Raw genomic sequence first — 144,179 nt, forward strand, 5'->3', positions numbered from 1 at the left:
TTCCAGAATCACAAGCCAACTCCATATCAATACCTTGCACTGAGCTGATTTTTCGCTGCGATGGCATCATGTGGGTGCACTGCTACATGATGAGGGGATGGTTGTGACTTTCTTCAAACTATCTTACAACGAACTTTTGCAAACCCATATCATACCTTACTAATATGCGTGCACCACAGTTTGTACGTGTTTCAGCCCTTGGTTTCTTTGTTTTTCCGTCTCCCTTGTCTTTACCTCTTAAACCCTCCTTGCTACATACAAATAACCTAGATGTTATTTTTCCATTCTTTCAACTTTTATTTCGGTACTCGTTCCGAATACTAAAACCGACTCTGCTACCATAATTGTTGTAAAAATCATACGCCGCATCTTCAGAATCAAACTCCATTTCAAGACATGGTTTCCATTGTACTTCATGTACCTCACAATCTGATTCGCTATCTGTTTCTTCAATATTAATAGTTCCATCTTCCATGACTATAACTTAATATAAAACCTACAAATGTAAGCATAAGACGTAAGTATTAGCATAGTTCAACTATCACCACCTTACACTAACATGTATCAACAGTTTAATAAATATAACATCAAATATTTTACCTAACATCTTCACATCAACTGATAGAATAATATAATGCATATCCACATATGCATACACTTTTCCAACATGTGACAGTACTTATATGAAGTTATCATACAAAAAAAAAAAAAAAAAACATAACATACTTCAAGAGAACCTCATAAAGGCAATTCATTTAAAGTGGGAATTAAATAAAGTTTTGCACTAAACAACATATCAACACTTAAATAAATAAATCATCACATCTTTTAACTACCATCTTAACATGAATTTAAGTGATACAGTAATATAATGTATATCCACACCTTAATATACTTTTCCAACATGTGGGAAGCAAATGAACTTTTGAACTGAACAACATAACCTTTTCCAGACAGGTGTCAACAGTTTACTAAATAAACCATCACATTTTTTGCCTAACATATATTCATACACTTTTCCAACATGTGGCACCACTTATATGAAGATGTCATACAAAATTAATCCTAACATACTTCAACCAACCTCATAAATGAAAATGATTTCAAATGGGAACCAAAAGAACTTTTGAACTTGACAGCATAACATTTTACAAACATGTGTCAACAATTTAATACATACACCATCACATCTTTAACCTAACATTTTCACCTGATTTTAACAGATAGAGTAATATAATGTAAGTCCACACATTTATACACTTTTCCAACATGTGTCACAACATATATGACTATGTCATACAAAATTATTCCTAACATACTTCAACTGAACCTGATAAAGGCAATTCGTTTGAAGTGGGAACCAAATGCACTTTTGAACTCAACAATATAACCTTTTACAAACAGATGTCAACAGTGTAATAAATAAACTATTACATCTTTTACTTAACATGTTGACCTGATTTTAACAGATTGAGTAATATAATGCATATCCACACATTCATACACTTTTCCAACATGTGGCACCACTTATATGGACATGTCGTACAAAATTATTCTAACATACTTCAACTGAACCTCATAAAGGCAAATCATTTCAAGTGGAAAGTAAATGCACTTTTGAACTCAGCAACATAACCTTTTACAAACAAATGTCAACAATGTAATGAATAAACTATCAGAACTTTTACCTATTATCATGACCTGATTTTAACAGATTAAGTAATATAATACATGTGCACACATTCATACACTTTTCCAACATGTGGCACCACTTATATAAACATGTCATACAAATGAATTTTAGAACTAAACAATATAACCTTTTACAAACAGGTGTCAACAGTTTAATAAAAAAACATCACATCTTTTACCTAACATCTATTCATACACTTTTTCAACATGTGGCACCACTTATATGAAGATGTCATACAAAAGTATTCCTAACATACTTCAACTGAACCTCATAAAGAAAAATCATTTAAAGTAGGAAGCAAATGAACTTCTGAAGTGGACAACATAACATTTTTCAAATAGGTGTCAACAGTTTAATAAATAAAACATTGCATTTTTAACCTAACATCTTCACCTGATTTTAACAGATAGAGTAATATAATGCATGTCCATACATTCATACATTTTTCCAACATGTGGCACTACTAATATGAACATGTCATACAAAATATATTTAAACATAGTTCAACTGAAAAACATAACTTTTCAAAAACAAGTGTAAACATATTTATTAATAAACCAGCACAACTTTTTACTAACATTCTCACAAATTTTACTTATAAAGTAATATTATGCATATACAAACATTCATAAACTTTTCTAACTTGTGGTACCACTTATACGAACATATCATTTAAAAGAAATTCTAACATATTTCAACTCAGCAACATAATGTTTTAGTAAAAACTGTCAACAGTTCAATTTCTTATCCAAATATTACTATAACTAAATAAATTCCAATGTAGCAGTACATATCTCCACTGGGAAAAATATTATCACACTCACAAATGCTATAATCACAAATTCAATTACTTTAATCACATGTAAAATAGAGTTATAAATTAGATGTAAACACATATCTCCACTGCGAAAAATATTATCACACTCACACTGTTTTGTTGTGTCTTAATTTATTGAATCAAAATTAATTCAGGGGTTATTTCAAAAACCAAATATAAAATAATTGCCCTAATATATCACAATTTCAATTAATATAATTAGATGTAAAATAGACTTATAAATTATATGTAAACACATATGTTCACTGCAAAAAATATTATCACACTCACACAGTTTTCTTGTGTTTTCATTTATTAAATCATATATAATTCAGGGGTTTTATATTTCATAAACCAAATATAAAACAAAATTAGTAATATATCACAAATTCAGTGATTATACAATGTAAAATAAACTTATAAATAATATGTAAATAAAACTACAGACTCTGCAAATTTAGGATACATATGCAGAACAACAAATAAAGTAAAATTTAGCTTCCTTGAAATATATAAAAATGCAGAAAAACAAACAAATCAAATTCTTGTACAAATATATGTGCTTCTTTGAAGACGGACAATGTGTACGAAGCTTGGTCTTTGGCCGGATTCTTGATCAGTAGAGAAAGACTTGAATTTCAGAGGGAGACAGACCTGAACGAAGCTTCAATTTCAGAGGGAGAGTTGAATTTCAGAGGGAAAAACACTTGAGCGAAGCTTGGAAGCTTCAATTTCAGAGGAAGAGTTGAATTTCAGAGGAAGAAAGACGTGAAAGAAGCTTGGTCTTTGGCCGGATTCTTCAAACTTCAATTTCAGAGGAAGAAACACCTGAACGAAGCTTGGTTATTCGTCGGATAGACAGACCGAGGGAGAGAGACCATTTCAAAAGCTTCACCTTTGGCCGGATTGTTGGTCAGTCGTCAGTCACCGGATTCTTCATGACTTCAATTTCAGAAGGAGAGAGGGCAGAATTTGAGACACAAATAATGATACAAAATTTGTGAATAAACATTTTACTTTTGGGGAGACAGAGGGAGACAAACCTGAACGAAGCTTCAATTTCAGAGGGAGAGTTGGTGTTTCAGAGGAAGAGAGATGTGAACGAAACGTCTTTGGCCGGATTCTTCAGACTTCAATTTCAGAGGGAGAAACATATGTACGAACCTTTGTCATTCGTTGGATAGATAGACTGAGGGAGAGAGACCATTTCAAAAGCTTCACCTTTGGCCGGATTGTTGATCAGTCGCCGAAATATTAGTCAGTCACCGGATTCTTCATGACTTCAATTTCAGAATGAGAGGGGGCATAATTTCAGACACAAATAATGATACAAAATATGAGAATAAACATTTTACTTTTGGGGGAATAACATCTGAGATTTGGGGGGAAAAGCAAAAACCTTTTTGGAGGGAAATTTAAGTTCGTATTTCTACACAATTGTATAAACCTTTTGTACACATACATACATAATATTATATACATAAGACTATTTTTACCAACTGCCATGTCACGCCTCCATGTCAGCAATGGATACCCTCCAGTGAGAGGGGGTACGATTTTTCCCATTACTATTATGTTCATTAGGGATGGCAACGGGGCGGGTTTGGAGCGGGTTTCTCTAAATCCCGCCCCGCCCCTTTTAATTTTTATCAAGTCCATGCCCGCCCCGAGACCCGCGACGGGTTGGATTTTCATATCCAACCCCGCCCCGTTAGGAAATACTGTGCCCCTGTGCCCGCCCCACTAACAAATTTTTTTCTCTCACTTTTTGGAACTTAAACTCCTGCTATTTAAATGTGCAAAGCCTAGGAATGACACAACATAAATAAAATTATATATCCTAATAAATAAATAAAAAATAACATGCACATAACATAATTCAGAGAACATAATAAACAAAAATAAAAGTTTAATACAACCAAATCACAAGAAGTTCTAAGCTCCAACTTCCACCATAACCAAAACAAAAGCAAATTTAATACCAAGTTTATATCCCAAATTAGGATTATAAGAGATGGGTAATTGGGTAAGCCGCTAAAATAACTTATTAATATATATATATATATATATATATATATATATATTAAATATAGTTATATGCAGGGCGGGGCGGGGCGGGGCCCCTAGGATATGTATATTGAACCCTTACCCGCCCCGTGACCCTCGACGGGTACAAAATTTGTATTCATGTCCGCCCCAACGGTATAACAAGTGTTCCCATATCCATTATTAACGGGGCGGGACGGGACGGGGCCCCGGCGGGGCGGTAAAAATTGACATCCCTAATGTTCATCATTATATTTTGAGGGACTAACCTTTTTCCCGCCGTTAGCACCAGGGTTTTGACTGCTATTTCATTTATGTATGAATCAATCTCGCTCTTCCACTCTCTCTATCTTGCGACTACTATTTATCTAATCTGTTACAGGTAACTAGCTTTTCATGTTGTAGCTTTCTATTTCCTCAAATCACGACTTCAGGTTTTACATTTTCCCTAATTTTTCTGCATTTTTATTTTTAGGGTTTAGTTTAATCTTCTCTGTTACTGACCTCCCTATACATTTTCCGCAGATTTATAGAATATTAGCCAAGCCATGAGAAGAAGAAGAAGAAATTCAGGCCTAATAGGCAACAGAGGAGCAGACGATGATGAACGAACTCAGATATTGGATTGTTCGGCCAAAGATCTTCCGAGCCCAATCCTCGTCGATATTCTATTACGACTCCCTGTGAAGATGATTCTTGTTTGCAAATGCGTTTCTAAAACTTGGCGCAGTTTAATTTCGGACCCCCAATTCACAAAGCTGCACTTCTCACTACAACAGCCCTGTCCTCTGATTCGGACCTTGGATTCGACGCGTGTGTCAAGAATGCTTTACTTGATTGAGCCTGAAACTTGCCACAATTTCGATATTGGGTACTGCAGTTGTAATGGTGGCTATCAGTATGATCGATGTGGCCTTCATGTGAACATGAAGCTTGACACCAAATTGAAGATCCCATTGCGCAATGCTGAAATGGTTCTCAAAGGCGAAGAGGGTGATGCCCAAATGGGTTGTTCCTCTGAAGGCAGTGGGGTTAAAAGGAAACGCAACATCAAAGTTAAACCCAAGGATCAGAAGTACAAAATTGTGAATTCATGCAATGGTTTTCTTTGCTTGTCTGAACCATCTCGTAAGGATCCTGTTGTTGTGTGTAATCCAGTCACTGGCGAGTATATAGAACTTCCGGTGGTTAACAGGGATGATGAGAATTCCAAATATTTTGGTGATTGTGGGTTTGGGTTCAGTCCAAAGGCTAATCAGTATAAGGTGATTAGAATGTTTCAACGATTGATTCGGGATCCTGTTACAGGTTGGGAAAGATATGGTCGTAGCATAGAGATAAACACACTTGGCACAGGATCATGGAGAAGCATTGGTGATGCTCCCTTTTCATCTTATAGGCTAACATTTCCGACCTATTTGAAGGGATGCATTCATTGGTTCTGTCTTGATTCCAAAAGTTCTAATTATATAGTTTCTTTTAACTTTGATAACGAGCAGTTCAAATGGGTTCCGCCACCTCCTCGTGAGTATGTTGAATATGATTATGATGAATTTAATGAAACCGGCAAGATTAGTTTGAGTACGATGTGTAATGTATCCATGGGGGTCATAAAAGACTGTCTATGCATATCTGATGCCTCCAGTTACTGTCCTATTGACATATGGGTTTTGAAGAAATATGGTGTTCAAGAATCTTGGACAAAAATGTTTTCTATTGATACCGATACAGATGAGAGGTGGCCTATTGGCTTATATCAGCCAATAAATTACCTAAAAAATGGAACATTATTGTTGTTTCAATATTTCACAAGCTCTCTGATTTGTTACGACCTGAATCAAAATTTGAAGCAATTGCTTATATTCCAAGTTTGATTTCACTTAAGGAGGCCGTTGGAGATAACACGGTGGTACTGAATATCAATTCAAGGTAAGGATGTGCTTGTTTGCAGATTAAAGTCACTTTAACACTTAAAATATATCTCTTAGATTTTGATGATGATATCTTACATTCATGGTTTTTTTTTTCATCACTAATTTGCATTTGGAAATTATGAAGGGAAAAAAAACTATGAATGTTTCATCTTTGCATTGTTTGCTTTTTCGCCCCCTACCCATTTCTAGGGGTACATGCTTTCAGCGACATTTCTCTTTAACAGGCCATTTTGAGAGTAGACTTGTGTTTTATGACATGCATCAACTTCAAAAAATATTGTTGCATAAATGTGATTCTTTTGTTGTAAATAATAACTTTTAGTATGGGTGAAATGACATTGTGTTTGCTAGTCGTGTAAAAGTAAAGAATGGCCAATAGTAGAGAGGCCAAATAGTTCTCCCTCCCCACTACTTTTTTTTTTTTGCATTATTGTTTAAGAGGAGAACAATGAGTAGGTGATTTGTCTCTTTCTCTCTTCTCTTTTTCTTTTTTGAGTGAGGGATTTGGTGGGAGTGAGGTGAGGACATGCATATTGCAAATCACTATAGGTCATGCTTGGTCCTCATGCTTCATCTAAAAGGATGCATTTGCACCAGGGGAGGGTCTATGAGAGGGCTTAAAGGGATCCTATCTGACAGTTTAGAAGCCCTATAGGTGATATTGTCTCTTAAAAGGTCTCCTTTCTAAGAGCATGTCGGTATGTGATTCCACCCTTTCCCAAAGTATTCTATAAAAAATTATCAACCATATGAGGTTCCACAAATGATGACAGACAATGAGTCTGTAGAGAGAAAATTTGGAAAAATCTGCGGAATCCTGGATGCAACTTACCAAAAAAAAATCCGTAAAACATTAACAGACATTGACGTTTTGTTTAGTTTTTGTTAATGATGACTTTTACATAATATTAAGAGGTTTCTATTATACTAAAATTCAGAGTAACTTGTCTGTAATCTAGAATCTTGCAAGTATTGAAATTCCAAAATAATCTTGTAGCTACCAGTTAGGTGCCGTTGTTTAGTCCACAACTGAAGATTGTTAGTTTATAATCTCTTACCAGTGAGCATTAACAAGGCGGGCAACTGAGAATGACTCAAAAGCTGTTCTGTTTCACTTGTCCTTCTTTACATTTGATGCAATGGTTCCTAAACATTGTGAGAAAATATGTTTAGTGTTGGCAAATTTCAGCATCAAAACTTGTGAATTGAGTTGTAATTTTCCGTTTGCTTTGAGTCTCGACTTTAGAAGATGAATGGCAAGTGATTGACACAAGCTCAATACCTATCGATCGGATTTAAACATCACTTAGAAGAGATACGTGGTGTCTCAGTACGCTTGTTTTTGTTTTTGAAAAAAAAAAGATTTTTGAATGTTTTCAAGAGTAAAAATATGTTTTGAAAATTTTGGAACATAAGTTGAATGGGCATTAAAACAATATCCACTTGGGGTTGTATTTAGTCAAATCCTGATATCTGTCTTATTTTTGCAATATCTAAACTCCGTGCTTAATCATCTTTATATGGTCAGAAACTAGACTCGATAAGCTTTCCAATGATATATTATTTGCTTAATTTCAAGTTCGTTTGACCACTCAATGAAGTTTGGGAGGTCAGGTCTTCTGCACAGACTAGGGAAAAGTTAGAAAATACACCAACCGGTTGGGTTTTGCCCCATCCGGTTGGACACCCTAGTGGACGAAATTCCAGTATACTTGGGGTACACTGGAATTTCGTCCACTAGGGTGTCCAACCGGATGGGGCAAAACCCAACCGTGGGGATTTGGACAACTGGTTAGAGGTGTCCCAGGAGGCTTTCACCTTCACTTTTTCTAATTAGATTTGAACTCCTTTTTCAACCCAATTCAAGAGGGGTCCAATAGGATTTTAAAATTCCGTCTTTTATTTTTACTCTCTTGCTTTTAAAAACTCTTCTATAGTTTGTATACATGCAAATTGATTGAGACACCAGTTCTAGAGATTTGAGTTCATTTTTTATTTTATTTTTGAGAGAACATATTTACATGTGAGTGTTTTAGGGTGATGCTCTAGTTCTGATTGACGGTTTTGTGAGCTATCTAAGATTTATCAATTTCAGTCAAAGCTATAAGTTTCTCCTTACATCTTCATGTTTGTGAGTGAAAGAAAGGCGAGTTCAATCGCTTGGAAAAGCATATCATACACATGAGAGAGAAAAAAAGAAGAAAAAAGCAGATCATCGTGAGATGATTGTGTTGTCTATGAATCAGTATTGCACTATTGCTAGTGGTTGCGAAGGCACTGGGATAGGAGGACATTAAGTGTCGAAGGTCAACAACAGGTAATTCTGAAGGCACTGAAATCATGGACTCTCAACAACAGGTGATTCCGAAGGCACCGGAATCATGACTCTTGTGGAGAGCAGTTCCACAGGCATTGGAGCTCGTTATATTCTTTCTTAGAATAGTGGATTGTTTCGCCAGAGACAGCTAGTCTCCGTGGTTTTTCCTCGCTGATATTTTCACAAAAAAATCCCAGTATCATCACTCTCTCTTCCTTGTCTTCACTTTGTTATTTTGCTTTGTGTAATTGGTTTTTTTTTTTTTTTTTCGCATTAATTTGCTAAAATCAAAATTAATCTAAAAAACAATCAAACTAGCAAACTCGACATATTCATCCCTCCCTAGACCTTTCTTCTGAGATTAAACTTCCCACGCCACTTCTGCACCGCATAACTCACAGACATGATACATATACGTTGTTGCCCAAAGATAAATTTATTTGTCTCTAATTTCCACTGTCTTGAGAGTTAGTTTGACCACCTTCAATCATAAATGATGACTGAAAGAGTTAACTAGAAATGCATAATATAAAATTATACCCTAAGTTATTCTCAAGTGTATAGCATATAGATTGTTAGGGTGTTTGGATGTGGAGATTAGCTGCAAATGCTTGTGTGCACGCACAAAATATATGGTATTGGTTTGAATTAACTACCTATTAGAGTCAGGAAGCTTCGACTTGCTTTGCTGACAAACTTTATGATTACAATTAGTTGAATGTTTTGATTATGTTTTTGGTGTTAGCTTTTATTTTTTCTTAGTAGGATCCTCTTTTTTTTTTTTTTTCCTAGTTGGTACTCACACACACATTTCTCTTCTGAGACTTGAAACCCTGACCTCCCTTTGGGAAGTAAGAGGCCGATACAGCTAGGCCACTGGCCCTTTGGTGGTAGGATCCTCTTTACGTTTTAATATAATTTGATTTAATTAGTTAATTTACTTTGTTTGTAGCTTTTTAACTTTATGATTACAATTAGTTAAGTGTCTATTAATTGTTATTATTATTTTTAATCCTGTCTGTTAAAAAATTTGGAATATATGGAAATGAATTAATTTTCATTTGCAAAACTTAAGCTCCAAAGATTCATTTGTGCTTGGGAGTAGTCGATTTGTATCAAATTATGCCAAAGGTTAGGTCTATTTCTAGGCTTTTCCTTGAGCATCCTACATGGGCAGAACATAAGGTTGGTGAGGCAATTTTCTTATTTATGCTTTTATTCTCAGTTTGCTATAATGTTTGTTGTTTTCATATGGGTATTCTGCACATTGTATGTTTTACATGTTTAATTTATTGCATAGTGTGGTTAGAATTTGATAATAGGAAATTCTGTGATGCAATTCATGTGATACTTCAATAAGTTAAATACTTGGGTTCTCTTAAGCTGGTTGACACTTATTTGTTATTAAGGCAAAGATTTTATGAGTGAAAGAAAGGCAAATTCAGTCACTTGAAAAGCAGATCATACCCAGGAGGGAAAAAAAAAGGCAGATCATTGTGAGGTGATTGCATTGGCAATCAATAAGAATTGCTAGTGGTAGCGAAGGCACTAGGATAGGAGGATACTAAGTGTCGGAGGTCAAGAACAAGTGATTCCGAAGGCACTGGAATCATAAACTCTTGTGGAGAGCAGTTTCCCAGGCATTGGAACTCATTATACTCTTTCTCAGAATAGTGGATTGTTTCGCCAGAGATGCCTAGTGTCCGTGGTTTTTTCTCGCTGATGTTTTTGCGTAAAAAATCCCAGTTTTATTTCTCTATCTCTTACTTGTCTTCATTTTCTTATTTTTATTGCTTTGTGTAATTGGTTTATTTTGCATTAATTGGCTCAATTCCAAATAAATCTAAAAAACAATCAAACTAGCAAACTCGACCTATTCATCCCCCTTTAGACCTTTCTTCCGAGATTAAACTTCCCACATCACTTCCGCACTGCGCAACTCACAGAAATGATAAATATAAGTTGACCCCCAAAGATAAATTCCTTCATCTCTAATTTGTATAATTTGTACTGTTCTGAGAGTTAGTTTGACCACCGTCAATCATAAATGATGACTGAAAGAGTTAACTAGAAATGCAAAATAACAAAAATTATACCCTATGTTATTTTCAAGTGTATAGGATATAAATTGTCAGTGTTTGGATGAGGAGATTAGCTGCAAATGCTTGTGTGCGCACACAAAATATATGGTATTGGTTTGATTTAACTACCCTTTAGAGTGAGGAAGCTTCGACTTGCTTTGCTGACAAACTTTATGATTACCAATTAGTTGAGTGTTTTGATTCTGTTTTTGGTGTTTTCGTTTATTTTTTCTTGGTAGGATCCTCTTTATGTTTTAATATAATTTGATTTAATTAATTAATTTATTTACTTTGTTTGTAGCTTTTTAACTTGCTGTTTCATGCTTCTTACATTTGAAATGATTTGTTTTTCCTTTTATAAATTCTCATTTTCATTTTGAGATGCTAATTATTTCTTTTCATTTTTTTTCATTGCTCGTGAAGACGTTTATAGAGAAAACAATACTTGCATCTTTCCGAAGAAATTTTCTGTGACATTGTCAGTTCCTTTTTGTTTTCTATAAATATGTGTGTTTGTATGTGTGTAGATATATAAAAGAGCTTGTTATCTTTGAAACCTCTTCTTCCTTATTTCTTTTTTTTTTTTCATTTTGTTTCAGTTTTTATTGGTTAAATTACCAAATGTCATTATTGCACACAGAGATTAGGTTAGTTCTCTAGAGTTCTAGTTGGCAATCCTGTGCCTGATGGAGCATTCATGAGATATGCTAAAATTTTTAAGATAATTCAAAAGGGAAAGTGTCTATTAGTTATTATTATTATTTTAATCCTGTCTATTAAAAAATTGGAATATATGGAAATGAATTAATTTTCATTTGTGAAACTTAAGTCCCAAAGATTCATTTGAGCTTGAGATCAGTCGATTTGTATCAAGTTATGCCAAAAGTTAGGCCTGTTTCTAGCCTTTTCCTTGAGCATCCTACATAGGCAGAACATAAGGTTGATGATGCAATTCTCTCATTTATGTTTTAATTCTCAGTTTGCAACAATGTATGTAGTTCATTTTGGGTATTGTGCATATTGTATGTTTTACATGTTTAATATATTGCATAGTGTGGTTAGAATTTGATAGTAGGAAGTTCTGTGATGCAATTCATGTGATGCTTCAATGAGTTATGTTGTAAAGCATAAAACAGAAGTGAAGAGAGAAATGAAACACAAAGAACACTAGGGTAGTACGTGGTTCAGCCACTAGGGCTTACATCCACGGCACAAAGAGCCCAAAGGGCTACATCACTTTATAATATATTCTCTCTTAATCTTTGTACACAAAGATCACCTCTATTTATAGGTGAAGAATAGAGGTGATAAATATGAAAAATACATTAATGGAAGATTCCTAAAATCAATACCATAAATTACTCAATCAATATTCTATCATAGGCTAAAATCTCTCCTATGATATTCTCATATCAAATATTATGTCAAGGTTCCTATAATAATATTTCCCAAATATAACATCTTCTAACACTCCCCCTCAAGCTGAAGGATGTATGAAAATGACGCCACACGGTGAATGCGAAGAACAATGCTACCGAACACACCAGTAGCCCAAACAAGTCCACATAGCACCAAACACATGGCGAAGGTTACGAACAATGCTACCGAACACACCTGCAGCCCAAACAAGTCAATAAAAACTACCGGAGAATGGCAAAGGCGAAGACATTGCTACGGAACACACAGGTGGCCCAAATAAGTCACACAATAGAACCGAGAAATCTTTAGCAACATTTCAGATACTAAGGGAATGCCCCAAAATAGGGGTCCGAACATAGGAAGAAAAATTAGGCTATGATACCATGTTGTAAAGTATAAAACAGAAGTGAAGAGATAAATGAAACATGAATAACACAAGGATATTACGTTGTTCAGCCACTAAGGCCTACATCCACGACACAAAGAGCTTAAAGGGCTACATCGTTTTATAATATATTCTCTCATCATTGTATACAATGATCACCTTTATTTATAGGTGAAAGAATAGAGGTGATAAATATGGAAAATAGAGAACATTCCTAAAATCAATACCATAAATCACTCCAATCAATATTCTATCATAGGCTAAAATCTCTCCTATGATATTCTCATATCAAATTCTGTCAAGGTTTCTATAATAATATTTTCCAAATATAACATCTTCTAACAAGTTAAATACTTGGGTTCTCTTAAGCTGGTTGACACTTATTTGTTATTAAGGCAAAGATTTTAGCTCTTTTGGGAATTCTCAAGGTTGTTTTGGATGTAAGGCTTTGGCAATATTTGATATAGGGTGATCCTGATATTGCTATTAGATGGGTCATGGGTGGCAGGGCGGTCCATGGGCTCACGACATGTAATAATTTGATGAGAGAGATTGTTGATACACGGCTTTCCTGGCGGCGCAAGCAGGTTTTTTTATGGCTTCATGTAAAGTCAGCTTGACCCTTAAGCTTCAAATAGGCATCAGGAGCGTCAAAGGATCAATCTTAGCTCATTTATTTTTTTTTATATTTTATATATTTGATTTATCGTTTCTTATTTAAAAAAGAGAGATTATATTATTTACACAATTTTTTCTAGAAACCAATGGTGTTATTTTTATAGTACTATCCTAATAATGATATGGAAGATTTAGCAAAATGTTTTTCCTTATGCAGTAGAGTAGTTGAAAATTTCCACTACTAAGTGATTACTTTCTAAAATTATGCTGTATAATCTGATGCTTCAAAGTCTTTTTCTCCTCTTGTGTAGATATGGAAATGGTGTCCCATGTTTATTTATCTTTAGGTACTGATAGTAACTGCAATTCTCCTTTTTGTATCATTTGCGTAATTGGAGTTGATACTTCATTTTTCTAATATATGGTAATGTAGAGTTCACCTACTTTGTTTTTATTTTTATTTTTGCTTAATGTATTTACTAGTGGTTGTAGTTATAACCATGCAGCAGGGACAAAACCTTATATCTAGTCATGCAGATTGTCTAACATAAAATAAATAAGAGTAACAACGTATAATCTTCCCACTAGTTCTAAAGTTATGGAGAATTATTTAAAATGTCAAATTATTCTTTAAAGAAAGTTCTATATGTGAAATGCTGTTCCAAGAGAATGCCAAGATTGCCCATATAGTTGATGTAGTATCCGATCCTTGCTGGCAAAAAATGTAATATCATACAATGAGCCATAGATGGTAAAACTTCAGAACAAAGAATAGGTTCTTCAGTTGCAATAATTGTGGTTGACTGCGTGATTAAACGGGGATATGGGGCATTTTTTTTTTTTTTTTTTTTTTTTTTGTGAATTTTGATGACATAGTATTATTTAGAAGATCTCAATTTGTATTTATTTAAGGATTATGTTTCTAAAAGTTATGATTCTTGATGTAGGTGTGCAAAATTCAGAGTGCTGGGTGAGACTAAAGCTATTTCGTTGGAGGAAGAAGATAGGGATATGGCATCTGATTCATTTTCATCGTATTCTGATTCTGATATATGGAAGCACTTGTGGCAGAGGTGATGAAGCCAAAAAGTATGCTGCAATTCAAAGTGGCAGGAGAGACTAGAGCTCTTTCATTAGTGGAAGAGTGCATACAGAGAAAAGCCGCTTGATTTACTCGTCTTTTGATTGATAGGTGCAGGAAGGGTAAGGAAATTGATGTTATGCTTAGATTAACTACTTTATAATCGAAGCTAATATCTGAAGGTATTGGTTTTTTGAGCAAGTATACCTTTCCTGAGGTTACTTAGTGCTTGACTGAGTATGCTGAAAGAAACAGTATCAGTAATTGTGGTTATTGAGTGCTTTACTTCTTTAAATTTCTTAGGGACTGGAAAGTTTTTGAGAACTAAACCAAGTAATGACTACTGATATCTTTCTCATGTTTACTCTAATCTTTTCTAGGAATTTCTCATGAAAATTACAATTTCGACCTTTTTACAGGATATTTATAATTTGCATGCAAAGGTCTTTCAAATTGCTGTAAAAGAAGTTTTTATAGGCCGACAATTACAGCAATAATTACAATGTTCTATCTTTGATGCTATGTATACTTGAGCTGTGGTATGAGTTAAAATGATAAATACAGTATATTTTTAGAGCAACAAGATTGTTGTATAATTAGTTTTGTTACTTCTTGAGCTGAATTGTTTTAGTTACAAAGTGTTCTTATGTCGTAGTAGTGCCTCAAATATAAAAAATTAAAGGAATTCTTAGTTTGTCACTGTGGATGTGTGTGGTTTAAATTCAATTATGCACTCTGTTTTGTGCAGCTATCTGTTTGTCTCAACTCTCAACATTGTTTTGTTTCTAAAAGACTAAAAGATATGAAAAAATAAGACAATCTAATGAAATAAATGGCTTCCCCAATTGCCTAATAAAAATTATGAATTTTATACCGGGAAGTGTTTTAATTTTCAACAATTTATCTCGTAGTTACATCTGAACCGGAAAAAGGAGGATTTTCGATAAATCTTTCATTCTCCATTCAAATATTTGCTAAAATTTCCTAAAGTTAGTAGCCTGACATTGTTTGCTTCGGTTTGGATTTGCACTTTGATAGAGGAGAGCCGTTTCCTTGGTGGAGTTGTCCGTGGTTTGTTGGAAAGGTAAAAAGGAAAAGGTAAATAATTAACAATTGCCATTTTCGGAGTATCATTTTTCTTGGGATAAATTGAACTTCATTAAAGTAGTTCAAGTGAGAGCTTCATTATCAACCAGTAAGTAATTTAATTTGCATTATAATTAGTTCATGGAGCTCTGGAGTGCAATGGATGCTTTTTTAACTTGGTTATATTAAAAAAATTTGTGGTGATCAAATTGTATTGTATGTGGATGGTGTGAGAAAGGGCATGCAGATCCAAAAAAAAATTAAATAAATAAATAAATCGACGAATGAACAGCCCACAATTGAGTACATAACATCACAAGGTCTCTATTATCACTAAAATTCATGAGAAACTGAAGATTGGTAGTCTGTAATCACTTATATTGAGCGTTAACAATGCTTGCAACTGAGAATGACCCAAATACTTGGGATTTACAGTTTTTGAAACAAGTCATTAAATAATTGTGAAGGGGTGATAGAGTTTATTTGAGGAGAAATCACACCGAGCTTCTGAGATCAGCTTTGATCTTTCTAAGTCTATTCGGAGTCCCACGTGCTTGTTGCTCTAACATTATTCGCGAATGCCTAGAAGAATTCTGGACTTGCGTTTTTTTTTTTCTAAATTTGAGCCAGAAAAAGAGCATTACATTGTTTGCAAATTTATTTATGACACATATAGTTAAACTCCTCAACTCATACACCACACGATTAACTAAACGGGTTAATCGTGTCAACTCGTTTACAATCCAAACTCGTTTAAGATCAATCTAAATTCATTTAACTCGTGTCGTGTTCGAAACGTATTGATGGTTCATGTCAAACTCTGCAACTCCCAAGTGTGATTCAACCTCATTAAGAAGGACTGCTTTGAATGAATTAATTAAAGGACTAGTTAGGTTGGGATTTAGGGCATCTCCAATGGACTCTCTGAATTCAGGATCTCCGAATTTACCACATCAGCATTTTTTCATAATTATGTCAGCATTTTCCATAACTACATCAACGTTTCACAATCTCCAAATTTTAACTATTAGATATACTACAATGGTACATTTTCGCTCCCCAAAAATATTAATATTTTAATATTTTTAAAATTTGAAATAAAATTTATTTTTTAACTTTTTAATAAACAATGAAATGTTTCTAATATCATTTAAAATAAACAATGAAATGTTTTTTTTTTTTTTAAATAAATAAATATGTATATAATTATTTTTTTATAAAAAATTCAAAAAATAGGTTTTTGTGCCAATATAGCCGTTAAGGCACTGTTTGGGTCAGCCAAATAGTGCCTAAAACGACTATATGCCAGTAAGAATATTTTAAAAAGTAATTTTTTTATAAAAAAAAGCAAATTTATCTATTTTTTTAAACTTTTTTGCCCAAAAAAACCTTTATGGCACTGTTTAGGTCAGCCAAACAATGCCTTAATGGCTCTTTGGTTCAATTATTTTGAGGGAAAAAAAAGAGGCCAAAATTAGCAAAAAAAAACTGATTTTTTCCTCTTTTTTTAAGCAAACATGCCCTTAAGAACAGTGTTTTGAGTTACAAGAAAGTTTTGGACCAGAATAAAAAAATTAAAAGAAAATGAATGTGGACTCGCATGACAGGCCCTCGGCTCGCCAACAGGGTCGCAGACTACCGCGACCCATTCCACAATCCAATGGGTGGGATCCAATTTTTAGCTACCCCATTGGAGTAGGCCAATCTCCAAACTTAGCCCAAAATCGCGGTACTCCGCTCCATTGGACCTGCTCTTAGTCATTATATTTTGAGGGACTAATAAGTAACCTCACATGCTTTTCTACACCCGCCCTTAGCACTAGGGTTTTGACTGCTACTTCATTTATCTATGAATGAATCTCGCTCTTCACCTTCTCTCTGGTGAAAACTAGTATATTTATCTAATACGTGTGAACAAGCTTTCTATTTCCTCAAATCACGACTTCAGGTTTTACCTTTTCCCTCATTTTTCTGTTTTTTTATTATTAGGGTTCAGTTTAATCTTCTCTGTTTATTTATAGAATATTAGCCAAGCCATGAGAAGAAGAAGAAGAAATTCAGCCCTAATAGGCAACGGAGGAGCAGACGATGATGAACAAACTCAGATATTGGATTGTTCGGGCAAAGATCTTCCGAGCCCAATCGTCGTCGATATTCTATTACTACTCTCTGTGAAGACGATTCTTGTTTGCAAATGCGTTTCTAAAGCTTGGCGCAGTTTAATTTCGGACCCCCAATTCGCAAAGCTGCACTTCTCACGACAACAGCCCTGTCCTCTGATTCGGACCTTGGATTCCACGCATCTGTCAAGAATGCTTTACTTGATTGAGTTTGAAACTTGCCATAATTTTGATCTCGGGGACTGCAGTTTTAATGGTGGCTATCAGTATGATCAATGTGGCCTTCATGTGAACATGAAGCTTGACACCAAATTGAAGATCCCATTGCGCAATGCTGAAATGGTTCTCAACGGCGAAGAGGGTGATGCCCAAATGGGTTGTTCCTCTGAAGGCAGTGGGGTTAAAAGGAAACGCGGCATCAAAGTTAAACCCAAGGATCAGAAGTACAAAATTGTGAATTCATGCAATGGTTTTCTTTGCTTGTCTGAACCATCTCGTATGATCCTGTTGCTGTGTGTAATCCAGTCACGGGCGAGTATATAAACCTTCCAGTGGTTAACAGGTCTGATGTGAGAACCAAATATTTTGGTTATTGTGGGTTTGGGTTCAGTCCAAAGGCTAATCAGTACAAGGTGATTAGAATGTTTAAACAATTTTTTGGGGATCCTGTTAGCACTGAGATAAACACACTTGGCACAGGATCATGGAGAAGCATTGGTGATGACTGTGATGCTCCCTTTTCATCTTATAGGCTAACATTTCCAACCTATTTGAAGGGATGCATTCATTGGTTCTGTCTTGATTCCAAAAGTTCTAATTATATAGTTTCTTTTAACTTTGATGACGAGCAGTTCAAATGGGTTCCGCCACCACCTCGTGAGAATGTTGAATATGATTATGATGAATTTAATGAAATCCACAAGGTTAGTTTGAGTACGAAGTGTAATGTATCCATGGGGGTCATAAAAGACTGTCTATGCATATCTGATGCCTCCAGTTACTGTCCTATTGACATATGGGTTATGAAGAAATATGGTGTTAAAAATCTTGGACAAAAATGTTTTCTATTGATACCGATACGGTTGAGAGGTGGCCTATTGGCTTATATCAGCCAATAAATTACCTCAAAAATGGAACATTATTGATGTTTCAAAATTTCACAAGCTCTCTGATTTGTTACGACCCCAAAGGATCACAAGAATTTAAGTATCTGAAGCTTCATGGTACTAAATCAAAATTTGAAGCAATTGCTTATATTCCAAGTTTCATTTCACTTAAGGAAGCCGTTGGAGATAACATGGTGGTAGTGAATATCAATTCAAGGTAAGGATGTGCTTGTTTGCAGATTATAGTCACTTTAACACTTATTTTTATCTGTTAGATTCTGATGATGGTATCTTACATTCATGTTTTTTTTTTTTCCATCACTAATTTGCATTTGGAAATTATGAAGGGAAAAAAAAAAAAAAAAACCTATGAATGTTTCATCTTTGCAGTGTTTATTTTTTCTCCCCCTTCCCATTTCTGGGGGTACTTGTTTTCAGTGACCTTTCTTTTTAAGAGGCCATTTTGAGAGTAGACTTGTGTTTTATGACATGCATCAACTTCAAAAGATATTGTTGGATAAATGTGTCCAGTTAGAAAATTTATTGTGAATGTAGGACACTCAAATTCTGAGAGACTACATTTTTGCTTTACTTATTAGACCTTGTAAAATTTATGGTCAATGTGATTCTTTTGTTGTAAATAATAACTTTCAGTATGGGTGAAATGACATTGTGTTTGCTAGTTGCATAAAAGTAAACAATGGCCAATAGTAGAGAGGACAAATAGTTCTCTCTCCCCCACTACTTTTTTCTTTTTGCATTATTGATTAAGAAGAGAACAATGAGTAGGTGATTTCTCTTTTTCTTTTTTGGGTGAGGGATTTGAAGGGAGTGAGGTGAGGACATGCATATTGTACGATGCCTGCTTCATGCACAACTACAAAATATTTTTAAAAACTGATTGTATCTCAAATCACTATAGGTCATCTTGGTCCTCATGCTTTATCTAAAAGGATGCATTTGCACCAGGGGAGGGTCTATGAGAGGGCTTAAAGGGATCCTATCTGACATTTTAGAAGCCCTACAGGAGATACTGTCTCTTAAAAGGTCTCATTTCTAAGAGTATGTCTGTATGTGATTCCACCCTTTCCCAAAGTATCCTATAAAAAATGCTCAACCATGAGGTTCCACAAATGATGACAGACATTGAGTCTATAGACAGAAAATTTGGAAAATCCTACGGAATCCTGGATGCAACTTACCAAAAAAAAAAATCCGTAGAAGAACATTAACAGACTTTGATGATTTGTTTAGTTTTTGACATTTTGTTAATGATGACTTTTACATAATATTACGAGGTTTCTATTATACTAAAATTCAGAGTAACTTGTCTGTAAACTAGAATCTTGCAAGTGTTGAATTTCCAAAATAATCTTGCAGCTACCGGTTAGGTGCCGTATAGTCCACAACCGAAGATTGTTAGTCTATAATCTCTTACCAATGAGCATTAACAAGGCTCGCAACTGAGAATGACTCAATAGCTGTTGTTTTTCACTTGTCATTTTTTACATTTGATGCAATGGTTCCTAAACATTGTGAGAAAATATGTTTAGTCTTGGCAAATTTCAGAGTCAAAACTTGTGAATCGAGTTGTAATTTTTCGTTTGCTTTGAGTTCGATTTTAGAAGCTGAATGGCAAGTGATTGACACAAGCTCAATACCTATCAATTGGATTTGAACATCACTTAGAAGAGATTAGTGATGTCTTGGTACACTTTTTTTTGATGTTTTCAAGAGTAAAAATATGTTTTGAAAATTTTGGAACATGAGTTGAATGGGCATTAAAACAATATCCACATGGGGTTGTATTTAGTCAAATCCTGACATCTCTGTCTTATTTTTGCAGTATCTATATTCCATACTTAAATCATCTTTATATGGTCGAAACTAGACTCAATAAGCTTTCCAACGATATATTATTTGCTTAATTTTGAGTTCGTTTGACCACTCAATGAAGTTCGGGAGTTCAGGTCTTCTGCACAGACTAGGGAAAAGTTAGAGAATACATTAACTGGTTGGGGTTTGCTCCAACCGGTTGGACACCTTAGTGGACAAAATTCCAGTGTACTCCCCAAGCGGTTGGGGATTTGGCCAACTGGTTGGAGGTGTCCTAGGAGGCTTTCACTTTCACTTTTTCTAATTAGATTTGAACTCTTTTTTCAACCCAATTCAAGAGGGGTCCAATAGGATTTTAAAATTCCGTCTTTTATTTATACTCTCTTGCCTGTAAAAACTCTTCCATAGCTTGTATACATGTAAATTGATTGAGACCCCAGTTCTAGAGATTTTAGTCCATTTTTATATTTTTGGGAGCATACATGTACATGTGAGTGTTTTTGAGTGATGCTCTAGTTTTTATTGATAGTTTTGTGAGCTATCTAAGATTTATCAATTTCGATCAAAGCTACAAGTTTCTCCGTACATCTTCGTGTTTGTGAGTGAAACTAAGAAGCACAGACACGGATACAACACGACATAGACACGGCGACATGTCAAATCCAAAAAAATTAGGACACGGACACGGCCAATAGTATATATATATATATACACACACACACACACACACACACGTGATGTAATACTTTAAAAATTACTGAGTGTTATTATTTTTAATCAACCTCACAATGAAAAAAAACACAAATCATAACTCATAACTAATAAACTATAAAAGAAAAATATTACATAGTTATAAAATCAAATAAAAAACAAGATATTAGAATAATAACTAGTATAATTTAATCATCATTGCAACTTCACTCCAAATACAAAAGCATAGATAGAAAGGACTATTAACATTCACGAGTGTTTAACATTCAGGACTTTACCGTTAGTACTTAATATTCACAAAAAAATAAAGGCTAGTCACCAAAAAAGATACAGAAACAAGTCAGTGTACTATCATCTATTCCCATCCATCATTTGACCTAGGACTTTTACCATTTACAAAACCAAAAGGGTAGTACAAAACAAAAAATAAAATATATCAGCATTAAAAATTTAAAAAAATAAATAAATAAATAACATATCAGCATTAAAAATTAAAAAAAAAAAAAAAAAAATTCCAGAAAAGTGTATCCGAGCCGTGTCCGAGCTATCTGAGCCGTGTCCAAAAAAAAAAAAAAAATTCCAGACACGTTTTTTGGTGTGTCTGACACGTGTCGGACACGGATTCTTCGCCCATTTTGGAGTGTCCGTGCTTCCTAGGAGTGAAAGAAAAGCGAGTTCAATCACTTGGAAAAGCATATCATACCCAGGAGAGAGAGAGAGAGAGAGAGAGAGAGAGAGAGCAGATCATCGTGAGATAATTGCGTTGTCTAAGAATCAGTACTGCACTATTGCTAGTGGTTGTGAAGGCACCGGGATAGGAGGACACTAAGTGTCGAAGGTCAACAACAGGTGATTCCGATGGTACTGGAATCATATACTCTCGACAACAGGTGATTCCAAAGGCACTGGAATCATAGACTCAACAACAGGTAATTCCAAAAGCACTGGAATCATGACTCTTGTGGAGAGTAGTTCTGCAGGCATTGGAACTCGTTATACTCTTTCTTCGAATAGTGGATTGTTTCGCCAGAGACAGCTAGTCTCCCTTGTTTTTCCTCGCTGATGTTTTCACATAAAAATCCCAGTATCATCTTTGTATCTTACTTGACTTCACTTTCTTATTTTTTTTTGCTTTGTGTAATTGGTTTTTTTCACATTAATTTGCTAAAATCAAAATTAATCTAAAAAACAATCAAACTAGCAAACTTGACATATTCATCCCCCTCTAGACCTTTCTTCTGAGATTAAACTTCCCACACCACTTCCGCACCGCGTAACTCACAGACATGATACATTTAAGTTGGCGCCCAAAGATAAATTTATTTGTCTCTAATTTGCACTGTTTTGAGAGTTAGTTTGACCACCTTCAACATAAATGATGACTAAAAGAGTTGGCTAGAAATGCATAATATAAAATTATACCCTCTGTTATTTTCAAGTGTATAGGATATAGATTGTTAGGGTGTTTGGATGTGGAGATTAGTTGCAAATGCTTGTGTGCACATATATGGTATTGGTTTGAATTAACTGCCCTTTAGAGTCAGGGAGCTTCGACTTGCTTTGCTGACAAACTTTATGATTACAATTAGTTGAATGTTTTGATTATGTTTTTGGTGTTAGCTTTTATTTTTCTTGGTAGGGTCCTCTTTACGTTTTAATATAATTTGATCTAATTAATTAATTTATTTACTTTGTTTGTAGCTTTTTAACTTTATGATTACAAATAGTTAAGTGTCTATTAATTGTTATTATTATTTTTAATCCCGTCTATTAAAAAAATTGGAATACATGGAAATGAATTAATTTTCATTGGTGAAACTTAAGCGCCAAAGATTCATTTGAGCTTGAGGGCCTGTTTCTAGACTTTTCCTTGAGCATCCTACTTGGGCAGAACATAAGGTTGGTGAGGCAATTTTCTTATTTATGCTTTAATTCTCAATTTGCTATAATGTATGTAGTTTTCATTTGGGTATTTTGTACATTGTATGTTTTACATGTTTAATATATTGCATAGTGGTCACTCTCCCCCTACTGTCTCTCGGGTTGACAGATTCCTTATGCCTGGTGATTGGGAGGAGAAGTTTTCTGATGTGGTTCAGGCTACTTTGGCTCGTCCTATCTCTGACCATATTCCGTTGATGTTGGATTGTGGTGGTTTGCGCAGTAGATGTTCTCCTTTCAGATTCGAAAATATATGGCTTCGGGCTTCGGGCTTTCTGGAGAGGGTTCGATAATGGTGGGAGGGGTATCGGGTGGTGGGCACCCCAATTATTTCTCTCGCAGGTAAACTGCGGCTTTTAAAGGAGAGTATCAAGATATGGAACAAAGAGGTCTTCAGAAATCTTAGGTGGAGGAAGAATCAGGTTTTTTCTGAGATTGCTGATATTGACCGGATGGAGGGGCAAGGGGACTTGGTAGATTCCTTGAAGGCTAGGAGGGTGGAGTGTCAGGCGGAGTTTGCTAAGATCGCTATCATGGAGGAGATTTCGTGGAGGAAAAGTCTCGAGCTTTGTGGCTTAAGGAGAGTGATAGTAACACGAAGTTTTTTCATAGATTGGCCAATGCTCATAGAAGGGGCAATCATATTGGGAGGATTTGGGTGGATGAGGAGTTGTTATGTAAGGAGGAGGAGATTTTTAAGGGCATTGCTAAGTTCTATGCGAAGTTGTTCACAGAATCTGCTAGGTGGAGACCCTTGCTTGAAGGGCTTCAGTTTGACTCTATTTCTAGTGAGGAGTGCTCTGGTCTAGAGGAGCCTTTTTTTGAAGAAGTTTTGATTGCTTTGAAGAGCTGTAACAGGGATAAAGCCCCAGGCCTAATGGGGTTACAATGAGATTCCTTTTGGAGTGCTGGGAGGTGGTGAGAGGGGAGGTGATAGGCACTTTTCATGCTTTCCATTCTTTGGGCTCCTTTGAGAAGAACTTGAATGCCACTTTCATTGCTCTCATTCCGAAAAAGGGGGGGGGGGGGGGGGGGGGGGGGGGGGTGGGTGGTTCGCTGTTAAGGATTTTCGCCCTATTAGTCTGGTAGGGTGCATTCACAAGTTGATTGCCAAGATCCTTGCTTCTAGGTTGAGGAAGGTTTTGGATAGTGTCATTTCTGACGCTCAGAATGCTTTTGTGGGAGGTCGTCAGATTCTGGATTTAGTTCTTATTGCTAACGAGTGTGTGGACTCCGGATTGAGCAGTGGGGTTCCGGGAGTTCTGTGTAAGTTGGACATTGAGAAGGCATACGATCATGTGAATTGGAGCTTCCTTATCTACTTGATGGAGAGGATGGGGTTTGGTGTTCGTCGGAGGAAATGCATTCATTTCTGTATTTCTAGTGCTCGTTTCTCGATTCTTGTTAATGGAGCTCCGATGGGATTTTTCTCTAGCCCGAGGGGCTTGAGGCAGGGGGATCCGCTTTCCCTTTTCTTGTTCCTTTTTGTGATGGATGCCCTTAGTAGATTGATGAGAAGGGCTATGGAGTTGGGTTTTCTGAGAGGTTTCCAGGTGGCCAGGATACTACTTCTCAGTTGGAGATCTCCCATTTGATGTTTGCTGATGATATTCTTGTTCTTTGTGATGTAAATGTGTCTTAGCTTAGATATCTGAGATGTGTTATGATCTGGTTCCAAGTTGTCTTTGGCCTTAAGGTGAATGTTGGAAAGAGCATCTTGGTGCCGGTTGGGGAGGTCCCTGAGATCGCGATGTTTGCTGATATTCTTGGTTGCCATACTGCCTCTTTTCCTATCTTGTACTTAGGGTTGCCCCTGGGAGCTACTTCACGGTGTGTGGGAGTATGGGATTCTATTGTGGATAGGTTTGAGAGGAGACTGGCGGGTTGGAAGAAGCAATACCTCTCCAAGGGTGGTCGGGTTACGCTGATTAAGAGCACCCTTTCTTCCCTTCCCACTTATTTTATCTCTCTATTTCAGATTCCCTCTTCTGTGGCTGAGAGGATTAAAAGATTGCAGCGAAACTTTCTAAGGGGGGGGGGGGGGGGGGAGAGGAGTTCAAGTTTCATCTGGTTCAATGGGAGCAAGTGTGCAGGCCGATTCGGAGTGCAGGTTTGGGGTTTAGAAGATTGGTACCTTTCAATAAAACTCTCCATGGGAAATGGCTGTGGAGATTTGGGGTGGAGAGGCATTGGCTTTGGAGGAGGATTGTTGCTAGTAGATTTGGGGAGAGTAGAGGAAGGTGGAGCTCTCTTGAGGTGCGTGGTCCAAGGGGAGTGGGGGTTTGGAAGTTCATTTGGAAGGGGTGGGCTGATTTCTCCAAACATGTTCGCTTTCGTCTCAGGGATAGTAGGAGGATTGGTTTTTGGGAGGACGTCTGGTGTGGGGATCTTCCTTTGGCTCTTGCTTTTCCACGGCTCTTCAGGATTGCTACGGATAGGCAGGCCATGGTAGTCATCTGTTATCATCTTGATAGTGGGAGACTATTTTGGGATGTTCGATTCAGGCGATGTTTTCAGGACTAGGAGATTGAGGATGCCATTTATTTTTTGGAGTTGTTGTATTGACAGGGGATTAGGGATGGAGATTCTGATTGTTGGATTTGGGCTTCTAACTCTCAGGGTCGTTTCGAGGTTCGGTCCTTTTTCAGGTGTCTCACGGAGGAGCTTGGAGGTCCTTTCCCTTGGAAGTCTGTTTGGCACTCAAAGGCTCCTCTCAAGGTGGCCTTCTTTGCTTGGACCTCTGTTTTGGGAAAGATTTTAACCCAGAATAACTTGAGAAGGAGAAATCAGGTAGTGGTCAATCGTTGTTATATGTGTCTTTGAGATGAGGAAACAGTGGATCACCTTCTTTTATACTGCACCATAGCCAAGGAATGTTAGGATTTGATGCTTGGTCTGTTTGGGAATCTCTAGGTGATGCCTGGATCCGCTAGAGGGTTGATAGAGGCTTGAAGAGGCTGTTCTGTGGGGGCTCATATTCGGGATGCTTGGAGGGCTATGCCTCTGTGTTTGGTGGTGTTTATGACTTGAGAGGAATAGGAGATATTTTGATGGGAAGGAGTTGCCCATTTCTATTCTTAAATTCTATATTATTTCCACTCTTTTTTGTTGGATTTCAGGGAGAAGTTTTAGATCTTTAGAGGAGATTGTCGAATTTTTGGCCTCTTTGAAGGCTTGAGGCTCTTGCTAGCCTTTTGTATTTCTTTCGGGTTTCGCTCCCCTTTTGAGCGCTTTCTATACAATTTTACTTATATATATATATATATATATATATATATATATATATATATATATATTGCATAGTGTGGTTAGAATTTGATAGTAGGAAGTTCTGTGATGCAATTCATGTGATGCTTCAATAAGTTAAATACTTGGGTTCTCTAAGCTGGTTGACACTTATTTGTTATTAAGGCAAAGATTTTAGCTCTTCTGGCAATTGTCAAGGTTGTTTTGATGTAAGGCTTTGGCAATATTTGATATAGGATGACCCTGATATTGCTAGTAGATGGGTCATGGGTGGCAGGGCGGTCCATGGGCTCACGACATATAATAATTTGGTGAGAGAGATTGTTGATGCACAGCTTTCCTGGCGGCGCGAGGATGCTTCAGGTTTTTTTATGGCTTTATGTAAAGTCACTTTGACCCTCAAGCTCCAAATAGGCATCAGGAGCATCAAAGGATCAATCTTTGTTGGTTGTGACTATTTGGATAGTTTTTTTTGTTTGTTTGTTTTTCTTATTTTAAGAGATTATATTATTTACACAATTTTTTGTACAAACCAATGGTGTTATTTTTATACTACTATCCTAATAACGATATGGAAGATTTAGCAAATTTTTTTTTTCTTATGCAGTAGAGTAGTTGAAGATTTCCACTAGTAAAGGATTACTTTCCATGATTATGCTTTATTAACTGACGCTGCAAAGTCTTTTTCTCATCTTCTTGTGTAGATATGGAAATGGTGTCCCATGTTTATTTATCTCTAGGTGCTGATAGTATCTGCGATTTTCCTTTTCGTTTTTTATTTTTATTTTTGTTAAATGTATTTACTAGTGGTTGTAGCTATAACCATGCAGCAGGGACAAATCCTTATATCTAGTCATGCAGATTGTCTAACATAAAATAAATAAAAGAGTAACAATGCATAATCTTCCTGCTAGTTCTAAAGTACCTAAGAATTATTTAAAATGTCAAATTATTTTTTAAAGAAAGTTGTGTGTGAAATGCTGTTCCAAAAGAATGCCAAGATGGCCCATGTAGTTGATGTAGTATCTGATCCTTGCTGGCGAAAAATATAATATCATACAATGAGCCACATAGATGGTAAAACTTAAGAACAAAGAATAGGTTCTTCAGTTGCAATAATTGTGTTGATTGAGTGATTAAATGGGATATGGGGCAATCATTTTTTTTTTTTTAGAATTTTGATGACATAGATATTTAGCAGATCTAAATTTCTATTTATTTAAGGATTATGTTTCTAAAAGTAATGATTCTTGATGTAGGTGTGCAAAATTCAAAGTGCTGGGTGAGACTGAAGCTATTTCGTTGGTGGAAGAAGATAGGGGATATGTCATCTGATTCATTTTCATTGTATTCTGATACTGACAAATGGAAGCACTTGTGGCAGAGGTGATGAAGCCAAAAAGTATGCTGCAATTCAAAGTGGCAGGAGAGACTAACAGCGAAAGGCCGCTTGATTTGCTCATCTTTTGATTGATAGGTGGAAGAAGGGTAAGGAAATTGATGTTATGATTAGATTAACTACTTTATAATCGAAGCTAATATCTGGAGGTACAGGTTTTTTGAGCAAATACACCTTTCCTGGAAGCCTTTCAAGTTCATATTTTGCCTACTTTTGGTAGTTTTGGGTACCTACCTTTTTGTGGTGTTATTGAGTAGGCCAAAAGAAACAGTATGATTAACTGTGGATCTGTGACTTCTTTAAATTTCTTAGGTGAATGGAAAGTGTTTGAGAACTAAACTAAGTAATGACTCCTGATATATTTCTCATGTTTTCTCTATACTTCTCTAGGAATTTCTCATGAAAATTACAATTTCAACCTTTTTACAGGATGTTTATAGTTTGCATGCAAAGGTCTTTCAAATTGACAGCAAATTGCTATAAAAGAAGTTTTTATAGGCTGACAATTACAACAATAATTTCGATGTTCCACCTTTGATGCTTTTTTATACTTGAGCTGTGGTAATTGCCATTTTTGGAGTATCATTTTTCTTCGGGTAAATTGAAGCAGCTCAAGTGAGAGCTTCATTATCAAGCAGTAAGTAATTTAGTTTGCTAGATTATTAGTTAATGGAGCTCTGGGATGCAATGGTTGGTTTTTGCCTTCAGTTCATTATATTCAGAAACTTTTGTGGTGATCACATTGTATTTTATGTGGACTGTGTGAGAAAGGGCATGCAGATGAAAGAAAACAAAACAAACAAACAGCCCACAATCTATTACATAACTTCACAATGCTTCTCTTATTACAAAATTTATATTGAGCATTAACATTGCTTGCAACTGAGAATGACCCAAAAACTTGGGATTTACAATTTTGAAAGTGTTTTTGAATGTCAACAGTTTTGGTCATAATGTGAGTTGGGATCTTAAAATACTACAATCAATTTCACCAATAAAAGTGGGGACAAAAAATTCTATTCCAGCACCATATCAGAAATGCTAGAGGTCACCAATAGGTCAGGCCTAGCGGTATCAAGCCTTTACTTTTGAAGGAGATGTCAGGGGTTCAAGCCTCAGTAAAAACGTGCCTAGCGGTATCAAGCCTTTACTTTTGAAGGAGATGTCAGGGGTTCAAGCCTCAGTAAAAACGTGTGTGTGAGTACCAACTAAGAAAAAAAAAATTGCTTGAGGTCTGTTTGGCTAACACAAAACCAAAGTAAAACCATAACTGTGTGATAAACAATCAACATCACAAGTTGCAAAAGTTCTATAGGAAATGAACATGCTAACAAATCAACAAGCATAAGTTCTGCAAGATAGATTGATAACATAGTTGGTCAGGAAGAAATCCTGTTCTTGTGCTTAAACACTGCAAAGGCTGAAAAAGAATATTATATACAAACAATCAATATACGATCACCGGTGTTCTTGCTGGTGCTTCAAGCCTTAAATTCTGCAAGAAACACACTTGTGCTTTTGAAGTTTACCGATCATATAAATAATTTATATAAGTTGGCGTAGGTGAACATAATCAGAGTTGCTCTCCAACAAGGGTCAGTAGGAAGTCTTTGTAGCTTCCCGACGTGTCGCCAGTGACTGCATTGGCGAGGGTCTCCTTGTTCACGTTGTAATACTCTTCTTTGATTTTCGCCATGTCAATTTCAGCTCGAGTTACAATGGCTCTACTCAGTGCATTTTCATCGGTCCCAATCCCAATAATTGAAGCTCTGACAACCTGGAGATGCTCAAGCAACAAAAAAAAAATGAAATTGAAAATACTTTTAATATTTTCAGCAAAAAAACGGTTCAGTTAGTCGCCTTTGAATCACTGCAGTGAAGATAATATCAATTCCAAACTTCCTAATTGAGTTCTAAAAGTGATTTTCGACAAAGCTGCCTAGCAGAAACATTTTTCGAAGAAGAAAAAACAGCCTGTAGTCCCGTCTGAACTATTATTTCACTTAACCAGCATAATAAACCTAGTTTAGACACACTCAGAAAAGCCAGCTGGTTCTGCAACCACCATATATACATATATACAGACAAACAGTTGCATTTCAACAACCCGATTCTGCAAAACACATCCCGAGTGTCGAATTCAAGCTATTCAAGGAAGAACGAATTGGTATGGACTAAAACTTAGCGTGTCAAGACGCATGAACACCTACATCTAGTACTAGCTGAACACTATAAAGAAAATCCACTATTATTTGCTTAGAATGTTAAAAGTTAAAGGTTGTTGACACTCTTGTCAACAAGTTTTCTATATCGCGATTAGTTGATCATTGTCAACAAAAATTGTACTTCTAAGATGCAAACCATACATACCTCAGTGTGGAAGTTAAAATAAAAAGTTCTTTAAGATGTTGCCTCCAATATATCAAGTGAGAGAAAATATGATATTTAGGAAATTAAAAGAGTTAGATGGTTCTCCACAATCACCTCGGCGAAGTGTTTTTCTGGGGATTCTAAGCACCATATCACCATCCTGAATATAGATTCCAGAAGTCCATTCCCCTTAATGTCCTGTCAAGAGATTCGTCAAATAAACCAGTCAAAATGGAAAAACAAAAAAAAAAAAGGACAAAATGTTCGCTTATTAAATAATTATTTGGCTGTAAAAGTTGAACCTCGTCGATGGGCTTTCCATAGTTTCCCCTGTAGAATGCGAAAGTTGCTTTAAGCTGAAAAATATTCCTAGTGGCAAGGATCCACACAACATCGTCATTATCTAATTGCTTCTTTTCAATAGCTTCATGTAGTGTAGCTGCCTCAAGACTTGCAACATTTGAATCCACAACTTCTCCGTCATATCTGTAGGAACTCACTAGACACAGTAGAGCCTACACAATACCAACATCATAAGTCAATTTGGAATGAGAATGTGTCGGTTCAAACCAATCAAACGTGTTGTGAATGCGACGAAAAATGATCATAGGTTTGCAGATGCTTTTGGAAAGCTTATGAGGTTTACACTCGAGTTGGCTCAAGTGTCTCAAACCTCACACATCTCACACACTGAGAATCCAATAGTGTGACCATGATGGGGATCTAAGAGTAGTAGTACAAGGTCATTGCCTCATCTTTCTCAATCTCTGTCTGTGCACTTAGTTTCTGAGTCAAATGAACCAATTTAAGGTGGTTAAAATTCCAAAACTATCTTCTTAAGATCCAAGTTCACATTAGTGATTTTCTCTTTAAGAATTAAAGAAAATTAAGCAACTGACCAACTACATTATTATTCTTTTTCAAAAAAAATATTTATTTGTTGCAGAACTTTTCAAATTTCAAATAGTACTTCATGGGGAAAAAATTGACGCTTAAACCACCTGTCCACAGGTTCTAAACCCTTCTGAGTCTTGCAACTTTTAGAACTTACTGATCTGAAACCTGCCCGGACCTAACCTGAGTGGACAGACCCCAATACCGTAGATAAGAAGGAAACTTCACTGCAAGTTAAATAATTCCCACTTGCACAGATAAAATTACACCTTTCTTGTTAATAAAATATGCAGTATCTAAAGCCAAGTTGCTCACAGAAAATTGCACAACTTTCCTAGTGTTTATACTCTGCCTATGTTACGTGAAATCAGGTAAGTATGCCGAGTTTACACTTATCGAGTGTGGGCATGTTTCTCTCGTTGGTTTCATCAAATAACCAAAATCAAGGGTAAGGAGACGTGGCTAATTGTTCATTTATGTTAATATTTTTCTTTAGTTTCTCAAGGCAAAATGGTGTTTTTATGTAAAATAATGTTCAACACGGGTGCTTCACTCATTTTACCTTTCGAAGGGGTGGGGAAACATTTGCTATGATGTCTTCTTCAATAGAGCAATCGAAAAGAGAACAGTAGGCCTGCCTCATTAGCATCAAATGCTGAGGAGATGACGCGCATGCTATTTCAACTATTACTTGTAGTTGCTTGATGTCCTTCTTTTTTGACTTCAAAGCTTCATTTGCTAGCCTTGCATCCCTTTCAGGAGGATCATATGCCCACAAAACCAGTGCTTTCTGTTATTCATAGAACAATTAAATGATTATATAACATGAATGTAAAGGTCGAGATTAGATCCAAAAATTGCTAGCCTTCACATAAGTTCAGAAGTCATTTGTAGGCCTATTATCAAGCTTCAGCCACAACAATCAGCTAAGTATTTCAAATCAAAATTATTTAAGCACACAGATCTATAATTATATATCAAATTTCTTATGTATCTGGTTCGTAATTTATTAATTTATATTTAATTTCAATATTTTGTAATCAAATTCAACAATTCCATTGTGAAAAAGTGGAATTTGAACTTTTCTAAATAAGAGTTTCTTGGTGTTTTAACTGCATTCCAGCATTTTATTATGGAACAATTAGTTTAGGAAAAAAAATTAATGCTCCGAATTTAATTGTTCATTTCAACAAATTGTCTTTCTATTGACAATCGAGTTTAGAAATAATATCACGCATGTGTTCACCATATTTTATTGGAGAACCAAGGGCAATGTTTGTTCATTGAATTTCTTTTTTAGGTAAGGGTGAGGAGGCGGGGAGGAAACAAGGCCTTTGGATGCTAAAATTAAAGCAGGTTTTGCCCAAGGGCGGGTCAATAAGAGTTGGGGCCTAAGGCGAAACTTTAGGTTTCCGACTAAGATTCAACTACACTTTTAGTTGAAATTCACAAAGAAATTTGAAACTAGAATATTTAGTTTTTCGTTCGTTTAGACTATGTTTAAAAAAACAAAAAAAAAAAAAATGGTTAAAATTATGTAGTTGGACTTGGCAAATTATTAGTCATTCTTAGTTCTATTTTTTTGGGGGTGATAATTTTAGAGCATATTCAAATGCAAAAAGTTCACAATTTTATATTATTTGAGGAATGAGAGGTTGTGTGTAAAAAAAATTTCAATAAGAAGTCTAGAAGAAGAAAATGTATTAAGAAATGAGAAGAAGTTTAACATAATGGGGAAGGCAACAAAAAGATGACAGTAAAGTAAAAAAAACTTTCTATTCAGAAATCAGAAAGAGTCTTATTCGTTAAGTTCAAAAATTTTATCGGTCCAAAGGAAAAATAAAATAAAATAAAATTAGAAAATCTTAATTAACAACCTACATTAGAACCTAATTATATTTGAATGGGTCTTTTTAATTGCGTGGCCCGAGGCAATTGTCTCGATTGCCTTCGGCTTGAGCCAGCCTTGGTTTTTCCTATATATATGATTCTTCAAATGTGGATTTCGACATGATATGTAGTATGCTGTTTATCTATTTTTTTCTCTTATGAGCAACACGACATTTTATTGACAAAAGGACATCTAGCACAATGGTATAACCTCTCTGTCCTCAAAGAGTAGGGGATGAATTTGAGTCCATGTGCGGATAAAAGTATGCAATTGCTTTTATGTTCAAAAAAAAAAAAAAAAAAAAAGAGAATTTATGCACAAATATGTATGCAGGCCCACACAATCTTGTATGTATGTATATGCATTCTTTTACAAACAATGGGATTTGAACCTTGGAGTTCATGCATATGTATTGTCAGTTAAAACACACATCTATGGGACCCAATTTATTAAAATTATGTACATCAAAATTAGGGGATCAACAGAGAACAAAATAATGCATCAAACAACAAAAATAAAATAAAATAATTTACTTGTTTGTCAAAATAAAACCCGCCATTGCGAGATCTCCGACCATGTATTGGAGAAGATAGTTTCAAACTATGACTTCCCGATCACAATGAAGCAACCTTATCTTTGTGCCAAAGCTGGCCTTCTTATCAAAGATATCAATATGTTTTAATAAAAAATTGAAAAACTGAAAATATGGGAGTGTAAAAGATTTGGAAGAAAATGTACCATGAAATCACCATAGACCTTAGTTTGGAGAGATTGAATGAGAGACTCATTGTAAAGCTGCTGATATGTGTCTCTGATCTTCCTCCGTTGCTCCGCATTTCTTCGCCCCAAAACCCATATTATTCCCTTCTCATCCGCTAGCCTTGCTAAACATCAATTCACATCTTTCAAAACACATATACACACATATTATATATATATATATATATATATATATAAACGTACCAAATAAACAAGAAAATTTGAAAATTTACACAAAAATTCATGATACCCATATTTAGAAATCAGAAAACACAGAAAATTCTAGAGGAGAAGAGGGTGTGTATGTGCTTGTGGATTTTTAGAGAGAGAAACAGACCTTGAAAAGCTTTCTTGAGTCTGTCACAATCGTCTTCAGGTGAAGGAACAGTTTGTGGTACTCTGATTGTACCCATTTCTTTCTTTCTTCCCACAAGATCCAAACAATCCAAACAAACACAAAAACAGAAAATTTGGTTGAGAAAATAGCTCAATTGCTTATTGGTCTGTGAAGAGTTTCTGTTTTGATTCCCATTTTCTGTTTCTTGCGATTTTCCCTCCTCAGTCATAGATAATTACGGGTGACACTGGATCTATTTGATTAGACCATTATACCCCTCTTCCAATTCTCAAATCCCTTCTAATAATCACTATTTTTTTTTTTTTTTTTTTTCATGAACATGTTTTTGGCAAAATATCAATGAGACCCTCTTTAGTTTTATAATTTATTTTAGGAACATCAAAATTGTACGCTAAATAATATTGGGATTAACTCCAAACTTATTGGTTACCTGTCACATTAATATCAATTGATTTATTGACAGTGACAACTGAAAAAAAACAATTAAATGGGTGTTACGCCAACCATATTTACACAATTATGTGTTACGGAGTATATTTGTTTGATTGAATTCATCTCTATAAACATTTAATTTTTATTATATATACACACATATAAATAAGAAGGCATGTCTCATTTATCCGTTTTAGTTTTGTTTACATTTTCCCTCTTATATCTGTCAATGAAAAACGATCCTTCCTTAAAACTTTGACCTCTCTTCCATTTATTTCATTTCTACCAACCGAAATGTTGTAGGGTATCTCTCTCTTTTTATAAAAGAAAAGAAAAAATTAGTCCACATTAATTTGTAAATTAGTGGTTACATTCCTTATAATTCAGACAAAATAAGCAATAAATATTTTTGATATTAATAAATATTTTTTATTATTATTTAGACATATCTTTGTCATGTCCACGTCATATTATGAGATTTATTGTATTGTCGTGTTCGTATGGTGTTGTAATATTTGTACTCGTGTTCGTATCCATGTCCATAACCAATTTTCGCATTGGTAACCATATTCATAACTATATCCATACTTATTTTTTTCTTGGTTAGGTAAATACTCATACCTTTCTCTCACTAATGTTTACTATGCAATTTGAATCCAACTCAACTTTAAAAGAGAAGTGGCTATGTGTAACAAAGGTCATTTGTCTCATATCGGATCGGATGGAAAAGTGATTGGGTATAAATGGGTGGGTATACAGCATTACCCAATAGTTCGAGCTTTTGGGTAAATAGGCAAGCACCCACCCGTTACAGTTGGTATCAGAGCCAGACCCAGTCCTTGATCAGATGTCAAACCGAGCGCTTTGCCACGAAGGCGTTAGGGTTAGCACCCCGGGTAGGCAGGGTGGCCCGAATCGCAACGAGGGCGTTGCGAGTTTAGGTGGGGGAGAATGTAACAAGGGTCATTTCTCCCACATCAGAATCGGATGGGAAAGTGATTGGATATAAATGGGTGGGTATGCAGCACTATCCAATAGTTTGAGCTTTTGGATAAATGGACAAGCGCCCACTCGTTACACTATGCCAACTCAACTATTATGGCGGTCTTGTGGGCGAATGTGTGTGGGTTAGTGCGAATGAGGCACCGGCAAGTTACATGCGCATAATTTCGCATCGCCTAGATGTGAAAAGAGGAAGTGCTATATATATAAGATTAGTATACTCCAAATGGTATGAGACCTTTTGTAGTAAAACTCAAGAACAAAAATTGTGCAGACTCATACCCAAACGGATAATATCATATCATGTGGTGGAGTGGGTTGTTACGAATGGTATCAGAGTTTGAACCATCCAGAATGAACCGACGGGGATATTGGGCCTCTTAGGGGATGGATTAAGGTGACCTTATGGGCAGGTGCAAGCTACCCTGGCAGGTTACGGGAACACAATATCACATAACTCAGGTATGGAAAGGGGAAGTGTTATATATGTAGGCAAGGGCGGATTTATGTGTATGCTTTAGTGGGCTCAATTGCTTCCCCTTTTTTTTCTTTGTGTTTTTTTTTTTTTTTTTTTTTTTTACTATAGGTAATTTTAGCCCTGGCCAAAAAAAAGAAAAGAAATTATTACTAGTATTAGACCCCCAAAACAATACTAGCCCACCCAAAAAAATATTAACCCACCTCATTAAAAATTCCTAGATCCGCCCCTGTATGTAGGGTTGGTACACTCCAAATGGTACAAGGCCCTTTGGGGTAAAATTCAAGAGCAAAACCGTGCAAGTTAGGCCCAAAACAAACAATATCATATTATGTGGTGAAGTGAATCATTACAAATGATATTAGAGCCTGATTCAGCTGGAAGTGTGCCGATAGGGATGTCGGGCCTCTTAGAGGGGTAGATTATGGCCGGTGACCTTGTGGGCTGGAATGAGCAAGGGACTGACAATGGCAACATACCATGCTAGAAGGCTATGGGTGCACGATCTCACATTGCTTGGCTATGGAAAGGGGAAGTACTATATATGTTGGATTGGTACACTTCAAATGGTATGAGACATTTTGGAGTAAAACTTAAAAATAAAATTGTGCTGGCTCAGACTAAAAGCAGAAGATATCATACCATATTGTAACGACCCAAACCCGAGGGTCCAAATTGCTATCCGAGTCCTTACCTAAACCCGAGGTCAACTAAGGGCACTACCGTCCTTTCCTATGTCAATACATACTAAACGTGTCATCCCAGGGTTTATAAGATGATGATGATGATAATAATAATAATAATAATAATAATAATAATAAATAAATAAATAATAGTAATAAAATGAGATCATAGCTACAAAGTATGTCAAAAACGGTCTACTAACCCATCGAACCCAGTGGAGGAGCGTCGTCCGCCACTTCCTTTCCGTGTTCTGAAAAATGTTAATAATAAAGGGGTGAGCGTAAGCTCAGTAGGAAATGTCTAAGATACACACCTCTTATGACCCCATGAATCCACGTATAGAATAGAAAACAAGATAACGGGATCATAATATATTGGGAATGTAAACCATAACCACAACATCCAATATAAACACAAATGTCAACCAAGTCACAAATACATCATGTATGCCAATGAAGTGCAATGCCATGCTCATGTCGCTCCCCGTTTCCGAAACATTTCCATTTTAACTTCCAAACCGTTAGTGTAATTCGACCCAAGGCACCTCCAAGGCCTCACGAGGGAGGGGTTGGCTAGTCTTCCCCCACCATATGGCGTCATCTGGGTAGCTCAACCACACTAGAGTCTCTCTCTAACCCCCTCTAAATTTTACTAATACCACGGACCACTAGGCGCTTCCTAAGCGTCCGGATTTTCTCAACACTTTTCAAAAACATTTTTCCAAAATCATTTTATTTGCTTTCAAAACATTTTTCCCATTTTTCCTTTCCCAATGGAAGAATGAATGCTTCATGCTCCTAATCATGAATTCAACCATAGAAGTTCACACATGCTTTGCAAATTAAATCTCTAAAATAAGTAATTCATGCTTCCCTTCAACATTGTTTTAGCATACCAAGCATACAAAGTATAATCTATTTCACATAAGCATGCTAGTACATAATTCCATACAATTCATCTGTATCTCATTTACATATTTTTGGGAAAATTAAATTAAGAAACTCTCATTTAACAATTTTGACAACATAGTACTAGACGTTCAAGCAGTCAAGTGCATATAATCAAAATCAATAACCAATACAAGTAATTTATATCATTTTCAACACAATATACACCTTGTCATGCTCATTATACATAGAATGTTCATAACCACAAACAATACTCATAATTTAGTAAACAACTTAACAACTTTTATAAGAAAACTCACAAAAGTCAAAGAAAATTGTGGATTAGAAACCCCTACCTCAAGAATTGCAAAAAACCCCAATTTGCCGAATCAAAACCCTGGAATTCAAAATTCTTAGGGTCAAAACCACCTTTGCTCCGATTAAATCGAAGATCTCACTGTGATCTCTAATTTGCCGCAAACGGCATTTAAAAACTCCAAAAATTGAGGGAGAAATCTAGGATTGAAATCTTGTAAAAAGAAAAAGAAAAAAAATGGAGAATGAGGGGTGAGAGTGAGCTTCGGGAGGGAGAGGAAGAATGAGACCAAAGGAGTCTCTAAGCCACACATATATGCTAGTAGTGGGTCCCACCACCTTTTTAAATAAAATTTCCCTTTTTCTTTTTCTACATCACAATTATATATATGTTAAAAAAAAAATCACAAACATCACACATATAATGGAGTGCGCCGTTACGACTATAGGTTGAGTACATTGTTAAGATATTAACTCTCTCCAATTCCTTTAATGGTTTGCTGTTATCGAGAGTTAAATTCCTCCTTCATCATACAAAATGGAAACATCATCATCACCACATTATCATACAAACATATATGAAGATAACAATCATACACATACACCTCCACACACAACATAATATTTTAAATGGTTCACCCAACTTTAGGGCTATGTCCATAGAGATGGAGATTTTACTATATTGAATCAAGGAATATAATATACAATTAGATGTCAAAACCCACTCTCACTCATTATCTCTTTTGAGGCTACATCTCGACACTCGAGAAATACATATACTCTCTTATTTCTTCACAATACTCACAATTTTCTCTTTACATCTTTCCTCTCTTTCTCACCCAAACCCATCAATATTTATTGAGTTTTCAAACTCAATTCCTTATTAGATAATAATTCCACAACTTATCTACAAGGAGTTAACATCACAATCACAACTCTAAAATAGCAACCGAATATGCCACAACTTTTTTTCTCAAATCTCCAGCCTCTTTCTTTTAAGTCTTCTGGCTTCTAAGAACGGAATATTCACTCTTCACCCAAATGTACTGGTCTATTAAGGCAATCTTCCTTAACTGCAAACTTCACCCTAATTGAATTGGTTTAAAACCTCATACTAATCCATTTTCTACAAAATACTACATACCAACCGAATTCGAGTCACAAAAACCAACAACATACATGCTTTTAAATTACAACATAGTAAAATAAATATTACAGTTGGAAGCACAAAAATACTGGGTAATTAGTAGTGGTGAGGGGAAACATATGAGCTGCACCATCAAATGAAGTGTGTATATGAAACATGTGCCGCACCATTAATTAAATGATATAAGAAGTTGGGTTAATTTCATTCAGTTCTAACTAGAGCATTGATAATATTGAATTTTGAAGACAGACTGATTTAGGTGAATGAAAGCAAATGTTATCATCATGCTACTAATATTCCTAATAATATTAGCATATGTTCGCATAAAAATTGAATTTGTTGACTATTAAATTTTTTATCATTACTCATCAAGCATTGCACGTCATAGCCAAATTCTTAATTCTCAAATGATACATTATTATCAAAGGACATCTAATCCAGTGATATAAACTCTTTATCTTCAAAGCGGAAGTGAGAGGTTTGACTTCCAAAAAAATAAGAAAAGAAAAAAGTGTGTTTCTTGTGATGAATACACACACACACAGAGTATTGGATAAGGAAGAACTCCATTGAAGCTTAAAGTTCACCGACCACAATCAATGCATCATGCATGCATGGATAGGGAAGGTCATCATTGCAGTGGGACGGCCAGCTCATCTGCCAGCACACTTGAAAGCTTAAAAAAAAGACATACAAATATCATGCACAATTGTGTGGTAGACACCTGAGCTGGATGTGAATATAATAATTTGGACTCTCATTAATAATGAAAAATTATTGATGGACATGATAAGATTTTAATGGTTGGTAGGACCAATCAAGAGAATAACTTTCTCATCCTCGTGATTCAAGTGCTTTATTTTAGGAAATGAAATCTTACTTACGTGGACCTACCACCAATTAAATAGATAAATAAATAGAGAATTCCTAGCAAAGTGAATGTAAGAGGAATACAAAAAAAATGAAATATCTTTGGTACACAAAAATGAAATAAAAGTTCCTTTTGTTATTTTATATATATATATATATTATATTTGGGAAAAGTCTATGTTATTGATACGTGTAAATTAAGTTGTCCATAATTAATAAATTAATTAATTTTATTAAATTTTAAAATTTTTTTATTCATAAATATTTTATGGCAATGCAAAATGAAAATGAGGATAACTATAATGATTAATGATCATTCACACTCTTGCAATCATTGCACATCTCAAATGCATAAAATAAAAGGACAAAAAGACAAAAAAACACAAGGCAGACAATTCATGTCATGCAATGGCCATTTGCTTGTGGATTTTTTTCATAAAGAAAAGGAGACATGGTTGGAGGTGGACCCTTTAACTTTTGTCCCTCGTGTTTCACAAGTCTTCAACTTGTTAGCTTAAAGGGGCTCTAATTTAATATTATAACCTTGGTGAAAAAAAATTAATAATAAAAAATAAAAAGTTAGAACTCGAACTTGAACTCCTCCCAATCTTATACAAAATTATGTGAATACTTCCCTGATATGAAAAAAAAAAAAAAAAAAAAAAAAAGAAGGTTTTCCATTTAAAAAGTTAAAGTATTTTTTTATGGATTAAAATCATAAAACCTTTTACTTGATCATTAAACTCCCAACCTTTTCAGAATATTCCTGCACTTTTAAAAAAGTGATCAAATTGCTTTAATATTTTGTGTTTGACCCGTTAATCAGGCTATGAAATGACAAATTTAATTTTACTGTTTAATGTTAAATTAAAAATTTAAAATTATTTTTAAAATTACAAAAAAATATATTTTAGAGAAAGAGAGAGGAGTGAAGAAAGAGACAACGCGAGACCGAGAAGAAGAAACTTGGATGAACCAGAAAAGAGTAATTATGATACTTGAAAATGGTACAACGAAAAGTGCTTGAAGGTGTTGTTGCAACGAATATCAACTACCTCTCGTCTTTATGTGAAAAAGGGAAGACATTTTCTATCAATATATAAAAACTAATAAAAAAGTGCACCACAGACCATATCACATGGCCGTGGACCAAAAAATGTCTGAATTATTGTTATTCATTTCTCAACCAACTCATCCACATCAAGCTTAGCTGTAGAATGGATACAATTTCGTTCTTGTCATATTTTAAGTGTCACGTTTATCGGACATGAGATATCACAATTCATTATTTAATTTTAGTTTCTCTTATCATTTATTTAAAAAGTGAGCTCAGTGTCACGTTTGCCTAATTGCAATGAGATTACGCAGTGCAAACTCTAGGTCCGTGATAATAGGTTCACATTATCTTAATTAGGGACAATTCAACTGCATAAAATTTTATTTAAGTTCTCTTTAAATGTAAAACGACTAGCAAAGCTCTAAAACAATCTTAAAAAAAAAAAAATCACAAAAAATGTCGTGACTTAGAATAATTGCTATTCATTTCTCAACCAACTCATCCACATCAAGCTTAGCTGTAGAATGGATACAATCTCGTTCTTGTCATATTTTAAGTGTCACGTTTATCGGACATGAGATATCACAATTCATTATTTAATTTTAGTTTCTCTTATCATTTATCTAAAAAGTGAGCTCAGTGTCACGTTTGCCTAATTGCAATGAGGTTACGCGGTGCAAACTCTAGGCCCGTGATAATAGGTTCACATTATCTTAATTAGGGGCAATTCAACTGCATAAAATTTTATTTAAGTTCTCTTTAAATGTAAAACGACTAGCAAAGCTCTAAAACAATTTTAAAAAAAAAAAAAAAAAAAGTCACAAAAAATGTCGTGACTTAGAATAATTGCTATTCATTTCTCAACCAACTCATCCACATCAAGCTTAGCTGTAGGATGGATATAATCTCAGTCTTGTCATATTTTAAGTGTCACGTTTATCAAACATGAGATATCACAATCCATTATTTAATTTTATTCCTCTTATCATCACAAGTGGGCTCAGCCTCACGTCCGCCTAAGTGCAGTGAGTGTGCAAACTCTAGGCCCGTAACATTAGGCTCACATTTTCTTAATTAGGGATAATTCAACTACATAAAATTTTATTCAAGTTCTCTTTAAATTTAAAAAGACTAGCAAAGCTCTAAAACAATCTTAATAGGGTAAAAGAAAAGAAAAACTCACAAAAATAAAAAATAAAAAATAGAGAAACTATGGATCTACTTGGTTTGTAAATTTGAAAATAATTTTTTAATTTCAGAAAACTGAAAATTAGAAAATTATACAAAAATTCAGTATTATTTTCAGAGGGGCTTTACCCCAAATTGCCTCATACCAATTGGAGTGACACACCTACGTATAAGCACTTCACATTTCCTTTTTTCAAGCGATGTGGGATTGTATATCCGTAACTCGTCAGTGTGGTAACCTATCAGTATCTTGCACCCTCTCACGGCACATTCCCCCATAGGATTATCACAATCCACCCCTCTTGGAGGTCCGACGTCCTCGTCGGGACACTTCCGGCTGGGTCAGGCTTTAATACCATTTGTAACGACCCACTACATATAAGCATTTCACCTTTCCTTTACCCAGGTGATGTGGGATTGTGCACTCGTAACTCGTCAGTGTCTCGCACCCGCTCACAGCACACCCGCCAACCTCTGAAAATTGTACTATTTGATTCAGTTTTCTGAAAACTCAGTTATAAAAATGATATATTTTCAGAAAACTGTATTTTATAGTTCTCTAAAAGATGAGTTGTTGAGAACTATTTTCAAATTTATATACCAACCAAGACCTTTGTTTTTATTTTTTTATAGAAATAAAAATGAATAATAATTAATTTATTTTTTGAAAATGTAAAAGAAAAAGTGATGGCTATCTTAGGTGGCGGTGATACAATGTTGAGAAAGCAAAGCACAAAATTCTCTTATTCTGCAACAACTATAAATTGTTGTCGTAGAGCTTATAATAAGATTTGTTAAAACCAGTAATAATATATATATCTATATGTATATATTTTGGCAGCAAGACCTAATAAATTTTGGCCTAAAAAATACTCTCAAATATTGTCATCTTTCCCCGACGGTAGAAAAGATAGAATTGGAAAAAAAAATTATTATTTTTTTAAAAAATACACTCCACAATTAAAGTAAAATGACATTAGTATTAATATCTAAGTCACAAAGAGGAAGAACGAATAAGGGAACAACAAAATTTAAGCCACACATAATGAAAATGAGAATGAGAGTACTCGGAGATCGCACTAATTTAAAAAAAAATTATGTGACTTACAGTAAAAAAAACATAAAACCCCCATTTATTATGAAATTTATGCATATAAAGTTCTTGTATTAAGTCAACCTCATCAAACTTGACCTATCAAAAAGTCATCAAGTTAACCCTCTTGCATTAATTTGCCATTAAACCCTAGCTTGCTTACTCTCCATATGACCAAAATGCCCTTATATATATATAGAGAGAGAGAGAGAGAAAATTCTTCTGCACTTTTTAGATTGACCATTAGATTAAATCTAATGGTCACATTCTAAACCCACCTATATGCTTTCCTTGTAATACAAAACTACTATCACTATTTCTAGTTTTCAAATTTAATATTTACCAATACAATTAACTATAACAATAAAAAATAAGTACTAAAAAAATAAAAATAGAAATCTCTTCACCTCTCTAAATCACACGTCTCACTAATAATAAAATTGACATTGTCTGTTTGAGTGTGAAAAATAAATTAAAAATTATACTATTGACATATAAAACAATGAAATATAGACTAAAAAATAATAAAAAATTAAAAATAAAATCTCTATTTTTTATCCACTTGATCAACTTAATGTAATATGTGATTTGCATAAACTTCACCCATAAAAAATTTAATAGATTATAATTTAAATTATTGTATACCTCCCTAAATACATGATATTTAAAAACTAGAAATTCAATCTATTTTTCTCTAACCCGTCTCAAATTCTAGCTACTTGTAAACACATTCTAATTACTCATCATAATAAGTTGCACAATATATTTTTTCTAGTTCTACTATAATAACAAAAATTTATTGATGTAAGGATGAGATTCGCGACAAAACATGCTATTATTTTATGAAATTTCATATTTTCTTTGTAAATTAGTTATTTTTCTTAGTATTTTCTTTAATACTGCTATTTTTATACTATCATTATTTTTATTTTTTTAGTACTTACCTTTTATTGTTATAATTAATTGTATTGATAAATATTAAATTTGAAAAGTAGAAATAATGATAGTAGTTTTATAATAAAAGGAAAACATATAAGTGGGTTTGGAATGTGACCATTAGATTAAATCTAATGGTCACTATAAAAAGTGCGGAAGATTTTTCTTGCTCCGTGGGAAGTAAGAGATCACTACTCTATATGTATATATATATATATGTATGTGTGTATATATATATATATATATATATATATATATACCTCTTTTAAATTTAAATTAAATTAAAATTAAAATAGTAAGATCAATTTTATCATTTTACAACTTAGTTACCAGTTTTGTTACGAAAGCTTTATATGATTATTAAAATATTATAGGATTTTTTATGATCTTACCCATAAACTCTAGGCTGTGACAATAGGCTCACATTTTTGTTATTTGTTATTTGAATTATAAATGAATGCGTTTATCAAAAACAGAATTAGCATTGAAAGATGTAACATATTTCAATTTAAGCCGTTATAATGTACCTAATATTGTAAGTGTTGAGGTAAGAGTTAGCGAAATACCCAAAATACCTTTATTTTTTAAATGACAAAAATACCCTTGAAAACTTATATAAGTAGAGAGTATTTGAGAGAGGTCTGTCACACTCTCATAGTTTTCTTTGCAATCAGAAAACAACAAAATGGGAGACATCTCCCATGACTTTGAAGCTGTCACAAAGGCTTTCTCAGGTTCTCTCTCATCCATCTCTAAATTTATCTATTACTTTTTCCAAATTTTAATTATTTTTAAATTAAACAACCGTATATATATATATATATATATACCCATGACTTTGAAGCTGTCGCAAAGGCTTTCTCAGGTTCTCTCTCATCCATCTCTAAATTTATCTATTACTTTTTCCAAATTTTAATTATTTTTTAAATTAAACAACCATATATATATATATATATATATATATATATATAACTAGGTAATGTTCATGTGATCTAATTTTTGTAAATGCAAAATAATCATTTCCAATTTATAAATACGCGTGTGATATACATATACATATGTATATAAATTAATGGATATGATATTGGAATTAATTAAGAAAAATTAAAAATTGATAATCCACATTGATCTTTGTTTTGTTGTAGCGAAAATGAAAAATTGATATATATATATATATATTATTTTGTAGGATTTGGTGTTGATGAGATTTCATTGATATCAACACTGGGGAAGTGGCATCATGAAGAGAGGAAATCATTTAGGAAAGGGGCTCCCCAATTCTTCACGGAGGATGATCGGCTTTTCGAGAGATGGAATGATGGACACATCGCACAACTCCAAATTGAATTCTTACGTTTCAAGGTTGGTGTGTGTAGATATATATATATATGTATATATAATGTATGTATGTATGTATTAATTTTCAGAGAATGCACATAAAATGACACTTGATATTTTCTCTTTTATTTTGTAATGTTTAATCTGGTTGTTAGGTGTTTCATCTGTTATTGCTATTTGTTTCACATCTATTGGCCAATGCATATTACCTCTCTAAATATACTAAATTTCTTATCCTCAAGGGTTCATGTTCAGTTGTCCTACACGAATGAGATGAGTCTTGGGTTAGCACTACCTAACTGCTTTAGGATGGGATGACAATTAACACCTGGTTCATTACAAGTGGTACCAGAGCAGACCCGATTTTCTCATTGGGGAGGTTGCAAAACTTTTAGCATCGGGGTTTTGTGCAATCATTCTTAGTGGGAATTTAGTAAATTTTAAGACATATTTAGTGGCTATCTAATATAGTTAAACTATTGGCATTGTTTGCAAATTTTTAACAGCAAAAGGGGATCAATTCTATTTGAGGGATGGTGTGTAATTTTTTTTATAGATCAGGGAGTTCTGTACAATTAACCCTATGTTCAGGGGAATGTGCAATTTTTATAATACATGGGGTATTATGTAATTTTTTGAAGTTTAGGGTTTATATGCAATTAACCCACATACACACAAACGCGCATCTACCCCAAGGAGTTGGCCTAGTTGGAAAAGACTTGGGTCTTAGTGCCTCGTGAAGCAACTTTCACAAAAAATGTCACCTTTCTATTTTTTGGATGTTCCAAAATAATTGCCCAATTTTAAAATTTAATGTACTATTTTTTAATATTCCTAATTTACCCTCTTGCCTTGAAATTATAAAAGCATGTAAACTCACCATAGAATGGTATATTTGAAAGTTCATTCTCTATTATTATATAAAAAAACATTAAAAACTACTAGGCATTTATTTTTGTGGGACGGAGAAAGTAATTGTTAAAGAATAATGGATGATATGTTAAATTTGAAGATCATATGATATATGACTCATCTAAATTATGTGACCATTTCATTTTATAATGATCAGAACGCTATGGTGCTGTGGACCATGCATCCTTGGGAAAGAGATGCTCGTTTGTTAAAGGAGGCATTGACAAAGGGACCGGAGTCGTATCGATTGCTGATAGAGGTGGCGTGTACTAGATCGTCCGAAGAGCTATTCGGAGCAAGAAGAGCCTACCACTCTCTCTTTGACCACTCCATGGAAGAAGACGTTGCCTACCATATCAATGGCCCTGAGCGCAAGGTGAGTAGTGCCACTTTTCTACTGTTGCATTTGAAAACACTGAATCAATGTTTATTGTTATTATTTTGGATGTCTAACAATTAATTAAAATCTAACTCAAACTTGATTCTGAGTATAACCTGAGACCAATCCGAATTTCAATGTAATTTGTCTGCTCAATTGCAACAGGAGGCGAAAGATTTTAACTCATTTTAGGCTCCTATTGGAGATTGGATTGGACTAGTTTGGGTTGAAGGGTTCATAGCTTAGATTGACCTAGATAAGGAGATGTGCAAGTGTACACCATGTTCCAAGTAGTCCGTCTAACTTGCTCCGACAAACTGATATATTGTATTTTTATTAGTCGACCATACCAATGATGTGGCATGTCTAGCTCATTCAATATCTTTGCGTATTTTAATTTAGCGTTAAGACCAGCCCTTACGTGTTCCTACCAAGTATCAACATACACTTGCCCTGCCTTGCCCAAAAACCGAAACCGTTATAGTGAGTCTGGACATTTATTCTGGGCCAAAACAAGACTGCCACACTAACGGATAGGCCCAACTTGTACCCCTCTAAAGTGGAACAAAAAGCCAATGATCCTTGGGCAACCACATGCTTAACCTTAGTTGACATACCTTTCAGAAATTGAATGCCACCAATTTGCATCCAATATGAAACAATTTTTTTAAATGTGACAGTTTCGCATATAATATAGAAATGTGATAGTTTTGCATATAATGGCATGTCATGAGCCTTTTTTTTTTTTTTCCCTTTTTTTCTTTTTCGGAACAGCTTTTCGTAGCACTTGTGAGTTCATATCGATACGAAGGACAGCGTGTTAATGATGCGACTGCAAAATCTGAGGCCAAGACACTTGGTGCTGCCATTAAAAATGCTAATAAGAAGAAGCCAATCGAGGACGAAGAGGTAGTGAGGATACTAGCAACAAGAAGCAAGCTCCATCTCAAGGCAATTTTCAGGCACTACAAGGAAATGTGTGGCAAAAACATTGATGAGGTATGAAATGCTACAAGGGTTGTCCACAATAACATAACATTGCTTTGAAAATTGAATTGAAAGTCCTATTATGTTCCCATATTTATGATCTCTTAAAAGTAATTTCATTGCCTTTGGGGGTATCCCTTTGGTCGCTAGTTTCACAATCTGGGTTTAAATAACACACGTGGGTTTTTGTGCGATTGCGTTCATCCAGAGTTTGCAAAACATAACATGCCTTTGGATTGGAAATCCTATTATGTTCCCATATTTACAATCACTTAAATTAATTTCATTGCTATTGTAAGGCCTTTGAGGGTGTCCCTCTGATTGTTGGTTCATCAACTTGAGTTTAAATGATACACTTGGTTTTCTGGGTGATTGCGTGCATTCGGAGTTTGCAAACTATCTGAGAGTCTAGTGGATGGATTATTCTTCGTTACCCAAAAAAAAAAAATTGCTTAGTTAAGTCAAATGCTAGTAGCTACACTAGAGGCAATGTAAAGTCCTTCCTTGGAAATGACCTTCCTTTCTTACAGGATCTTGAAGCTGACTTGATCTTAAAGGACACAGTGCAATGCCTATGTATTCCTCAAACATATTTTAGCAAGGTGAGACCAGTTGGAGCTTCTAAAATGACTTCCCTCTCCTTTTCTTTCCATCTAAATATCTAATTATATCTCTATATATACACGTGCGCGCACACACATATTGATATGACGTTTTTTTCTTTGTAAATCTTCTTCAGGTATTGGATGCATCAGTGGAAGCAAGTGCAGATGAGAATGCTAAAGAAGCTTTGACTCGAGTAATCGTGACCCGAGCAGATGTGGATATGAAAGAGATCAACGAAGAGCACCTTAGCAGATATGGATATACTCTATCGGACATGCTTGAAGATAGAGCTAATGGGAACTTCAAGGATTTTTTGCATGCCTTGGTTGCTAGAGGGGGCTAGTTGGAGAATAAACTATCAAAATTTGGGTGTTGATGGATGTGTTTTTCTTAATGTTTCTTTTGTGATTTGATGTTAGGAATATATAATTGTGTTTTGGAATATTACGTATTAAAAATCGTTTGAGTTGTAATTTTATTTAAGTCTTCTTGAGTTGCTTATTTCGAGTGGCGAAGTGTGGATTGATCTTCAAAATCGAAATGACTAAAGAGCTTGATATGAACACAAAAATTAGGTCATCTATGTTGAGTGTGGCGAGTGTATTAAGATTTTCTAGGGTTTGCTTCAAAAGTATGAAAATTGCTTGAAGTTCTTCGAACCTTCTATTGAACCAGTTGTAGAGGCTTACATCCTTGGTACCTCTTGAACTCACTTCTGGTGGAATTGAATTTTGGTCCGGAAAAGTCTGGAGTATGGTTATGGTTTTATTTTATCTTGGCTAGTTGTTTGAGGTTCATGTCTCGCATCGAATCCGAACAGTGAAAGTGTTGAGCATATATGGATAGGTATGCAGCACTCTCTAAGAGTATGCCAATGCATCTGTATTTGCATCCATATTTGGATATTGACTGGGTGATGCAAATGGTTTGGTATGGGAATTCCACAATTGTGGTTCCCACACAATAATCTCCACTTCATACTCCACACGGGAATTCCACACTTGTGGTTCTCACATGATAATCTACACCCCATACTCCACTTGTGGTTTCCACACAATAATCTACGAGCAGATTCTTTGGGAAGCACAAATAATGGAAAAAAATTTAAATGATCTGCAACACCGGCAATGAAAGCATGATCTGCAACACCGGTAATGAAAGCATGGATCTATGATTGACAAAATGAATTTATAGCGTATTAAGCATAAAAGGGACGATTAATTGTAATATCTAATATATATATTTTTATATGTGGCAAAGTATTAATGTATTAATTTTTTTTTTTTTCTCTTGAATTATATTGTTTTATTCTATTTGTTGGAAGCTGTGTAATGTATTTTTATTTTTTTAATATAATTATTTTTTATTCCTCAAAACATATAATCGAAGTAAACAATTATAATTGTTAGAAATATAGTGGTTAGGCATATAACCGTCTGAAAAAACCAAACAAACAAACAATTAAAATATATATATATTTTTTTAATAAATAAATTTTAAAAAAAATAATAAAGTGGAGAATCAAAAAAATGAGTGCCCACCAACAAGTTGGAGTCTCCAAAAGTGTGCTAACTTGGTGCTAAACTTTTTTGAAAGTGTAGAATGACACTGGATGCCCTAAATAACTTTAGTTTTTGGGCACTAAACAGATATTTGAGTGTCAGGTCGGACTTTCTGTTAAGGAAACTCATGTAAGACATTATATCAAGTGAGAAAAAAATTAATAAAAATAAAAAAGTAAGAAAATTTTAGATTTTTTTTTCCTAAATTCAATAATGATAATGATAATAATAATAACAACTGAAACAACAGAGATCTAGAGAAAAATTAAGAATAGGAAAGGGCGCCAAAAAACAAAAAAAAAAAAAAAAAGTTAATTCCTTTAACTTCTCGAGCGCCTTATATTTCGGGGATTTGGGCCAATAATTGAAGACCCAATTACTCCATTGTGGTTCGCCACTTGTGGGCCATAATTTTAGGCTCAGGGAATGGGTCGCCAAAAATGGCCACCCACATGGCGATTGCGGGCTTTCCATGCGTTGGCCCGCTTGTTTTTTTTAAAAATTTTGTGGTCTAAAACCACTGTAGCCCGGAAAAAGTTTAAGGACATGTTGGCTGGGAAAAAAATTCCAGAAACAAGTTTTTTGGGGTTTTTTTGTCCTTTTTTTTTAATCCCCTCAACACAATTGAACCAAAGAGCCATTAAAGTACTGTTTGGCTAACACAAACGGTGCGTTGTAGGCTTTTTTGGGAAAAAAAGAGAGGAGAAAAGTGAGATTTTTTTTTTTTTTTTTTTTTTTTTTTTTTTTTAAGTTTTCAATGTTGCTATATTGGCCCAAAAAATATATTTTTTAAATTTTTTGTTCTTCCCTAAGAAAATGAAAATTATTTTAAATAATGAATATATATTTTTAAATATGCCTTTGTTTTCAGTTCACCTCTACAAATAAATAAATCAAATGAGAAATTAGGAAAAAGTTAAAAAAAATTAAAAATTAAAAATATTATACCTTTGGAGAGCTTACGCACCATGAGAACACCTACCATAACTAAAAATTGGAGAGTCCAAAACTGGCTTTTGGAAATAGCTCCTGAAAATGCTGACCTGGTAAATCTAGAGACCCAAATTTTAGAGCTGCTATTGGAAAGAGATTATATTGTTCTTCAAATATTGCAGAACGAAGCTAGCAATATTTTTCAGACAACTCAAGAAGGAAAAAAGACTCAAAATCTCAGAATTTCAGATGCTTACAAAATCTCAGAATTGGAAGATAATGAATCAGTGATTTTTATTTCTGTTATAGAAGAGAGAAAACATGTTGACAAGCTAAAATTTACTGACCTTGTAAGATTATTTCATACCTTTGAATTGATTTTTTTTTTCAATCTCTAAAAATATAAAAACTTAGCTTTAAAGCCTGTCAAAGGTTTAAAACCGAAGAAAAGCTCAACTCTAAATTCGAGCTTGTATGAGTATTTTATTACCATAGAAATGAACACTAATAAATTAAAATTTCTACTTCTGTTAACATCTCGTAAGTCCAATTTATGGCCAGTTTGTTAACCCTCAAATTCTTGAAACTATTATCATTAAAAAGTTAACAACCCTGGCTATGGAAGTTCAAATCTCCCGTCAGTAGTGGATTATAGGGTGTTCTAAAAGATTCGACACCATCATTATCTGGAAAAAAAAAAAAAAAACCATTAAAAAGTTTGTATGCTCTGCTCAATTCAAAATTGGAAGACTATTGGTTTCGGCTACTTGAGTGGAAAAAAAACTTTTCTTTGATGAGGAATAGTATTTTGGTCTTGAATAATAATAAGTCAACTTTGGAATATATTTCACTAATATATGTGAATGGGAGATAACATCATTATCACGAAATTAAATATGATGATGTCATTACGACGTCATCCTCTACTCATACAAATTTAATCGGACTGTTGGATATGTTAGAGGGACTTCCTATCATTACTCTTTGGTCGTTTTTCACTCAATCTCCTGTATAAAAAAAAGGTGGACTTTCCAAACCATGTTCTATTTTTAGTGGAGTATCAAACATTAAATTCACTACAAATTCAATCTGAGTAGGATCATAAGCCATGGAGATTTTTAACATTTCTAAGAAAATAGCTGACCCAATTTGCAGTAAATGGCTGCAAATATATGTTGCAATGACTTAATTATAGTAATGTTATATGGTCAACACACACACAAAGAAGAAGAAAAACAAAGAAATAAAGAAAAGCAACAATAGAATTAGTCAAAAAGGATTGAGAAGAGATTGCCCTAACAGTGCAAAGCTATAGGAATGTGCAACCTCCCGCATCTGAAAATGAAAAACAATATTGCAAAACAACCACTGCTGCATTTGGACGCACCAAATCGGTGCTTTAAATTTGGGATTAGAGGAAATTTAGTTCAATCCCAAATCTAAGCCACCGATTCAGTGCTCCCAAACATAACATAAGATATTTTGGAAATTTATTTGAATTCATGAAATCAACTAGACCTTCCTGTAACTGATGTTCATAGCACAGAACTGTAGCATTTAAGATGCATTGAACCTTCATCACTCTTCACCAATATTAATTATATTTCTGCTTCAGCTAGTAAATAATCAATCCAATCCACAAAAAGAATTCGAAAAACAAGCCGATAAATTGAAAATGTCATAACCACACAAAAGTTCAAGACAAGCTACAGATAAGTTTTTCCAAAACCAAAGTACAACTAAAAACAGACAACCATTTAAAAGATGAAATGCTCACTGACGAGGTTCCGAATCAATCTTCCTTCCCTAGCAGAGTAAGCAGGAAGGCCTTGTAATCCCCCGATGTTTCCTTCGTGACTGAATGATCGAGGGACACACTGTTTCTCTTGTAATAAAGCTCCTTGATCTCCTTCAAATCTTTTTCAGCTGTTGTAACGATCACACGAGTCAGTGCATCTTCGTCAGTCCCGGGCTTATTAATCGCATTGCGCAATACCTAAAGCAAACAAGATCAAATAAGGATTCCAATTCCATAAAGGTAGGTATTAGTGCTGAAACTTGGAAGAAGCATTATAATTATCCGGATTTACACCTTTTCATAGTACTTCTGTGGGTCATTGATGCATCGGATGGCTGTGCGCAATGCTGCTAAGTACTGACTAGCTGAATCGTCCATCAAATTCTGACCAAAGAAGATCAAATACTTAAGCTCTGGTTTGGATTATAAAAAATAGAGTAGTGATATTTGGGCCAAACTCTCAAAGTGAATTATTTGACCTACAAGCTTTCATTGGTCATATATATTTACCAAATATAAGAAAGTAAAGGACCACACTTCCTTATCTTTTACTTGCATGACTAATCAAAACTTGTAAATCGGGCAATTCACTTGAAGTGAATATATATATATATTTAATACAATTTTCCTTAAAAGCTCTAGTTTGATATATATATATATATATATATATATATAAATGTTTTTGTTCAACTGACTACATGAATGAAGAAATAAGTTCAAAATTTTAGTAGCAAGTGATGTAAACACATCTTAGCAATATTGGCCGTAAAATGATATTTAGGCCGATTACTTGAAGTGACTATATATATATATCAAACTAGAGCTTTTAAGGAAAATTGTATTAAATATTTTGGCTCTTTTATCTTCACCTTGGTGACGGAAGTGCCATGCTCATCTTTGTAGCGGTTCAAAGTTGCCATGACCTGTGCCTTGCTCCTTGTAGTCACAATTCTAATGATTTCTTCGTCATTAAAAGCCTTCTCTTCAATAAATTTGTGAAGAATGTCAGCCTCCGAACTTGCCAATCTTGCGTTTATCTCATCACCATTGTACCTATATATGCTCATCAAGGCAACCAAGAGCTGAAACAGAAAACATGAGCTTTAGTGATTTCAGAAACCATACGAAAAACATGGATATATATAATACAGTTCAACTACATGCCTTTCGCAGATCACCGGTGGTATGAGCAGCCAAGTCCTCTTCCAAGGAATGCTTGTAACGACTCTGGTAGGCGCGCTTCACAGCTAGGAGCTCTTCAGGAGATCGGATGCATGAGATTTCAATGATCGCAAGATAATCAGATTGCTTTATTGCTACATTCACCAAGACAGAATCTCGATCTACTGGATCCAGTATCCAACGATACACTGCTTTCTATATTCACACATAGTACACATGTTTCAGTGTAACAAATGTATACATATATAATAATAATAATAATTGTATTTGGAGTACTTTGGACCATTTAGAGATAATAAGTACGTCTTGAATCAAAACCTCTATGTGCACCACTTTTAGCACACCAGATGCAATTAAGGGAGTAAAAACTTGAGATGATCAAATCTTTAAGGTCGGTCCCTAGATTCACTCTGTTATGTCAAGACAGGAGAACATAGTGGTCCAAAGCTATCTTGAACAATGAAATTATATATATATATATATATATATATACATATATGGGATGGAAAAAACAAAGTGGAAGAAACAAACAAATTTAATTAAAGAATGGTGAAACCTATGCCATCCTCTAGTGATGGTCCTGCATCATCAATCTATTGAGGATCGCGAGTTAGGCGACTAACACTCAATATTAGGGGCATGAAAGTCACACACAACTGTACAATTTGTTTCTTTATAAGAGCTTCTTTTAGATTTCTTGTTCCATATCATGTGCAGTTAAGATCAAGCAATGCCCAAATCAATGGTTTTGTATTTTACGAAATTTGAAAGTTAAAAAAAGTTTGAAGTTTGGAAGGAAAATGGTAGAAATAGTAACCTCAAAATCACCCGAGAGCTCTGATTCAAGGCGCTTGAGGAGATCTTCTTGATAAAGCTCCTCGTAGGCTTCCCGGATTAACTTCCTTTGAACTGCATTTCTATGACCCATGATTGAGATTATAGCCTTCTCATCAGTTCCCCATCCTAGCAAAATTTCATTGGAAAAGAAGGAATTATGATCCGGATAGTGAGTCCAAAATCTCATTGAATACATGCTATGTTTGGTTGCAAAGAACTGGGGTCCTTGAATTAGAAATGGGAGTGTGTTCGGTTGCATGAAATTGGGGCCTTATAATTGGAATTTGTAGAATTTTAGAAAAAAAATTAAGAAAATTGAATTAAAATATTCTCAAATTTCACGAATTCTAATTCCAAAGCTACAATTTCATGCAGCCGAACACACCTTGGGAATTGGAGAAAATTTTGGTTCAAAGTGACATAAAATTGAACCAAAATTTTCTTCAATTCCACCAATTCCAATTAACATATCCTTGTTCAACTTGATCTATTCTTCACAAAACCCAAACAAAAATGGAAAATGAAAGATAAGTAAAACAAAAGGAACCATGAAATCAACATAATCTGAAACATGAACCACAAATCAAATCTAAGAACTGTTTGGTGACCAAGAAAGTGGAGGGAAAAGAGAAGAAAATGGACAAAACATTTATATATGATATATGCCATTAGAATTATGGCCATATAGAGGCCAAATGTGCAAAGATTGAAGTATATAACTGAATCAAACTTGGGCGTTTTGCAATTCATGAATCAAGACCATTTTATATACACATATAACTATCAAATTTATAAAAAACCCAATCTTAAACTACGGTCACACTTGCAGTCATTGCAGAATACAGAAAGATATAAAATCAACATGTGCGTTTGATTATTCATGAATCAAGACAATCTGAAACACACATATGGTACTATAAGCTTATACAAATTATATCAAAGGCATGTATATGCACTTTATTATTCAAGAATCAAAACCATCCCACACACATATCTATCATAAATTTACAAGAGAAGTTCAATCTAAATTTTTTTTTAAAAACAAAAAAAATAACCACCCTTTTTTAGTCAGAACTGTAAAATAACAATAATATTATATATATATATATATATATAGATAGATAAATAAGCAACCTTGACAAGCTTTTCTGAGAACTTCTGCATCTGCAACAGGAGAAGGATGATCAGGAGCAATGAGGGTGGCCATTGTCGGACTCTCCTGAGCTCTTCCTCTCAAGAATTTTTTTATAAGCAATATGAAGGAAGTTTTGTCGTTCCAATGCTTTGGTCACCTACTTATACCACCAAAAGTCATTGCAAGTCACAACATTTATGTTGTAAGTAACGCCAATTGGCATTGTTTCTTGTGAAGTTATGGTTTTAGTTAATATAATACAAAACAATGAACACACAAATAAGCATATCTTCACCAGCTTTACTTTTACACCTCATTAGATAATGTAATTTAATGTGTTTGGTTTTGGCATTTTCTTCGGTTCATGTAATAAATGTGAGAAAAGATTCATGAATTAGTGCTACCTATATTTTATGGACACATGGCTTTTTTTTTACATGGTGACATGCAATAAAGCTTTTAATTCTACTTATATATTTTTTTTCTCAAATCAGAGAGGTTTCTAATCCTGAGTTGGCAAATAAAAATTAATTAAATACATTAATTCTTTGTTTTAATTTTATCTGAATTTTCAATTTTTTTTTTTTTCAAAAAATTTATTTAATTAAATAAGGAAGTAATGCGGGGCATTTTAGAAATAAATGTTGTATTTGAAAAGTCAATAACTAAGAGCATTTTGGCCTAGTGGTATCTCATTCGCCTCTTAGAATAGCGAGGGTTTGTAAAGTGACCTTATTTTCAAAACTTCTACGCCAATGTTAAATTTCAAATGACTAGTCTTTAAAGTTTCATAGAAAATTATGCATTAAATTCATGCACCTTTTAAATTTGAATTCCTAAATAAGACGCTAGTTTTAAATTGAAGGAGATGGACAAAGGCAATGTTAAAATGAAGGGAATGGATAATTTACAAAAAAAAATTATAAATTGCACTAATTTGCACCCCGCTTCTCACCACTAGACTGTTTGTACTCTCTCCTCATTTGGTAATGCTGTAATGTTATGTCAACCACCTAAGAATAAGTGGTATAGGCTAGATTACTCATGATAACCTCCTTAATGGGTGCTTAATGGGCCAGATCAACCGTGTTGGAGTTGCTTTGCATAATAAACCGGATTTGATACCAGTTGTTGTGACGAAAACGCAAAATAAATAACGTTGTTCAAGAAATAAATAAGCAATCATGAAGAATAAAAAAATCACACATAAGAACACAAGATATACATGGTTCACCCAAATCTTAAGATTACGTCTATGGAGCATACCGAACAAATTCATTATGAAAAAGATGAAGAATTACAATGGAAAATTCTCTCTCAATATCTTTCAATTACTCTCTCTTGTATTGGCACAAATTTATCTCTAACTCTCACACTCTCTAAAAATCTAATTAGAGTCTCTATTTATAGAGTCTCAAACTTGTCTTATAAGAACTTGCATTTTGTAGAATTCAAAACCAATAAGGAAGTTAAATCAGATCAGGAAACTGAATTTTCTTTAAACCAATAAGGAAGTTAAATTAAATAAGGAAACTGAATTTTCCCTAAAATTCAACAGTGTTGGATTTTCCATATAATTAAACATTCCTAAAAATTAATCAAACTCCACAAAACCACAACAATCTCCCACTTGGAGGCTGGAGCACTTGTAAACTCATTCCATCTTCTTCTTATGCATGTCCTATACATGTCGGTGCGCTTCTCTCTGTCTTCAAGCTAAAAGACCGATTGAAGTTACGCATAACTTCAGTTTCTCCATGGTCACTGTCTTGGTCAACATATCAGTCGGATTCTTGGTGCCAAGTATTTTCTCAAGGGTTAACACCCCATCTTTAAATAAAGATATGATAAAGTGATACCGAAGTCCTATATGCTTGGTCCTTGAATGAAATGCTGAATTCTTTGCCAGATGTATCGCCCTCTGACTATCACTGTGCAAAACATTATTCACCTGTTCGAATCCCAACTCTGTCAACAAACCTTGTAACCAAATCATCTCCTTGCTGGCCTCTGTCATTGCCACATACTATGCTTCTGTAGTAGATAACGCTACAATCCTCTGTATTTGCGAAACCCAACTAACTGCAGTTGTACTTACCATGAACACATACCTGGTAGTACTTCTTCTGTGGTCCATCTCACTAGGAAAGTCTGAATCTACATAACCATGTAGCTTCACCTCACCCTTCTGAAACATAGGCATTTGTCTGTGGTACCCCATAGATATCTCAATATCTACTTTACTGCTTCCCAGTGTAGCTTGCTCAGATCCTTCATGAACCTGTTTACTGCTTCCACTGCATATGCAATGTCCAGTCTTGTGCTCACCATGGCATACATCAAACTTCCAATGGCTGAGGCATATGGAATTTTAGCCATGAAGTTTTTCTCATCTTCTGTCTTCGAATACTGATCTTGAGATAATCGGAAGTGATTAGCTAAGGGAGTACTCACCGCCTTAGCATTATTTATGTTGAACTTCTTCAGAACCCGTTCAACATACTTAACCTGAGACAACTGCAAAGTAACTTTCTGTTTATCTCTGCTAATCCTCATCCCAAGAATCTGCTTCACTACACCAAGATCCTTCATCTCGAATTCACTAGACAATTGTTTCTTCAATTTGCTGATTTTTTCAAAATCAGAACCTACCACTAACATGTCATCAACATAAAATAGAAGGATAATGAAACTTGACTTAAACCTCTTGAAGTAGTAGTAATGGTCAGCATTGCACTTGTTGTAGCCATGTCGCTTCATAAAACCATTAAACTTCTTATACCACTGCCTCGGGGCTTGCTTCAAACCATATAAGCTTTTTTTCAACTTACACACTAGTTTCTCTTTCCCTTTGACTGAGAAACCCCCCGGTTGTTGTATGTAAATCTCCTCCTCAAGGTCACCATGGAGGAGAGTAGTTTTGACATTTAATTGCTTGAGGTGTAGCCTTTTTGCTGCAACAATGCTAAGAATTGAGCGAATGGTACTTAGTTTCACAACCGGGGAAAAAATGTCTATATAGTCAATGCCTTACTTTTGCTAAAAGCCTTTGACCACCATTCTCGCCTTGTCTCTCTTAGAACCATTATATTCCTCTTTCACCATGTACACCCATTTGTTGTGAAGAGTTTTCTTCCCCATGGGCAACTTGGTTAGTGCCCATGTTTTGTTGGAGATAAGGGACTTCATCTCATCTTCTATTGTAAGCTCCCACTTGCTGGCATTTTCAACCTGACATGCTTCATCATAGCATTCAGGCTTACTATCATCTATGAGCAACATATAATCCAAATATTTCCTATTCGGTACATGAGGTCACGTAGACCTTTTGGGTGCAAGCATAGGAGTTGGAATCTGCAGTGAACTATGCTCTGTGAGTTCTGGCTAAAAACCATCATCTTTATGCTCCGCATCAATACTCTTTGGATCATCATCCAACTCAACAAACTCAGGCTTACTCTGTACAAGACTAATTAACTGTGCTACATCTTTATCTTTGTACATCATATTTTCGTTGAAAATCACATCTCTACTTCTGATGATTTTCTTGTTCTGATTATACCAGAGTCGATAACCAAACTCATTTCCGCCATACCCAACGAAGATGCATTTTAGTGACTTGGGATCAAGCTTCCCCCTAGCATGGTCACTAATATGCGCATATGCAATACAACCAAAAACTTTCAACCATGAAAGATTTACCTTTTTGTCACTCCATACCTCTTCTGGTATCCGATACTCCAAAGGCATCGATGGTCCACGATTAATTAGGTAGGATATTATATTGAAAGTTTCTGCCCAAAACTGTTTGGGTAAACCCTAATGTATGCACATGCTTCTTGCTCTCTCTGTCAATGTTCGGTTCATCCGTTCTGCCACCCCATTCTGCTGCGGGGTTCCTTGCACAGTCCTCTCTAATCTGATCCCATTATCAAAACAGAACTTCTTGAACCCAGTGTCTTCATACTCACCGCCATTGTCAGACCTTAACCTTTTGATCTTTAAACCTGTCTCATTCTCCATCATGGCCTTTCACTTCTTGAACACATCAAATACCTCAGATTTGTGCTTCAAAAAATAAACCCATACCTTCCTCGTGTGATCATCAATGAAAGTCATGAAGTAAGATTTTCCACCAATGGATGAGATAGTGGCTGGCCCCAAACGTCTGTGTGAACTAGCTCGAGTTTCTCCTTTCTGAGATCTCTGCCACTCTTCTTGAAACTGACCTTCTTCTGCTTGCCCATCACGCAACTCTCGCAGAAGTCAATATCAATTACCCGTATGCCTAGTAGTTTCCCCTTTAAGTGCATAATCTTGAGCCCCTTTGATGAGCGTTGAAAAGTGCGCATTTAAACCCCTTAAGCTTAGGTATTCCAGGACCTTTATCTATCTTACTTTCTCGTTTTAGACTAATTTCATGTTATTGTCATTTTTAGGTGCTTATCCCCAAAATAAGCTAATTCAGTCAAATAAGAGCTTAAAAGAAGCTAACTCAAGCTAGATGGAAGAAATGAGCAAAGTGGAAGCAGATTGAAGCAAAGTGTGGAATTCAGCATGTTCGATCAATCTCAAGAATACTTCTATCGATTCAAAGTTCATCGATCTAGACATTTCAAGATGGATTCAAGTTCTTTTATCCTTATCCAAAGATCCCACAAAGTTCGATCGATCCAACGATTCTCAAATCGATCGAAAAGATTCCACCTTATCTTGTTGTACCACCCCACTTACCACTTTTGTCTCTTACCCTAAAATATCTCAGATCTGTTCTTATCCAAAAAGGCGCCGCCATGGGAGGATCGATCCAGCAAAAGTTTGATAGATCTCAGTCAAGTTCGATCGATCTCAGCGTAGGTTCGATCGATCGAACCCTCTCAAGTGCAAATTAAATTAATTTCCAGCTCATTAAAAGTTGTCTCATGGTGCAATTATTGGAGGAGCCCTTGTGTACGAGCCTAGACCATTGGGTGTGACATTTGAGCTACCTATATAAGGATTTTGAGCCACTTTTATGAGAGACACACAAGAGTTCTTGGAGACACAATATACAACATTAGAGATTGTCTTAGAGAGGAAGAAAAAGAGAAGAGGAGGCTAGAGACACATTCTTGGGAGATCTTCCATCTACTTCAAGAAGAAGAGTATGAGATAGCCCTTGAGGGTTGGAGGACACCATCCATGAGTGGCTAGACATCCTCTTGGGGCTAGAGTTAGCCCTAAGCATGCTATATTTACCTTGATTTATGTATTTTTGAGGGGATATGTGTTGTAATACATGTTTTGACATCTTTATATACATAGATCTTGTTCATTCAATGATTTGTGTGGTTTAATTATTCCAATTGATTATTTCATTCTATCCATAAGTTTATGTATGCTATAATAGATGTTCATGTGTTTATCTTTATTTCTTGTGTTATTGATGCATGTCTATGTGTGTTGTTGCTGTAGATTTAGAGATTGTCAAGACATAATGCTTAATAGAATGCTCTTGTGGTTTATTTAATGGTTCATACTCATTACTTGATAGATTGTGCCTCTCCCTTAGTTTAATTAGTTTAATTTTCATGTCATTAGCTTAGATGTAGTGGAGTTACCTTAGTTGTTAAATGGGAGGATAATCCATACTTGTTGTTTGATGTTTCATACTTATGAATGCAAGTAGTATATTTCTCTAGTTATGCGATGTGTTTGGATTGTGAGCTTAAAGAAGGATTAATGACTTAGTTTGATATATTGTGCTATTTATTGTGTTGTTTAAACAATATATACTTAATTGGTTATTCATGCTTGTTGAAACAACCACACACACTCACTATTGTTGCAACATATGTTTCCCCCCTCATTAATTATGAATTAAGTGTATAGAAAGGTGATGCTTAGTGGTGATCTCTAAATCCCAAGACCTCTCTCTCTTGTTTTCTCTATCATTTAATTACTTGTTTTATATTGAGTTTGTTTAAACTTAATTGTAGTTTAATTAACCAATCAATCTACCTTTGATCACTCGACCTATTAACCCTAAGCATTGTTTCCATTACTAGTAACCCTCTAATCCCTTGGGACGATCCCTATTCACCCTTGCTACGTTAGTAGTAGTGGTAGTAGTGGTTTTTATAAATTTAAACTTGACCCAAAAGGCTTTTCTTGAACCTACATTTACTATATTAGTTTAGCGTATAGGGACGGCCACTGTCACCCCTTTCACTCATGTGACCTAGTATCTGGTGCCAAAGGTTGTGATCTTCTCTATTTTCTGCAACTGCTATAGACCTACAAGCACTGGTAGTTGTGTAGAGAGTGCCAGATTTCTTACCACGTGCAATGGTCATAGCACTTCTGGAAACTTTCCACGAGTCTCCATTGAAGGTTGTAACAAAACCTTCATCTGACAATTATCCCACCGAAATAAGATTCTTCCTCAAGTCAGGGATGTGTCTCACATCCTTTAATTTCCAAGCTGACCCATTCAACTTGATTTGCACTTCGCCTTTGCCAACTACGTTGCAAGGCTGATCATCACCAAGATACACTTACCAAGGTTACTCGGTTCATAGTTATTAAATAACTCTTTGCTTGAGGTGCCATGAAACGATGCGCCGGAATCTAAAACCCATGACTCCGCCTTGCTCTCCAAAGAGCATATCAATGCATCATCTGATTCTTATGAGAGAAAATTTGCTTCAGTTTTTCTTTCGGTTCCCTTCTTTGGAGTTCTGCAATCAATACGATAATGTCCCTTTTTTCCACAATTCTAACACTCAATTTCACCGAGATCTGTGGAATTCTTGAAATTTTGAGACTATGTTCTTCTATTCCTTGACTTGGATCTGCTTTTATTTCTATTACCGTTACCATTCTTCTTATTTGAACTCCTGCCTATGCTTTCAACTTTTAATGCCGAACCACTGGTAGAAATCCTTGTTGTTTGCCTTCTGATTTCTTCAGTCAGAATCATGTTTACCACTTCATCAAACTTCAACTTGGTCTTCCCTATAGAGCTATTGATCGCTATAATTGTGCCATTCCAACTCTCGGGTAACTGTCCTAGAATTAGCAGTGCTCGGGCCTCGTTTTTGAAGTCGATATCAACAGACTCTAATTGCCCAATTATCTCATTGAACGCATTTAAATGTTCATTGAACTTACAACCTTCGACCATCTTCATGTTGAACAATTTCTTGATCAAGTGCACCTTATTCGCTGCAGAAGGCTGTTCATACATATTAGAAAGGGCTGCCATGAGAGACTTCGTCGTCTTCTCGTTCTTGATATTGAAGGCAACTGACTTTGATAACGTCAATCTGACGGTGCCAAGAGCCTTCCTATCAAGTAATTCCCAATCTGCATCCTTTGTATCCTCTGGCTTCTCTCTTAAAGGTTGATACAAAATTTTCTGAAACAAGAGGTCTTCTATTTGCACTTTCCAGAAATCGAAATTTGTGCCATCGAACTTCTCGATCATGGATGTGGATGTCTTATCTTCTGATGCCATTACTCCCACTCGAATGGACAGATCTGATCGAAAGACTTTCGGAATTTTGTCAAACACCTTCTGTGCCCTAGGTTCTCAACCAAAGGCTCAAATACCAGTTGTTGGAGTTGCTCTGCATAATAAATCGAATTTGATACCAGTTGTTGTGGCGAAAACGCAAAATAAATAATGTTGTTCAATGGTTAAACAAGCAATCACGAAAAATAAAAAAATCACACATAAGAATACAAGATATACATGGTTCACCCAAATTGTGGAGTTTCGTCCATGGAGCACATCGAACAAATTCACTATGAAAAATTGTTTCTCAATCTCTCTCTTCTTGTATTGACACAAATTTATTTCTAACTCTCACACCCTCTCAAATCTGATTAGAGTTGATATTTATAGAATTTTAAACTTGTTTTACAAGAACTTGACTTTTGTAAAATCTAAAACCAATAAGGAAGTTAAATCAGATCAGGAACTAAATTTTTCTTAAATCAATAAGAATGTTAAATCATATCAAGAAATTAAATTTTTTTTAAAATTAAGCAGTGTTGAAGTTTTTTATATAATTAAACATTCCTAAAAATTAACGAGACTCCACAAAACCGTAACAAACTAGACACAGACAACTCCTCTAGAACAAATGAAGATAAGCAGTAAATTGTTATTCATACCCTGTGGGTATCTGATCCCTGTTGTAAATTAAGGAACTATTTATTCTTGACTGCTCTGACTGAAAAATACTTGTCATCGAAAAGAGCCTGAAACTGAGTGTATGTGTATCCCAAAAAATAAAAAAATAAATTTTTTTTTTTAAACATGTTTGTGTCGGGTATTCCAATGCAGATCGTTGTGAAAAAGGGTTTCGTCTCACTTCAGTTTGAAATTACAAGGAGGAACAGAACTCTATTTAAGCTTTAAACTTTTTTGAGACGAAAAAGCTTCCTAAGTCGCTGAAACCATGACGAACAACTCCACAGTCCCCACACAGTAATTTCAGTCCACTGTCTTCTCTCTCACTGCAAGCTTTCTACGCAATTTCTCTCTCTCACACAGACACACTGCAAGCTCATTCAAATTCCTGTCCTCACCATACGGGGTTTTGATTGCATCGATATTCGAAAAGATTATTACTAGTACTTCTTAACGAGACAAACCTGAGGAGAGAGATTTGGGTCCCACAATCTTAACCTTTCTTGTTTTTATTTCTCGAGAATGCTCTGCCCTACCTACGCTCCTGATTCCCTCCTCCTCTCTTGTCTCTCTCTCTACTTTTCTGTCTCTTAAACGGCCTTTAATTTGAAATTCTTCCCACCGCAGCAGACCGGGCCTGTCTGTTTGTTTTTATACTCCATGTCTCTCCAGAATATACCGCAATAGTCAGAACAAGCCTTCTTAGAGCGCTTGTTTGTGTTTTCTCTTCATATGGGGTTCTAATTGGGAGATCTTTTCGAGGTATTTTCTCTCTCTTCCATCAATCTGTTTGCTTTTACCTTTTCCTTCAAGGGTGCTTTGATTCTTCAGTTTCTTTTTTTCTTGAATTTTGGTGATTATTTCCTGTTCTGGGTATTTTGGTTTGAGGAATTCTGAATCTATTTGGATTTACTCTGATGGTTCATGTGTTTATCGTGTTTTAGGGTTTATTTTGTCTGTTTGAGCTAGCCTTTTTTCTTATTTGCTCTGATCTGCCTGCTCAATGTGGGTATAAATTTATTTGATTAAATGGAAAATCTAACCACGAAGAGATTTATCAACATTTTATATTTATACGCAGATGAATGCATTTATGTACATTTGGAAAATACTCTTCAACCAATGTGCTTCTATTGCGTCGTTGTATCTTCAAGTAGTTGTGGACCTGTGGTGTCACTGCAATTGGGTTCATGTTGGAATCTTGTAACTTTTACCCGTTAACTGTGTGGAAAATTTTCTGCCAAAATGGTATGATGTATTAGTGGATATGAAACATTTCATTGCTCAACTAGTAGTGTTGGGTCCTTTTCATTTTGACAAGCTAATTTGACCAGGAAATGGACGGTTTTAAAAAAGATAATTTGAGTCTTGTCTCGTTAGTTTGCTACAATCTGCATCTTTTTTTAATGAATTTATGTGGAAAGCATAGGCTTCAGTTTTTCAGTACCAACAACTGATATGTTAAGATCAGAGGAATCCTATGATGATCTGTGGACATGGGAACAAAGTTGTGCTTCAACATGGACACATAATATCTTACGTGCAAACTCAGTGATTTGGCATTTGCTTATAATTATGTGAATATATGTGTGTGTTATGTGTGTCTATATTACATTTGTGAATATTTCCTTTAGGACAAGCAAAGGTGTGTTTGTGCACACTCTTGCATTTGTGTATTTTAAAGAAACACAAATAGTGAGAGAAGGATAGTATTAAGGTACTTGATGGTATGTGTGGAAGCTAGGGTCTTCTTACTTTCTCATAAGCTAAGTGTTATGAAATAAGGATCGAATAGGAGTTTATGAGAACAAAGAGAAAATTAATGACAAGAAAATAAAATGGCGCACACACAAATGAGACAAGGATATACGTGGTTCGGCTATGCCTACATCCACGGGGAGAAGACAAAATAATATTTCACTATGGAAATAAAGATATACAAGGCAAAGTGACTCACACCCAAAGCCCAATTTGCATCCAAATTCTCTTACTCACTAACTGATATTACAAATTCACAATACAATTGATGATTTCGGATGCCTTGGATCAAAGGTGTGCAAGGCTATATACAGCCCAAAAAATACTTGGTGTCCAAATATATTCAAAACTTCCTTTGGAAGCTTCACCATCTGTCAGAAGGAGCTTGCTGTGCACACCAATATACTTGCTGATCACACATATTTGAAGGACAAGTTGTGTACAGATACTGTTCACGTGTACGAAACTGTTCACAGATACTATTCGGGTGTTGTTCACAAATACAATACTATTCACCAGAAATATATTTTTTGGGAGTTTTTTGAGATGTCGACCAGATACGAGATTGAGAAATTTGATGGCAAGATTAGTTTCAGTCTTTGACGCATTAAGATGCAGGCCCTGCTGACTCAGTAAGATCTAAAGAAGGTGTTGTTTGGGAAGGACAAGTTGCTAGAAACTATGTCCAGTGAAGACAAGGAGGAGGTCGATGAAAAGGCGTGTAGTGCGATCCTCCTGAATCTAGCCGATGAGGTGCTTCGTGAAGTTATTGATGAAGACACGGCAGTAAAGTTGTGGCTAAAATTGGAGAGTCTATATATGACGAAATCTCTCATCAACAGACTTTACTTGAAAGAGAGACTTTACACCCTTCGAGGAAGATATGCCTCTTAAGGTACATGTTGATAATTTTAATTCTATTATTAGGGATTTGAAAAATACTGATATTAAAATTGATGAAGAAGATCAAGCCCTTATTTTGTTGTATTCTTTGCCTCCTTCCTATGAGCATTTTGTTACCACATTGCTTTATGGAAAAGACGCCAACAGTATGGAGGATGTAAAATCTATATTGAACTCTCAGGAATTGAGGAAAAGGTGTCTGGGAATATTGGAGATGAACAGGCCGATGGTCTATTTGTAAGAGACAAAAGTGAGACAAAGAGTTCTGGTAGTAGGGGCAAACCTAGATCTCATAAAAATGTGGAATGTTACTACTGTCACGAGATAGGGCACATCATCAAGCATTGTCCCAAACTAAATGCAAAGAATGGGAATGGCAAAGAGAAGGTTCAAGAATCAGCGACTGTGGTAACTGCTACAACGAGTGATTCGGAAAGTGACGATTATGTTCTCATGACAATCTTGTGTTCAGGTATGTCATTTAATGACAGTTGGATTCTTGATTCTGGTTGTTCCGTTCATATGTATCCAAGTAGGGATTCTTTTTTTCCCTATAAAGAGGTGAAAGGTGGTTCGATTTTGACGGCGGACAGAAAAACTTTCAAAATTTTAGGAATTGGAACAGCCAAGATCAAGACGCACAATGGGTTGGTGAGAACATTGTCAGATGTGCGACTTGTACCGGATCTGAAAATGAATATTATTTCAGTAGGTGTGCTAGACTCCAAAGGTTATAAGGTTGTAATAGAGGGTAGAGCAATGATGGTCGTGATGGATTCTCTTGTGGTGCTACAAAGCACTAAGGTGAAAAATTTGTATCTTCTCCAAGAGAATATAGTAACAGGTGGAGCTTCTATATGGTCTTCAACAGTTAGCAAAAATCTGTGTTCGGATCTTGGCAAAAGAAGAGTTAGAAAAAGGAGTTACGTTCTTAGTTCTCAAAAGGGTTGTGAGGGGACTACACAACATGGTAGGAGAATAAAATCCGTTTTCAGATGGCAACCGAAATTACAGCAGTCCTTACAGGGAGGCAGACCCGTGAGGACAGGTGTGATATTGACTAGCAATAATTTTGGTGGCAATGAGATTGTCCATTTGAGTGCCATTAAGATGTGTGAGAGGCAAGTAGTTGGTCACAATAGAGATGCGAGGAAAAGTCAATGACGTCCTATTCTCCATAAGGGTGAGAAGATGATTTTTCATTACCAATCGATGGTTAGTGGGCGGTTGGAGAAGGTTGCTGAAGGAGATGTCAAATTTAGAGTTTCTGAGGATGTTTTTGATAAGCGCTTAGAGTTTGAAAAAAATACTAGAGGTATGCTTGTGGCTGCGCAAGACATGCATGGGTTGAAGAACGAGAGCCCGAGGGTTAAGTTTGAGGATGATTCAAACTTAACTAAAATTCTTTGATTAATTTGTTTTGTGGAGAAGACAGTTTGTTTTGCAGAGATACAGTGTCTCATTTGAATTTTCGTCAAGGTGGAGAGTTGTTAAATATTGTGGCTCAAATTGAGGTTGGCAATTACATCAGCAATTTGTCCTTCAAGTATGTGTGATTAGCAAGTATATTGGTGTGCACAACAAGCTCATTCTAACAAATGGTAAAGCTTCCAAAGAAAGTTTTGAATATACTTGTTGATCGCATATGCTTGAAGGACAAGTTGCTGATGTAATTGCTGTTAGCATATATGATACCACGATTTATGGTATGACTTACCATAATAGCAGAGATTTGACTATGCATATGTTAGCATATATGATATCATGATTTATGGTATGACTTACTATAATAGCAGAGATTTGACTATGCTATAGAATATGCCGTAGAATATGCTTTAGAATAAGTTGTGATTTGATTTTGATTTGATTTAGTTTCTTTTCTTGTAATATGAGTATGTGCTCATTTTATCTATAAATACTAGAGCTGTGAATGCGTAATTCAATTTATTCAAGCCTTTACGCAATTCTCTCCTTTCTCTTCTTTTTATATATTTCTACTTAGTATCAGAGCCAACACCTTTCCACACCTTTCAGCAGCCTTGCTACTTGTGCGACAGCTACCTTAGGCTGTTTGTGACATTGCCTACACATGTTTTTTTGTGTTGCTGTTTTGTGATCGAAAATAGGTATTTTTAAGTTTTACAATTTCATTTTCACTCTTTTAGGGTTGGGTAAATTGGGATAGTTGGTTTCCAACACCTAGAAGGGCTTGGGTAAAAAAAAAATTAGTCTACAAAGAGGTTCCGGATATTAAGAAGGAGGATGTCTGGCTATATGTAAGCGGGCAGTGCTCCTTAAAAAAAGTATGTATTTGGATTTTTCGGGAATGGTCTGAGGAGACATTGTTATTGTTTATGGTCTGAGGAGACCCTTTGATTTATTAACAGAATTTGTGGTGTTTTTGGAGTTTTTTTTATTGTTGTGTGACAGATTATGGCAGATTCAGAGTCCTCGACTGTTAATTCTCTTGGCTTAAGTTCTGTAGGTGGTGGTGCCATTTTTCCCACCACTCATCAGAAAATCCAGGACTTCAAATTACCACAGTAAAGTTGGATGGTTCCAACTATTTGATTTGGGCACAGTCTGTCAAGATGTTCATTGGTGGCAAAGGCAAGATTGGTTGCCAAGGGTTATGCTCAGACTTATGACATAGATTATCAGGAGATTTTTGCCCTTGTTGCCAAGATGAATACCATCCGTGTATTATTTTCCGTTGCTGCAATTCGATCTTGGCCTCTATTCCAGTTAGATGTCAAGAATGTTTTTCTCAATGGTGATTTGCAGGAGGAGGTGTACATGGTTCCTCTTCCAGGCTTTCGTTCTCTTACTCATTCTGGTATGCTATGTCGTCTTCGTCGTTCTCTGTATGGCCTCAAGCAGTCTCCTCGAGCTTGGTTTGATCGTTTTGGCATTGCTATGCTCAAGTTTGGTTTCCATCAAAGGGCAGTTGATCATACCTTGTTTTTACGTCATTCAGGCGGTAAAACAGTTGCTCTTATTATGTATGTCGATGATATTGTTTTTACCGGTGATGATAATACCGGAATTGATGAGGTTAAGAGCTATCTTGGCCGTCAGTTTGAGATTAAGGATCTTGGTCCCCTACGGTACTTCTTGGGCATTGAGGTGGCTCGCTCCAACCAAGACTGGCATTTTCATCTCTCAATGCAAGTATGTTCTTGACTTGCTTTCTGCTTCTGGTCAGCTTGGCGCTTGTCTTGCTGATACTCCGATTGAGCAGAATCATTGTTTGGCTGATTCTGAGTGGGAGTTGTCAGATATTGGTCAGTATCGATGACCTCTGAGGCTCATCTATTTATCAATGACTCGACGTGACGTTGCTTATCCCGTGAGTGTCGTGAGTCAATTCATGCACTCTCCTCGGCCCCTCACCTTGATGCAGTTATTTGGATCCTTCGCTACTTAAAAGGGTGTCCAGGCCGTGGTATTTTGTTTGCCAATCATGGTCACTTACGTGTTGAGACTTGGACAAATGCTGATTATGCAGGATCAATTTCAGATAGGAGGTTTACTTCACGTTATTGTATCACTATTTGTGGTAACTTGGTTACTTGGCATAGTAAGAAGTAGGATGTTGTCTCTCAATCTAGTGCAGAGGCAGAGTATAGGGCTATGGCTCTTGGAGTAGGTGAGTTGCTTTGGCTGAAAACTTTGATGACAGACTTGTGCCTTCCAGTGTCGCTTCCATTCTCACTCTACTGTGATAACAAGTCTGCCATTAGCATAGCAGCAAATCCCGTTCAGCGTGACAGGACTAAGCATATAGAGGTGGACCGTCACTTCATTCGAGAGAAGATCATCTTTGGTCATATTTGCACTCCATTTGTCACAAACTCTCAGCAGCTTGCAGACATTCTTATAAAGGACGTCAGCAAGATTGTGTTTGAGAATGCATTGTCAAAGTTGGGCGTTTCAGATATCCACGCACCAACTTTAGGGGGAGTGTTAGTATAGATGATACCACGATTTATGGTATGACTTACCATAATAGTAGAGATTTGACTATGCTATAGAATATGCTTTAGAATAAGTTGTGATTTGATTTAGTTTTCTTTCTTGTAATATGAGCATGTGCTCATTTTATCTATAAATACTAGAGCTGTGAATGAGTAATTCATATCATTCAAGCCTTTACGCAATTCTCTCCTCTCTCTTCTTTTTATATATTTCTACTCTTGCCAACCTCAATTTGAGCCACAATATTCAACACTAAGGTCAAGGGATGGAATTACATAACAAGCACTGAATTTTATAGTAGGATTCTAAGTGGTACTAACTTAGTTGGATGTGTCATTCTTAGCATTATTCATCAATGATGCAGTTGAAACATGGGATATCATTCGATCAATCTGAATGGTTAATGGATAATGTCGGAATTTGGTAAGTTATTGGCAAATGTCTTTTTTTGTGTTGTTATGTTCATTTTGAGGAAGGTTGAAAGGGATAACTATAGATTTTAGGAGTGACTTAATGATTGATTTCATCAGTTGTGTGAATCTATATGGTATTTTCAGTAGTGGTCATTTGTTGGCTCTCTTAGTGAGACAAGATGGATTCATCTATCATACGCTTTGATGTAAGTATTCTGTTTTTAAGTGTTGGAGAGAATGATGTTATAAATTATCTGGATGAAGCTCGGGATTGCATTGCGCCAACAGTTTTCAAATGCTACTTTTCTAGAGGTTATAACAACGTGATCAACTATGTACTTTTTTTTATTAGCATTTCAATTTTATGTGTGCGTAAGAGTATAAGAGTTTATCAATTGTGTGCCTATCTCTGTTTTTCTTTCCACTTGGAGAGGATTTAAGGGTAAATTATCTTTGGTGTGGAGTATTTTCACAGCATTGTATCGGTTGCTTCTGTCATCCATTGATTTCAAATTCAGAAGAAGAAGAAAAGAACAGTTTGAGAGAAGGGGGGAAAGCCAAGGAGGATAAAGTGGTTTGAAAAGCAAAGACACTTATAAGTATTGTTTATGTTGGACATTGACACTTACATAGTTCCAGATCATGTTTGACACATCTTGGATCTGTTCATAATATGGAAATGAATTCATAATTTCGTACATGTGGTGGCCACTTCTAGGTCACTCAATTGTTTAACCTTGGATGATAGACATAACCTTTTTTAGCATAATTTTTTAAAAAATATCAAATTAAAGGTTTTTATAAAATTTATATAAATATAAACACAATCGAAGTAAGATATATGAAGCTTTTATAATTATACCTTATAAAAAGAGAAAAAAATATAAGAAGATCTTAACAAGGAGTGGGCATGAGAGTAGGAGAATGTACTTCCTAATTATTTGTTTGGATATGTATATTTGTATATGTACACATCTACACATGCGTATATATGTTACATGCTATATTGTTGTCTTTGCATATTTATGTAACACTTGTAATAATATTAGATTTACTTTTTTTTTTTTTTTTCCTAGTTGGTTCTCACACACCCCCCTCCAAGGAATTATTTACACGTAGCACGAATCGATCCTGAGACCTGATGCTCATGAGGTATCAGGTCCAAGTCTTTTCCAACTAGGTCAACACCTTGGGGTTAATATTAGATTTACTTATCATAAGTTATTCTTTTTTTTTTCCCCAATTTATCATAAGTTATTTTTAAAATGTAAGAATATAATTTACTTATCGTAAGTTATTCTTTTTTTTCCCCCTAATTTACCATAAGTTAATTTTCACAATACAATAAATCTCTTATACATAAAATTGTATTTCTTTGTTGTTGTGTCACTAAAATGTCGTTGTCTTATTTATTCAAATATTTTCCTTGTACATATTACCCACATTGTTTTGTTTCTTTTTCCTGTAATCATATGCTATTATTATTATTATTATTGGTGCTTTGATTTAGGCATGCCTGGGAGGTTAAGCATGCAAATCTGGTTAGGGTTATCGGCGTTCGTTTGTCATTGTTGGTCACCAAGAAGTATAGGAAAAGACCTGTCTTATTAGCATTTGGAATTGATAAAAATACCAATCAATGCGGACCAGAGAAATCGAAATCATCAGGATGGTGGTCAATACCTAACTCAGTACTTATTGCGGCTGACGCTGAATTAAGGAATAAAGTTTTTATATTTTTTAAGTGTGATTTGAGGAATAACTTTGGTAGGTGAGATGTTGTGATAGTTTGAGAACTTCATAAAAGGGAGACACGGAGATAGCATTGATAACTAGATTTTGTGGTAAAATTATTCAAGTGAAAATGTACGAATTTTTATGATAAAAAGTTTCCTTGATTTGCTTTTTAATGACTAACTTTTATTTGAAATTGTGTCAATATGTCAAGGTTTATCGGAACTTGTTTCATGGAATGTAGAAGGTGTTGACATTTTAATATATTTTTTCTTGATATTTTTACATGATATCAGCAGCCCGTTTGCTGAAACATTAATACATCTATTGGTATCGTTTATGATTATTTTTTGTTTTTGTAATATGAATGCAATACACTCATTTGGACGCTTCATATGCATTAAAAGGCCTTTTTTTTTTCTATTACTGATGGTAAGGAAGGAATTCAGTCCTTACCCTACCAAAGGGTATGAGTACCATTTAAGAAAGAAAAAAAGGGTGTGAGTTCGATATTATGACTTTGGGAAATGCCAATCTAATATGGTTTACTACTGTTAGTTTGATCTATCCCAGGTGAGAGTCATGCAACTCTTAGGGTTGATATTATGACCGTGGGCTATATGGGAGGCTAAGCATGCAAATCTGAGTAGGGTTTTCGGCGTGCATTTGTCATTGTTTGTCACTGATAAGTATAGGAAAAAGATTTGTTTTATTAGCATGTGGAATTGATAAAATATCATTCAGTGCAGACCAAAAAGACATCAATATCATTAGGATGGCCGATGGTGGTCATTACCTAAATGGACAATGCTACTTAAATCGAGGACTTGAACCAACGTCCTCGGACAAATAAGTTGAATCCATTAGATGTATATAATAGGACCCAAGTTTGCGTCCCACCATATGCATCTAAGAGATGCAATTGGTGATATTGTTAAGGTGGATAGATTTGGAGGGTGAAAAATTGAGATGCAATCCTCTTGTAAGGTACCAAGCCACCCTTGGGCCTTGGTTCCTTTTGGGGGTTCTATTTGGCGTTCTAACAATGTCCAGATCAGTGGGTAATTTTCTGAGTTAGTGGTAAGGGCGCAAAGTGAATAGGAGATCCAAAGCTGTGTTGTAGGTGCATCTGTTGTGCATATTGTAAAATATTTCGTTTTAGAGAAATCGAACAATCCTTTCACGGGATAGAAATGTCATAGATTAAATACTTGGCGGTGAGCTCCTTGTCATTGTGGAAGGAAATTTTTCTAATTTGATCTATTTATTTATTTTAGTGGAGTTATTGGGAGAGATAAGAATAGTTTTATATAGCTTGCCTTTGTTATAAATCGTTTGTCCTCATGGTTGTGCCCTTTTGGTGCATTTCAGTTACTACGGAAAGGGACCTGTGCATGATGTATAAGTTTATTTTTTCTCAAATGTTTAAGTTGATACTAGTTGAATTTATATCATAATAATGGAAATATTATGTAGCAATTCATGCTAGATACTTTTAGTTTAGAGAATGAAACAGGAAAGTTTTACTCCAAAGAATAGATGAAAAGTAAACAATAAAAAAGATACACAGAAGTTTGCTTTCCATGACAACAAATGCTGCAATTCCGGAAATAAAATGGATTTAATAACTGATACACCATTTTATTAGTTGAACTTAAAATGCAACTAGTTTCCCTAGCAAAACAGAATTCCATTTTTGCAACATTTTACCTGTAATGGAAGGTTATATTTTTCTTCTCTCACCATGGAAGGAACTTTTGCCATAATCAGTTGAAGTAGTAATCTGATTGGTAGCATGGAGAATGTTAACGTTAAACTAGTGTCATCTTCTTCGCAGAACTTTTTATCAGTGTTCAATACAAGTTGGAGAATGCAGTGACTTTATTTCTATCTAGCGAGCAACTGGTTATATTAGCTATGATGACAACTGGAAGTGCTTATTTTGAAGACATGCGGAATAAACCTGAGGTCATTGATCCTCCCCAAAAAGACATGATGGATGTCAGTGAACATGTGAATGACCCTGCTCAAAATGCTCTGAAACCTAGTGTGACTGTCTCTAGCAGTGTCCGTGAACTACTGGAGTGCCCGGTGTGCTTAAATGCTATGTACCCTCCTATCCATCAGGTTCCATTTTTTTTTCATCTCAAGTATTTGGTTATATTTGTGTGGTTTTTTCCAGGTGATGTTAGACACCCCTACCTTAACTATAGTGAAAAGCCCTAATGCACCAAGGATGAAAAGCCCTAAAAATAATTTCAAAAATAAGTAATAATTGGTTTTGGGTTATACTTAATTAACATGGATTTCAAAATCTATGAAGAGTAGATAATCTTACCAAAATAATGCTTAATGGATCAAAAAAATAAATAAAAATGCAAACAAAATTAATTTAATTTCTGAGTCAGAAAGCCAAATCATTTAAAAACAGTTCAAGACTCAAAAGTTACAAAAGTTTAAAGTGAGGCGTTGAAGTTTCTTAAGATACACATACTATGTTATGATGGATCCCACATGCCACGCAAGACATAGGTTATATTTTTGGGGTCATTTTTCTTTCTTTTATTATTTTTTTAAGGTTTCATATCTTTTTAATTTGGGTTTGCCTCTACAAGGGCTTTGATATATTTTAGGGTTATGCCTGATTATGATTATTGGAGATACAATAATTATCCTTCCCAATTTCTTCTCTATTTTCTTCTTTCCTATTCTTCTTTTTCGTCTTCTCTTCATTTTCTTCTCTTCCTTATTTGAAACATCTTAAATAATTTAGTTTTATCTTTTTCAATATTTGGCATTGAAGGCAATTGCTTTTGAGATGAACAATTCATCATCTCCTTAACATAGGTCATCCTTTTAAAAATTCAAATTTTCAAAAACTTTCGGTCCTTTGAAAACAATAAAATTTTGTATCTCATTTTTTATTGCCAATAAGAACAACTAAGCACATGCAGCCATCTTTTGTGCAAGAGAAATCTTTGACAACTTTCGGTTTGGATGCAGGAAAAGGAATGTTAGACGATTCACCAATTCCTAAGTTGCTTTTATCTCCAACAGACTTTATCAGTTTTTCAAGCTTTTAGAACCTTCAGCAAAACTAGAAATTTTATAAACTTCGAATTCTACTACCTAGAAATTAATCTTATCTACAGGAGATTTTATTGCTTACGTGGGGTGTGAGGCAATGGTAGGCTACTATGGGGGCATGATCCCACATCGCCCAGGTGTGGAAAGGGGAAGTGCTATATATGTAGGTGGTGCTATCTCCAAATGGTATGAGGCCTTTTGGGGTAAAACCCAATAACAAAACATCATACCATGTGGTGGTGTGCTATATGTGTAGAGATTTTCAAGCTTCCATTTACTTCGGGCTTTTTATAGACGTCCTTTACTGTTAACTTTTGCAAATTATTGTCTTCATGTGAAGTCTAATACCATTAGGAAAATAGATAGCACTCATTAAGGGAGTGGTAGCGATAGTAACAAATGCAACATGAAAAGAATCATTGTTAGAAACAGAACAAAACAGCATAGCAATAATTGCTTTTAAATTCTTCAAATATTTTTTGTTTTTTAGGAAAATCATTAACCATAGTTTGTTTGTTTGTTTGTTTTTTTTTTCTCTCAACAATTCTGGTACTTTATTTCAGTATCTGATTTTGTCTTTTTAGCTCTTGAAGTTAATGTTTCCATCTTTATCACAATCAAAATCACTGTTAGACCAATGCAAATTTATATTCTCCTTCAGTTGAGGAGAATTAAATTCATGTTTGAAGCGAACATGCAACTTCTCCTATGTTTTTTTTGCTAGGAAAGCAACACGTGTGCACACACCATACTGCCTCATTTGAGGCTTGAACCGCTCACCACCCTTTCGGGTGGGAGAGGTCATACTACTTGGGCAAATACTAGGTCCGTGTAATTTTGCCAAACCTTGAAGAATTTTATTGTTAGTCACTCTTGCTTATTTTATTGCTGCACAATTTATTATTCATTATATTTTTATTTTCATTTTTATTTTTATTTTTGCAGTGTTCAAATGGTCACACATTGTGTTCTGGTTGCAAGCCTAGAGTGCACAACCGGTGCCCTACATGCAGGCATGAACTTGGCAATATCAGGTGTCTTGCATTGGAGAAGGTGGCTGCATCACTTGAACTTCCATGTAAATATCAGAGTTTCGGGTGCATAGGCATCTACCCTTACTATAGCAAGCTAAAACATGAATCCCAATGTGTATTCAGACCCTATACTTGCCCCTACGCTGGATCTGAGTGCACAGTCATTGGTGATATTCCTTATATGGTGGCCCATCTGAAAGACGATCACAAAGTTGACATGCACAATGGCAGTACTTTCAACCATCGTTATGTCAAATCTAATCCACATGAGGTTGAAAATGCCACATGGATGCTTACGGTATTGCTTTGTCTGTCATTTATGTCTTTTTGTTGGATTAAATTCTTAATGGGTGTGTTCTTATTTAATTAATGCGGACGTCATTTATAGCCCCTCCATTTATGATATTGGGGTGCTGTTTTGCCATTTTGTTGAAATCTGAAGGTCACTGGCAACCTTGGTCACTTGGCACATATGACCTTTCCATGTTGCGTAAGGCAAAACATGGATTTAGAATGGGGGTGTTTCATTGAAATCATCAGTATATATGGCTTTTAATTTTACCAGATCAGTTGTTGTGTAATGAGCCTTTCTAATGTTCATTGGCAACTGTTCTGTAAATTTTTCCGACCTCCAGGTTTTCAGTTGCTTTGGACAGTATTTCTGTTTGCATTTCGAAGCGTTCCAGCTTGGGATGGCTCCCGTCTACATAGCATTCCTGCGGTTCATGGGTGATGACAATGAGGCAAAGAACTACACTTACAGTCTCGAAGTTGGAGGGAATGGAAGGAAGATGGTTTGGCAAGGTGTGCCTAGAAGCATAAGGGACAGCCACCGGAAGGTTCGTGACAGTTACGATGGTCTAATCATCCAACGGAACATGGCTCTTTTTTTCTCAGGGGGAGACCGGAAGGAATTGAAGCTTAGGGTGACTGGTAGAATCTGGAAAGAACAGTGATAGGGATTTGCTTTTGCAACTTCTCTCCCTTGTATTCTCTCTCTTAGAGCAGGTTGATTAGGATATTTCAGCTGTAGATGGAGTATTTTAGTCATGTATTTTTTGGATTTTTGGAGGCAAATGCTCTTTTTGCTTTCCATGCATCAAATACATGAATGGGAAGATCTGTCATCTCTATACGATTATGCTTTTCTACAGATGGCTTTTGTATCAAAAAAAGATCATTCTTTACTAACAATGTTCATTTTGAGCTCCTTGTCAGAGCATTGTGACAAGAGTAGTAAATGAATAAAGATGAGCTCAACTAAGGAACAAACCCTGGCGCTAAATAACAACTATATCATTATCTGATTCACCAAATTCATCGATTTTTGAGAAAATTGTCAACCAATTGCAATGACATGAGATTTTTACATAGCAAGACAATTATATTTTGATTACACATAATTTTAATTTTAATAATGATAAGGAATGGGTTTTGTGTATCATTGAATTTACTTTGAAACTCAAATAAATTAGAAAAATTTCATCATTTTCAATATGTTCTTGATGTTAATGTGCCACCAATGTGATTCTTAATCTAATAATGCTAGGTTTTTATTTGGCTCTTAATTTAGGTGTGAGAGTCTTTCGACTCAGAAGGGTTGGACAGCCAAACTATTATTGGTATCAACCGAATTTGGAATTGGTCCTAAATGAATCAAGCAATTGCTGAAAGGCAAAGATAGCCCTTCCGTTAAGTTCATTTAGGCCTCAATGAAGATGACTTTTAACAAAACAAGGGCTGGAATTGAATGAAGCAACATTAATTGCACAAGCGTCTATCAATCCCAAAGAACTTACAAAACAACAATGGAGGGAACACTAAGTTTTGACGTCCATCATATTTCATAAGCATAATTTTTATACAATTTGTACAACAGTTTGATTCTAACACTAGTACTAGACTACTGCTATGAAAGAAGTACAATTGAAAAGAAATTGAAAAAAAGTAGAATTCTACTGTTGGTCGTGTGGACCTTTTCTGCATATCCCTCCAGCACTATTTATAGAGAAGCTTTGTAGTAGTTGTGGTTCTCATACTGTTTAAATTCAAATCTCTAATAATTAATTCTGTTGCCTAGCACTAATCCAAAGCCACGTGTTTCCCAATCAATTCCTCCTGTGGAATGGGACTTCTTGCTGACATGGCACTGCACTATATTACTAAATTAGGAAATTACTTTAATATATATACTTTAATATGTTGACTAAGACTCCAATTTTGAATAAGAGCCTTAAAATTAACACATCATATCATCCTCCAATCAATCGGTGCCACGTGGCCAAATTAGAATTAATTTAAAGTGCAAACACCTGGAAGTAATTCCCTGTTGATGCAACCATTGTAAAAGAAACCAAACTTCCAATCAACCATCACCAACTAGTTGAAGTAAAACTCTTCGATCGCCGAGTGAGCTGAATCAGGAAGTTGCATGCTAATTTAGACTCCTTTTCTGAATAAAAGTCTAGAAATCATTCTCCTCTAGCAACGCTATATTGTTCCTGGCCAATCAGCACCAGAGAATCAGAATTTCTACAAATCAATCAATATCATGTGGTCGAATATTTTTAGGGTGCAAACGGTTTTTGAGAGATTCAACTCCTTACCATGTATCATAATCCGATACCATTGTACATAAAAAAATCCAATGACCAACATATTTCAGTAAATACTTGTACTATTTTTTATTTATGTAGTTAATACTTGTACTATTATAATTATAAATTATTGGTAAAACAAATTTTAAATTTATATTACAAATACTTAAATAAAATGAGTAATATATATTTATATATTTATGTATAATATATACACACATAAAATGAGTTACGACGTGTTGAAGGTCCTATTTACCGCGATCGATGGCGATTGGTGACTGTCGATGCAGATCTTGACCGTCGGTTGGAGGTCCTCCAGCAATATGCTCTCGATTATCTCCATCGAGAAGTTCTCGCGTTGTAGAAAACCCAAGCTTAGGGACCGTCTGGATGATGGCGAGCTTGTGGCTTTGGATGATGGTGGCGGCGAGCTCGAGATTCAGTTATCCCGTCCATCGCCGAGCTCCCTCATCCTAGCTGTTTCGATCTCACAACTGACCGCCAAGAGTTCATCCCATTCGGTGGCCGCCGATTCAGTCATCCCGTCCATCGCCGAGCTCCCTCATCCTCGCCGATCAGACTCACTCGCGCATAGCTGTAGTTCATCCACAGCCACCGCCCGAGCACGCCGTCACTGTCATCTGAGCCGCCGCTAGTCATCCATTGCCGAACCAATCTCCCAACCCTCTTAACCGCCGACCTATATTCGCCTCCCCTGTTCTATTTATTGGGCTCCTCTCTCTATATATATGTGAATCATTCTCTCTCTATATATATGAATCATTCTCTTTCTCTCTTCACAAATATCAGAGAGGTCTCACTTTGCAAATCTACACTTTCGCCTCACTTCCCCAACAGAAGATGGTGTGGGTTAATTGGGATGATTGTCTGAGAGGAGGAAGAAGAGCAACTGTGTGTTGGGGGCAGTTTAGTCACAAAAAATAGTCAACACGAGGTCAAAGGGTAACATAGTCATTTAACACCAAAAATTGACATTTGGGGTGTAAGTGAAATGTTAAGCCACTAATTAGGGTCTAAGTGGTCGCTAAAAACCAAATTTCCATCTAGGTGAAATATGCGCCAACCTCAACCCAAAAAAAATTCAGTGGGGGCAAGCCACTCTTAGATCCATGCTTGACCACTAGTATTCCTTGCTCGACTAGTGTGTCTTTAGTTCTCCAATGTATGTGTTCAAGCCATCAAAGTCTACTCTCTCTAGTTTTCTCATCAATGGGTGCTACGCCTAATTTTTCTCTCTTTCATTAGTAACCCTATTTCTTTTAGTCATTCCATCTTTCTAATTTCCGCTACATTAAGGCACTGCTCTATTTCTATTTTAAGGCCCAACACTCCGTTCCATACAACATAGTTGGTCTAATAACAGTGTTATAAAAATTTTCTTTTAGCCTATGTGATATTCTTTTATCACATAAAATCCCACTAGATTGTCTCCATTTTGTGAAATCGACTCCAATTCTACTAGTTACATCACTATTTATCTATCCATCCTTTTGTATTATTGATCCTAGATAACCAAAGTGGTTGTTTTGAGTAATCTTTTGGCCTTAAAGTGCTATTATTATATTATCAATGTCCGATTCTTTATTAAATTTACACTTCATATTCTCACTTTTAGTTTGACTAATTCTCGATTCTAAAGCATTTCTCCACGTTTCTAGTTTTATTGCTAAGTTCTCTTTAAACATCATGCACCATGGAATCTCGTTTCGAAATTCTTTTGTTATTTCTATGATTATTGAAAATAGGTAATGGGTTTAGCACTTATCCATGGTGCAACCATACATTTATGGAAAACTCACTAGTTTCACCATGCAGGTACTAACTTTAATTTTTGTATTTATATACATATTTTGGATTTTTTTATGATTTGCAAGGGGATTTATTTTCTTTGAAGAGCCCATCTCTTGGGACCCTATCATACATGTTTTCTAATTCTATAAAAAAAATATAGGGCAAATTTCTCAAAACCCCCACTACTGTAAAAAAATGATCATAAAATCCCAACTAGTTTTAAAAATCCCCAACAATATAACAACATTATCATTTTACCCCAACTTTGTCAAATGAAGCCATTAACCCAACGTAAGATTAACAATTGCTTTGCCAAAGTGAATTTTGTGACCAAAATACCCCTAGAGTAACATGTGACAAACAAGTGATATATATTTATATATGTTATTCCGAAAATATCCCCAAGCTCACCCTTCTGGACAGGCTCAAACACTTTAATAGTATAATTTATAAGATTAAAATCACGTATGGACATACACACACACACACACATATATATATATATGTATATTTATATATCACTGCTCATCTTCTTCACCCGCTTTCTAAAAAAATTTGTTGGAATCTGGGTCAGGAAATGCCAAAAAAAAAAAAAATCATATAATTTGATAATTGCTCTTCATCCTCTGAGAATTTGAAACGTTTTGTGATCATTGTGATGACTGTGAAAGACGAGGAAAGATATGAGGCTTTCCAATGGGCTAATTCCAATCATACCTTCAAATTGGCGATGAATCTATCTTGCCAACTCCTCCATCCCCAATCACACTTGATAAATCTATTAAATTTACAGAGACTCAATCACGCATGTTGCAACCCAATTGAAATTTATTGATTGCAAACCAAATCACAATTGAAATTTATTGATTGTAAAACCCTATTCACTCTTACCCTTCCCTCCTTTTCATTCTCTCTCTACTAGCTGCCATCTTTGCCACCTAATCACCGTCGTCCACTGCCAACTCACTTTTACCCTCAGAAGCAGTCGCATAAGGCAGGCATGGCGCAAGAAACGACTGGCTTGGGCGACTTCTTGACTTCGATGAGGCACATACGGCAGTTGCCGGTGATGGAGAGGCGGCTGTGGTAACAAAATTGGGGAATGTCGACGCCGGCGACCTCGCAGGCCTGTACCACGGTCATGCATTTGGGGATTTTGATAGGATAGCCATCGACAAAGACCTCGATTGCCTCCTTTGGGTTGGCGATGTGAACCCTAGCTCTGCCCACTGGAGTCCGCTTCGGGAGATCTACCGGCGGCTGGTCTTGAGCTGCAGCTGCGGCTGCGGCTTCTAGTTTCTACAACTCAGGCGTGGAGACGATGGTCCTGACGATGAAATTTTAACATATTTATATGTACACACACAATATATAGTAATTAAAATGGTTAATTGGCAGGGGAAGGAGGCACTGGTGGATCACTTTGAGAAGTCTACATTTCGGTGTGATACGAATGAGTTTTTGCCTTTGTGTTTTAGCCCAGCAAGAGATGGTTTTGGTAAGTGGTTGAAACAAAGTTTGGTTAGGGAACGTATTTATATATATATATATATATATATATATATATATATATATATATATATATATTAATTAGGGTTTAGTTTAGGTTTAGCTAGGGATATGTATGTGAAAAAGAGGGTGGAAGAAGAAAAATTAGGGTTTAGTTTAGGTCTAGCTGGGGTTTGAAGATGGGTTTTCGAGTTTGATGGAATTTGATTACTGGGGTTATCCAAAATGGCGGATTTGTGGCGGATTTGTGACAGTTCTATAGCATTTTCCGGCGAGAGGTACCGGAAAGAGACGAGTTGTGAACCGTTGAACGCCAAAAGTCAAAGAGAGTAATATTGTAATTTGAAAAATATAATTTCTTGGTTTTTTAAATAAAGTGGAACATCATAAGGGTAATTTAGCCACTTCACATACCTTTAACGGCTAATTGATAGAATTGGGGTAAAATGATAACGTTGTTATATTGTTGGGGATTTTTAAAACCGGTTAGGGTTTTATGATCATTTTTTGAAAGTAACGAGGGTTTTGAGAAATTTGCCCAAAAATATATGTAAGTCTTGTTGCCATGAATTCCTTTGTTAGTATTTATTCTATTACCCTTTCCCATATTTTCATTCTATAACTCATGACTTTAATTCATCTATTGCTCCCTTTTGTTTTTGTAAATCGGTACTATTATATTTTTTTTCCCCACCCATATTGCATCATGCCTTGTTTTAGGATGTTATTAAACATCTTTGTTAGCCACTCAATTCTTACATTTCCTTTGTTGGTTGTTTTATTTATCATTCCTATGTTAAGTCATTTCCTTTTACTTCTTCTCGAGGGTAGTCCTCATTTAATTAGATTTTGAAAATAAACATTCTATCTAATTAATATGTCATAATCTTTGACTAATGTTGTGTTATCTATGTCCTTAATACATTTAATTGGTTTAGGTCTTTAGTTGATCTATCTCAATTCTTTAGTAATTTATAAATATTTTTCTCGCTCTTTTCCGTGCCTAGTTTTTTATTCAAGGCATTTAGTGAGCTTTGTCTAGCTTTACTTACCAACTTCTTTACTTCACCTTTAAGTTTAGGATAAATTACACTGACCTCGCCTAAGATTTGGGCAAAATTCACACGGGTAAACCATTCAATGTTTATTACTTTGATATCTGCTAAACCCATTTGTCGACGTCCGAAAAGTGACTTTGAGTGTGAAAAGTCAGAAATGCCCTTATATTATAATAATATATTATATTGCATTTATACAAGGGAAAGACAAAATTGTCATTTTATAAAATTTAGGCAACATATTTGCCAGAAATAAAATGCTAAGGGTGTCGTTGAGCACATACACCAAATCTCAAGGGAGGTCAAAGTAATAAACGTTGAACGGTTTACCTGTGTGTACTTTGTCAAACCTTAGGGGAGGTCAATGTAATTTACCCCTAAGTTTATTATGTGTAAGTATTCTTGTAGTTTACTTTTCTTTTTCTTTTTACCATGCTTTAAAACTTTTTCTCTTTTGTTTAATTATTTGTTGCACTTCCTCGCTCCACCACCACGTCTCTTTCTTAATAAACTTCTTTCCTTTAGTTTCACTCAAAATTTCTTTCACCATATTCCTAATATAATTTGTCATTTTGACCCACAAGTTATTTATGAGCATTCCAATCAGATCGTTTTTCCCTTAATATATGTTCTTTAAACGCGGTCGCTTTACTATCTTTTAATTCTGATTGATAGATTGGAAGCGGTGGGTGGTCTTGTTGAGCTTCAACGTAATAGGAGAGTAGCTTGTCAGGCAAAATGTGTTGAGATTGCGGTTATGGAGGAAATCTTGTGGTGACAGAAATCTCGGGCCTTGTGGCTCAAAAAGGGAGACCGTAATACAAAGTTTTTTCATTGAACTGTTAATGCTCATAAGTGGGGCAACCATATTGGGCGGATGTGTGTGGACGAAACGGCGTTAATTTCTTAGGAGGAGGTGCCTACGGGGATCGTTTCTTTCTATCAGAAGTTATACACAAAGCCTTTACGTTGGAGGTCACGGCTTGATGGTCTTCACTTTGATTCTATTTCAATTGAGGATAGGGATGGGTTAGAGAGCCCCTTTACGGAGGAGGAGGTTTTGATGGCTTTGAAGAGTTGTAATGGTGACAAGGTTCCAGGTCCGGATGGCTTCACAATGAGATTTCTTTTGGAGAGTTGGGAGGTGGTTAGATAGGAGGTTATGGGCACTTTTCATGAGTTCCATTCTAATGGGAGGTTCGAAAAGTCGTTGAATACTTATTTTATTGCTCTTATTCCTAGGAAGGGCGGAGCTTCTGACGTAAAGGACTTTAGCCCTATTAGTCTGATTAGGTGTATGTATAAGCTTATCGCTAAAGTCCTTGCGTTAAGATTGAGGGAGGTTCTGGACAGAGTCATTTCAGAGTCTAGACAGATCCTAAACTTTACTCTTATTGCCAGTGAATGTGTGGATTTTAGGCTTAATAATAGGGTTCCTGGAGTTCTGTGTAAGTTGGATATCGAGAAAGCCTATGATCATGTTTGCTGGAATTTTTTATTTTATCTGTTAGAGAGGATGGGTTTTTGAGAGAGATGGAGGACATGGATTGAAACTTGTGTTTTGTCTGTCAAATTTTTTATGTTGGTTAATGGGTCTCCTTCCGGGTTTTTTTTGGCAGTTCTCGTGGTTTAAGGCAAGGGGACCCTCTTTCCTTTTTCCTGTTCATTATTTTTATGGAGTCTCTTAGTAGGTTGATGAGGAGGGTTGTGGTCTTGGGGCTCATATGGGGCTTCAAGATTGGTCCAGATGCAGCTAGACCTATCAACGGATCGGATTCGAACCGGATCATGGTCAATCCGATCCGAATCCAATAAGCATAATAAGTGATCCGATCCGGTCTGACAATCCAATGAATTTTTATTGAGTCAATCCATATCCGATTTATTTGATTATCAGATGTCCGATCCAATAGTCCCATCCGATTATGTAACTACACACTTGCACAAATCACCAATCAATTTTCTTGTAAACTTGAAAAAAAAAAAAAAAAAAATCAAATTGAGAGAGAAAAATCAAATTAAGCAAATACTACAACCACATTATTCATTAATTAGATAGGAAACGTGAAATAAATAAATAAATAAATTCGAGAGAGACAGTTTATAGAGATAAAATTATGAAAATATTATACCAGACAATGTAATAAAATTCAAATTGAGAGAGAAAAGAATAATAGAAGGAAAACAAAATAAAATAGCTAAAAGATTTTAGGGTTAATTACAACGACACCCCCTGAAGTTTGCCGTATTAACAGGCATATATAAATTTGCCCTTTTTTGAACAATGAGACCCCCTGTCAGTTTTGTAATCCAAACAAGGCCTTATTGGTTGCGAAAAGACAATATTGCCCCTGAATATTTAAATCACTTTTATCCTAAAATATTATGCGTGGCAAAATGTCTAATATACGCCTCAGTTAATATTAGCCACACAAAATGGCGCCATTTGGCGCTAGCTACTACCCACCCACCTACCCCATTTATTTCACCTTTGTCGGTCTCGCTAAACTTCTCAATTTCTCTATCACGATCACAATCTCTCTCAGTACTGTTTATCTGAAAGAAAACCAAAGGCTTTACCTTTTTTTCCTTTCATTTCTCTATCACGATTTCGCTCACTATTTATCTGCTCCAAAAATGTAACATTTATTTCTGGAACGCTAAAGTTAGTTGCTTGGTGTGATCAACAGTTCGGATTCTTGGTGGTTTGTGTCGTGTTGTTCATTTTTCTGTTCTTTACATTCGATGTAAGTGATCTAATCTTTCCTCTGCGGCATATATGGTGACTTTGTGCTTCTTTGTTATATAACTTTAGATATTGAGGGATTTCTAATGATTTTTATTTTTATTTTTTATTTTTACATAAATTTCTTATTTCATAAACACTGAAGATGGTTGGTGGTGTAATCAACTGTTTGGATTTTGAGGGGTTTGTGTTGTGATTGAGCATTTTTTTTTTTTTTTTTTTTCATGAACGCCAAGGTTGGTTGGTTGGTGTAATCAATCGTTCAAATTTTGGGGGGTTTGTGTTGTGATTGAGAGTTTTCTAATTGGTTTTTTTTATTTATTAATTTGTTGTTATTTCATGAAATTAGTTGCATATATGGTTTTTTTATAAGCGTTTTTTTTTTTATATTTATATTATTAATTTATTATTTTTTAAATTTTTTTGTAACATTTAAGATTTCTGATTGAGAGTTTTATGTTCAATTTGTTATTAATTTATGTTTGAGGGTTTTATTATAAAATTGTTGTTATTATTTGGGGGTTATGCTGATATACTTGTACAAATTAATAAGATTATGTGGTATAAGTTTGCATGTTAGTGACTTCTGCAACACTAGTGATTGGTCTGTTTGTGTTAATTGTATGACGGACCATGGGTTCCGCTCTGGTTAACATGAACAGATTCAATCCTATCTTATGCATATTGCATTACAATTTCTTTACCTATTTTGTATTAATGTTTTTTCTCAGTTGCAGATGGGTAATGACAAAGTCCATGATCTCCTACTTAATTTTGATGGTCACATACATGTGTTGAATGGGATAAATCCAAATGGATATAGTTTCTTGGACTTGTATTCATCTGCTTATGCATTTATGCTTAGAAATGTTAATTAGACTGGTATGGCAGTGAATATATTTTACAAATTTCCTAGGAATTATGGTAGACTGTTATTAAATGGGGATGATGATATGATCATTATGTTTGAAATGAACTCAGATGTTAGAGAGATAGATATAATTGTTGAATTTATTGACAAGGGGGTGTTCCAATTGATTTAGACAGTCACTGCCCACTACAAAATTCTGAGGGGGAAGATGAAGACAGTGAGGGGGAAGATGAAGACAATGATGATTCTCAGAAATCTAATTACAGTTTCTCAAACAGTGATGATAATGAGGACTGGAATGAGGGAAATGAGGCACATGATTGGGATAATATTGAATTAGAAAGTGACAGTTCTGATAATAGTTGTGGAGATTTATCAAATTATAGTGATAGTGCTGAATTTAGTGGAGAAAGTGGTGATGAAATGAAAGGTTCTGTGCATCAACACATCAAGGGGATAATGTTCAAGTATGGTGCTAATGGAGAGATTAAATTTGTGAAGGATCATTTGTTTGATGATATCAATCACTTCAGGACCATGTTGAAGGATTATTCAGTTCAAAAGGGTTTCAAATTGGTGATGAAGAAGAATGAAAGAATTAGAGTGACTAGTCATTGTGGGAACCCAGGTTGTCATTGGAGAATCCATGCAACAGTATTGAAAGACCAAGTTACCTATAAGGTTAAGACAATTGGTCCAGAACACACTTGCATTAGAACCACTAAGAACAAGGTGGTCACTTCTACTTTTATAGCAAACAAACTTGTTAACAAATTTAGAAATCAACCTGACATCAGTTTAGAGAAGTTGGAACAAGAAGTTAGAGATCACTTTAAGGTGGAAGTAAGTGAGGCATGTTTGAGGAGGGCTAGAAAGAAAGCTTTAGAAAAAAATGAAGGAATCCATGCTGATTTATTTTCCAAACTGTGGAAATATGCAGCTGAGATTCAAAAAACCAATCCTGGGAGTTTGGTGTTTATAAAGCATTCACAAGAAGAGGAACCAAGGTTTATAAGAATGTTTTTATCATTTGTAGCAGTATTAAATGGCTTTAGGGATGGCTGTAGACCATTTATTGGTCTGGATGGTTGTTTTTTGAAAGGTCCATTTGGTGGTATTTTAATTAGTGCAGTGGGGCTGGATGGGAATAATGGGTTATACCCATTTGCATTTGCAGTAGTGGAGTCTGAAAGCAAAGAAAGTTGGACGTGTTTTTTGGAACATCTACACAAAATCACTGGTGACACATGTGGGAATTTGGCTTGGGTAATAATGACTGATGGTCAAAAAGGAATACTTCCAGCTGTGGATAAGGTATATCCTCATGCTCTTAATAGAAGGTGTTGCAGGCATATTTATGCTAACTTTAGAACATTATATCCTGGTGTTAAGTATAGAAAATTATTTTGGATGGCAGCTAGGGCTCATAGAGAGTTGGAATTCAATAATGCTATGGCAAAGATACAAAATAATTGTCCAGAAGCATGGCAGTGGTTGATGAACCATCCACTTAAAACATGGGCAAGGCATAGGTTTGATGAGAGACAGAAGTGTGATTTTCTGACAAATAATGCAGTTAAGTCATTAAACTCATGGCTTAAGAAGGTGAGGGCAAAACCTATAACTGCTATGTTTGAGGGTATAAGAACTAAGCTTATGAGCAAATTCTCTAAAAGATTTCAGAAATCTGCTACTTGGGATAATTTTGCAATCCCAAAAATCAGAATCAAGTTGAATTTAGTTATTGAAAAGGCAGAAACATGTCAATTGATTTGGCCAGGTGGTGACTTCTATGAGGTAACAGAGGAAAATACCTTCAAATGTATTGTCAATCTTCAGAGCAGAACTTGTTGTTGCAGGGAGTGGCAACTCACTGGTGTGCCATGTAAGCATGCAACAATATGTATTACATGGAGAAGAGAGAATATTGAGGAGTATTGTCACGAATTCTTCAGTAGGTACACTTATGTGAAAGCTTACAAAAATATTATATATCCCATGCACCATGAGACTTTATGGGATGAAGTATCTAAGAAGGATTTGCTTCCTCCAATTCTAAAAAGGCCTGCAGGAAGACCTAGAGTGCAAAGAAAGAGGGAAGCTGATGAACCACGGGCTAGTAAGAGGTCTACCATTATTCATTGTAGCATATGCATAGGTACTGGACACAACAAAAGGGGTTGTCAAAGGGCTCCAGTTCAAAGCAAATGATCAAGGAAAAGAAAACAAGGGTCAGCATCAACTTCAACAACAACTTCAAGAAAAGGAAGGAGAGGAAAGAAAAGTGAAGGAGCAAGGACAAGGAGTCAAGCCGCAGCAGCAACAGTAGCACAGGTAATCCTTGCTTATTTTAAATTCGTTTAATTTCCTTTAAAAAAAAGTCAAATTTTTTAAAAATCAAATCCAATTTTTTTTTACAGGTAATCCTTTTTATTTTAAATTCGTTTAATTTCCTTTAAAAAAAGTCAAAATTTTTAAATATTAAATCCAATTTTTTTTCCAAATAATCCTTGATTGTTTTAAATTCGTTTAATTTCCTTTAAAAAAAGTCAATTTTTTTTTTTAAAATCAAATCCAATTTTTTTTTCCTTTTCAAAATTCTCTCATTTTTCTTTCCTTTTTAAATTTTTTGTTAACTATTTTTTCTTTCTTAAATTACTCATTGGTTGACATATTATTTTGAGTAATTTTTCTTCTTTTGTCTCTTGTTTTATAGAATCTTTATTTATTGTCGTGATTATTAATTTGCACTTGTTTGATTTGCCATATTATTTTGAGTAATTTTTCTTCTTTTGCATTTGTTTAATATGCCATAGTTATTTTTTAATGTACACTTGCAATTGTAGATCAGTGGTTATGCACAACTCACTCAGTCTAGTAGAGTTGTAGGCACATCAGCACCACCACAAGCCAGCCAATCCACCCAATCCAATGTAAGCACTTATTTGATTTGCATTTGTTTTTCTCACTGTAAATATCTTACTTCAGTTCCGATGTTATTTCTAAATGGATGGATTTTTTTGTTCTATTTTTGTAGGTTACAAATTATGCACAACCCATACAGTCAAGCATATTAGCATCAACTACACCACCCACTCAGTCCAATAGAACCTCAACAAGTGATGGAGTATTTGGTCCACCCTGGTACTAGGATTTGGCAATCAACAACATGTTTTTTGGGAGTTAGGTAACGTTTATGTTTTTGTAAATGCCACATATGACACATAAAAGAACACGAGTTGGGTTGTTTTTTTGTTTATTGGGTAACACTGGAAAGTTAGTTTTTGTTTGCACAATTGTTTTATTGCACATGCATTTGTTACTAATTGCATAACATAGTTGCTAACTGCACCTCAAAGTTGGTTAATTTTTGGTGTCAAATGATGGATATGTAATGACTGTAATGCTACTTTATTCAGGTTAAGATTTTATTAATGTTAAATGATGGTTATGTAATGGGCTACTGAATTACTTGCAAATTTTTTTTTTTTTTTTTTTCCTGGTGCAAAGCTTTTGTTGTTACAATGTTACAAAGGACAACAGAAGTACTTACCAATTTTATTTTATTTTATTTATTTATTTATTTTTGGTGCAAAACTTTGTACTTAAAATGAAACAAATCTTCCACTTGCCATTTTCTGTATTATTTCTCTTTTATTTCACTATTTGTATTTTGACATGTATATATATATGGCAAGATTCATTACAAGTACCATCAATATTAAAGGTAGGTTATATATAGCAAGTTCCATTATATATAGCAAAATCCGTTGTAATTAACCTTGTCAATATGGTAGTTATGCCTGTGAGAATTTTTGGCACCAAATCAGTAGTTTTGGCAGTTATGGACTTTTTTTTTTCCCCATCAAATGGTAATAAGGGTAGTTTGGTCCAATTAATTCAAATGAAAAGTAATAAAGGTCCACAAACAAGTCAAAGGGCAAATTGGTCCATTTTTCGTCTGTCAGGCGTGCTAGATGGTGTCAGGGGGTGTTTTGTCGACTTTATCAAATTTTAAGGGGTCTCATTGTTCAAAAAAGGGCAAACTTATATATGCCTATCAATACGGCAAACCTCAGGGGGTGTCATTGTAATTAACCCAAGATTTTATGAAACAGAAAAGAAAAAAAGAACAACATAAATTAGGGTAAAATAGGGCATGTAAACATGGAATTTTTGGCTTCTAACTTGTATATGAGAATAAGAATAGGAATAATAGAAGGAAAACAAGAGGAATGAATGATTTTACAAAAGAGAAAAGAGAAAACAAACAACACAGATTAGGGCATCATGTAAACATAGAATGATAAAAATAAAGAAAGAAAAAAAAAGAGGAAAAGAAAATATAAGAGAAATATGATACCAGAGGGTACGATCGAGAATCTCTTTCTACTCATTCAGTCACTTGGTTGCTTGATCTCCCTTTATCGTCGCTTCGCTGGATCTCTTTCTCTCTTCGCCTCACTCTTGATTCTCTTTCTCTATTCACTTCACTCCAGATCTATTGTATATTGACCGTATAATCAAAACTATGGGTGGGTCTAAGATATTATTTGAGAGGTACTAATATATTGGCTACTACATAATATGATTATGCAACCTATTGATCTAACGGTACATAATCACTGATAAAAAATCTAATGGTGTATAATTAATACACACACATATATATAATATTAATATAAATATATTATTATTATATATATAAATTTAATTCGGATTGGATCGGTAAAATCCATATCCGATTTGTTAAGCAAACGGGTTATTGGATTCGGATCATAAAAGGATTATCGGATTTTTTGTTGAATCCATATCTGCTTAATCGAATCGGATTCGGATTGGATTCGGATCAGAATCCGATCCATTGACAGGTTTAGATGCAGCATATCAGTTAAGATCTCTCATTTGCTTTTCGTGAATGACGCTCTGGTTTTTTATGAGGCAGAGGTGTCCTAATTGAGATATTTGAGACATGTACTGGTTTGCTTTTAGGCTGTTTCTGGGTTGAAGGTTAATGTGGGAAAGAGTGTGCTTGTCCTTGTAGGGGAGGTTTAGGAGGTTGATTCTCTTGCAGCTGTTTTAGGGTGTGGGACGAGCTCCTTCCCTATTTCTTAGTTGGGCTTGCCGCTGGGTGTCTCGTCAAGGAGGGTGGGAAGTTGGGACCCAGTGATTGAGCTTTTCGAGAAAAGGTTGGCTGGGTGGAAAAAACAATATCTTTCGAAGGGAGGAAAAGTTACTTTGGTGAAGAGCACTTTATTCAATCTTCCAACTTATTTTCTTTCGCTTTTCCAGATCCCCTCTTCTATTGTTGGAAGACTTGAGATGCTTCAACGAAACTTCCTATGGGGCAGTCGGGGGGAGGAGTTTAAATTTCATCTTGTCCGGTGAGAGTAGGTTTGCAGGCCTTTAAGTTAGGGGAGATTGGCCCCCTTTAACAGAGCACTCCTAGGCAAGTGGTTATGGAGATTCAGCAATGAAAGACATAAATTATGGAGGAAGGTTGTTTCATGTCTGTTTGGGGAGGAGAGAGGGGGATGGGCAGCTAGGCCGGTCAGATCTGCTGTCGGCGTGGGGGTGTGGAAATCCATTGGGAAGGGTTAGGATGAGTTCTCTAAGTATATTAGATTCAGAGTTCGGGAGAAAAAGATGTTCATTTTTGGGAGGATCCTTGGTGCGAGGACCGTCCTTTATCTTGTTTGTTCCCAAGGTTGTTTAAGATTGCTGTTGATAAACATGTTTTGGTTGCTGACTGCTATCGTTTTGATAGCGATAGGTTGTTTTGGGATGTGCAGTTCCGGCGATTCTTTCAGGATTGGGAGTTGGATGACATCACTGGTTTGCTGGACCTTTTGTATAGACATGAGTTGGATGACACTGGTTCGGATTCCTCGACTTGGGTGCTTTCTTCGCAGGGGACTTTTCAGGTCTGGTCCTTCTTTTTCTATCTTTCAGGTTTCATGGTACCACTTTCCCGTGGAAAACGATTTGGCAATCGAAGGCTCCTCTTAGGGTGGCCTTTTTTGTGTGGACTGCTGCTTGGGGTAAGATCTTGACTAACAATTTGAGAAAGAGAAGACAAGTCATTGTCAACCAGTGTTGTCTGTGTCTGAATGATGGAGAGTCTGTGGATCACCTCCTCTTGCATTGTCCTATGGCTCATGACTGTTGGAGTCTTATTTTGGGTCTTTTTGGCGTCCAGTGGGTTATGCCACGGACCTCAAGGGACTTGATTGATATTTAGAAGGGCCAAAGGGATAGAGCACATGTTCGCGATTTTTGGAAGGTGACCCCCTTCTTTTGATGGGGAGGAAATCTCCATTGGGGTGTTGAAGTTTTCTATTATTTGTTTTCTTTTTAGTTGGAGTATGGGGAGAGATTGTATATCCTTAGATGAGATCATGGACTTTTTGGGGCCTTTGGGCCAATAGGTTTTCCCCTTTCCCTTTTTATCGATTTTTTGTATAACTCTTGGGATGCGTTCCCCTATTGAATGCTTTCTAATACATTTTTACTTAAAAAAAAAAAATTAGATCCACTTAATTTTTTTGTTCTAATTTTTTTTTTTTTTTTTTTTTTTTGTACTTAAACCCTTTAATTAATATGTCTATAATTAGTATGCGATGTTTGTTTGTGAGGCTCTCTCAGGACACTTTATAATCATTACATGAGGTTCATTCTCTTCTTCTGTACAAGCAATAATCAATTTGTATTTTACTTATTCTACTTTTAAATGTTATTAGATTCTCTATCGTTTTTTTAAAGAAACTGTTATCTATTACCAAGTCACATACTTTGAAAGAAACTGTTGTCTATTACTAAGTCATATGGTCTAAAGCATTTAGGCTCTCCAAAACCATACCCTCCATGGATTCGTGTATATCCTATCCTATCAACACCTACATGTCCATTGAAATCACCGCCTACAAATATACCTTCACGACGAAGCATAGATTGTATCAATTCCTCTAATGAGTTCCAAAAGAGTTTCTTTGCAGTGCCGTCTAATACTCCTTGAGGAGCGTACGCACTTATCATTTTCAAGATATGTTCATTTTGAACATCTTTTTCAAAAATATTTTTAATTTGATTTTTTTCATTTTTATTCCATAAGAGTAAATTATGTAACTTTACTGCTAATGCTCAAAACTAAATGATGGAAATGGGGTTATTTGTAAATCTGATATAATTCAGCTAGTTCTTTAAAGAATATAGGGAATTATTTTCAAATGTAAATAAGTAAAATAAAGAACATATCAGAATCAAAATTATGATAAATGACGAAAATAATTGACATGCACTCGCAAAAACGCTCATATATTGACTAAAATCTATCATTTAACTTTAGAAGAACTTACATCATATTTCTTAGTCCTGAGCTCCAATGTCAATCCGTGAGCTGGATTAGATAATTCTTCAAGCAAAATCTCTTTTAACTCCGTTAAGAAGAACAGCCCAACAAAGTCCGTCAAGGTTCAGATCAGAAGACATAACCTGTGGTTCAGGAGGAAGACTTTTCTGCACCGGTGATACCGGTGTCATCGACCCGTAAAAATGCATTTACTTCAGTGAGTTCTATCAATACATGTCAACATTTAATCAGTCGGTCATACAATTATGTCATCAATATTACAGGAGCATTAAAGTATTGAGATACTCGTATTCTCTCCTGAAAAGAGGAGCCTGCCAAGTCCAAGCCCTGGAAAATCAAGACAAATGGAATCCTCATACATCAAGGTTAAGATTTTTGCTGATCGTGTTAAATTTCATGTATCAGGTCATGAGGAACTCCGTTTTTCTTTCATATGAAGAAAAAATCAAAGTAATTTCGTGTGAATCTTCAACATTGATCGGACAGAGAAGGCCAAATTGATAGAAACAAAAGAGTATTGTATGGAAAATGTGAAATTTTGTTTCTTACCAATGCTAGCATATCTTTCTTCATCTAAATTTCCTGCCTGAGCTCCAAAAGGTCTGGGACATATTCAGATGATTTTAATGACTTCATCAACCCTCTCAACACACCAAATATCTCCTCTGTCTTGTGATGCCTATCGTCCAAGGAATAGAATTCAACGACACTATTATCAACCTCAATCAAGCTACATCCTGGCAATTTCTGAAACCCAGTATCCCTCGTTGCAACTTTTAATCGTGCCACGTCTCCCCATCTTCGGGCATGCCCATAAATATTTGAAAGCATGACATAATTTGCAGGGTTTTTTGGTTCAAGTTCAGTGAGCCGTTGAAGAGCCAGTTCAGCCAATTCAATGTTTTTGTAGATCCTGCATGCCCCAAGTAAAACAGTCCAAATAACACTATCTGCTTGCATAGGCATCTTCCTAATGAAATCCACGGCTTGGTCTAAAAGGCCAGCTCGAGCCAAAAGATCAACCATACAACCATAATGCTCAATCTGAGGCATGATCAAATATTCATCAATCATTGAATGAAAGTAGTAAAATCCATCATCAACTAGACCCAAATGAGAACAAGCACATAAAATGCCTACAAAAGTGATTCCATCTGGTTTCTCTCCGGCACTCTTCATGCGAGAAAAGAAGCACAAAGCATCATCCCCACGCCCATGTAATGCTAAGCCATTAATAATGGTATTCCAAGATACCAAATCTTTTGTTACCATGCCATTAAATACGTCAATTGCATTCTCTATAATCCCACATTTTGCATACATATCTATCAAGGCATTGCCAATAAAAATGTTTCCTTGATAACCATTGTTCTCTGCATAGACATGAGCCCACTTACCCAAATCAAGAGCTCCTAATCTTGCACAAGCAGACAACACGGTCACAAGTGTAGCGTCATTAGGATGCACAGCAGACTCACTTAGCATCCTTTTGAAAGCACCCAAAACTTCGGAGAACTGGCCATTATGAGCATACCCTCCAATCAATCCATTCCAAGAAAAGATATTTCTCTCAGGCATCTCCTCAAAAAATTCCTCACACCCCTTAACATCCCCATTGTTTGCATAACCATTCAACAAAGTATTCCAAGACATCAAATCTCGGTTCGGCATCACATTGAAAAGCTTCCGAGCAGCCACCATGTCCCCACATTGAATGTACCCGGAAACCATAATGTTCCACAGTACAATATCACGCTCTGGTGCCAAATCAAAAAGCCTCCTTGCAGAAACTACATCATGGGATGAAATATACCCACTAATCATACAAGTCCACGCAACAACATTTCTCACAATCATTTCACCAAACATCTTATAAGCACACCCAATTCTTCCTCCACTTGAATACAACTCAATCAAATTGGTTCCCACAAATGGGTTCAATTGGAAACCAATCTTCCATAGAAAACAGTGCAATTTTTCGCCTTCTTGCAAGGCCAATGATAACTTTACACAAGACTTCAAAACCATAGGGAATGTGAAACAATCGGGTCTTGTTATATCCATCCTCTTCATCATGTGATTAAACAAAAGTACCACCTCCTTGTAGAGCTCGTTCTGGACATACACTTTGAACATTGTGTTCCAAACCGCTATATTTGGGTCGGGAATTTGATCGAACACAAGGCGGGCATGAGCCATTTTCTTCAGTCCGGCACATGCTGATACGAGTTTAGAAGCTAAGAATTGGTTGTCTTGGAAACCGTGAGTGATTATCTGGGTTTGTATCTGATAAAGCTGTTTTGGGTTCTTACATGACTGGTGTATGAGTGAGATCAACCGCTCTTCAACAAGTCTGTGAGAGGGTTTTGGGACAAAATTGACGAGTATCTTTGCAATTTTTATCTAGCAGAGAATGAATGACCTTCAGGTCATGAGTGCTATGTTTGTACTCGAAAGCTACAACTTTGTTTAATCTTTAGGAAACAAAGAGTTCAACAACGTGTACTTAAAAGAAGTGCACTGATCTGGTAATGAACATCAGTGATCCACAGTACTTAAAATTGATTTCGCGCTTAATTTTCTTCTCTCTTTCCCTCTTTTGAATTGGAAGTGTTACTTGGTCCTCCTCTAATTTTATTTTGCTTTTTATTATCTTACCAAGAAACTCGCGCAATTTTTTTTATCTTCTTAAGAGATTTGTTATTTAAAAAAAAAACCTCAAAATAGAAAACTTATGCATTCATTTTATAAGTTAATATTAAAAATAATGTATTAAAAGAAGTGCTTCAATTTTTTTTTTTTTTTTTCTTCTCTTTTTTTTTTTTAATTGGTACTCACACACACTTATCTATTCTGAAACTTAAACCATTGACCTCCTAGTAAAAAGTTGATACCGCTAAACCACTGACCCGTTAGTAAATGCTTAAACTTTTGCACTGCCCGTTGGTAAATGCTTGAAATTTTGCACCAAGTAGTGAAAATGGTGCCATTCATAATTGGAGGTTTTTTTTAAAAAATATTTAAACTTAAACCATTGAGCTCTTAGTAAAAAGTTGATACCGCTAAGCCACTGGCCCGTTAGTAAGTGCTTAAACTTTTGCACTGCCCGTTGGTAAATGCTTGAAATTTTGCACCAAGTAGTGAAAATGGTGCCATTCATAATTGGAGGTTTTTTTTAAAAAATATTGATTATATTCTTTCTTTTATTAAAAATATTGATCACATAATTGCCACATATTGTTCATGAAAATAGACTTTTAACCACATCTTGTGTATTTTATTTATTATTATTATTATTATAAATTTACAAATTGCAATAGTTTAGTGGTTTAATAATAAATGGTGCACCATTCAAAAGCTGTAACTTATAGTTACCTTCTCAGTTTTCAAAGTAGAGTATAAATCTCTATAGAGACAATGTGAGTGTAAGAATTTTTTGCCAACAAAAAAAAAAAAAAAAATGGGTGAAGTGCAAAAGAAGAGACATCTATGATATATACTTCTGGTAGCAGTTTGTCCTTTATTTTAAAAAGTGTGCATAATACACCTTTAATGTTTTAACATTGTGCTGAAAGACTCCTTAAACTACCTTTTTGCATAAATTTAACCTACTAATGTAAAGACAAAATGTATTAATACATATAGAAACACACGATTGTAGTGTATGTGCAATGCATTTATTAAAAATAAATTTATAATCTTAGTTAAAATTCATTATATAGAATTATCGTAAAGAAAAAATACTTTTATACTGATAATTTATTGAGCAATTTATTTAGGTAGTTGAAATTTCAATATTTTAAGGAGCTTAAATGGGTTGTCCTCTTGCACAATAGGCATGATTTCAAATATTATAATTCAAATTTTAAGCAAATAGACATAATTGTGGAAGGATTCTAACAAGTGAACAATATAAAACATCAAAAGATAAAAGGTAAAGTTTCAACCAAGCCTAGAGGGCATTAGGTTCATCTATGAGAAACTTATTATTATATCATTAATTTGTAAAATATGTCTAAAAAATTCAAAAAATGCTATAAAAATATATAATAGGCCAAAGAGGGAATCATTCGGTATGTCTACGAACCTTCGCACCCCTTTCCCCCAACTAACCACGCGCGCGTGTGTGTATATATATAAATATATATATATGAAAACTTGGGAAGAATTAACTTCTTATTCCATAGAAAAAAATAACTCCAACAGAAATAAAAATCCTAATGAAATAATGTTAAGCTAGCAGTTCTACATCAATTCCAAAAATCTAGATAAGAGTAAAAAACAGAATCGATATTTGTACTCCTATTTCTACAATTATACTCTAATTTTTTAGAAAATAACATTTTTAATTATACTTTATAAGTAAATGATTTTTTTTTCAAATACCCTTTAAAATATGAAATGAGCTTTTAGCATCCCCTTTCTCTCTCCAATTTTCAACATTTTTGGTCTCCAATGTGCTTTCTTAATCGCCTAATATATTGTTACAATAATATTATAAATTTGCTATAACCCTAATACTATGAATGATAAAAGTATACTTGCATATGAAGAAAAAGGGTTCAAAAAATTTAAGAAAAAAAAAAGAAAAAAGAAAAAAGAAAAAAGAAAAAGAAAGGAAAACACATACACAGTAACACAAACAGAGAGTAAACCCATATAAAGGTGATATCTCTTACATGTTTTGGAATAAATAATATTATAAATAAATAAAAAAATAGTTATTTAGTTCATATAGAAGTTGTAGGAGTCGATATGATGAGAGATTCAAATCATTTGAAACTTTTTATACATTTTAATAGTATATAATAATAATTAATACAGAACTTTTAAGAGTCTAATAGTTTAGAAATTTTGTAGTATTAATTGACTTGAAACTCTTTAACAAGTCCTACAAATGCCAAGAGCTTAGCTTATAAATGAGATTACCAGCACAATACAATATTTATCTCCAGTCATCTCCCAGTCTTCTTAGCTTGATTTCAAGATGTTTTAGACCAACCAATTAAAAGTAAAAATTTAAAATATGTCACATTAATTCACAGTTTATCATTACGAACAACTTAACGGTAAATGTAGTATTTGGAGTATCTTCTTTGGAAATCAATTTTTGAGTCAAAAACAGCTGACAGAAAAGTCCAAACCCTCAAAAGCCCTGTTGAGTGAAACCTAATAAAACCTGCGTACAATAAATACAACCATTTTTTTTTTTTTAATTTTTTTTTTATAGAATTTGAAACGGGATGTAACACTACTATCAACTATTTTTCCGATCATTTTCGATCCCATGTTATGTTTTTCAGTTTCAATATATATATATATATATATATATATATATATATATATATTACTCTCCGTATATTTCATAAAAGGAATTCAATAATAAAAATATGTTTGGTGAACTTTTTGTGATAATTGAAACATTTTTCAGTTGCCAACATTACCCCTTACCTATATATGTTCCTTATACTCAAGCAAAATTATCCAATTAAAATAAATAAAAAATTCTGATAAGTCTTACTTTTAAGGGATAATTACGTATAAATGGGGTTAGGGCTCCGTATTTACTCAGAGGCGGAGTCAAAGTTTCATATTTCCCTAAAATGGATTGCTGACGTGGCACATGAATTATTACTGTTCAAGAAATGTTTTGCCAAAAATGTCCTTCTCACTTTTTTCGGTGTTGCCTAAAATGCCCTTTCTCCATAATTTAATATATTGCCCTAATTCGTTCGGTAAATACGATCTTCTTTGGCCCTAAAAATAAAATTCTCTCATTCGCTGCTCTCTCTCATCGCTGCTCTCTCTCTCTCTCTTTCTCCACGACTCTTTCTAAGCCGGTCCCTCCACCCTCTCTCTCTAGCTTTATCGCTGTAGGAATTGAGAAACCCAGCTCAATTTTCAGTCCAGCTACAATGGGCTCAGAAGAGGGATCAAGGGTTCTCGGTGAGCTTCAAACCATACATTTGTCAGTGCATTTTCATTGTTTCAATTGAATTTTTCTTGTTTTCTTTTTTCGGCTGTAAATTTGGATTGAGTTATGATGATTTGGTGTTTCTTAAGCTTTTTTGTTGTAATGGTTCTTGTTTTTGTGTTTTCTTCTTATTGTAGGCTATTGGGTTTTCTAAAATTAGGGTTTTCTTCCTATTGTAGGCTATTGGGTTTTCTAAAAATAAATATAGAAACTACACAACAGGAGCCAGCTGCAACTCCTTTTTTTTTTCACTCAATTTAATAGGAAAAATGTAGAGAGCGTGATTTTACATCATGGATCGCTGGCACTTATAAAATGTTTTACATAGCACTTGAAAAACAAGAGTTCAAATTTGAGGAGTTGTCACTTAAGAAGCAAGGAATTACTCTTATCGTGCACTATGGTTGGTGTCTCTCAAATTCGTTGTGAATCAGTTGCTCTGTTTCCATTTTATTTTTATTTTTATTTTTTTTTTTAAAGAAATTGTCACTAAAATTTTCTTACTTCATCATCAATCAATTGCACAGAGCACCATCACATCAATCACTACAGACTCAACTGATTGATTTAACTGTCTAACAAGCTATTGGTTGTTTGTGAATAGGCGAGTAATGGTGAGGAGCCAATGAAGCTGAAGCTATATTCTTCCTGGGGGAGCTCTTGCTCTTGCCGTGTTCGTATCGCTCTCAACTTCAAAGGTCTCTCTCACTCTACTACTTTCCCTCTCTAAATTTTGATCAGTCAATTTCTTCTGCCGGTTTCACTTTCTAAAACCCTGATTTTTTATTTGATTTTAGTTAAAAAAAAAATTTTTTTGTTAATTATTGACCATTAGTTATCGCCTCTTTCAACATAGATCTCAAATATGAGTACAAAGCAGTTGATGTCATGAAATGAGAACATTTTAGTCCTGGTGAGAACATACATGGTGTCTCAAGAAATTTCTTGTAGTATTTAGGCTTATTTATATGATGATAAAGTATGATATTTATAATAATTAACATATTGGGTGTCTGGCATTAATGTTACACTATGGACATTCAAACTTCAGAATTCATTTTTTGTTCACACATTATGATCAGTAACTTTTGTTGGTGGTGGATAATTTATCAAAGAAAGTTACTTTCAGCTGGAAATAGACATCAATTTAAAGGAGAAGTCACCCTCTCTTGAAAAGAGTCATAAGCTCTCTTCACTGGCTATTGGATTGAGAAAAATATCGTAATTTGTGAATGTAAAAACACAGTCTGAGAATCTTATATCAGTCCTATCCATAAAGAGAATTCATGGCTCTTGTCAACTGGAGATCTTTGGATAGCTTTACTATTAATTTAAAAGGTTTATTTGGAAATGCAGAAATGTAACACTAATTTCATAAGTTAGTGTTTGTCTTAACTTTTTGATCCATTTCATGCATCTAATAAGTGAAAACAAAATAGAAACTTGATTATTATCTATTGCTTGTAATATTATATATATATTCAGTTTGGCTTTATAAAATAGAGTCTTGAACGGTCGTTGCAATTTAATCATTGGCCTAAAAGTTTTTGGGACTCTAGCTCCATATTCTTTTTTGGTAGTCTTTATATATCTTGTTAATGTGTTATCTGTTTTTTGCGTATAGAATATTTAAATATCTTGTCAATATCTTGCTATTGTAGGCTATTGGGTTTTCTAAAAAGAAAGATAGAAACTATTAGATATAAAGGGACTACACAAAAGGAGCCGGCTGCAACTCCTTTTTTTTTCACTCAATTTAATAGGAAAAATGTAGAGAGCGTGATTTTACGGGTTGGATCGCTGGCACTTATAAAATGTTTTACATTGCAATTGAAAAACAAGAGTTAAAATTTGAGGAGTAGTCACTTAAGAAGCAAGGAATTACTCTTATCGTGCTCGTATCATACTCTTTAAATACTAACCAATATGTGTTCCTTACTTTTTAAACTTAGTGCTTTCTAGACAGTGGCTTTAAATTGAATGTACCCACTAAATGGTTGATTTGTTAAAATAAGCTATATCCTATTATGCACTAAAATAATTGGATTGGTTATGTACTTTCTGCTACAATGGTTTTCACATAACATAATTGTCTGTGTTCGATGATTAACACTCGCAATCAGCATCTTTCTTGAGCCTCTTTGTTCTTTTGAAAGAATATTCTTTGAGCATTTGACTTGACCAATATATGAAAAATGATATATCTCAAATTTCTGTTGTTTCGAGACAGGAAACCTTCACTGACTTCAATTTTTTGTAAATAATGACAGGATAAGTTCTCATCTAGTGAAGATAAAGTGGAAGTTGTTATTAAGATTTTTTAAATTGATGTCATTCCTGTTATTGTGAACTTCAGAAGGTTAGTTTCTATAATCCTCTTAAGAATGTATAATCCTCTGAAAAATACCCCTGCACACTATCATACTCTTTAGGATATATAATCGAAATCGTTATAAATTATAGGGATTATTACACATAAATGGACTTAGGGTATCATATTTACTAAGAGATTGAGTCAAAGTCCCATAGTTTCTTTAAAATGGGTTTGACCCAAAAGCTGAGGTGGCACATGAAAAAATACTGTTTGATATTTCTGTTGCCTAAAATACCCTTCTTCCTATTTTATGTGTTGCCTAAAATGCCCTTTTCTACACTTGCCTAATTTCAAGCCCTAAGGCCTTTCATATTCCATTCGGTGTAACCCTCTCTCACGACTCTTTCTCCCTCACTTGTTTCCTGCGATACAGATACAATCTGCCATGGCACGAACAATCTTCGATCTGCTAAAGGGAAATCAAATACTCAGGCTCAACGGTTCCTCTTTCCCTCTTTGCTGAAACCCTAACCTTTCTCTTCCTAATTTCTGGTGTAGCGGCAATAACTGGACGGTTGTAAACAATTGGGGTTTTTTACCGTCATCTCAGCCTCCGGTCACGTTATAACTCTTGAAATAGGTACTTTGACCTAATTAGAGCCCTAATGCTCTTTCATATTTCTATTTGTGCAGACCCTTCTCTCTCCCATTCTCAAATGAGACCTAGCCCTCACTCTATTGAATCCATCAATGAAAGCCTAACCCTTTCTAAGCACTGACATAACTTTGCCTCAATCACAAAGGCTGATTGTTTGAAGCTTTGTCTTTTGCAAGTTTCACCTTCAGAGGAAAATCGCCCAGGTACTGGCCTTGTTCTCCTTTCTTCCTTTTCTAAACTTTCATTGATCTTTATTATTCTGCTTTCTTCCTTCTCTGAACTCTCATCAATTTTCTAATTTTTTCTTCAATCGCAGAAGTTATTTCTTCAAGCATAGGGATAAGCCCTAACCCTCTCTAACCCGGGTACTATTTTCCAATTTCCTCTTTCATCTCTGCCTTCCCCTAGAAAGTTGTAGAGTCTCTCTGTAAATGATACTATGTGTTGAAAATTTTAATCAATTAAGTTGTTGTTACTTTCTGCTGACATGATTTCAATTCATGTGTTGTTTACATATTCACTAGATTTGAGGATTCATATGCTGTAAGCTGTGTTTTTCTGTCTTATGAAGTTGCTGGTTTTTTTTATTTTCTTTTATTTATTTATTTTTTTAATAGAAGAATGATTCAGTTTTATCCTTTTTGGTTTTGGTTGTGCTACTGCTCCAATTGGGTGCATACTAATTTGCAATAAAAATTGGAACTAAACTTTCTTGTTTCTCCAAAGATAAGATTAGAGGATTTTTTTTACTTAAAAAAAAAAAGATAAAAAAATATTAGAGGATTTTTCAAAATAACTGCATACCAGTAATACTGGTAATTTCTTTGTAGTCTCATTGTAAATATGACTATGATTACTATTGATAACTCCTCTGTTCATGGTAGGTGTGATGGCAATACAATTATTGGTTATATATTATGCAAGGAAGTAAATAAGTCAAATCCAAAAGTTAAGGGAAAAATAACTGTGATGTTAATGAGTTCTCATTGGGAAACACTTGCAACTAATCATGCAGAATTTCATAAAGTTGTGGTAAATCTCAAATTTCTGTTGTTTCGAGACAGGAAACCTTCACTGACTTCAATTTTTTGTAGATAATGACAGGATAAGTTCTCAGCTAGTGAAGATAAAGTGGAAGTTGTTATTAAGATTTTTTAAACTGATGTCATTCCTGTTCTTGTGAACTTTAGAAGGTTAGGTTCTATAATCCTCTTAAGAATATAATCGAAATCACTATAAATTATATTAACCCAAAAAGACAATCAGAGCTACTTCACCAAAAACCCATAAGCCTGAACTCTCTTCAAGGACTTCACAACTGTGACTAGTACCATGTGATGAGAGGTTATATACAAATTTATAAACTCAATCTACCATAGAGCACAAATCCATGTATAATGGGTAAGGCAGTCAAGTAGTTCCTAATATAGTAGTAGTTATGTAAGGAAGAAGCTCTTCAATATTGGTATGTATAGAAGAGACTACGTACCTATGCTATGTCTGACTGTGTAGTTAAAAGTGCTATTTTATAGCCAGAAGTTAGACACATACGCGATAACTAAGTGGTTGCCATAGGGAATATCGGAAAGAAGTAGTACCTTAATCTGCTACAAAATAAGGAACTACGGCTACAAAATATTTGCTACAAGATATGGAGTATATATGTATTGGCTACTAACTACCTCCTGGGACATAGTATGCACTACCTCCAATAATGATACTAACATTATATTTCTTCAATTATTTGGTACAATTTCAAGAGTCTTGTTTAGTCACTTTTGTTTTTTAGATAATTACTCCAAAAATATTATTTTTAAGTTTTCTAGTTAAGTTTAATGGTGGTTAATAGCATGCTTTTTACATACGTGCTTTAATTTTGGTGAGAAGGTGAATATAATGATTATGGAAGTATCAACTAGGTATAATCTCTTATATAGGAATAAGTAGTTGATATATTCTACCAACAATTGCAGTTATCTTATACAATAAATGTGTTAATTATTTCATCTTTGTCTTAGTTTTGCATCTTTAATCTTATGACTTTACTTCTCAATTATTAGGGATTAGATTCCATATTATGCCTATTTGATTACTGAAATGTCACAATTTTCTCCCCTTACCAGAAACATATGCATACTAAAGATTTCTTTCTATTAAAATGTTGAATTCCAAGCGAATAATGTACTTCTTTTGTAGATTTTATACCTCAAGTTGCTAAAATTTTGTTCCAGACATTCCATCAAGCTAAAGTACAATTATTTCTAATAACGTAACAGTAGAAGTGCATGTTATTCCCAGCCATGAAAATGGTATTTTCTCTCTATTTTTTTTTCCTTGGCAAACTAGAAGGAGAAAGGACTCGAACACAGGAAGCTGGCCACTCTATCAATTAGGCCACTCGGTGATACTCTTTTCTCTATAGAATAAACAAGTTGACTGAAAAATAATTTAGGATAAGTAGATTATTGTTGATTAATTAATCTCATTTTGTTGGATTTGTCTTACTAATAATGGTGTCTATGCAAAATTTCATTTTGTAGCAAATGTGGATGATGTTTCTTTGTGTATGTTGAGAATTAACAATGTAGGACAAAGGGCTAGCTATGTCATTAAATTTGTTTGCTAGAAGGCATGGACTTTGGTATTGATCATCCCAATCTTTTATAAAAGTTTAAGTCATTGCTTGGACTTTTTAAGTTAAGATGTAGGTTAAATTAGGCTAGAACACAACAATTTTGAACTGTCCATTATTTGGTAGCAGAGAAAATAAGGAAAGAAGAAAAACTTTAAGATTAACAAGTTTCTATAAAGGAGTAGAATTGTTACAAGATTCTATGTTTCCTAATTTCTTCTTGTTTTCCCAATTTCTTGGCAACCAAACATAGGATAAAGTATAAGGACTTAGGAAAAGATTGGTTGAATGGACTTGTATCCAAATTTTCAGATTTTCCAATAGTTATTAGGAAGCCTTTTTATGCATAATGTACAGTTTATTGCAAATTTCAATCACTTGTGAAAGTAGTATAGCAATTATTGAACCTTTTTTTACTATTTCGTTGTTATTATTGTATATATGTTTGAATATTGTTGATGTAGCAAGTCTCATGATTGTTTTTTCCTTTATACCTTATGTGGATACATAATTTGAAACTTTGAACTAGCATTTAGAGACATCGTAGAGCATTCCTTGGCAGATTATCCTGTTAATTTAAGTTTTTCATGCGTTTCACCTATCTTTTAGATTTGATATTCATTTGTTTACAGAAAAAGAAGTCAATGGTCCAAATTTAATCAACAATTAAAACTAAGAATCTACAGTCACACAGACACATTTTCTCAATCTTTTGCTCCAACAGTGGGAAGTTGCAAAGCATGACGCGCGTATTTTATTTTGACTAACAATTATGATAACAAGGCTCCAAATTTCCCATCCTCCAGAACTTCTTAAGAACTCAATTCATTTATGTGAACCGAGCTGAGTAATTGGTTTATTTGAGTGAGTCAAGTTTGATCACAACTGTTAAAAAATTAACCAAGCTCAAACTAAGCTCAGACACTGCTTCTAACCAGCCAAGCTGAGCATAAGCTCTATAAAGTTGGCTTGACTCAGCTTGTTTACAGCCTACGAAATGGCTGATCTCATACTTAAATATGTCTCCTTATAGTGGCCAGTTTAAGCTTTCACCATGTCACCTGACCCCTTTTTTTTTATCAAATATATATATATATATATATATATATATATATATATATATATATATATATATAAAGTAGCATTTTGAATACTAAAGAGTTGAACTATCACAAAAATATACTAGGCCATGTAGAAATTCCCACGTCTTGAAAAACCGGCTGGCTGGTGATTGTCCCTGGTGATTGTCCCTTCCACTTCCAAAACCTTTTCTCCTTTTGCTGATCGAAATGCAGAAAGGAGAGATGACCCTGATTGGGTCTTCAATTTTCTTATTGCCCTTTAAGAAAGACAAAAAAATTAATATTTAGAAGTTGGATTTGATGTGACCTTATTTATAAATTCATGATAGGATAAATTATTTAAGCTTGAAACTTGAACGGAGACTCAAGAAAACGTCATCAGAATATCTCCCATCAGTTAACTGGACTCATGTACACATATTTTTCTGAAAGTAACATGTATGTGTGAGATTTGTCAAACCACCAAATTACAAATTCTGAGTTTCAACAAGAGTATATCTAAAGAAAACAAGGGTTGAAGTAGTTTTTAGTTTAGCATACAGTTGCCAGTTTGAAGAGAGCCTTGCATTCCTAAGCATGCTAACTCTATTTTCTTTCATTAATTCTTTCTTTATTTCTTTGTTTCTGATGCACACTTTCTTATTTCTTTACACTTAGAATAGCCTTCCTTAATTTATAATTATAGTAACATAAAAGCTAAAGCATGTGGTTCCTATTTTGTAGCATAACTACTGCATAAGACTCAGCTTAAATGAAGACTGGACTTATAAATTTGAATATCTGTGTCATGTTCGATTTTCTATTAATAGTTAATAAGTTGGTGTATATGTCTTAAGATGACTGTTCGTGTTCATTCTAGCTTCTCGTGTTTATGGTTATCTTGTTCTGAGATTTGTAACTGTAATTCTTGTTTTGCAAACTAAATCCTATTTGGTGAAAATTTTTATGATCTTTTTTATATACTTTTTTTTTTATTTATGAATTTTAGTTATAAATATTTGTGAAGATAATGACTGAAACAGGATCTCCCTTTGCAGGATTTGAAAGACTAATTGGTAAATTTGGGTTGAACTTTAGTCTTGAACAAGCTGAAGGCCCTTATTGTGGATTATAATTTTTACAATTGCAGCACCCTACAGTCTTACCATATTTTAGAGTGCTTTCATCACTTCATACTGGTAAGTCATATCTTTAATTATTTAACTATATATATATATTTTTTATTCCAGTTTTTTTCATGCTAATAATAAATTGGATGTTAACCGCATGAAGCATAAATCTGTCAATTAAGACAGGCACCCAATTGTATATGAAACAAAGTACAATATAAAGTAACAAAATTTATTAATATATAAACAACAAAATTTTCATTTTTTTATTTTTTTATTTTCTTTTGTGTGTGTGTTTTTGTGTTTGAAGGTTGAAAGATTTGTGTAGTTATTCAGTTGTAGAAGCAACAAAAACACTTCCAGTGCTTCCCAAAAATAAAAATCATCATTATCATGGTGTTGTCATAAAACTTTATTTGAAAAAGGATAATTCTTAACTTATTTATTTGACTCGAGAAACTGATGTTATTAATATTTGTGGGCCAATTTGGGTGCTTAATTGGTAATTGATTGTGTGTTTGAATTTTGAATGTCCTAGATTCAAAGGGGGAAGCCACATAAACTTGCACTGAGAATGGCATAGACTTTATAAGTTGTAACCTTCCAGCACAAAATGAGTAGTTGGTAGTCCAAAACTCCTCAATTAAAGGATCACAGTGCTGCTTATTCAGTCTATTAGACAATAATAAAACTCCCAAATATCTAATTGGGAGGGTCCTAATAGAGAAATTAAGCTTTCTGAGAATTAGGTTTTGAGTAGCAGTCTCTATACCAGATCAGAATATGACACCTCTTTGCATTATTTGGAATCAAGCTAGAAATAGAAGTTAAAACTAAATTGAGCTATTGATTCTGTCAGTATTTTAACAGATTCAACATCCCAGCTGCGATTAACATAAGATCATCAACAAAAAGGTCCATTACTTATCCTCTGAGCTGAGCATTTCCAATGGTAATCGAAACCCCCTAGAGTTATTCTCTAATTAAAAATACGAGGTAGAACCTTCATTCCTATAACAAATGGTATGAGGACATTGGATCCTTCCTCCTTCCCTTATTAGGTAAACCATACAACCATTAACATCCAAGGAAAAGAACTTTTCAACAATTTCAATAAAAGAAATAAAAATAAAAACTGTAAGTGTTTTTTTTTTTTCCTTTTATCTATTCGATTGGGTTAAGTGATGCTTTATATATGCTTATTTTTGTATGTTTTACCTATCATTAACGTGCTTAGTTGGATTAATTCCGAAGAATGTGTATTGAATTAATGAATTAGGAATATATGAGTACTCCCAAGTGCCTTTGTAAGCTAGCAGATTTGAGATTGAATCTTTTCAACATGTAATGTGTAGAAGTGCAAATTGGTAAATTTAAGTTGGACTGTTATGTCCATATATGTGCTCCATCCTTCCTTTTTGTATCTAATGTGCCTGTGTTGGTAATTTATTTGTAGATGTTGAATACCCGGTGTTCTCCAAATAAATTCAAGGAAACGGTTTGCAATTTAAGTGAAGACAAAAAGGTTGCCGTACAAGAGATTGGGTTTGGGTCCCTTTTAGACATCGAGTGTACCATTTTGAAGCGCAACCTGTGCTTATGGTTGGTAGAACACTTTGACCCTAGAACATCTCATCTCACCCTTGAATCTGGCGCTCGGATCCATGTTACGCCAAGTGACGTTGAAGAGGTACTTGGCCTACCCTCGGGAAGAGGAGAAGATGTGCCAAATTATATTGTACAAAGTGTGCATTGGTTAGAAAATGGCATTTTTTTAAAGGACGGTGTAATAGAAGTGCCAAACTTAGTGCATCAATTAGACGTTCTTCCTGTTGGGGATGACTTCAAGAGGGCTTTTGTCCTTTTCGCTTGCGGATCACTTCTAGCACCCATATCGAAAAATGAGACAAGCAAAAGGTTATTGGCAGCGGTTGACAATGTGGATGCTATTAAATCGTATAATTGGGGGAAGTTTGTTTTAGATTGGTTGAAAAAAGGAATTGCGTCCTATAAAGGAAAGGAAGGAAGAGAAGGTTGTACATACATACATGGATGCTTGTTCTTTCTCATGGTATGTTCTAAGATATAATATTTGTAATGTATCTATCATTTTATTTTAAATAGCTATAATGTCATTATCATAATGGCTTATATGTTGTAGCTTTTCTACCTACACCGTGTGGATGTCAATGGACCAAAACCGAAGCCTGAGATGTCATGCGTACGTGGATGGACCAACAAATTAATAGGCGAGAGGTTGAATTTGGAGAAGCATAAATATAATGGTTTCAGCTTCGGTGAGGTAAAGTTTACAACTGATACATCTGAAGATGCCGATAAGGTAATCACGTCAATTATGGCTTTTTATAATTGGTACTAAATATACGGTTATATTTGCATATTCATAATTACTTGGAACTCTACGGTTACATTTATATATTAACTGATATATATATTTATTAAACTTGTTTAAAATTGTTAGGAGTTGGCATATGAAATTATTAAAGTTGTTAAGAAATGGAAGCAACGGCACAATGTAGGCCAAGGCAGGGGGTCGAGATCCTCAGAACCCAGTTCATCCACACGACAACCTAACCCATCTTCGCAATTGTTTGCATAACACAATCCGATTGAGGAGGAAGATGAATCCCACATACCAGTGGAGGAGGAATTCGAAACCTCCACAAGACAAGCAAACTCACCCTGGCAATCTTTTATAAAACACGATCCCATGGAGGAGGAAGGAGAAATCCCCGCACCAATGGAGGAGGAAGTGGGAACCTCCACAGCAATGGAAGAGGAGCGTGATGTGCAGGAAGCAGTGATCCCTTTATTACGTGTTATAAAGCCTGGGCGCCATAAGGGATCACCTTGGGTTGAAATGAAGGTCAACCGATTGCGTGTCCTTCGTCCAGAAGCAAAGGCAGTCATCTCATATGCCATGGATGAGAGCAAAAATGATGAGTGAGAAATTATATAAATAATTTCTTATTTGCTCTATATTTACTTACTTTCTATGCTCAAACACTTAATATGTTATTGTTTAATTATAGTGAAATGCTGGTGAACATAAATGATATTTTCCTCACAAGAAAAGAGATGAGAACAATCTCTTACAATCATTGGATATCAAATATGGTATGTTCACTTAAAGTTGATTGATTTTTCAAACCAATCACACGCATGCATTAATGGTTTAAATGTGATCATTGTAGGTGGTTGAAGTCTATTGCCAAATGCTCCAGCTGAAACAAAAGCGTAGAGGAACCAAATTTTTCTTTCCGCCTTCGATTGGGGTAACAAATTCTTCTATCTATAGTGAGTGTTTGTTTGACACATATTAGGTTATCAATTGTGTGCATTTTCAGATTGAACTTTCCAAGATACCTTCAAAAGTGGTTGATAGGAAAGGTAAAATACAAGCAGTTTGGAACAAGTATAAAAGGATAAGGAATGTCGATGATAACAAAGTTTGCCAATTCAATATGGTAATATTTATCGCTTGCAAACATAAATAATTATTATACTTTTATCAAAAAAATATGATTCTAAAAGTAATTAAATTTTTACATTGTTAAATATGCAGCTTTTCTTTCCAATACTTGTAAATGAGAAACATTGGTGCTTGTATGTCTTTAACATTTGCGATAGTCGTATGGATGTGTTGGATTCAATGAAGCAATGTTCGCATGATAAGCGTACTCCAGACAAGATGTCAAAAGATTTGGTAAATGCTTATTACATATGAGCTCATTTTTTTGATTATGTATTCATTTACTGTTAAATTAGGACGGTAAAGTATACAAGTTGAAGAACGTGGTACTGAATTTTTTACTCTAATCATTTATATATTGTGCATTTGTAGGTAATGTTGGTTGAGGTATTCACCGGAAGAGATCTACAAAACTTCATATACAATGTGCCCAACGTACCTCAACAGCCCGATAGGTAATTTTATCACTTAATGTTCCTAGTTTGGTGTACTGATTATGTTCACAATTATAATTAACAGATACCTAAACAGTCTTTTATTCAGTGATAGTTGTGATGCTTTCATGTTGGACTTCATGGAGAAATGGGATGGTTCACTCAGTCACCCAAAAGAGAAGGTGAAGCCCAATTCTATTTTTTACATGGGTCTTATTTATTTTTTTCCCCGAATGAAGAAAATACCGAATTACTAAATCACACAATCTCCTCGATACTCTTCGTTAATCATTTAATTCTCTGTTTTCTTCTAAACCATTGGTGCATTGTTAATCTAAGCACCCACTGGTCATTAGTCTTCAAAGGAAGAAATGGGTCTTGCCTTTAAAGGTTTCAAAAAATATATTTGTAAAACTGATCCACATTCCTACATACTTTTGTTCAAGGGTTGAAACTGGAGGGTCTTCAATTCCAATACATGCAAACATAATTTAAAAAATTAATGCAACCACAAAATGCATCCACTATAACGTTTTCCTTCCTCTTCACTGCACTCCCCATTCTATTTTTACACGTTTTCCAGCTTATACCTTTCTTTTTTCTTTTTGCATCTTTTAAACCCATGTTTGTGTGCAAGTACTTCGCTTTCCGATCTCTCCCCGCTAGGCTGCAATGTCGTAGTGTCAATAGCGGGAAGACCAGGGGACTATGGCACGTGTTGAAACAAAGAGAGCGGTAAGCACCCCCTTTAGGCAACAAAATTTTCAACCTTAGAACCCCCTAAAGCAGTATACCCTTAATGTGTGCCATTTTTTTGAAAGAGAAAGCATCCAGCTCTAGTGAGTACGGATCTAACATGAAGATGATATAGAAAATGTTTGACATCCACTGTATAATGGGTCCTATCGAGTAGAAACCAGCTTTGCTAGATGAGGTTTAAATGAATAGCATATTCTTAAATATTTTCAGTCAACCTTGTTTTTCCTACATCACCTAACCAATTAGATACGCAAATACTGGACTCCTGTCATTTTAAATGAACATATTGCAGTTTATATGGTCACTTCACTGTACTTAGTGGTGCTCATTAAAAATGAACCGAACACAAAAGATACTGAAACTACGACATATTGAAATGAATGATTAAAAAATTTCAAAATAAATAGTCACTTTAAGATTACTTTTGGAATGTCAGAAAAAAGGTGCGTGCCATTGAGTGTTTGGAATCAGTAAAAAGGGATAACTATTTTGGGACAGGGAGATCTTTCGTATTATTAGATTTGTTTTGGTTTTGTTTATGTTCTGTCTCTGTGCTGATCTGACCAAATTGCTAACATATTTCCCAAGGATGAAGCTACCTGTTTATGCAATATTTCACATATAAAAGTTTAGTATCACCGAGATTTTGTACATATGCCAAATTCAACATTGTTGAAAAAGTTTTCTTTATCAAATATATAGTTTCTGCAACACTAGATTCCTATCTATTTACACTTATATGTATTCACGCATGAAGTCCATTTCCCTATCCTATATTCATGATTTGTCTTTACCTGGTTTAATTTGCAGGTGGATGTTGATAGATTACGTGCAATTATTGCTTCAAATTTGCTTTCAGATGACAATAACAAAATGAAGGATTTTGTAAAGAACAAAGCACTTTATCCATTTGGTCAAGCATGTTGATTTCAAGTAAGCTTCCATCAGCTTACTTGTGGTTAGTAATTTTTTTTATTTTTTTTTATTTTTATGATTCTAACATCACCTCCATCAGCCAACAAGGTACCATTTACCTCAAGGAACCTCACATACCAGTATTTGCCCAGTTGGAAGCTAGAGGAAGTGGGATAGGACGATCGTTGAATTTTCTAAAAAGTGGTACCTGAAATGATGTGGGATATGGGACATTTGTATTGTTGAATAGTGTCATTTTTTTTTTCATGTATTTTGCACTCTGTTGGTGTTAGCTATTTTTAAAGTTTTAAAGAATAGTAGCTTTGCAACTTTTGATTGTGGATTAGGTTGGTATATTTTTGCAACTATTGTATGGCTTATTATATTGGCATCTACCTTACATGAAATCAAATGAAGTTGCTCTTTTGGGTTCTCAGGAATTAGTATTGTATGGCTTATTATATTAGGGCCTCAATGAAATTTCTTTCACTACTATATTAATGTACTAATTTCAAATTTGATGGAGTTTAAAACTGAAGCAGTTTATAATGAATGAAAAATTGGTTTGGATCTTCCTTGGTTCCATGGTGTCGATAAATGGATAGTTTAATGAATGAAAAATTGGTTTGGATCTTCCTTAGAGAAAACGTGGTACCTTGACGTCAAAAAGAAGTACCTTCAGTTCAAAAAACGTGGTCCCTTTGGGAAAAAAGTAGTACCTTTACAAAAGGTACCTATTTTTGCAATTGAAAATGGTATTACACCCCACATCGCTAATTAAGTTGCACATTACATCCACAAACAGCTCCATTAGCGCCATGAATAAGTGTTTAGAGAAAACGTGGTACCTTGACGCCAAAAATGAGTACCTTCAGTTCAAAAACGTGGTACCTTTGGAAAAAAAGTGGTACCTTCGCAAAAGGAATTTATTTTTGCAGTTGAAAACGTGGTTTTATACTCCACACCGCTAATTAGGTTGCACATTACATCCATAAATAAGTGTTTAGAGAAAACGTGGTACCTTGACGCCAAAAAGAAGTACCTTCAGTTCAAAAAAAGTGGTCCCTTTAGGAAAAAAGTAGTACCTTTACAAAAGGTACCTATTTTTGCAATTGAAAATGGTATTACACCCCACATCGCTAATTAAGTTGCACATTACATCCACAAACAGCTCCATTAGCGCCATGAATAAGTGTTTAGAGAAAACGTGGTACCTTGACGCCAAAAATGAGTACCTTCAGTTCAAAAACGTGGTACCTTTGGAAAAAAAGTGGTACCTTCGCAAAAGGAATTTATTTTTGCAGTTGAAAACGTGGTTTTATACCCCCACACCGCTAATTAGGTTGCACATTACATCCATAAATAAGTGTTTAGAGAAAACGTGGTACCTTGACGCCAAAAAGAAGTACCTTCAGTTCAAAAAACGTGGTCCATTTGGGAAAAAAGTAGTACCTTTACAAAATGTACCTATTTTTGCAATTGAAAATGGTATTACACCCCGCATCGCTAATTAAGTTGCACATTACATCCACAAACAGCTCCATTAGCGCCATAAATAAGTGTTTAGAGAAAACGTGGTACCTTGACGCCAAAAAGTGGTACCTTTAGTTCAATAACATGGTACCTTTGGAAAAAAAGTGGTACCTTTGCAAAAGAGATTTATTTTTGCAATTAAAAATGGTTATACCCCACACCGCTAATTAGGTTGCACATTACATCCATAAATAAATCCATTAGCGCCATGAATAAGTGTTTAGAGAAAATGTGGTACCCTGACGCCAAAAAGAAGTACCTTCAGTTCAAAAACGTGGTACCTTCGCAAAAGGGACTTATTTTTGCAATTGAAAATGGTATTACACCCCACAGCGCTAATTAAGTTGCACATTACACCCATAAATAGCTCCCGTTAGCGCCATGAATAAGTGTTTAGACAAAACGTGGTACCTTTTTTCCAAAAAGTGGTACCTTCAGTTCAAAAACGTGGTACCTTTGGAAAAGAAATGGTACCTCCGCAAAAGAGACTTATTTTTGCAATTGAAAATGGTATTACACCCCGCATCGCTAATTAAGTTGCACATTACATCCACAAACAGCTCCATTAGCGCCATGAATAAGTGTTTAGAGAAAACGTGGTACCTTGACGCCAAAAAAAGGTACCTTTAGTTCAATAACATGGTACCTTTGGAAAAAAAGTGGTACCTTTGCAAAAGAGATTTATTTTTGCAATTGAAAATGGTTATACCCCACACCGCTAATTAGGTTGCACATTACATCCATAAATAAATCCATTAGTGCCATGAATAAGTGTTTAGAGAAAATGTGGTACCCTGACGCCAAAAAGAAGTACCTTCAGTTCAAAAACGTGGTACCTTCGCAAAAGGGACTTATTTTTGCAATTGAAAATGGTATTACACCCCACAGCGCTAATTAAGTTGCACATTACACCCATAAATAGCTCCCGTTAGCGCCATGAATAAGTGTTTAGACAAAACGTGGTACCTTTTTTCCAAAAAGTGGTACCTTCAGTTCAAAAACGTGGTACCTTTGGAAAAGAAATGGTACCTCCGCAAAAGAGACTTATTTTTGCAATTGAAAATGGTATTACACCCCGCATTTCTAATTAAGTTGCACATTACATCCATAAATAGCTCCATTAGCGCCATGAATAAGTGTTTAGAGAGAACATGGTACCTTGACGCCAAAAAGTGGTACCTTTAGTTCAATAACATGGTACCTTTGGAAAAAAAGTGGTACCTTTGCAAAAGAGATTTATTTTTGCAATTGAAAATGGTTATACCCCACACCGCTAATTAGGTTGCACATTACATCCATAAATAAATCCATTAGCGCCATGAATAAGTGTTTAGAGAAAATGTGGTACCCTGACGCCAAAAAGAAGTACCTTCAGTTCAAAAACGTGGTACCTTCGCAAAAGGGACTTATTTTTGCAATTGAAAATGGTATTACACCCCACAGTGCTAATTAAGTTGCACATTACACCCATAAATAGCTCCCGTTAGCGCCATGAATAAGTGTTTAGACAAAATGTGGTACCTTTTTTTCCAAAAAGTGGTACCTTCAGTTCAAAAACGTGGTACCTTTGGAAAAGAAATGGTACCTCCGCAAAAGAGACATATTTTTGCAATTGAAAATAGTATTACACCCCGCATTTCTAATTAAGTTATACATTACATCCATAAATAGCTCCATTAGCGCCATGAATAAGTGTTTAGAGAAAACATGGTACCTTGACGCCAAAAAGTGGTACCTTTAGTTCAATAACATGGTACCTTTGGAAAAAAAGTGGTACCTTTGCAAAAGAGATTTATTTTTGCAATTGAAAATGGTTATACCCCATACCGCTAATTAGGTTGCACATTACATCCATAAATAAATCCATTAGCGCCATGAATAAGTGTTTAGAGAAAATGTGGTACCCTGACGCCAAAAAGAAGTACCTTCAGTTCAAAAACGTGGTCTCTTTGGGGAAAAAGTGGTACCTTCTCAAAAGAGACTTATTTTTACAATTGAAAATGGTATTGCACCCCACACCGCTAATTTTCTTGCACATTACATCCATAAATAGCTCCATTAGCGCAATGAATAAGTGTTTAGAGAAAACGTGGTACCTTGACGCCAAAAAGTGGTACCTTCAGTTCAAAAATGTGGTACCTTTGGAAAAAAAGTGTTACCTTCGCAAAAGGGATTTATTTTTGCAATTGAAAATGGTATTATAACCCACACCGCTAATTAGGTTGCACATTACATCCATAAATAAATCCATTAGTGCCATAAAGAGTACAAACTTTATTCCAATCTATCTAACTTGAGGGAATAAGTAATACAAAATATACTCCAACATCACTTAAAACATTACACATAAGCTAATTTTTTTTTTTTTTATTCTATAAGATATCCTAAAAACAATTATTCTCTCCCTAATAGGTAAAGAAGCTGCTTTTAAGCCAGTTCCATTATGAAATAGTACTTTGCAAAAAGTTCTCCTTACCTGATTTGTGTCCATAGTTCTTCAAAGTTTTTCTCCCGGAACGGAGCTCTCAACGACTACAACTTCCACCAGCGTTCCTTAAGCAATTTGATAGAGTTTTACCTTCCAAGTCTATAATTAGGAGTTATGCAAGCAAATCGTAGCGGGTTGAAGTGAGAGAGGTTAATAACACAAAATATTTTTACAAGGGTTAGCATGAATTTATGGAAGACAATTCACTAGAGTTCGAAAATTTCCTAGTATCTTATTATATATACTGAGGAAATTTCCTAGTATTTTCTTATATATGAAGGAAGAACATTTGCTGGTTGAAGACAATGGCAAGCAGCAAAATCCTATACGTCGGAGGGGTCTCATGGCCTCACGAAATGTCGTGAGGAGTTAAAAATGGAATAGTTTCAAATATGAGGAGTTAAAAATGGAATAGCTTATAATGCTATAATGAATAGAAGCCAAATAATAGCAAAATAAATACAGGGTACATTTGTAAAAACACTTTTGAAACGTTTATTGAGGGAAAAATAAATACACACTTGAACACATTGAAAAATAAATACACACCAAATCTCGATGGAGGTGACGACGATTACATGCCAGGTTAGTTTTACAAAAAAAAATGAACCATCGATGTGAGGAGTTATAAATGGAATAGTTTTGAGAACGATTGAGAATGTAAAACAACTACTTTCAATCCATGCATCTCTTAACGAGTACTTTCGTTCTATATACTTTCGGTCCATAGATCAACAACTGAGATTTACTAGTGCTAATGTTATGGTTTTGTGCATATGCCATATGTCTATTTATAGAGCCCAATTCACAGACATGTGAATGAATTTTACCCATATCATGATTTGGCAAAAGGGACTTACACATCTCTCTCTTTGGCATGATAGGGGTGTCTTCATAATAGTTGTCGTGTTATACACCTAACACCACTATTTTTAACTTTACCCATGTGATGATAAGATGAGAAAGTGGATTGGTTTTGTGTATCTACAAGAGCTGATTTTTTCCGTGAGAGTCATATTCTGTGACTAGCCATGTGATTGAAAAAAAAGCCAAATAATTTGAAGTGGCCTTACACCATGGCAGATAAAGATGAATGGTCACATCATCAAGAAAAAGCCTTAGTGCCTGAAAAAGTTATAAATAGTGGCATTGTTGTCATGAGGCAGAGTATTGACATCCGTATTTGTAATTACAATTTACTAATCTAAAGTTTTTATTTTAACAAAACTATTATAATGTTAATTTATTTTTTAAATAGATTTCTAAGTGCACTTTGATTATGTAGTATCTTTATTTTTTCTCATATTTGATCAAAGCTATTAAAAAATCTATATGTCAGATGTTGCAGGAATGAGAGCATTTCCATTGCAAAGAAGATGCATAAGGATCCAATTGAAGTTATTCAAGCCATTACTAATGATCCAGACTTATAAGTTGCTTCAGAGTTGTCAGATTATTCAGATACAGGGGATGATGACTTTGTAATTCCACCTCCCCGTTATTGCTAAAAAAAACTTAGTAGTTGAGTTAAATTTTATGCAGTATGTATATGAAATGTATGTATTTTTGATTTATTTTATGCAGTATTTTGTATGAATTCCACCTCCCCGTTATTGCTCAAAAAAACTCAGTCCTTGAGATTTACTAGTGCTAATGTTATGGCATTGTGCATATGCCATATGTCTATTTACAAAGCCTAATTCACAGACATGTGAATGAGTTTTACCCATGTGATGATTTGACAAAAGGGACTTACACCTCTCTCTCTTTGGCAGGAAGTGGGGTGTTTTGCATAATAGTTCATGCACCTAGCACCACTATTTTTAACTTTAGCCATGTGATGATAAGATATGAAAGTGGGTTGCTTTTGTTTATCTACAAGAGCTGATTTATTCAGTAAGAGTCCCATTCTGTGTCTAGCCATGTGATTGAACAAAAAGCCAAATAATGTAAAACAGCCTTACACCATGGCAGATAAAGAGGTATGGTCACATCATCAAGAAAAAGCCTTAGTGTTTGAAAAAGTTATAAATAGTGCCATTGTTGTCATGAGGCAGACTATTGACATCCCTATTTGTAATTACAATTTACTAATCTAATGTCTTTATTTTAACAAAACTATTATAATGTTAATTTAATTTTTAAATAGATTTCCTCCTATAAATTATTTATATCATTTGGATAATCTTTAAATTATTTCATCCATCACTTTTTCAAGTTGTGCATGAATGGTGTCTGCCTATCACTACAACAAAAAATTCATTGTACATTAAAAAAATTCATCATTTACTAAAGTTCCAAAACAATTCACCATTCATCAATGTTCCAAAACAGGAACAAAATCTTCTAGCACTGCTATTTACCAAATTTATAAACCTTCTACCACTTGAGTTTCAGTCTGCACTTGTAAAAAAATCACCTCATTGTCCATGGTACAAAATCCAAGCAAGTAGCTGCATCACACAAGTCTCAAATTCAGTATGCTAATCAGAAAAAGGAATGAATAAGATTGTCATTTATGAATCAAATAGATATCATCATCATTGACAAACAAAATGTAGCGAAGAAACTACTACCAAAACGTACGAACAAAATAACATACATAAATAAACAAAACCAAGATAAGAGAGCCTAGTGCTAATTTGGGCAGTAGGCAACTTAATTCCGCCTACTCCTGATAAACAATACTGCTTTCCCATACAATTAATTTGGGTAATGGAGGTCTAAATCCCCGTGACCCGCCTAATTTAATTCCAAAGGTTTTGTATTTTCATGTAAATTTTGGTATACACCCAGAAAGACCAATTAATTATATTGGATTCTCAAGTACAAGTATAATTTAACTTGATTATCAGTGAACAAGATATGTAAGTAGTAATAGACTAAATAGTAAAGGGAACCAAGATCCAGTATAGGATATTTTCAGCAAGGGGTAAGAAAACAGGATCATAAAAGAACTGGACAAAGAAACTGCAACTATATTTCAAGATTAACCAGTTAAACATCACCTTTTGAGTCTTTAATTTCTTTAATAACCCTACTTTGGGATCACTCCTACACCAACACAGTTATTTTTTTATTTTTTATTTTTTTAGTATTTTCTTCAGCAGTATCCTAAAGCCATCATCCATACCAAGACAGTTTTTGGTTTCTTTTAATTTTCTAATACAGTTTTCTAATACAGTGTGTGATTGTTCCAATCAAGAGAACCAACCCTTGAACTATGCCCGTCTTGCAAAGTCCTCAGCTATTCAGAAAAACCAAGAAAATTAGAGTACAGGATGGAGAGGTGGCACCAGAAAAATCAAATCTAATGCCTAGATCATGAGAAATGTGACAATTTGCAATAAATACATTTCATTTCACTCCAAATAAAGAATATAATACTCTTAGTTCTAATATTTGTTTTCTAAAATATAGGCCAACTATACAAGCCATAATCCTTCATAGTAGTTCACTTTATGCATTATATCAGTATAATAAAATCTTCAATGATACATGCCTCATTCAACCTTGCACTTCACCACTAAACTGGACTTTGTTCTCTTCCAAACTAAAAAAAACGTAAAAGAAACTACCAACTTTATCAGAACTTAAATGGGATATAAAAATGCATGTTGTGTTGCATTTAAACCCATGTTTTTCTTTAAGTTTTTCTTTTTCCACACAAAATGCAGTTAGAGAAACTGACAGAAGCCCAATTTCTTCTTAGCACCTGCATATCATGGAAAACATGAGTTCATGAAATATCAAAGAGCAGAGTTCCTGGTTTGTAGTTATTCAGTTGAACGTTTCGTTCCTCCAACCACTCGGGCTGTGAGTGCCTCTATTCTTTATTTTTAGGCTTTTTCGTCTCTGATTTAAATTTTCTTTCAGCGAGAATGTGTTTTGAATCTTATTGTTTATCATCTCATTTTTTGTAATAAAATTTTTCTTTATTGACCAGGGTTTCTTACAACTAGTCAAAAATGCTTGTCATCTTTTTTTAACAGAACAACATTAAAAAAGAATGCCAACTTTTCACCATGCCTCATCTAATTGCTTACAATAATCTGTTCAAAGAAACAAAAGCATAAATGATCAATAAAATAGAAAAAACGAAAGCATAATTAAAAGAAAACTCTTACCATCCGACAAGATGAAGGGTCCAACAGCAAGATGTACTCCATCCGGCGCCCATCTGACACTTGTCACATGCCCAATTTCCTCATCAATCACAACAAGTGCAGAAGTAGCGCCATTAGCAGCATTCCACAAATATACTGAATTCCCAAGAGCGATAGCGACAATGTTACTGCTACTCCAATCCAGTAAATTCAAATAAAACTCATGTAGGAGCTCAGAAACAAGAAGAATCCTTTCTGGAGACTGTTAAATTACCAAACAAACACATGTCAACAAGAAAGCAATCAATCCAAAACACAAATCAGAATGAGAGCTTAGCAACAAGAAGAAGAAAAAGGAAAGAAAGAAAACCCACTTGGGGAATCTATCTCCTAGACTTGTTCTTAAAAGCAAGGATCCTCTTCCTGTAAGCTTCTTTGGCTGGAGAGCATGGTGTTGGGCTTTCCTTTCTTACCATCCCACCGTTGAGCATGTAATGTGCAAAATCAAAATCCATTGCAGATCGGTTGGGAATAAACCTATCCAGCTGCCATCCCAAAAGAACAAGATTAGTGTGAATTTCCAATAAAACCTATATATATATATATATATATAAAGGCAAAATGACAGGAAAAAATCAGCCATAGAGTTTAAAACCCAGGAGCAAGATTAGTGTGAAGCCTATTGCGATGACAAAAGAAGGCAGGCAAAGATATTAAAAAAAAATTAAATAAATAAAGAGAGTATATTTTGAAATGTAATATTTTCTTTATATGGAACACAAAAACAAAACCTGAAACTATCGTTACTGTCTTCTACATCTATTTTGGTTCCTTTCGAGTAAAAATTCTTTGTAATCCAAGACAATAGGACATATGATAATATTACATTATTATCTATTTTCCTCACTTAGAAACCTAACAACTGGAGAAATGAAAATGCTTATCGGTTCACCTTATAGCCTGTTGGCTTATGGTTTGAATTATAAACCCACTGGTCAAGGTTCGAGACTGGTATATATAGAGAGGAAGCTATATGAGAAGTCACAGATGTTAGATTGTGAATCTTTTGGTCATTCAACCCAATCTTGCTCTTTTAAGCCCACTACTAAGCATACACAAAAATGGAGAATGAAGGAGGACGGCTAGACCTAATTCGAATTAGTGGGAAGAAGTTATAAGGGGAAAAGGGAGAAGTGTTGTGGATCCCCCCAATGAGGAATTGTGAAAGGAAAGCCCTAAAATGGCTATACCTATTGCTTCATTATCAAATATATTTGAATTCACTTCTTCTTTTGATGTGTCTTTGATCACAATCTCATTGCACCTCTCTCAAGAGATTATGGGACCTATTAATTATTTAAACTTTATTGGGTCTATTTCTCTGAATAAAGAAAGAACTACGTAAATCCAAATTTATACAAATAGAAACAAAAACATATTGAGTGTGTTTTCCCTGAATCTTCATGTTGAATCCCATGGAAATCCAAACCAAGAAACCTACAGGACTATGACTTAAAAAATTATCTAATGATGTCAAAAATTCTAGTCGTGCAGAATCTATACAAGTTGAACAAATAAACCCTAAATTCCTGAAAACTCATATTCGTAGACAATAAACCATCCAAATATGCTAAAGAAACCCTTACGTGAAAAAAAATCAAAATCCAAGAAATTAATGGGAACATCAACCACAAAAATCTAAAGATATTGCAAACAACACTAGATATCGTCTAAAAAAAAGAAACATTCAAATAGTAGACGAAGAAACCGTAGTTCACAGTAAATCCAAAAGTCCAACAAATTCACGAAGACAAACAAAAGAAAGAAAATCAAAAGGAATTCGATACAAAAGCTAAAAGAATTTAAACTTTTCTCATTTTCTTGAATTCATTGCAACGAAACAGAAAGCCGAAAATATCAATTGGTTGGCGAACATACATAAACACACACAAGCAGATGGAAACACATACTTTTTCGCACAAATTTTGCCTTCGAAGTTTCTGATCGGAGAGAGGGAATCGCCACATTTTTGTGTCCAATTCCTGAATCCAAAATTGATGTTTTAGGAACAGCATATATATATATATATATATATATATATATATATATATATAGGGATCAAAATTGTATAAAAACATAGTAGAAATCCTAGCAAAACGATGAACAAGACTAGAGAGAGAGAGAGAGAGAGCAAGAGAGCGTTGATGAATGAGTTGGGTTTAAGAGAAAATTAGCAAAACCTCCACATATCAACATGTACGAAGAACGTGAGAACTTGCATTAACTCATTAAACAACATATCAACAACTTCTCCTCCACAACAATTAATCAAAACCTCCACATACGATGATCCCATACTCCCATGCTTTCAACATTTTAAAACAAGAAAAAAAAAAATGGCCTCCACATGGGCCGATGTAGCAATAAGGTAATAAAGTTCAAGATACACCATAAAATTGGTCACTTAAAGGCATGTGACCCCCCCGAGTATGAGTATAAAAAGCATTACAAATGTGCAATCATAAAAGATTTTTATCGAACATAAAGACCATATAACTTACAAATTTGATGTACTTGATAGCCATGCAATCGACGCTCCCGTTGTTATCTCTTCCCAGCCCCTAGCGGGAAGACTACATTTGAAGTACATGCAAATCAATTAAACAAAATATAACACCAAAATATTGTACAAGTGGAGATGGTTAAATGAAAAAACTCAAAAATAAGGGACATATGAGCAGACAACATTTTTATTAGGCGCTAGTAACCAAAAGCAAGACTCTAAACAAAATAAATAAATAAATAGGGTAACAGTAGTCAACTAAGATTATAGCAAAATCCTTTTTATTATTGTTTCTTTATTTTTTTATTCTATCAAACATGATTGGACAATTTGGACCACAAAAAATCAGAAGGAAGCCCAAAAATCTATTTGAAACAATTTTTCCCAGAAATACATACTTCCCTTTGAAAAATCAATAAAAAAGAAATTCTCAAACAATTTGCATGAAACCAAGTCCATTGGAAGCTTAAACACACAATTTTTCTTCTATCAATTTAAATCAATAAATTTTCTTACCGATTAAATAAGGTTTGAAGGAAAAGATAGGAAAAATTCTGCTTACAAAACAAGGATCACAGCATGTTAAGATTAACTTCAAAAATCCATACTAATTTCAAAATCCAATCAATTTGAGCCAAAACAAAAACCTGTAAACTCATTAATAATAACTGATATCACATAATTTGAAGTGATTATTGTCAATTATGCTCGTGAGTTTGAAACGTATTCGTTCACGTGATCTTTTGGACATTTAATAGAGAAACAAACAAGTCTTTTTCTTTGTCATTGTATAAAAAAGAACAAGTGATAAATACCAAAAAGTGCCATACATACCTCATCGGTTCGCAACACAACAAATTGGTCTCTGCTGGTTATATGTGACAACACCTCACTTCAGGGACGGATATAAGTCCAAAATCCTTAATAAAGTAGTCCCCAAAGGCTCTAGACATTGCCAATCTGGGGCATTCCTCATTCGGCAGCCAAATTTTATGCACCACAAGCTTGTCGTTTAAACTGAACACTCTTCCTTTGTACTGATTTATCCATTCAGCCTCATCTGTCAAACAATGTTGATAATGTAAACACAATGTTCATATAATTTTTGAGACACAAAGAAAGTGAGGAAGAAAGAGACTCACGAGGTAAATTGTGGTTGAAATAACAGTCATAATGCAGTAGGGGAGCTCCAAGGAATTAATAGTGAGGAAACAAGTCATAATGACTTTAATATGATGTTATTTTCCTAGCCTTCCGTAAGCATGTAACATGTAAGCCCGTCCATTGTCACATAATCCCATAACCTCCTTGCTTTCACGACCCTCCAGCTGCCAGAAAACTCACACACCTATGATTTTTAAATAACACTCCACATGAGACTCATACGAGGACCCAGGAAAATAATTTCAATACCAAAATAAACCACCAGACGAATAATACAGATTCAACTTAGAATAAGTTACATCATACTTAGAAATGTTTTCTAAATAAGTTAGAAATACTATCACAACATAGTTATACTAATGCAGTAGGGGAGCTCCAAGGAATTAATAGTAATTACAAAATAATTCCATATTTAAGGCCTTAACACCTTACAAAATAACTCCACTAGAATTAGCAATTATATAACTATTCTATCCAGGTATAGGAGCCTTGCACTTTCGACGATTATGACCATTCTCGCCGCATCGCGAACAGTGTAACGACCTTACATTTTGAAATTGTGATTCGATTCGTTTAATACGAGGTCGTCCAGGGGGACGTGTTACCGCAGGAGGCCTAAGATGGGAAGCACCTTCACCGTCAGCAGCAGCAACAGCAGCTGCATTCGGCATATCATGTATGGGGACAGAAGACATGAGATGTTCACATAGTTTTTGTTGTGTTTCAACCCTAAACCATGGATCAACCATCTCATAAATATTTAAAGATAATTCATGGATGGCATAGCATGCATACGAACAAGGAATCCCACTCATGGTCCACTTCAAACAACTACAAGAATTTTCACTGCCAAATACCACCCTGAATGGTTTTCTGTCTCGATCATATATTGTACACTCAGTAGGCGAAACACGCATCGACTGAAAACCAAGAGCTAACTCTTGCTCTTTTTTTATTTTCTCCTCAATACGATCCCCAACCGGGATAGTCCACTTCTGAACGTCCAAACTCTTTTGGTATAAAAATTTGCTGAGTCTTTGCATGTGTGTATCCATCAACCTTGTGATTGAAAAAACCCTCTCTTCTTTCACCCATGCATTGAAGGACTCTGCTTGATTGGTGTATAATTTATCCCAACGCTTGGAAGTAAACATAGCATTTGACCAATGTTCAGGTGAATTCGCCAAAACCCAATCGCATAACTCCCCTCGAAATACCCGCATGGCAGCCAATGCATTCTTATACTCATCTACAGTTCGAGCATATGCAATTTTATCGAGTAATTTTTTCGCATGCTCTTTACCCGAAGCCCTCAATCCTAAACTTTGTCTCCCAAGAATGGATGTAGAAAAATTCGCCGTTAGGTGACGAAGACACCATGAGTGGTACTGGGAGCCAAAAATATCTCTAATACAACTTATTAGGCTCGGATGCCTGTCGGTTAAGATTGTCACAATGCGACCATCTAGAATCTCTTTCACCTTGCTCAAGAACCAATGCCAATCATCATCATTCTCAGAAGAAACAACAGCATACGCCAAAGGCCACAAGCCATCATTCGCATCGAACCCCGTTGCACCAAGCATTGTTCCTTTATAATTGCCACTCAAGTGGCAAGCATCGATTGCTAACATGGGCCTGCAATAGTTGATGAAACCTCGTATGGAGCACCCATAAGCTACAAACACTCGCTTAAATCTCCTATCATCCGTGCACTCCCACGATGTAATTGTCCCAGGAATATATTCTGCTATTCGTTCACACAACCACGGGACTAAAATATAGCTATCCTTGGGATTTCCCTCAATGATATGACGTGCACACTCCTTAGCTCTCCACGATTGCATGTAAGTCATTTTAGCAGAAAATTCACCGTTTATGTCTGTGGAAATAGTCTTGGGGGTGCATTTAGGATTGTCCCTAACCTTGTTCACAATAGCTCGACCCATTTCCTTCGACCAAAAAATGGCTTTATAATCTGAAATGTCTTGAGCAGTGTGAGTGTGAACATTATTAAACCACTTGATTCTCACTATATCACCACTTCTTTCACAACCAGCTGATAATTTCCATGGACAATTATTAACCTCGCACACAACTCTATAATATTTTCTGCTATTGTCCAAGTACTTGAACCGAAAATGATTACGAAGACCAAACAAAACGAGTGCATCTTTGAAATCATTTGGGCTGTCAAAAAGCTGATCCACGCAAAGAATGTCATCAATGTGTCGGAAAGAATCCCGATGCGCATTTATCGGAGGAAATGAAGACGTTGACGCAACACTTTGTAGAAGACCAATTGGCGATGTGGCTTCAACAAATTGTCTACAAGTGGATAAAAAGGTATATTAAAAATCACATAACCTATGCAGCGCATACATCAATGTATTACTTTAAATATATGTGTCTTACCTCTCACTATGATCAGTAGGAATTGTGCATGATGCAATTACAGGCTCTGCATCTTCCATATACACATTTAGCATGGGACCACTCACTACAAGCATCACTCTAAATCCAGATTCTCCCGTCAGCCTCAAAAGTTCATTCTTGTTAGATTCGGTGGTATAATATATGACTTTACCACTCATGTTTGAAGATGAACGTTGTTGTAACTCATTTATAAATGATTCGTATGTTGTTGTTGTTGTTATCATAAAAGGGTCTGTGACACTGCCGATGTATATAATTTCCCCATTCTCATTTTTGTCAATTTTCCCATCAAATCGACAATAGCATATAATTTGTCTCTCATCCATTTGTCCAACTGCTTCGAAAATTGACTCATTAGTTTAAAAAAAAAAAAACTAAATATGAAGTTCAAAAAATAATGAAATATAAAACAATTAAATATCATAATTATATAATGTAATTTAGAGATCTATTTACAGCGAAACACTACTAATTCCCTCAATAGGGATAGGCGGTGTCAAGATTAAACTTTTCCTAAACACACACTACAGACCTTTTTCAAATCAAAATACAACCACAAAATCAATGCCATTGATTACTAGATAATTGTATCACTATGTGTACAACAAACATATATACAAGATGAGGGAGATTATGAGATGAATAGAGAGTTAAATGGGACAATATAGATTGAAAATAAAAAATTGAGAGTTAAATAGAGAGAGAGCAGAGTGTTGAATATTTTTCACACACAAAATTTATATGTGTAAGTCTTGAAAATGGGGGAGACAAGTACAAGGGAATGTTGGAATAATAAATTAATACTAAATACATTTTTTTGATAAATTAATGCTAAATACATATATTAAAAAAGCCTCATTTATAGAGTTTGCTAGCTTTTGCATCAATTCTATCATGTGCGTAGATGCCTAAAGACATATTACACAGAGGTATACTCTACATGCCATTTGAGAAAGAGTCAACAATCTTGAATAATTCTTGATCTAAATTGAGTTATAATAATTAATTATACATAAAAACTAATTGGACTACCTATGTGTTGGTGGCTTTGAATTTTAACTCCTAAATTCCTACGTTCTGCTGAGGATTTAGTCTGCAGTCATCAAAGAGCCTTGAATATATAGCTTGAATACAGATATAGCTGATTTAGTCTAACTCTTTTTGTAGGAGGATACAGATATAGCTGATTTTACATAGATATTATTTTCTAACGGAGTGAATTGATACTACTCATAGCTATCGACCAATATTGTGGTGTGTATTGGTTGTAACTGACAATGTGAATTTAAAATTTCAAATGGATATAACCATGGTCAGTATTAATGGTTTTAACTAAATTTTGATATTTCCATTAAAATGGTATCTCTCTTTGATTTTGGATCATGTGTGTGGTTATTAAATTATGTGTTGATTTGTAAGGTTGCTTTCAGATTTGGACAAAAATAAAATGAAAGTCTTGATAGTTTGTTGATGTAATGAGCTTAAAAATTTAAAATTATATGCTTTGAATATATATCTATATCAGTCCATGGCAACTACTGCTTAATGATAAATAAGCCGTGAAACTACTTTGATCATATGGAGCTTATTAGTTGCATCATGATTACTACTAGTTTTGTGTATGTGTTCCATTATGTACTAGTTAATGTGTGGTATTTAGGCTTATGGCCAGTGTGTGTGTGTTAAAATCATGTATAAACATACATATATATGACAAAGTCGTGTTATGTTTAAATATTTCAGCCTAACTCTTGTAAAAATTAGAACAAATTCATGTTGGTTTGGATGACTCCTAAAGGTTTTTTTTTTGGAAGGTTAAACAAGTATTATTATACCATTTCTCTCATTCCTTCTCTTTCTCCTTCCAAATCGAGGTACGTTAGGGTTTTCTCTCCCCTAATGGCACACGTGTTCTATGGACCTGTATTAGAGTATAGTTCACACTATGATTCTTAAGATTGATGTGCTTATTGACGGTCCAGTGCTGTTTCAATCTCCTCCTAACAGCACTTAACATAATCATAAACTAGATTTAGCTCAGCCATTTTGTCTTGAAGTTTTTCCTCAATCTCATTGGGAAGCTATTCATGTAGTGGCTGAAATATGTTTGTTTTTTTATGATCCAAACACACTCAAACAAACAAGAACAGTGACCAATAGCTAGCCACAGAAGTTACAATAGGTGTAGCTAGCCTATGACAAGTGTGTTTGTGTTAAAATCTAGGTCATACAATTCTTTTTAACAAGTGTAAATCTAGCTCCCATTCTCACGATTTGTTTGTAATTTAATTTTGTTGCTTTTGCGCTCTATCTACCACTTTATGCGACTTAGTATAAAACCAAATATAAATATTAACTTACTGAATTTTTCTGTTACTATCAAATACCATTAAAGCAAAATTACAAAATTAGACCCTCCCTCACAAGAAACAAAATTTTAAGAATTTATTAATCACTCTAATCGATTGCAATAGGCTGCCAACATAGTTAATTGAGAGTCGATAATTCAAAGAGCATTTCATTTTATTTTTGTCCAAAGCTGAAAGCAACCTTACAAATCAACACATAATTTCATAATCACACACATGATCCAAAATCAAAGAGAGATACCATTTTAATGGAAATATAAAAAAATAAGATGTTTGGATACAATTGAAAATCAAAAAATAAAAGTACATGAAGCACCAGATTTAAAATTAGATTCCTCATAAGTACAAATAATTCTTTGAGACTACGCTTTCATGAGTACAAATAATTCTTTGGGAGCTCCGAGAATTAGTGGGGTAAAACCATGTATATCTCGATTGCGAGAAAAATATATAATGCAGCTAAAAGAGCATAGGCAGATTTAATAAAGCAATCCCCACAAAAATCTATAAACTCTACCATGTTTGAAGGCTTTTCTCTTAAAAAAGACTTTAGTAGTACTACACTTATCTGTTTCCCATTGAAAACTTTAAATCACCCATTAGCTGTTTTGATTTTGATTTTGATTTTGATTTTGATTCCTTTCCTAGTGCAAAGACATGTAGTATCCGTATTCACCTTCACATAAAGGTGGTGTCTTTGGTTTGATTGTAGTGCCCGAGTTTTGGACCAAAAAAATCAGATCCACCTCAAAGAGAGAGAGAGAGCTCTCTCATGTAGCCTTTTCAAAACAGAGCAAAATACAAAGAAATATTGTCAGTGTTCCCTCAACCTCTTCACTCCTCATTTATGAAACCTGTCTTTCTTTATTTATTTGACATCAAAGCTCTATCAAGTGAAATTCTCAACTCAACTCACAATATTATATATATATATATATATATATGTATATATATATATAATATGTTTTTGGAGTAAGTGTTGTGATTCTGTACACAATAGGAGATTATTTATTATCTATTATTAGAAAATCGAACAGATAAAATGAGAAACTTTGGGAATACCCCCCCTAAGGTAGTGTGTTTAATTGTGGCATTCATATTAAGTCATCAATTTAATATGTATGTTCCACAATATATTTATATATATGCACGGGTGTAGAATATATTAGATAAAAAAGTAGTGTTACTCTTCAATTTATACAAAAAGTAGTGTTACTCTTCAATTTAGTTCTAACTTCTATTTCTACTTTGATTCCAAATAATGCAAAGAGGTGTCATATTCTGATCTGGTATAGAGAATGCTACTCAAAACCTAATTCTCAGAAAGCTTAATTTCTCTATTAAGCTCTCCTCTTCGCACTTCTTCAGCTCTCACGGCTGTTGGGGAAGTTCTTGAAAAATCGGCAAACTCTCTCTCATCTCCCAGAGAAATGCTGCCCAGAATTGACGAGAGTGGCAGGTTTTGCAGCCCCGGAGCCGCCAGAGAGATCACCTTGTATGTCCCCCTCTTACCAATTTTTGTTTTTCTGTGTGTGTATATATATAGAAAGTTCGGGCTATTTGTTTTGGTTCTTTGATGGGTTGAAAATTGCTTGAATTTCGATGTCAGGATAATTATTTATGCGGCGTGTTTGGAGGGTTATGACCCAATTCGGCTATTCAAGAAGAGAATCAACGCCCGAAGAGGTATTAGTATTACCAATGCTATGTCTTGTTTTATGACAATATGTTTATCTTTTTGGGTTTTTCTGCATCCCTTTTGATAAAACTGAATAAGTACTTAATTTATTTATTTATTATTATTTATATAACTGGTGTTTAGATAACTACCTACTGCTTTATATTTTCTCTTTTTCATCTCGTTAGTAACTAAATAACTTCCAAAGCATCAGTCTTGGACAGAATTTTGATCGAAATTTACTTCTTTCTTTCATTCTCTCTTTCTTTTCCCGTAAATACAATTTAGACGTAAAGGTCATATAACAGTTTTCCCATTATTGTTCGTGTCTTGTATTTTCAACTGAATTTGGGCTTAGGTATAAAGCAGCTTGCACTCTTCACCGGTTGGGGGGAGGGGGGGGGGCGCGGGGGGAACTTGTAAGCATATCTAGAAATTTGTTAACCATTCAAATTTCATGAACAGATGGTGAAGAAATCTTTTCCATTTCTGGTCATTGCATAGCAATATCTTAGACTAAATTTTTTAATCGTTTAAAAATGTTAACATATTCAATCAGTCTACTAAAAAGAATTATTTATCTAATTTATTTAAATGTTGGTAATTATCAGATACCAAGGCCATCACTGACATGCTCTAAAATGCTATGTTTCCCTAGTGAAAACATTTACCAAAGACTTCCAACCTTGTAAGCTAAGGCACAAATCATAGCATAACCATGAAGATTTGTTACTTCATCTCTGAGTCACAGTCCAAAGATCCAAACAGAGTAGCTTCTTCCCTTTTGTTTTATATTGAGAACTAAAATCTTTATTAGTGATTCTTAACACCCAAGATATTAATCATGAAATTATTATAAAGCATTTTCATTTAATTGAACCAAACTCAAATTTTATATTTAATTACATTTCAACCACTAAACCACAACAAATATAGTATGTATGAAAAACTTGTTTTTAATTTAATATTGTAGAACCAATACTAGTAATCTTAAATAATTCTTTTACTAAGCAAATGCAAATGGGAATGTAGATTTCACAAACATTTGATAACAAGTGTCCCTACCCAAAGACTATCACATGCATGCCTCTTTACAGTTTACATTTATTGATTGTATCATAAGGTCTCCAGAGCAAATGACTTATGAAGATAGGATTTAAGCTTGTTACCTTGGCACAAGCTAGTTAGCTAACTAGTGAAATCCAACAAAAAGCCTGTAGGCACCACACGTACTGCCACTTGCTTCCACATGGTCCTAGTAAATTTAAAGAACATGAATTATTTGGATTTAGGGACATTGAATCTCTACTATACACAGGTAGGCATTAACAGTACAATGTTTAAGTTTTAAGATCAGATTAATGTTCTATAAAAAAAAATTCAGCAGGTAACAAAGGACATGCATGGAAATTTGTTTTTTATCCTGTTTAATTATGTTTTCTTCAGCAAATTCCGAGTATTTTAAGTATGAAAACCCATGCTAGTGGAAAGATTGTAGGATAACATTTGGGATTTCAGTTCAGTCAACGTATAAAGAAAGCATGAACTCTTCAAAAACAAGCAAACCTAATTACAAAAGAAGAAGAAGAAAAATAAAAAATAAAAAAAACATTTGATTAATTAAGTATCTACTTTATGAAAATTTTGCCTTTGTTGGTGGGATAAAACTCAGTTTTAAAAATTAATTTTGTTACGCACAAGAGAGCAACATTTTGTTACGCACATTTCAAACATATACAACAAACAGAGCAACAACAATCTTGATTGCAGAATAGAAATTATATATATATGATTGCATAATAGAAATTATAAGAGGAGAATATATATAAACATAACCTACATGAAAATCAGACATCCAATTGGAAAAAAAAAAAAAAAAATTATAACACTAAATCAGGACCATAATCATCTAAAAAATAAACGTGTGTGTGTTAAGAGGGAGAGAGTACTTACCATATTACTAGAACAACAATAAATGAATGGCAGAAGTGGAGAAGTGCTTCGCTGGGTTACAGAGAGGGCGCACCAACGACGGTTAGACGTGGAGAAGTGCTTTGCTGTTACAGAGGGGGAAAGAGAGAGGGCTTGAATGAGGGTTAGGGCTCAACGGCTACGCTTCAATCCTGTTACAGAGATGGGGGGAGAGAGAGAGAGGGCTCTTAAGGGCTCTTCACGAATGAGATGAGGGAGGGTTAGGGTTCCATGTTCGGTGATGCTGTGTTTGCCTGGGCTTGCTTCGCTGGATTTGTGACGCACGACTGTGTATTTTAGGGCAACAATGCTTTAGAGTTGAGTGACTAAATTAAACGGGGGCAATAAGGTAAATGTGCTGGAATAGTGAGAAGGGCATTTTAGGCACCACAAGTTTTAAACAGTAATAATTCATGTGCCATGTCATCAATTTAGTCAACCTCATTTTTAAGAAATATGAGACTTTGACTCAGCTTCTTGGTAAATATGAAACCCTAACCCCATTTATATGTAATAATCCCTACTTTTAAACTCTAAAAATAAATAAGTCTATGAAATCTTCCAAAAGACAAAGAAATCATACTTTTAAAAAAAATTTCGAAAATAGTTCAGATTCTATGAATACTGAATATTTTTTCAATATCACCCTTTATTGCTAAGTTACTATTACTGTTTTTTTTCTTCCCGTAAATACTCACATGTTAAAATATGAAGTAGAAAATTTAAAAAGAAAGGAAATAATTCAAAATGTATTTAATGAAAAGTTTTTCATTGTATTTTAACATGTGAGTATTTACAAATAATGTACTTGAAATACTTTATTAATTTTTGTAGGATTAATATTGAAAGTAGAGTGAAAATTTGTATTTTAGTTAAAAAAAAGAAGAAGTAATAGTAACTTAGCAATAAAGGGCAAACTAGAAAAAATATTCATTATTCAAAAGTAGAAATTCTTTGTGTTTGAGAAGATTTCATAAGAAGAAACTTTAAAGTATGATTTATTAGGAATTTTTCCATTAAAATATAATAACAATGGTTGTATATCATTCCTCAATTTAGTAGACCTCACAACTGCCTAGCATTGCAACATTATTTTGTACCACTCTTATAAATACATTTTAATATTCATTTTTATTTACAAAAAATACCCATCATCTCTCTTAGCCCCCACCCCCCATTTCCTAGTTATTTTCTTAAATGAGAGTGACCGATTTAGGGAAGATATTCGACGACTAATTCTTTTGTTTATTACAGTAGTTTGATTTTTTTTTTTTAATGTTAATATTATTTTAAGCCACTCCCTCTCAAATCATTTTCTGGCTCTGTTATTGGTCATTAATAGGATTGTTGGAGCCTAACAAAGTAGTGAAAGTGGTGCACAATAGACATAATTTCAAATATTATAATTCAAATACGGAGTAATAAGCAATCAGACATAATTGAGGAAGGACTCTAACAATTGAACAATATAAAACATCAAAATATAAAAAGTAAAGTTCCAACCAATTAACCTACAGGGCATTAGGTTCACCTACGAGAAACTTATTATCCCATTAATTTGTAAAATATGTTTAAAAAAGTTCAAAACTGCTATAAAGATATATAAATAGGCCACAGAGAAAACCATTCGATATGCCTATGAAAATTTTAGAAATTGAACGGTTTCGTAACCCAAATGGTAAGGTTATTCCCCGTTGTTCTTGAGTAGCAACTTTGTTGTTTTTGGGAGTCCGATTGCAAGCTCCCAAGATTTTGTACCCCCTCCACTAAGCACTTACCCCTAACATTCTTACCGTAAAAATATAAAAATGAAAACTTTAGAAATGTCTTCTTCTTATTTGATAGAAAAAATAACTCCAATTGAAATAAAAACGCTAATGAAATAATGTTATGAAATTATTTCTTTGTCAACTCCAAATTTCTAGATAATATTCAAAGAGAAGCTATATGCGTTACTGTGGTCTGTGTACTCCCCTTATATACAATTACACTCTGAATTTTATTTAAAATGACCTTTCTTACCCCAACTTCATAAGTAAATGATCATTTTTTTTATTATCAAATACCACAAGTACCCTTTAAAATATGAAATAATCTTTTGGTCTCCCCCTTTCTCACTCCAATCTTTACATTTTCGGTCTTTGGTGTGCTTCCTTAATCGCCTATCTTTTGAAGCATTAAGCTCGTTGATATTTTCTTACAAAAATAGTTATTTAGTTTTTTTTTCGGAAATTAAAATAATTATTCAGTTCATATAGAACTCGTACGAGTCAATATGATGAGAAATTCAAATGATTTAAAACTCTTTTATACATTTTAATAATATAATAATAATTAATATATTTAAAACTCTTTAAATTATAAAACATATCTATGCGAGTGTTTAGGGATGGCAAAGTGGGGCAATTGCCTCCACTAATTTTTTTCTCTTCGTTATTTACTCACTAATTTTGCTATTTTAAAATATATATTTACAAAATTTTGTGTCCATCTCGGCTAAAAGTAGAGCAAAACTCCACTAATGCTCCTATAAAATATATATATATATATATATATATATATATATATTTTGTTAAAGGCTGCTCCTCCACATACTTATATCCATAATTATATGAGTATGACACACTGTGAGACCTCCTTGTTCTTTTTGTTCCGGTTCACTCTTTTCTTTTTGAGTAATCAAATTTGTGAATAATTATTTTTTTAATAAAAAAAACACAAAATTTTAAATTATTGAATGATCGCTCGATCAAACTATAACAAATTAAACAAAATAAAAATAGAAAGAAAATGAATGAAAAAAAAAAATGGCAGTCATGCTTGAAATGATTTTACCTCCCACGAATATTTTGGTTGTGGGTTGTAACGAATCAGAGCAGCTCCAGAGCAATTACGCATCAAATACTGTGCCATCTGTAGATAATATATTGGCTAATAATATAACAGAAAACACTTTTTGTTCAAGATTATATGGTGAATATAATTAAATTTGGAGACATTTATAAAATCCAAAGTGTTTGTCAATTTGTATAAAGTTTATTGTCAATTTGCATAGAGTTTGTGTCACACACACGCATCTTGCGAGTGCTGAGGAGAACTTTACATGGCAAACGTGGTGAGTTGGGTTTTCGAATCTTCTACATGTGTGTAGAGAATTGTGAAATGTTAGTTGATTTCAAAACATTGAAGAAATAGTAGAAATCGGTAAATTAAAGAAAATTTTAGAAGAGTAAAGAATTTTTCAAATATATACCGTAGATATTTAGGTAGAGTGTTCTAAATATTAAATCTTATATTTTAATTGTAATATATCTTAATCGTCCACTAACGGGAATGAAGTCTATATAAGTAATGAGTACTGTTATTTACAGTCAATAAGTACTAATAGTAAGTGTAGAGCTTAGAAATGAGACTACTAACTTTATACACAATTTGTCCTCCAGTTTTCTTCATTCTAATGTTTATATACTCAGCTGTAATTGGGTTACAAACAATAGCTTGATTACAACCTGGTTAAAACAATCAAATACTAGAAAATACCTATTCCATCTCGTCTTTATTCGACATCTGATTGTACTGAGTCAGGCGTGGTAGGCACAAATATAAAACGCAATATATTTTCAATTTAGGTGAATATTTTTGCAAAAAAAAAAAAAAAATTTTACTTACCAAATAAAAATTTCAAATTTTCTTTTATTGAAATGATATAGAAGAATTCTATTTATAGAATAATATATTATGCAAGTATAAACATACATAAGCCATACTCTCAAATCATGGTATTCACAAAATTAATGTGATGGTTCCACGGTTTCAACCCAAAGGTAGTTGAAGTGATTTTGATGATAATAACATATTGATGTGAAGATTTTGACAATCTATTTGACCGTTGTTTTCTCAGATTTATCCTGAAAGACTTGAATGTAAACTAATACATGTTGCATCAGCATTGAAAGCTCAAGTCCAGGACACTAAAATTGGATTGGACCAAAATTAATTTATCATGCACATCATACATGGTCCACAGAATGACTTGACCAGTCACCGGTGGACTTAGATGAATTTAATACAAGGGCAAAAGTGTCATTTGACTTGATGAAAAGTCAGCTTTGAACATAGAAAGAGACTTACAGGCATCTATGGTACGACCCACAGCCTGTGAAGCTCTGTAAGAGTTTGCTTTTCTCCAGTGAAGAAGGGCTTGGTAGCAAAAAATCTCCTGTTGTAGTGATGATAGTATCATCAGCTTATTAAATACTCACGAGTAATGATAAGACCCACTAAAATAAAACACGTGACATGATACAATTATTAAAATAAAAGACGTGAAATGATACAATTGGTTAATGATTGGGCCCGAACCACGTAAAAATCATGTGTTTTTTGGCAAGTCATTGTTTGGCCAACATAATGAAAGACAAACATACTGAATCATCTCCACTTAATACGATAAAAATGGTGAATCAAATCTAGAAAGGTTACATTGTCCTACACATATGTTACCACCAATAGGCCAATGGGTTCTGACTCCACCAGCTTTCATACCAAATTATTGAGTCCTAGCATTGGATCAATTAAATGAACCACATTATGGAATAACAACAGTACACAAGACCATTTAAAAATATTCAGAAATTATTTTACAGACATGGAACCAAAAGCCCAAGCACTGCCGATTTCCTGAACATCGATAATATATATATAAATACCAAAATATCTAATTATATATTGCACTCAAAAGCATGTAAAGGTTTTGAATTATATGTCACATGAAACTCAATAACTAATTGCAAAAACTTGAAGCAAATCGTGCAGGAGCAAACCAAATAGGATCCTTATTTGCAGTTAATTGAATATGCATCCCATCCTTGAAGACGGTACTCACGAGCTGTCTCTGCAGGGTCCGCAGCCTTGATAATTCCACGACCCACAATTATGATGTCACTACCTCTATCAGCAATGACCTGAAAAACACTTCCATTTTATGAGAACTGCAACAATTGCATCAAAAGATATTTAAAAAACAATTGATGTATGAAATGTATAGAAAGCCTTCCTCATGCATGCTTGTCCAATTTCTTTACAGTAAAGGTGTACAATACTTGAACAGAATGTTTTCTCAACAGAAATACGTGATAAGAAAATTTAATTTGAAGTATACATAAATATATTTGTCAAGGAAAAAAATACAATAGATTTGTAATTACGATTTCCAACATGACATCCATAAACAATAACATGGTAACACAGTTCTGCACATGCAGATAAATATGTAAATATATATATATATATATGCTATATTTTAGATTTTCCTAATATTTTGGCAATAAATGATTTTTTTTTTCATAAGATTATATTAGAAAGCATTCAAAAAGGAAAATGCATCCCGCAAAAGCTGCACAAAGAACCAAATAGGGTCTCTAACCACTCAATATGTCCAAAAAAATCAACTCTCTCCCCCGTGAATTTACAATTTCTCCCATAAACCCAACAAAAAAGATAGAATTTCATCGCCCCAGTAGAAAACTCCTCCCCATCAAAGGATGTCCTATTCCATTCGCTCCACAACCACCACCGAACACATGAGGGGCTTAAACACACAATGGCTCTACCCTCTCCAAACCTCTGTCAGGCCTCTCGAGGATTGGTAAGATCATACCCCAGCTGTCCTGAGCTACTAGGCAGTGCAATAAAAAATGATCCACCGTCTCTTCATCCCTCTTGCACATACAACACCAATTAACAACAACTTGTCCCCTCCTCCTCAAGTTGTATCCAACGTTAGAATCCACCCCAAAACCACTGTCCAAGCAACGAGGCCACCTTAAAGGGGCCTTCGTGCGCCAAATAGCCCTCCACAGAAAAGACGGCCCCAAAGCATCCGAGAGACTCATATAGAAAGAGTAGAACATCAAACCTCCCTAGGGAAAAGAGCACAGAGACTAAGGAATCAGACCATCCACCATCCACCACCTGACGATAGAGCAACTCCAAGAACCCAATGGCGTCCTCCTCCCAATCATGGAAGTGTCTCACAAAGCGTACATTCAAGTCGTCCTCCTACTATCAAGCCGATAACAGTCAACAAACAAGGCATGTCTTCCATCCATAGCAATCCAAAATCTAAGGAAGATTCATGCCAACAATTTATCACCACACCAAATATCCGCCCAGAAGCGGATATCCCTGCCATCCCAAACTCTGAATTTGATGTGTTTGGAAAATTCATCCCACCCCTTCTTGATGAATTTCCAAACACCACCCCTCCAGAAATCCTCACCTCTCAAGAGCACCAACCAACCACCCCTCCTCCACAAATCTGTAAAAAAATAACCCTCCTCCACAGCCTCTGCCTCTCCATACCAAATCTCCAAAACCACTTCCCAAGAAGAGAATAACTAAAAGACCCCAATCTCCTGATCCCCAGGCCACCCGTCTGAATCAGCCTGCATACCTGCTCCTGGCGAACGAGGTGGTACTTTGAATTCCTCCCCCATACCTCCCCAAGGAAAGTTTTGCTGGAGCCTCTCCATCCTTTTATCCACCAATGAAGGAATCTGAAAGATAGAAGGTAAATGGGAAGACTCAACAACGTGCTTTTCATCAGAGCGACCCTCTCACCCTTCAAAAGATAATGGTTCTTCCACCCTACAAGCCTCCTCTCAACTGACCCAACCTCCCAGCCTCCTCGAAGGCGACCCCAAAGGTAAACCCAGATAAGAAATGGGGAAAGAACCAACTCCACGACCAAGAGTGTCAGCCAAAGCTTGAATCTTTGCAACCTCCCCTACAAGAACTAATATACTCTTCCCACATTAACCTTCAAACCAGAGTCTGCCTAAAACCAAATCAAAACAAATCGTAAATATCTAACCTGAGACTCAACTGTATCCAAACAACTAGAGTTCCATCTGCAAACAATAAATGAGAAATCTCGAGCTGATTGGATGCGCCCCCGCCCACCGTGAATCCTCTGATAAAACCAAACTCCATAGCCCTCAACATCATCCTACGGAGAGCCTCCATCACATTAATAAACAGAAAAGGAGAGAACGGGTCCCCCTACCTCAAACCACGGGAGCTGCTAAAAAAACAATCTGTTCACAGAACTGAGAACCTGATTGAGAAATGCATAACTCAATCCATCTCCTCTAACTCACATGCTTGTAGGTTTTTCTACATCAAGTTTACAAAGAGCCCCTGGAGTACCACTACTCAGTCTGGAGTCCACACACTTGGTGGCAATAAGAACAGAATTCAAAATTTGACGATCACCAACAAAAAGCATTTTGGGACTCAGAAATAACTCTATGCATTTCTCGAATTGGCCATAAGAGTGAAATGCTTGAAAAGTACCCATCACATCTTCCCTAACCACCTCCCAACACTCGAGGAGTTATCTCATAGAAAATACATCTGTCCTCGGAGCTTTGTCTCCACTACAACTCTTCAAAGCCATTAGCACTTCCACTTCACTGAATGGCCTCTCCAGCCCGTATATGTCTGCCTCTGAAATCAAGTCAAACTGCAACACCCTAAGCAATGGTCTCCAGCTAAAAATCTATGTTTGGCCTATCACTATATGTGTACCATTTTATCGATAATGGTGAATTTGTTAATGATCAAATATGGCAAATCATAGATATTAATTTTCAGAGTAGGGGTTATTTACAGAATAAGAAGCAATGGGCCAAAATTGAAATTACTATAAGTGGATGTAAAATGCAAGGGAACACTGCGAATATGTCTCATAGCCATCAATAGGTATGGCAAAACTGCCTTTTCTAGACCTCTTCTTTGTCAAATACTACTTGACAAAACTGCCTCTCTCTCGACCTCTTCTTCTGTCACATGCTACCTCAGTCCCCTGGAAAGAGTGCCTAAGTTATTTTTCTTATTCTTCTTCTTTTTTCTGTTTATTAACTTTTCTTTTTCGATGCTCCAATCATGTTAGGGTCATTTCCTGCAAACCGTAGGTTCAGTGTCTTAAATAATATTTTCCCTTTTCACTTTTGATACTTTATTGATTCATCATTTGAAATTAGTTTTAATAATTTAATTATTTTACTGTCTCCATTATTTTTTGAAATTCTCTCATTCTTTAATTGTTTCCAAATCTATTTATTTGAAATTTTTAATTAGTGATACCTACCAAAAAATTAAAAAAATTGATAGTGCTTCTGCAGGGTCAGCTTCGTTTCCTCTGATTGATTCGTGATTTCAAGAACATTTAAATTTTCTTCTACTTCAGAGGCAAGTCCGAGATGGTTGGAGGGTGATGCCGCTTTGTGTTTGGTGGGGCTTGTGGCAAGAGTGGAACAGGCAATCCTATACTAGAGAGGAGGTTCTAATATGAGTGCTTAAATTCTCTATACTTAGTTCTCTATTATTTTAGGTTAAGAGTTGCAATTGTAACTCTTTGAGGGATATAGTGGATGTTGTGGATATGTTGAAAGTATAACGGGCTTCTTTGGCCCTTGCGCTCTTTTGTTCTTGGGATGCACTCCCCTTTTGAGGTGTCATTAATGAAATTTTACTTATTAAAAAAATGATTTGTTCGGTTTCTAAGCGGGTTTTCTTCATCTGAAGAGAATTACTCGATTTGTTAAACTTCATTTCATGCATATTTGGTCTTAATTCATAATAGTTAGACTTTTCAGCATAATTGGAAAGCACTAAGGAGACTTAAAACTTACCAGCTAGCTAGAAACTTAAACACATGCCCCAGAATATATATGTGGGAATAAGCTGGAATCGATTGCTCATATGTTGTGCTTTTGTCCTATTGTGTAAGTGGTATGGAGAGCTAGCCCTTCGAGGCTCGATTTTTTTTTTCAAATTTTCCTTGAATATCTGTTTTGTTCAAGGTTTCATTTATATCGACCAGGGCACCTGAAGTCCCACAATATGTCGAATAACCTTTAGTTGCCCCAACATCCAAAGCCTCAAGTGGAGGAGCATGCAAAACAGTGGATAGGAAGGCTCCAAAACATTGGAACAAAAGAGCACAATTCTCTATACTTAGTTCTCTATTCTTTTAGGTTAAGAGTTGTAATTGTAACTCTTTGAGGGATATAGTGGATTTTGAGGATATGTTGAAAGTATAATGGGCTGCTTTGGCCCTTGTGCTCTTTTTTTCTTGGGATGCACTCCCCTTTTGAGGGGTCTTTAATGAAATTTTACTTATTAAAAAAATGATTTGTTCGGTTTCTAAGTGGGTTTTCTTCATCTGAAGAGAATTACTCGATTTGTTAAACTTCATTTCCTGCATATTTGGTCTTAATTCATAATAGTTGGACTTTTCAGCATAATTGGAAAGCACTAGGAGGACTTAAAACTTATCAGCTAGCTAGAAGCTTAAACACATGCCCCAGAATATATATGTGGGAATAAACTGTACTCGATTGCTCATATGTTGTGCTTTTGTCCTATTGTGCCAGTGGTATGGAAAGCTAGCCCTTTGAGGCTCGATTTTTTTTCAAAATTTTCCTTGAATATCTGTTTTGTTCAAGGCTTCATTTGTATCGAGTCTATCGACCAGGGCACCTTAAGTACCACAATGGAATCAATTGCTCATGTGATGTGCT

The 144,179-nt window shown here is 34.9% G+C and overlaps 8 protein-coding genes and 1 long non-coding RNA gene across 12 annotated transcripts in view; 4 read left to right on the plus strand and 5 right to left on the minus strand.

The window, feature by feature from the left end:
- The first annotated feature begins 4,938 nt into the window (after positions 1-4,938).
- Positions 4,939-28,179, plus strand: LOC132295120 (F-box protein At3g07870-like). 2 transcript variants are annotated; one of them, XM_059793232.1, is made up of 3 exons: positions 4,939-4,990; positions 5,082-6,485; positions 27,697-28,179. In XM_059793232.1, exon 2 carries the CDS (start codon positions 5,105-5,107, stop codon positions 6,428-6,430), a length of 1,326 nt encoding a protein of 441 aa, XP_059649215.1. In that variant the 5' UTR covers positions 4,939-4,990; positions 5,082-5,104; the 3' UTR covers positions 6,431-6,485; positions 27,697-28,179. The 2 variants fall into 2 exon arrangements, with proteins under 2 accessions (XP_059649215.1, XP_059649216.1); XM_059793233.1 differs by lacking the exon at positions 27,697-28,179 and adding an exon at positions 14,258-14,820.
- A 971-nt stretch (positions 28,180-29,150) lies between these two features.
- Positions 29,151-38,188, minus strand: LOC132295121 (annexin D3). Of its 2 annotated transcripts, XM_059793234.1 has the most exons (8): positions 37,948-38,188; positions 36,907-36,954; positions 34,088-36,752; positions 33,730-33,875; positions 31,663-31,890; positions 30,509-30,721; positions 30,321-30,404; positions 29,151-29,613 (listed from the first exon to the last, which is right to left on the minus strand). In XM_059793234.1, exons 3-8 carry the CDS (start codon positions 34,314-34,316, stop codon positions 29,410-29,412), a joined length of 1,104 nt encoding a protein of 367 aa, XP_059649217.1. In that variant the 5' UTR covers positions 34,317-36,752; positions 36,907-36,954; positions 37,948-38,188; the 3' UTR covers positions 29,151-29,409. The 2 variants fall into 2 exon arrangements, with proteins under 2 accessions (XP_059649217.1, XP_059649219.1); XM_059793236.1 differs by lacking the exons at positions 36,907-36,954; positions 37,948-38,188 and having other exon boundaries at positions 34,088-36,809.
- Positions 38,189-44,843: 6,655 nt separating this feature from the next.
- LOC132295122 (annexin D4) lies at positions 44,844-48,897 on the plus strand. Its single transcript, XM_059793237.1, has 6 exons — positions 44,844-44,931; positions 45,387-45,559; positions 46,605-46,823; positions 47,601-47,825; positions 48,344-48,415; positions 48,553-48,897. The coding sequence occupies exons 1-6, from the start codon at positions 44,883-44,885 to the stop codon at positions 48,760-48,762; spliced, it is 948 nt and encodes a 315-aa protein (XP_059649220.1). The 5' UTR covers positions 44,844-44,882; the 3' UTR covers positions 48,763-48,897.
- Positions 48,898-52,573: 3,676 nt separating this feature from the next.
- On the minus strand, positions 52,574-55,938 carry LOC132287203 (annexin-like protein RJ4). The gene is made up of 6 exons (XM_059789741.1): positions 55,866-55,938; positions 54,712-54,857; positions 53,877-54,089; positions 53,582-53,794; positions 53,007-53,096; positions 52,574-52,910 (listed from the first exon to the last, which is right to left on the minus strand). The coding sequence occupies exons 1-6, from the start codon at positions 55,936-55,938 to the stop codon at positions 52,707-52,709; spliced, it is 939 nt and encodes a 312-aa protein (XP_059645724.1). The 3' UTR covers positions 52,574-52,706.
- An 8,304-nt stretch (positions 55,939-64,242) lies between these two features.
- On the plus strand, positions 64,243-78,105 carry LOC132295123 (E3 ubiquitin-protein ligase DIS1). The gene is made up of 4 exons (XM_059793238.1): positions 64,243-64,807; positions 74,669-74,958; positions 76,864-77,250; positions 77,588-78,105. Exons 2-4 carry the CDS (start codon positions 74,749-74,751, stop codon positions 77,906-77,908), a joined length of 918 nt encoding a protein of 305 aa, XP_059649221.1. The 5' UTR covers positions 64,243-64,807; positions 74,669-74,748; the 3' UTR covers positions 77,909-78,105.
- A 15,589-nt stretch (positions 78,106-93,694) lies between these two features.
- On the minus strand, positions 93,695-97,217 carry LOC132295124 (pentatricopeptide repeat-containing protein At1g08070, chloroplastic-like). Its single transcript, XM_059793239.1, has 2 exons — positions 95,464-97,217; positions 93,695-95,241 (listed from the first exon to the last, which is right to left on the minus strand). Exon 1 carries the CDS (start codon positions 97,111-97,113, stop codon positions 95,488-95,490), a length of 1,626 nt encoding a protein of 541 aa, XP_059649222.1. The 5' UTR covers positions 97,114-97,217; the 3' UTR covers positions 93,695-95,241; positions 95,464-95,487.
- Positions 97,218-111,679: 14,462 nt separating this feature from the next.
- Positions 111,680-114,717, plus strand: LOC132287209 (uncharacterized). Of its 2 annotated transcripts, XM_059789762.1 has the most exons (7): positions 111,680-111,821; positions 111,899-111,979; positions 112,052-112,171; positions 112,270-112,410; positions 112,549-112,792; positions 114,180-114,302; positions 114,410-114,717. In XM_059789762.1, exons 1-5 carry the CDS (start codon positions 111,717-111,719, stop codon positions 112,633-112,635), a joined length of 534 nt encoding a protein of 177 aa, XP_059645745.1. In that variant the 5' UTR covers positions 111,680-111,716; the 3' UTR covers positions 112,636-112,792; positions 114,180-114,302; positions 114,410-114,717. The 2 variants fall into 2 exon arrangements, with proteins under 2 accessions (XP_059645745.1, XP_059645735.1); XM_059789752.1 differs by having other exon boundaries at positions 114,180-114,717.
- An 11,400-nt stretch (positions 114,718-126,117) lies between these two features.
- On the minus strand, positions 126,118-134,716 carry LOC132287220 (uncharacterized). Its single transcript, XR_009472957.1, has 3 exons — positions 134,575-134,716; positions 133,791-133,876; positions 126,118-126,322 (listed from the first exon to the last, which is right to left on the minus strand). It is a non-coding gene; the product is annotated as an uncharacterized LOC132287220 (long non-coding RNA).
- A 4,441-nt stretch (positions 134,717-139,157) lies between these two features.
- Positions 139,158-144,179, minus strand: part of LOC132295125 (uridine 5'-monophosphate synthase) — a 15,699-nt gene continuing 10,677 nt past the window's right edge. The window contains exon 6 of the mRNA XM_059793240.1: positions 139,158-139,556. Coding sequence (XP_059649223.1) covers positions 139,428-139,556 — 129 coding nt within the window. The 3' untranslated portion in view covers positions 139,158-139,427. The remainder of the gene's footprint in view (positions 139,557-144,179) is intronic.

This window comes from Cornus florida, unplaced genomic scaffold, assembly GCF_030987335.1.
Source record: "Cornus florida cultivar Cherokee Brave unplaced genomic scaffold, ASM3098733v1 CherokeeBrave_3.0.0_Hap2_Chr02, whole genome shotgun sequence".
NCBI classification, from domain to species: domain Eukaryota; kingdom Viridiplantae; phylum Streptophyta; class Magnoliopsida; order Cornales; family Cornaceae; genus Cornus; species Cornus florida.

Bases quoted from the DNA above. Each gene is read 5' to 3' on its own strand.
- LOC132295120 (XM_059793232.1), top strand. From the start codon at position 5,105: ATGAGAAGAAGAAGAAGAAATTCAGGCCTAATAGGCAACAGAGGAGCA.
- LOC132295121 (XM_059793234.1), bottom strand. From the start codon at position 34,316: ATGACTGAGGAGGGAAAATCGCAAGAAACAGAAAATGGGAATCAAAAC. The intron at 33,876-34,087 runs GTCTGTTTCTCT...ATTGATGTTTAG, and splicing joins ACTCAAGAAAGCTTTTCAAG to CAAGGCTAGCGGATGAGAAG. The intron at 31,891-33,729 runs GTACATTTTCTT...TATGAATAACAG, and splicing joins AGGTCTATGGTGATTTCATG to AAAGCACTGGTTTTGTGGGC.
- LOC132295122 (XM_059793237.1), top strand. From the start codon at position 44,883: ATGGGAGACATCTCCCATGACTTTGAAGCTGTCACAAAGGCTTTCTCA. The intron at 46,824-47,600 runs GTGAGTAGTGCC...TTTTCGGAACAG, and splicing joins TCAATGGCCCTGAGCGCAAG to CTTTTCGTAGCACTTGTGAG. The intron at 48,416-48,552 runs GTGAGACCAGTT...AATCTTCTTCAG, and splicing joins CTCAAACATATTTTAGCAAG to GTATTGGATGCATCAGTGGA.
- LOC132287203 (XM_059789741.1), bottom strand. From the start codon at position 55,938: ATGGCCACCCTCATTGCTCCTGATCATCCTTCTCCTGTTGCAGATGCA. The intron at 53,097-53,581 runs GTGAAGATAAAA...TTCTTTGGTCAG, and splicing joins ATGGCACTTCCGTCACCAAG to AATTTGATGGACGATTCAGC. The intron at 52,911-53,006 runs GTGTAAATCCGG...TGTTTGCTTTAG, and splicing joins CACAGAAGTACTATGAAAAG to GTATTGCGCAATGCGATTAA.
- LOC132295123 (XM_059793238.1), top strand. From the start codon at position 74,749: ATGATGACAACTGGAAGTGCTTATTTTGAAGACATGCGGAATAAACCT. The intron at 74,959-76,863 runs GTTCCATTTTTT...TTATTTTTGCAG, and splicing joins TGTACCCTCCTATCCATCAG to TGTTCAAATGGTCACACATT. The intron at 77,251-77,587 runs GTATTGCTTTGT...TCCGACCTCCAG, and splicing joins ATGCCACATGGATGCTTACG to GTTTTCAGTTGCTTTGGACA.
- LOC132295124 (XM_059793239.1), bottom strand. From the start codon at position 97,113: ATGGCTCATGCCCGCCTTGTGTTCGATCAAATTCCCGACCCAAATATA.
- LOC132287209 (XM_059789752.1), top strand. From the start codon at position 111,717: ATGTTATTGTTTAATTATAGTGAAATGCTGGTGAACATAAATGATATT. The intron at 111,822-111,898 runs GTATGTTCACTT...TGATCATTGTAG, and splicing joins ATCATTGGATATCAAATATG to GTGGTTGAAGTCTATTGCCA. The intron at 112,411-112,548 runs GTAAATGCTTAT...GTGCATTTGTAG, and splicing joins ACAAGATGTCAAAAGATTTG to GTAATGTTGGTTGAGGTATT.